The sequence below is a fragment of the Cryptomeria japonica genome, chromosome 2 (assembly GCF_030272615.1).
Source record: "Cryptomeria japonica chromosome 2, Sugi_1.0, whole genome shotgun sequence".
NCBI classification, from domain to species: Eukaryota; Viridiplantae; Streptophyta; class Pinopsida; order Cupressales; family Cupressaceae; genus Cryptomeria; species Cryptomeria japonica.
In genome coordinates, this window is record NC_081406.1 from 201,234,103 (window position 1) to 201,378,281 (window position 144,179).

The following is a 144,179-nucleotide window of genomic DNA, read 5'->3' on the forward strand; positions in this document are numbered from 1 at the left end:
GCGACCGTGCGGATGTCCCCACGATGTGTCAGTGTTCAAGGCCGAGGCTTAATCTATCTTATATCAGATTTCATGCTTTCTATATTTTACTTTTTTTGTAGTTTATAGATTTTTATGATGTTGTATATTTGAGTTATTTAGTATTTTCAATTTCATACTTTATCAAACATAGTTTAAAGTTCAATTCTTGGCATTTCCTTTCCAATTCCCTTGAGCATTTAATATTGAGGTAGTTGAGGGCTATTTTCTCCTTGAGACCTCGTCGTCTTAAGAGTAGTGAATCCCCTCCTCTACATGAACATGTTCCTAGTTATCCACGGAACTCCCTAAATTTGTTTATAGACACCGCAATCCTAACAAGCTTACCAACATTGTAGATAAGACAATCATGTTTTAGAGATTTACATTTAGGTAATACAATTTTGACAGCTCAAATCTATTGTCACCCTCAAAATTCAAGTACAAAATTTTCTACATTAATTCTAAGAGCAATTCTCCATTAGGCTACTTAGCTTATTTTGGCTAATAGCCAATGTTCAACTTTGTAAAGAATTATTTGTAGTATTGCTCCATGAATATTTAATTCAAATGTTAAAAAAGAGGAAAAGAAATTTGTGGAGCCACATGACATTTTTGGCAAATGCATTTCCGACCCCTCCTCTTTCTAGAGCTTATTTTCAATTCCTAAACAATACCTTGAAAATTCCAAATTATCATTTTCTCCTATAAAAAAAATTGTATAAAAACACTTAATAGATTAAATTTAAGAAAAAATACACTTAAAGAAAATAACTACAAGCCTTCGTGATATCTAAAAGTATTAATTTATTGTAAATAGCAAATCATTTATATATATTATCATCATTCTTCTTATATCAATTTTATATCTAAATACTTTTAACTCTTATATTTAATTTCTATATATTTATAACAAAATATCTAATTTAATCAATTAATCATGCATTTATTTATATAGATATGTGTAATCCCTTAAATTCTCTTCACAAGAATTTCAGTTTTCCAATACAAAAAAAATCCAACTAAGAATTTGTCAATCTATCGGTTTCTGTGTTATTGCTTTATGACACGACGTGCGGGAAGGGGTATATTGTCTTGAAACAGGTGTTTTTAATTGATTATTTGATATTCCTGAAAATGCAGTCCCCATTAAAATATTATCATTCTTTTTAGAAGGGAGAAGTCGGTACTACCAGATCCTGTCGCATTGCTTAAGGGGACTGTAATTGACATGGAGATGCACAAAGTGGCTTTCACTCGTCTCTCTCATTCACCATTTCACTTCAAATCCACATCTGCAACCAGAATTGCATGTACTGCTTCTCCGCTTCCACCACAAAAACAAGTAAGATAGAATTGAGCATGAAAATTTTTCTTGCTATTTGAAATTTTGAGCCAACTGCTGCTTTTATTGTGTACTACTCTTCCGGCCCTTGTATTGGCAATTAAGTCATATTAATTGAATAAACCCGTGAAAGCCACAACTGCCCGCAGGACTTCTTCACTTCCCTCTCGCAATCCAGAATGAAGTTGCAAGTGCTGTTGAAAATAGTTGAATTGGGTGCCAGCCACTGAATTGGGCATTAAAATTTATGCTACCGCACGAAATTTTTAACGAAATGCTGATATAGGGCTATCCATTTTTATGTACTAGTCATTTTTATCGGTACACTAGTATAGGGCTTTAATTGAACTTTGTTTAGAGATTTTAATAGTTCTCGTGGTAATCTTCAGGAGACAGCAATTGTGCGTCGGCTATAAATTAGCTGCATTTGCCTGAAACTAGTTATGTGAAATTGAAGTTTATTGATAATGGTATTTGGGCTTGTTTTTCCTTCATCTGGTACCAGAGCAGATGAAAAAAAACAGAGAGAGCAAAGATAGAATGACAGACACAAAGTATTACTTCCTTGTATTGATAAAATGAGGCTTCTTACAGAAAATTAAACCAAAGAGAGCTTGAGCTCTTAAAGCCACAAAGTATTACTCCCTTGATTGATAAAACGAGGCTTCTTACAAAAAAATAAACCAAAGAGAGGTTAAGCACTTAAAAGTTTATGCACACAAAAATTAACAGAGGTTCAGTAAACTTCTCCCACTTAAGTATTTTCTGAGTCTCCAAATCTCTCTTTTTTAACAGACAGTGCACAAAACCAAAAACAACAGCCAACCGCCGAATAGAAAAATGGAGCTTTTACTAATGTAGAGGGACAAATTAAATCGTAGCTACTACTGTCATGTTCATATTTCAGCATGGCGCCACTCTATCTATCGGAGATGACTTTTGCCGGGGACAGATCTGCCCTCGCCTGCCTCTGCCCTGCTATCCACCATACTTCATTTCATCATTAATATCTTGCCGAGCACGCTTCTTTCTGTATTAGTCATGTGTAAATAACATTGTAATAAGTATGCATTTGCAACAAAATGCTCTGATGTGTATAAAAGCAGGGGTCAAGATCTGATCGTGCAGGCACCTTGGCATACGGAATTTCTCATTTGTTTTTAAGTTGAACAATCCTTATATTAATATAATTTTTTTACATATTAATTCTGATTTGCATACTGCAGACATAATATGGTGACAGAGGGGTCACGGTGTAATGGTAATGGGAGGCATTCATAATAGTGTGGCTCAGAATCAAATATATCCAGTGCAATAAAGCGACCCATAACTGCAGAAGACGTGTCAAGGTTGTTGTGTTGTAATGATTATGGGCAACTTTTGAGTATGAACCATGTTTACAAGTTTTAAGAATGTGATCAAAGCATATCACACATAGTGGCCTATAAGCTTAGGATTTTCCGAGCAAGATAGCAGACCAAGAAAAAACCAACCTGTGTAAGAGATTTTCATCTATCTGACTGTCCCTAGTTCCTAAATAACCTAAAAAAATATTTTACTTGACTTTAAATGTGAAGATAAACTACTAAATTCTAGATAAATAACCTTAATTTTTATCTGAAAAAGCTTGCATTTGTTTTTACTTTTTTAAATCCTAAACATGAATGTTTTAGGTAATTGCTAATGGATGAGTTGTTTCAAACTTTTTAACTAGACAGTAAATGGCCCTGGCATCCTCTGTGATCCCTGTGGAGGGGCAGGATGGGTAGTCTGTGACTTCTGTGAAGGTCAGAAGACTAATGTGAAAGCACGGAACAACCGCTTGTATCGGCGCTGCCCCTCTTGCAGAGCTGTGAGTGTATTTCTTATGACTATGTCTCTCTATGTATGTATGTAGGCCTGCTTATATGTGTGGTTTACTGAACTTTAATTTAAAGCTTTTCGTACGTTGGGAGTTTCTTTGCTTTTGGTTTCAGCAGTACTGAAGTTTACTTTCTAGAGGGGTTAATTTCTTTTCTGCATATCTGCATCCCATTTCGTCTTTTTGCACATAGTAGGTAGGAAATGTCACAAGGAAAGACAAATAACCCCTTCATAAATGAAATTGATATGAGATGTATGAATACAGTGTTGCCTTAAGTGTCTTTCTGTCTAAAAGTGATAGTGCTTGGAAAACAATTACTAACTATTTTCTTATCAATGAATTTGCATACCAAGCAAAGATGAACTGTATATATAAAAATTGGAGTAAATTCATGGGCCTTTGTGAAGCACTATGGTTAACAGAAAGATTGGAATTTGAGGGGTCTGCAAAGGATGATCCGTACAGATCTTGCTACTTCATCCTCTACTTATCAACTGGAGGCTCACTTGTACGAATTTTTCCATAGGAAGGCCAATCTGTTCAAGGGAAGGAAAAAAAATAAGTGTGGTTGTTGGCGATTATTCTTTTTCATCCTTTGACCTTAGAATATAAGTTTGGACTTTGGACACGGTTTCCAAAAAAAGAGCATATTACACTTTTCTCAGTTTAATATGATCCACATTCAGGTTATTGTTCTTTTGGTTGGTAAAAACAATAACACAATATATTTAGGCCAAATCTCAAATATTAATAAATGTCTACATAGGGTTGACTATATGTTTTCTATCATGAAGATGTTTACATTCAACATGAAATCAAATCCTAAATATCTATTCTTATTACATTTCTCCATATTTTCAGCCATAGACAGGTCTTAATACAGGCTAGCTTTACCTAAGAAATGTCTCTTATTCAAAATTTGCAGTTACCATTAGCTACATAGTTGGAAATGATTCGGCTGGCCCAAAAATTTTAAAAACTCAAGACTCACCAAAAAACATAGGAAAAATCAGCAATAACTCGGCAAATTATTGAATATTTTAAAATACATAAATTTTTTAAAATAGTCTTCAAAACACATTTCTAAATTTATTGAGCATATTAATAATCTCCATCATATATAAATCAAAATTAGAGTTTAATGCAACCAAAAAACAAGTTCAACCCTAAATGAGTTACAATGCCACTTCCACTAGCCATGTCATATGTAGAAGATTCCCCATCTAAAGATATTTTTGGCAAGTTGTGTAATAATAAGGTTTGATGGGGGTTTGGGTGCAACACCAAAACGAAGTTGAGGATAGCACCCTGTGGGGGTCTGAGGATGAGAGAGAGAGGTAGAGAAATAGGTCTAGATCTTGGGGGAGAGAGGAGAGTGAGATAGAGAGAGCTAGAGAGAGGGTATAAAGGATGAGTGTTAGGGGGAGAGATAGGTCTAGAGTTCAAGGAGATAAAGAGAGTGAGATAAGAGAGAGCGAGAGAATGCTAATAGGAGCCTGCTGATTACTGAAATTTGATTGTCTGAAAACTTATAAGATCTTCTAAAACCTAGAATTTGCATTATAACGTTTAAAGATCTGAAATCACTCTCAAACATCCTGCCAATATATACATGAAATATAACTTGTCACATTTCAATATTTGTTTTTCCTTTCTTATACATAAATGTTATATTTCATGTATATATTCTTGATGGGAGACTGAGTCTGACTTGAAGACAAAGATGGGGAGTTAGAAACATTTCTACTTCACCACCAATGAAAATCGTGTTTTTTAAACTACAAGCACGAAAAACTAAAATATATGAATTTGGACGAGTTTTTCAAGGAGAAATCGTAATTTTTTGCATTTACTCGCCGCGAGTTTTGCAGCCTTGATTAGCTAATCAACAACAGATCATAATCTTATTAACTTACTCAAAACCTTTTGGTTCTCTTCCCTCCTTTTTCCTTTTTGACTTGTCTCCTGCAGTACCCAATTTTTAATCTTTGTTGCACAGAATCCTTCTTGACTATTTGGTTTTCCTGACATCTCCTTAAAGGCTAAATCTGATGCTTCATGTTCATAATTTCAACTCTCACAGATGCCTTACACAGCACCATTCTGTCCTGCTAGAGTAAGCTAGAATAAGCTAGAATAAGGCCCCTATATTCTATGATGGAGGAGATAGAGTTGGCCCAGCCTGGCGAACCAAACCAAACATGTCTCACTGTGTAGGGGCGACCTATATAGCCGTGGGCCCGGTTGATAATGCCAAAGAATCCTTGGTCAGACCTGACACTTTCAACTTCAAGAACACCTTTTTGTTGTAAAAATCATATCTATCTACTTTGTTTAGCACTAAGGGATTGACCAAAAAAAATTGTTACTCTACCCTTCTCTTTCAGCCTCACTATCGGGCATACAAATTTCTTATCATTATTTATCATTCACTTTGGTTGATTAGTAAACACCAACAAGTTTTGCCCCTTTCCTTTCTGTAGATTCACCACATATTGCTTCCCATTGTCAATAAACTATATTTCTGCCTTCAGTGATAGAATAAGGCATCTCAGTCTGAAAACTACAAATTCTCCATTACTACATTTTATATATTCAAGGGTCATTAGAAAACTGCCATAGCGACATCTTGTAAACATTGGTTGCGATCCTTCATGAAAAATGCTGCACACCTTTCAATTCAGATTACTTGATATTTTCCCCTAATGTAGCTATTTGCACCTGTACTTAAATCTTATGGCTTGGAGTTTAACCGCTCCTGGTTTACCTTCTCTTTTTCTTTCTTTGCTTTAGCTCTTGGTGTGTGTTAGTTTTCATAACTTAAGGCCATTCACCCTATTAATTCTCTATCATAACTGAATGTACTTCAGAGTCCCATTGACCTTTGGTCATTTGTGGACAAATATATAATTTATTTATCTCTTTCTCCCTAACTTAATTTTTTTACTGTGTTCCTAATCATCTTCGTAACATTCCTTTTGATTCAGTTTGTCTAGAGTAGCACATCATTTTCTATCAGTGCATACAATCTCAGTGCAATGATCAGAGAGAATTTTGAAGACAGGTTTGATCACAAAAATAACACGATCCATCATGCTAGTGTTGCCCAGATGCATTAGAAGTTAGAACAGCATATTACCCAACCTCATCCTCTTTATCACGGGGAGTGTGAGCTAGTGGAGAAACTTTTCCAGGCTTTTCAATCGATTGATTGGAAGGGCACTATTCTTGTTATTTATCAGTAGGTAATCCTTCGTTGATGTTAATCATCACATTTTAATTTGAAAACTCACCTTCTCTATTTCATGTTAAAGAATTGCCTCCCATTTTTTTTCCAATAGTATTGTTGTCACTTCTCCAGCATGGAAATGTAGATTCAGCACACTAATCTGCAAGTGAAGAGTATGCAGAGAAATATTTACTTGCTGAATCGCACTCACCAGGTTTTGTACCTATCATCCAGTTGGATCTGTTTCACAGTTCTTGCTTGCAGACTGTTGGTTATAGTTTCCATGTTTTCAGCATTGTACTATGATATCAGCTTGTTGAGCCCGTCACTTCAAATAATTGAATGATACCAAATTCTAAAGTATGTATTAGACATCATAATATTGGGTTATGTGAATGCTTCTGAACTTCAGTCGTGCAGAACATGATTAAATTCCTCAGGGAAAAAGAGAAAATTGCTAACATGTGTAAATTCAATGCGAGGGTTCTCTTAGGCTAAATTGCTAACATGTGTAAATTCAATGCGAGGGTTCTCTTAGGCTAAATTGCATTGGCAAACTTGTAGAATATGACATACACAGGAACTATGTGCATAAATTGTTTGTGGCACTTAATCGTTGTATCTTATCAGCATTTCCCAACATTTCATAAACAATTCTGATTGCAACTAAATGCTTCTCTTATAAGAAGCAGAGTATCCTGGAATACATTAAAAAATGCAACCGATAAGGAACAAACTTCATCTATACTATAAGTAGCGCAAAACCAAGAAGGATTGAGATGGAAAGTACAATAGCAGTCCTTCAAAACATGCAGAGAGGACACACAGCATGGTGCTTTATTAATTTACCAAAGTAGTGAGTAAACGCATCCCAAAGTACATGCAAGTCATATTCCACTGGGTTACCTAACAGAACCAGTAGCATATTAAGGCAGATATTTTGTCATTTGTGGCAACGTTGATTGTGTGCAATTCTGCACTTATTTCTAGAATTCATTCTTTTTAGCAGTCAATATATACATGATCTGATTTCCCTTGGATCTATTTTTGGCCTTTATTATTAGATTTGAACTCTATCATAATCTATAAGTTTTTGAAACTATTCCTGTTGTGAGTTGTGAATTGGCAGTTGATGGAGCAGTGCTTTCTTGCTGTATAGATCATTCCCTTCACTGCTGTTACTAAGACCAACTGTAGAGCCCAAAAGCTGTGCATGTTCTTGTCCTGGATGTCTTCATTATGTTTCTTGGCCATGGTTTGTAAGGTTTCATTCCTTGACACTTTTTGTGCCATTTAATTATTTGATAAATCTGGTTTGTATCTTTCACCATTGACATTCCAAGATGAAAATGAGTTTTATTTTCCTTTCATTGCAATGCCTCAATCAGTTAAGAATATGGCTAAAAGCCTAAAACCCTCTATAGCAAAATTTGGCATGGCGAAATTTCTATGTGAGTGTAGCATTAACTGGTTGTTGCCATGGGAATTCCTTCCATCTACTGTGCTCTACCTAAAATTCTAATGATCTATTTTGTGAAAACTAGAAGTTCTATGAGCAATGCAAAAGTTTACCTATATTATGAATAAACATAATAAATCTTGCCAATCCCAAAGCCTAGCTGCTCACCACAAGCTATTTCATTGCATTGTAACTTGTAAGTTCTCTAATTCTCATCTGTGGGAAACCCTTAAGATTTCTGGGTCCCAGTTTGTAAAGTTTCATTTCCTGATACTTTTATGCTATTTGCAAATTAATAAATTATGCACTAGTTAGATCAGAAAAATATGAGATCGACTTATCTTTTACTTTCACTGGTTCAATTATTTGAGAGCATCCTTGGAATCCTTTAGAATTTGCATAGTGAATTACACAGGCGCTGGGAGAGCATCTATTTAAAAACAATATGTTTGACATTATCAAAGCATCTATTTTATTTAAAATGGAGGACCTATGACAAGTAAAAGAGTTAGCCATGCTAAGGACCATTACACATTACATAAGTTTCCAGGATATGGGGATGTGGGTACACATCCTTGGGATGTTTGAAAAATATAAGGGTAGAGGATTCTCTTAATTGACTAAATAGTAAATGGTAAATACAAGTGAACAATGAATTTACATTAAAAAAACTATTTCATCATATAGTTTCATAAAATTAAAAATGGTAATCTCATTGAGCTCTGCGCCTTAGTTTTCAATCTCATTGTTTGACTATGATTGTTGCTAGAATATATTAACAAGAGTTTAAATAGGGTGAGCACTGCAAGCAATTCTAACTGCAACAGAGAGAGCTGATTAAAAGAAATAGAATGGTAGTTAGCTCATTACAGTGGTGGCCTTTGGTCAATGGTTCAGCCAGTCTCCTGACTTACAGTAGGTCGCTTCATTCTCTTAATATATTTACTTACTTTGGTCAATTGGTGACTTCGCTTTGTTTGATCTGAAAGTAAAATATTGCTGCAGACGTTATAGACTTATCTAAACTCAATTTATTTATTCCAGATTATAGCTCTCATGTTTATGCTCTGCAGAACTGTATGAAGCAGCACAGAGGTTCTTTGGCATATCAGTCATATTATGTATTTGATTTTTGTGTTAGACACCATAATTTTGATTTTTTCTATGCATGATATTAATCACTTTGGTACGGCTTGTGAGTTTGGTAGTTGGGAGCCATCTAACAATTTAATTGATTGTATTGATGCAGACTGGGTTTTTGATATGCCAGAAGTGCAGAGTCTTCAAATGTGTGACGTTCCCTAGTGACAGAGACAGCGTATCTGAATTCTAGAAAGGATATGCATCATTTCGTTTCTCCTGGGCTTGTATTGGCTTAATTCTTTGCAAGTGTTTAAAATTTATGAGATGGGCTTCTCCTGGGCTTGTATTGGCTTAATTCTTTGCAAGTGTTTAAAATTTATGAGATGGGTCTCCTTCCTTTCTAGCGAGGAACACAATTGCAAATATTTTATTTTGGAATGTAATCGAGTATTCGAATGTCGGAGTAAGGAATGCAACTGATTTCGATTTAAGTCATTTGCTACTGCCTATCTGGTATGGGTTTGCAGGAAAATTCACAAGAAAAGCTTATCTTGCACCACCCATATGGAATTATGTTTGACAAAGGAAATGTTTTTTAAATGGCTTCAATTTGCACCTTATAGATGGAATTACGTTTGACGAAGATTAAATAGAAACGGCTCAATAAATATTTGTATCAATTCTAATGAGGAATTTGGGCCCTTTCTAAAATCCACTTTTACCTAATAATTAAGGCATCTAACAAGAGAACTATCAACTAGAAATCCACTTTTACCTAATAATTAAGGCATCTAACAAGAGAACTATCAACTTCAATTATAGCATTTCAAGTCTAAAACCCAGAAAAATTTAGTCAAATGTGTCTTAATTGGACCAAATTTGTATGCACCGTGTTTTAACCAATGCAATTAGATTGAATTTTATTGAAATGTGTCCTACAATAATTAGCTGTTAAGTTTAGTCAAATATTGTCAAATTGTTCCAATATGATCAAATGTAGCTTGATATGTTTATGTTTAGGCAATTATGGAGAGATATGGTCAAGACTAGTCAATTTTGGTCAAATATATAAAAATTGGACTGAATTTGAATCTAATGTCCATAGAGTAGATCAATTGGATCAAATCAGGCCAAAATGTGCCATAATTCACTAGTTGGTCAAATATACATATTTATAGTCAATTTAGTCAAATTGTACCCCAATTGAATTAAATATATGTTACTTAGTCAGTTTATTCAAATTTGTTCAAAATTGAACCATTTTAGATAGATATGGTCAAATTTAATCAAATGTGTTTCAATCATATCAAATTTATTGTCCAGGGGCCTCCTTGCAACCAATAGAAGCAATCCCCAGAGCAATCAGGGCCCCTGCATCAATACCATCACCAAAAACAGTAGCAAAATTGTGGCCTGTTGGAGTAGTAGTCTCGTTGCTAGAAACAATAGTAGAATCAACGCAATCAAGGGAAGCGGTCCATGTAGTAGGAAAACAAGCATCATAACCAACCCTAAATTTACCATCGACGCTAAAGAGCCCACCGTGAGAATCCATAGTTTTGCTGTCACCAAGAACAAAAGTCAAGGACAACGTGCAATCTGCCATGTAAAGGTTGTGCAAACCATGGATCTATAATGAGGAAGGCACAACAAGAAAACGGTTTCCTATTGAGGGCAGGAAGGTCATTCCGAAAAAAATAATTACATATTTCTTTTTTTAATTAGACTAAGAAAAGAATAATCTACAAGAAGGAAGACAGAAAAGAGTTACACGTCAACGGAAAAAACCCATTACAAAGCAACTACAAAATAGTTAAAAAACTTATAACAAACGAGAGCTAAATGATACCCCTATCCAAGATTACAAGAGTTTTACAGAGCAACAAAATGACCAGTACCATGGTTAGCATAGAGTATCCCAACAAAATCAAAGAATTCGCCAATCATCCCGAAGCAACCGTTGCCAAATATGTAGAAAAACTCAGACAAAATTGTACTCCTTTTCGACCATCCTCACATCACCAATGTAGAGTAGGGAAGACATCATCAAGTCCAATCCAACGAAGGTGGCTGCAAAGGAAGAAACCACATCAGGCAAAATGAATCTCTAGAGCTGTGATGGGAACCATGAAACTTCTTGGAAATTCAAAACGAAGCCCTCCAAAGAGTGACAGTCAAAAAACACCACAATGGTCTCTTGGTTGGTCAAAACCGTTGTCAAGATTGTAGTCATTAATATGAATTCTAGCTTCAAATGAACAGAGTTGAGCTTGTAGATTGACCAAGGTTTTTTTTGAGATTACGATGATTCTGGAGAGCAGAATGCAAAATAAAGATACGGGGAAAGAAGTTTACAGAGCATCAGATCTTGAATTTTAAGGGAATCAAAAGTGTGAGAGAAGGCAACTAGGCATCAAGATCTCTAGATGTGTAGGTTTGGGTAATGACATTATTGTGTGGGGAAAGCCCAAGTAGTGTCACTCTTCAGGACCAAGCCTAAGAAAAAAGAGCAAAGAGGGTGGAGGAAGAGAAAGCTCCAAAGGTGTCGGGCATGGGGGCAGCACTGGAAGGCATGTTTGATAAACTCGTTTTTAGCACAAAAGGGATCGGAAAGGGGGCTGGGGAAATCAAGGAAATTCAATTATCAATAGGCACTTTAATGTGTACAACTTTTCAAGCTAACAATTGAGCTTAAGCATCGCTCAGAACTTCCAAGTTAGAGATCTTAACTTGTTTCATCTAGATGGACTCAACTTTCAATGCCATTTGATATTAATACCAGGAATAGATTGAAGGAAGGAGTTGCCTACAAATAGTTTCGAGAGGGGAGAATTAGATGGTTCAATTTTTGAGCTTGTAGACACCAAAAATTGTTCTTTAATTAAATAAATATTTTTATTCACTAAGCCTCTTCCTTTTAATTTAAATTAATATTTATTATTTATTTAATCACATCTTTTTTTTTTCAAATTGAATAAATATTTTTTGTTCATTTAATTTGTGTGATCTTGCTTCTATTATTTATTTAATTCATTTGTCCTTTTCTTCTTATCCACATGACAACACATCTCTCCAAATTACCCACTCTTTAATTTTAGCCTTTCATTTCAATTTTACTTCTTAATCTTATTCACCCTTATCTTTTATCTTTTCACCTTTTAATCTTCTCCCTTCATCTTTACCTAACCTTCAATCCTATTCATTCTCTTTCATCTATGTGGTAATGGTCATTCATCTTTTAACCTATTAATCTAAATCCTTGATTCTCTTGGAGATTTTTATAAAAGAGGTTTTATCCTTCCATTTTGTCATCCACAATAAAGCAACCATACATACACTTTGTCAAAATAATTCCAGCATACATCATCACAATCACAACCACATCCATTCTTCCTTGAGTTCTTGTGCAAGTGCAACACAAATTTTAGAGCAATCATCATCAAATGCAAGATCTTGGAAGATAGGAGAACAATGGAAATAAACCTATTGGATATTTGAAAGGTATACTTTGTTTGATTTAATTAGTATTTGCATTTTTGATAGATTCTCTATTGAAGTTGTGTTGAATTTGTTTGTAGATCTAGGGTTTAGTGGTTGGCTTTGTAGGGTTTACAAATAGGATTCAAAATTCAACACAAAGAGGGCTATTTCCAATCTTTGAGGAAGTTATTAAGAATAACAAGTTGTTGGATTTTCTAGAAAAACAACTTGTCTAAAGGGGAAAGATTGAATTGGGATTTGAGTTATTGCCAGTATTTTTAGTTATATAGGATGAGATCCCACGGGTCTCAAAAAACTTGTATGCATCTTTTAAAGAGATGTTTACCTTTAAGGTTTTTTATATCAGCAAAAAGATTAATATCTTTTTAAACCAAACAATTCTACTAAATAGAGAAGGCAAAGCTTAGGCCATGACTCAAAGTTTGATCATGCCAAGATTAAAAAAAATTAAATAATTTGCCAAGCATTCCAAATGGAATTGAAAGGATTATATCCATGTGTTTTGAAAAAAAGGCATAAGAAAAAGCTCATCCTTCTAATTGACTAAGCCCTAAGAGTGGTCATTAGTAGTTGTTTGAATACAATGATAAACCAAATATTTTCAAAAAACATCTCCATTTAGGGCCCTTACAATCCATTTAGTTGTGAGACAAATGCCTTGAGTATAAGGATTTATGATTTCCAATCTCCTATTTTTTGGCTAAATGCAGTGAATCCACGAAGTAGTAGGTAGGCCTTTTTATTTCCCCAATCAACACAAGGAAGTTCTTGATCAACTGAGTTGGCTACATATAACAAGTTTTAGAGGGAAGCCAACATGAAGAGATGTAAACATGGTTGTCAAGAAGCATATTAATCATTTGTACAGACTATGGAAAAAGAATAAGTGTGATCTACAATGTTGATTCCAAAAAAATTACATTGTTATATTTTGAAGCATACTAACTCATCTATATAGACTATTGAAAAAACAAAAAAGTGTGATCTAAAATGTTTCAATGTTTTTTATTAGATTAAGCGAGAAATGAAGGTCCCAACCCTTTACAAAGGCTACCAAAAGGTAAGGCAAAAAAGGCCTAACTTGGCCAAAAACAACATAACCAAAAGAGAGAGGTACAATTGTAGTCAAGCCATAAAAACAAGAACAAACCAATGAAAGATTTGGGACCCCTAGCCTAGAATGAATTATCCTCTCACCTAATAAGAAAGCATGAATTTAGGAAAGTGATGTTGGAAGACATTTCTCCCATCTTACAACAATCCAAGAGATATTATCATCCAAATTCTTAGAAATACCAAAAAACTTACATAATTATTTCTTGAAGCATAGTAACTCATCTATATAGATTATGAAAAAATAATATTTACTATTTCCACTGAAACACAAGGACACACTGCCCCCCATTTTCCTTTCGTTTTGAGGACAAGGATGTCTCTTGGACATGGCGATAGAGCTGGGATGCCCCCCGCCAAACCACCACTGCAATCAAGACGTCTCCAAGACGTGGGGGACGACAAGACATCATGAAAACTCCTAGGACTTCCTTGATTATTCTAGGGATGCCTAGGAGTCTCACATAGCCCCCACTTAGCAACTCGAACCTTAAGCGAAAAATGGTGAAAATTTTGTGAAAATGACATTCCTAATGAATGTTTGTGAGGTTTTGGAGGGCTTATTCGTGCTTGTTGGAAAGAGATTTGCCCCTCAACCTTTCCCTCTATTGCAACAAGGAGCGTGCTAGGGGAATTGCACATAGACTATGTTGGGGGCTTTGCCCCAAACCCTACAAGGGGCTCTGCCCCTTAAACCCAATGGAGGCTTTTCCCCCAGACCCTAGTAAAGGGTGTTGCCCCTTGACCCCACTAGGGCCTCTACTATCAAACCCCCTACAAGAGGCACTACCCCTTGATCCCAAATCTCCACCCACCATTCTTATTGTTTGTGTAATTATTTCCATGTTTTTTATGTTTATTAGTTTAAAACTTTTAACTTCACTTAGTATGTGAAAGTTTAATTTGCAATTTTTATACCTATTCTTGGTTTGCACTTTGCTCCCAAGTTTCCAAAACTTTGCTTACCGTTGTTAATGTTCAAATTTCAATGGAATCATTTTCATGTTTTAAATGCTTATTAGTGTAGACTTTACAAAAGTGTGGCAAAGTTTCATTTACACTTCTTATACTTATTCCTTACATATCTTTTTATAACTATTTTTTTGAGTACTATATGTATTTGCGCCACCCCCACCCCCCACTATCATCTCCCTATTGTTGCCAAACTTAGGCCTTTGGTCCCTCGTGCTAGAAACTCGTCTCCTTGTCAAGAAATGAAAGGAAATTAGGCATCCTAAAAAAGCTATCTAAGATCTGAATGTGCATCTAGTATCTAATACAAACACACACTACCATGCATAAAAGCATAATCAAGCATAATTTATTTTCCATGATCAAAACCTTAGAGGAAAGTGATTACAATTTTAGATGTTGTTGGATCAAGCAGTTTCAACAACATGCATACATTTAAATTCAACATTATTGAATTATAAACCAGAAAGAATAAGACAAAAGAACAAGAACATAGATTTACGTGGGAAAAGCCCTTTCGAGTAAAAAACCCCACACTTCAAAAACCAGAGAACCATTATATTATTTAGCAACAAAAAATGGTTACAATACAATTAACAAGCTCTAGGCCTTTACATAGAGATTTACATCTTGCTCCATCCTAGAGACAATCCGCTAGCATAACCCCACAAAAATGAATTCTTCCTCATACAACTTCTCTAGCAATCCTTGTATTTATAGAGCTTGCAATGCAAAAAGTAACGACTTCTCAAATGCGTCCACATTCAATGTATATTCAACATGAAAATAGAAACTCAATTTTGCATTAATCTTGCATAAATATTCATTTCCAAACTTAAATCTCCAAGTGAGCACCAACTTAGGATATTATTAAATATGTACCATATTAAACAAACCATACCCAAAAAATAAATACTAGGACTCAAAGACTAAGATACCTTATCCCAACATTCTCCCACTTGTCGAAAATCTATCAAGAGTCACTGGAAACACCAAGATTTAAATTGCTAAGGGCCAACCAATGAAACCACATAGATCCCAAACATGCTCTCATGATCCGATCAAGACATATGCAACAACATCCAAGATGTCCATCTCAGGCAACAATCCTTGTCATCCTCCAACATGCCACCTATGGAAGAAAAGGAACAAGCCAAGGTGAATATGTACCAATCGAAAGAACACAAGCATAAGATCTTAGTGATATCAAAAGGCTACAGGATATCGCCACTCTACTATGCTTGCAAGCTATACAAAAGCATCAACTTCAAAGCCTGTAACCATAACACAACTATGAAGTAATCCTCCATAAAACAAGATTAAACACTAGCCAGAACAACAATCAAATTGACTACTCCCATCCAACTAAAAACCCCACACAACTGAAAAATAGCACCCACAACAAGTGTTAATCCATCCAATCACCCATACCTCAAAGGTATACAACATCAATAAACTCATGCCACCAACATAACAACCCATAAACTGCAACCTCAAGCTCCATGTGAAAACCAATTGATGAAGACCAAACACATCTAGGAACTCCCACTGCATGGGTAATGTTGAATTTGAGAAGATCAAAGGCATGCTGAGTCTACCAATCATAACACAAAGAAAATATTACCATGTAGTACCAAGGACCATCCACCAAGAAATGCAAATCCTACAACATTGTTGCAAGCAACATCTTTGTCAAGAAGTTTCCATAGCTCTCCTAAGTTCTCCACATTCAATAGAAGAAAGAGATATTGGAACATCCATGTTATCACCAAAGTGATAACACATGATCACAAACTAGTGATAACCATGACTCCACACAAAACCTCACATCTAATGTCAAGCGAGTCTGAAACTCCAAGAAGATCACTAAGACCAAAAAGAGAAACCACAAATTATAAACATGTAGCATGTCCTTCTACTTAACATATCTAAATGCCAATTGTGCCAAGTAAGATCTCCTTCACTACCCCAAGAGAAAATCCATAACAACATCCAAACCCGTTCAACCTCAAGAGATCAAGCATAACATATATATCGTGTATGTACATGGATGTAAGCCTATCAAAGAAAATCAAACTACTCCATTTCCCATTTTAGGAAATCAACCGGCTACCATCCATTATGATCATCATAAATGAGCATACAATCCTAAGGAGATAACCATGCTTTCCATCCCTCACAATGAATCCTCCAAAACCATCTAATTGTAGCTCAAGATCCATGAACATGAAAGCAAAGCATAAAGCACTTGAAAGAAATGGGCAATACCTCTCAAGTGATAATCTACAAAGTAGATAAAGAGTAGGGAATAAGAATGCTCATGCCCAAGATATCCAAATCAACATGACTCATCCAAGAACAATCTCCTCATAGGTCTTTGTTGAGCTCACATCCAACCAAGGTGTAGGCTCCTCGGTCATCCTACTAAAATCTCATTAAAAGTGACCATCTCAACAACATGCCTCCCATTTCAAGAGAACTACAACTTTCACCTATGTCTCCATGTATCAATGAGTGCCATCAAATGATCAATCCATGCTAAACTCTAAATGCATCTGTGCACTCTCATTAAGTTGTCAAACATATGACCAATGCACTCAATACAAAGATAACTCACTAGACCATTGTTATAGCTCCAATCATCTAAATCATTAATCCATCATGACATCATGATCAAACCATTTCCTCCTAGGAGATCACATGCTCCAAGTGAACATACCATGGTCTCAAGAGCAATGCATCCTACCAAAACTCAAATAGTATCAAGAGTACACCATGACATAATGCCAACATACTCTAAACGAACATCACTTGTCAAGTACCACCAATACCTCAACCAAAGACTCCAAGAGTCCTCCTTGGCCCCGAGATGTTACACATCCTCAAATAGTGTACTTGCAAAGGTGAAAGAGCTCTTGTGCAACAGCATGATCTAAGAATCCCTTCAAACCATCTGCAACACTAAAGAAGATCATCCAGCACTAAGTGATGAATACACAATCACTACTAAAGCTCCCACTAAAATATGATACTGAGTTCTCAAAGCACATAACGCACCATCTCTCAAATCTAAAAATCATTCAAGTCCACACACATGCAAGTGTACTACTAATCACACAAAGTGGAACCAAGATCTCCAAACCAAGAAAATACACCATGCTATAGGACCCCATAAATAACTATCCAAGTACTCATCCATCATCCATCCTCTCATCCCACAACAACCATACCAATGCACAAGTGACCACAGATAAGGCCAACTAACAAGTCTACATCAACATTCAATCGAACCTCATGGATATAGATAGTCCACATCTAGGTTATCCAGCCGCAATTGAATAGATGACAACCCCAACTGCATAACTCTTAGATCTAATCATTGTAACATGCAAACCCACTATCACAACAGTGACATGGAAAATGAGATCTCAAAGAGAACAGTCATATAGATAACATTACTCAAACACTGGGTCACACTCTACATTGAGCATCATAGTCTAGAAATAAAAATTAAGAAAACATCACCAAATAAATGTTGAGTGACTAATCACACACCAACATCCCCATGCAAAGAAAGCATCACACCTCCTCTCACATGCATGTAGCATGCATGTAGAACTACAACTATCTCATACAGTAACACCCCAAAGGAACAAGGGTCTAGAAAATAGCTTTAGCAAATCCATAAAACCACAAGTTTTTTCTTGACTGTGTAAAATGTGCAAAACTATTGTGTTCAAGAACACCCACACACATCCATACCCACTTCACAACTAGAAGACTCAAGAGTCAGAAAAAACACCATAATGGTCAAACCACAACAATGGATTATCATAGATGAAAATGATAATAGATTTTTATAGATATCCTATAAACTTCTCAGATCCAAGAAACATGAATCCAAGCCATGCAAGGACTAGCATCCATAAGGAAAAGGTAGTTCAAGAACTCTAGGTCTATTTGTAGGTCAACTTTGCAACCACCACCAATACATGCATTTCAGGGAGATAGGTTATTCCATAAGATTTCAAATAATCAAATGATCAACTCAATAGCCTTCATGCATTAGAGGTAACAAAAGCAACTCCTCCTAATACTTCAAAAAAACAAGCACCTAGCATTAGCACATCACTCTATAGTTGAGACAGCCCAAGCTTCTCCATATCACCAGGGAGCCTCTCTTAGACACCCAATATGAAAACTTTGTAACATGCAACCACAAAACGTCAGAAGCACACCCCATGCATCAAGAATTATTCTATTATCAAACAAGAGCTTTAGATCAACATTATTTCAACATAATCAACTTCATTTTCTTTGTCTTCACCATCCTCCAAACAATGTGTTGTCTCTTGAAACTAAAACGACTACAAAACTTCCACTCACCAAAGGATCAATCTCCAACTGATTCCTTCAAATTCCCTCAAGCCTCCCAAGCTAAGAAATCTTTATAGAAGGAATACCTAGAACCCAAAACACCAAGGATCTTCATATGTACTGACATGCAAATGCATGCAAGTATATGCAACTCAAAAAAGCAAGTACATGAAACCAACATAATGCACATGCAAACATGCAAATCCCAAACAAAGCTCTAATACCAAATGAAGAGAAATCGGGGATCCCGGAAAAGCTATTTGAGATCAGTACATGCATCCAATATCAGATACAAACACACACTACCATGCCATAAAGCGGAATAAGGCACAACTTATTTCCCACAATCAAAATCTTAGAGAGTGATTGCAATTTTAGATGTTGCCAAATCAAGCAATTTCAGTGACATGCATACATTTAAATTCAACATTACAAAATTATAAAACAAAAAGAATAAGATAGAATAACAAGAACACAGATTTATATGGGGAAAACCCTTTCGGGTAAAAAAACCCACTCCAAAAACCAGAGAGTCATTGTATTATTCAACAACAGAAAACAGTTACAATACAATTAACAGACTCTAGGCCTTTACATGGAGATTTACATCTTGCTTCATCCTAGAGAAAATCTGGCAACATAACCCCTACAAAAATAAATTCTTCCTCATACAACTCCTCTAGCAATCTTTGTGTTTATAGAGCTTACAATGCAAAAAGTAGCAGCTTCTCAAATGCATCCACATTCAATGTATCTTCAACATGAGAATAGAAATTCCTTTTTACATAACTTGTGCATAAACATTAATTTCCAAACTTAAATCTCCAAGTGAGCACCAACTTAGAATATTATTTAATATGCACTATATTAAGCAGATAATACCCAAATAAGAAATGCTCAAAGATTGAGACACCTTAATCCCAACAAAAAACTCAGTGGAACATTAACTATTCCTTAACTCTAAAATTTGAATAATATATCTAAGATTAATGACATCAAGTTTCCATAATTCATTAATGTTGTTCTTTCTTGCTTATGGATTCAATTGTGTTATTGCTTTTTACATCAATGTTTTGGATCACACTCTGTGATCCATCATCAAGATGAAGACTGCTAGAGGATCACAAAGTATGATGGCAACATTGATGTAGAAAGTAATAACACGATCAAATCCAAAAGCAAGAAAGAACAATATTATAGATTATAAATACCTTATCATCTAAATAGCCTAATGAATCTAGATACAATATTTGATAACGCGAGTGAATCCAAAAGCAAGAAAGAACAATATTAAAGATTATAAATACCTTATCATCTAAATAGCCTAATAAATCTAGATACGATATTTGATAACCATAAGTGAAGCCATAGAACACTGTCACCATCATATAACAAAAACCAACAAATATTAAGTTAATAGGAATACATTCTTTGGAAAGAATAACCTTACCAAGAATTTTACTCCAAATAAGTTTGTGGTTACTATATCTCCATGATAACTTTTTTAGAACACCAAGAGCTCATTATACAACGTAAGTAACAAAAATCAGGGATTTGCAACACATTAATTACTATGTTCATGTAATCTTTATTTAGGATATCAAGAACTTGCAGTACAACATAAGAAGTGAGCATCATGAATTTCCTAGACTACTACTATTTTCATTGTTCAATCAATCCCTCATCACATGGAGGACTCCCTAAGTACTTCAAATTGACATTTGTACAAATTCCAATACATTTTGAACTTTTTGTAACTCCCAATCTGAGTGATCACTACTGGCAGGAAAACATTGTTGATACAACCTTAAGGGCACCGATACAGTTTAGTTGAAAATTGAAACCTTACAGTATTTGTTATTATTATTAACGTCACAGCAATGTTAACACAGCCTTAAAAGACATCAGTGCAGTTTAGTTGAGAAATAAAATCTCTCAACCTTCTACATTCGCAAGTTAGTCATCTGCATTCACAAGTTAGTCATCATCTGCAATGAAAGATCAAGAAGAATAATCTAAATGATTATTCAATAATAATTCTTCTTGATTCCAACCATATTCTCTTCATTATAAGGAATCCTCCTTTACTAGCCAACAAAGTGATTCTTTACATTTCCTTAAATTCTAATTTGTTTCCAAATAAAAGTTTTGATCCTTAAGCTGGTTCTTTTCTCCACATATTTTCTCCAGAGAATGGACGTTTTAAAAGGGGTTTATATTGGAAGATAGAACAAATGAATCACAAATAATATTGTAAATGTGTGGGTGTGTTCACTGAAATGTCAACTCCTACTTATGTGGCTACAGAAAGATGACATCCCCTTAACATGTAGTTGTCATGGATATAATTACTTTGCATACTCAAGTAAACAAGTCAATAAATAATTTTAGTGAACACTGATATAAAACAGGTCTGGTCTATATAATTTGATTGCATGGCATCTCCAAGTCCCCATGAAAAATGATAATGAGCAGTACCAAAATAATTTCCTTCTTAAGAAATAATGAAGTGTTTTATTAACAATCAAGTCCTAGAAGATGAAAATAAAGAATGATACTTCCCAGAAATCAAAATCATTCATAAAAAGTAATAATAAATGTTTGATTACAATCAAGCCCCCTGAATTACCAACCATACAAGGACAGAAAAACCTCAAGTAAAAAGCTAAAGTAGAAATCCATGCTGGCGAATAGCTATTTCAAAGGCTTCCATTTTTTCCCCGCGAGCATGTCCGTTGCAATCAATAGACACTTGGGTGATATCTTGCTCCACACAAGCTTTAACTATTTCTTCTCCAACATGCTTTGCGGCTTCCTGAAATTTATGGGGGATTTATCATATTAATAAGCTTCAATGTGTAGAGGAAAAACACATGTTTAATGCCTGAAAGTAAAATGGAAGTTTTCATTTATCAAATTATGTTCAAAACTTTAAACAAGGTCATTACAGAAAAGTTGTTACATTCAATCAGAAGATGACCCAAAAATACTCATAAGAATGGCATTTCCAATTCTAAAAGAATCAACGCTGCAGAATGGTATATTAAAGTTAAGGGCATTTTCTAACATAAAGTAATGCTGTTATTATATTAAGCCCAAGTTGCCAAAATGGAATTGGGTACTGATAAGTGGGTATGCTAGAATATATAAAAATCTATAAATATTCATAAATAAATTATTAAATATTTATTAAGTAAATTACAAAATTTCTTTAAAGTAATCAATGTAAATAAAGTAAGTAATTCTTAAATAATTTCATGACATCTTCATTTTTTAAGATTATTATACTGAGAGACATTTAATAGTGGCAACAAGACATGAAATATCATGTGGTAATCATGTACATAAAAATCAGTTAAAACTATAAAATAACTCTTAAGTAAATAAAAGTAGTTGTGTCCTCACTATTCTCGTGTGCTTTGTAGGCTTTGTGCTCTTGCTAGGCTATTGAACTCACCACTTTGAGTTATTCATGTTAACGCAATGCGTTCATGTTGTGGATGAGGTCTTTCATTTATGATCTTGTCTACTCGAACCAAGCTCAATATTCTCAGGTACCAATGTGGTCAATTAGACCTCAATCTAATGTGCCACCCTAAGTTTCACTTAAGTGAGGGTGTTGGTGTTATTATTTATTTAATTACACTTTATTATATTTTCTTAAGCTCACTTAGGGCATTTTTACTGTTTTTCTATCCTTGCACATTAAGCAAGGTCTTTTTCTTTTTTTTATCATTATGTAATCATGTTTACTTGAGGAAACAGCAAATCTCTTTGCAACTCTCATTCATGGAAGGTTTTCTTGGCTTTGCTGTCTGATCTTGCTTCTATGCTTGTTTCATATCTTCAACAGTATTGGGATGGATGGCATAACAAGAAGTCTTGATGCTTCACCGCTCTAAGCATCGCCTAGATGAAATGAATGTCAAGGGGATCATTCAAGGTCATGAAAAATGGTTTCTTGTGAACCAAAAATCATGAAAGATAGATCTTGAAGATTGACTCAATATTATACATAGTTGATTTAAGAAAAATGATGTTTTATAATGATTTACCACAGAAAACACCAAATACATAAAATGACAATGAATCAAACTTTTAGAACAAGCCCTAGTGACGTTTGTTTTTTAATGTGTTCCACGACCCTTGACGATGAGTGGATGCGGGGACAGGTTTTGGGTATGGGAGGGCAAAGGGCCTAGGTTTGGGGATGGCGACAAGGGGGTGGCGAGTTGGTGGTGTTGATATACATATAGTACTTGAAAAACTAGTTGTGAAAAGATGTATAACAATATAAGAATTACATTTCAAATGAAACTATAGAAAATTAGTACAATTATAAAATAGCAAAATTTGAAATACTAAATACGAAGATTTCTTGAATGCTAAATAAAATTTGACAAATGAAATTGTCAAATTGGAGATTTCTATCATATCGAAAATATGAATATCTGATATCATAAAGATGATTACATGATACATCATTACAATGAGAAGCAATAGCATTACAATTACTAGCATGATATCAAAATAACACTTAAGTACAAATATCAAAAGACAAAATGTCAAAACTCAAAATGTAGTGAAGGGAGGCCTCTAATCATCTGCAAACTCGTTATTGGAACTGCTAGACTCCTCACGCTCAAGATCCCTCAAACTAACACCAACCAGCCCTACATTTGAAGTGGTAGCATCCTCATCAACCTGTAATGGCTCCTTTGGCTCTACATCCAATCATGACGCTAGACTCTATTTGTACACAAGTGTCTTGCGGTCAATGAGATGCAAAGTACTATGTACAACCACAAACTTTGTTGCTCTCTTAGAGGTAAGTTCGTTCCTCATAAGAGAGTGGATGAAGCTATATGTAGACCAATTCCTCTTAGCAGCTGAAGAACTAGAAACCTAAGATAGCATATGGATTGCTAGAGTGGTAGTCAAAGATTTCTAACCATGACAATTCCACCACAAAAGTGGGTCCTCTTGTGCCATAATTTCTATACCCATCTTTTTCACATCTAGATAACCCCTAAGAGAGGCAAATTTTGTCCACTCAATGTGAATAATGTCGGCATCTCTAGAATCATACATCTTCTCTATGCACCTAAAGAACCCTTCCTTCACCTCATCATCTTGAATCGATGTAACTCTACTAGGCCTAGCCTTGTACCACTTAGGATTCAAGGCATAGGAAGCTATATGCAAAGAAGTGTTGAGCTTGTCCCATCTGTGCTGAATGATTGGCCGAATGTGCTCATTGTAGAATGCTAAAGTAGGGTCCTTCGCTCGCCCAGTAGCCCTCATCTGGTCAAGCATAGAATCAATGCACTCATACACCTCTCCAAGGTTAGGTGTATCCCCATCCCCATATCTAATGACCTGGAAAATTGGAGCAATGATGGAGGCTATGTGTTTTGTATCAATCCAAAACACATCTCTCTTCACTATCTCCTTCACTCTTCTCCTCTGCTCTGTCTTGGTCTCAACCCACCTATTCCACACTGCTGTCATAACCATGAGTTGTAGTGCCTCTTGCAACTCAATCATTCTCTCCAAGAGAATGAAATAGGATGCACATCTGGTCTCAACTAGTTTCAAGAACTCCTTCAAGAAGATCCTGAAGAGTGCATGTGAAGTGTGGTGGTTGTAGGTAAACATCTACACATCCCTCACATCACTAACCACTCCTCTAATCTAATCAATCTTCCCCATGTCCTTGAGTGCATTGTGCATGGCATGCACACAACATGGAGTCCACCATATATATCTATAGGCTGCCTCAATAAGTTTCCCTGTTGTTCTACACACATGGGTTGCATCTGTCACTACTTGGACCACATTTTGTGGCCCAACCTCCTCAATAGCCTCTCTAAGGACCTCAAACTAAAAATCAGCATCTTTGTGATTCCCTGTACAATCAACTGCTCTAAGAAAGTATGGGCCCTCTGCTCATGTAACCATGATGTTGATGAGTGGACGATGGCTAATGTTCGTCCACCCATCCATAACTATGCTACATTCTGAGGCCACCCAACATGGCTTCATATTCACCATCAAAAACATTGATCTTGGAATAATTCTTATCCAAGATCATGATCCTCAATTTGTTCTCACTTGGTGGCACATATTATGGTCCTCCCTTCCCCACCATCGACACCATCTCGTTATAATAAGGAGACCAAGCTACATGAAATGGGATGCCATTGGCAGAGAACCTGCCAATGGCATCATCTATATCATCCTTCAACTACACATTGAACAAATCAGCTATGGGATTACTTTGCATCTTGCGTTTCCCTGTTCCCTTAACCTCTCGTGATTGGGCCATGGCACTGGAAGTGGAAGTGGATGAAGGTCTAGACATCACTCCTCTTGTTTGCAATGTATGAGAAGTATACTGCACATGTTGGCTCTATTGAAGCGCTGCCCTACCAAACAAAGTAGTAGGGATTGCAACTGCACTGTCATTAGGAATGCCCCAAAGCTTGTTGATCTCAATTTTGTATTGTATGTTTTTAGGTTCTTCCAAAAAGAAACACAGATCCACACCTTTTCCTCTCCAAGAAAGGAAGTGTGCATTGACTCTAGTGATGCTACCAAACCATGCAAGACCACAAATGTTGCATTGCCACTTCCTTGTGCCCCCACATGTCCCTAATGTGCCTTCTATTTTTGAAGCAAACCATTTGAGAGGAGATTTAAGATCATAAGGACCCCTAGCAAACTATGCCAATAACTCAGAAGGGCAACCTGTACTAGCTGGTGCACTTGCCATGGAACTAGATTGGGCTCTAGGATCAACCCCATGGTCACCCCCCTCAGCCTCAAGTTCATAATCTGAATCATTTCCACTGTGAGAATGGATTTCCATCTCATCCTCACTCATGTCATGAGAGCTCATTGTGATGGTGACACTGCAGTTTACAAAATAATAAATAAATAAATTCAATAAACATGTAGTTTCAGCCTAGTTTAACAAATTTCAATTTTGAAAAAACAAAATTTAAAATTTAAAATTTCATGTTGAATCTTGAGGGCACCCTTAAGATTCAACATCAAATCTGATTTTGAAATGAATCAACGAAAAAAAAAGTCTAAACAACAAAAAAATTTAAAAAATTGAAACTCGGAAAATGAAACAAACAAAAAACAAGAAATAACCTACCTTTTGCTTAAAAAATCTCTCCAAACTGTTGTAGAATCCTCTTCCTCCTCTTACACTTGCACTCACTCTTTTCACTCCTTCAATCACTCTTTTCTGAGTTTTTTCTCGTCTTCACCCTGTTGGTAAAAAAAGTCAGAAGTAGAAATGTGAGTGAAATCAATAATTTTAGGGGTTTTGTAATGCATAGGGGGCATGAGTGGGACCCACGTAAAATTAGGTTAACCCCCAAACCCAAAAAATTCAGTCAAAATTATAAAATTTATAAAATTTGGTCTCTTTTTTCTTTGCCCAGATGGGAGACTTCTGCACATCTCCCCGGCCCTCAAGAGATGCCTGGATGTCTCCAAGGCATCTCAACATCTCCAAGACTCCTTGGAGACGTCAAGATGTCTCCACGTCTCCGGCGGCACACCGGCGGTGGTGGCGGGAAGGCGGGGGATGCCACATCCCCGTCTTCCAGTCCCGGAGACGTCCCTATCTTGAAGACGTGGGCCCAGAGGGGGGGAGACGCATTTCCGTGGATCGCTGGTTTTTTTATGGTTTTGCATGTCTAAAGGTAATCACAATTTTTTTGTTCATCACTATAGCTTAATTATATTTTCAAATGGTATGTTTTTAGGGAAGAAAGAAGAAAGAAATTATATTAATGTCCACATATCACAAAAAGTTGGTCAATGGGACTCAAGAGTATACCAGTTTACTATAGAAAGTTATAGAGAGTGACAGCATAGCCCAGATTTTTATCTGGACACAAAATAAACTGTTAAAAGCATAAAGTCTACCATTTGATAATATTTTAACACCTCTTCTTTTTATCATGCACCACTCTATTATGCTGCAAGCTTATTGTATGCATGCACCTATGGCATTCTGATACACATCTCCTGCCTTTATTGTTGTAAACAATTTGAACTGAAACCATATGTCAAACCTTGGACAATTCATGAATTTGGGATGAAGAGTCTATATCAACACAGTTAAAATGACTTGGAATCTAGAACACTCTATAATCATTGGATTTCTTTAAGCAGTACCGTGCCAACCATACAGAAAAATATTTATGATTAATTGTTGTTTTGTCCTGGCAAACACTAGTGGAATATATCTATCCTGACATCTCTTCAAGAAAGTTCGTGCTATTTTTGTGTGCAGCGTCTCACAAAGGCAAAGATCTTTGTGAGCCCCTTCATTGACCTGAAACTGACAGCCTATACACCAACACAGTCAACCCAGAAAGTTTTCCATATCCCAAGGGATGCATCTCCACTGCACTCCCCATTTCCCACCTTAGCCTCCTGACATACCAAAAGGGGACTAAGATGGAACATTATTCAGAATTCAATGAGTATATTTTCTTGATATACAACTAACGTCACTAAATTTCTTCATTAAAATTGAACCTTATTTAATTTAATGCATTTCTGAACAGACATCCATCCACTGAAAGCTCTAGAAAAATGTTACAATAAAGGAAAACAGTTTACATAATGGAATCTACCTCAGGGGCAAGAACACTTACTATTGTATTGCACGGTGGATATCCACGTATAGATTCCTGAAGGGTTGATACAGAAGCAAGTATTTTCCTTTTGCTATCATCAACCAATTCAGCATACAAATGCTTTCCAGAACAAAAAATAGAAAGCCTTGGCTTCTCTGATGTTCCATTGTACTACAACCAACAAGAAAATTTTCATGATTGGAAAGAAAGTAAAAATTATACTGATTTGCCTCCAAAAAGAATAGCTAACATGTACTTGAACGCAACCAACCTTCAAAAGATACTATCTAATCTTTACATGCTTGAAGACCAATCAACAAGAAATAAATATCTGCATTAAGTTCAAAATTAAAAGAATTGAAAGCAATGTGAATTCCAAGGGTAATGGCAACGTGTTCAAAACAATTTTTATAATGATGAAAAGCCATCATGAGGAGGCTTCATTCAATTACAGATTCTGCAGGTGTTTAGTGGCAATTCAGTTGGTACTCTTTATACTACATTTCCTTATTAACCCTATCAATAATACCTTAATACCTTGCACTTTTTGGCTAATACGGCTTGTATTATCAGTTTCCCTGTTGTACATATTAGATCACTTACAGAACATTTTTCAACTAAAAAAATCTTTCCAACAAAAGGAAAGTATGCATACAAAACATGGTAAGAGTCTTATAAATAGAGTGGAACTATTAAAGTAACTGTAACTTTTCATTTTTCCATATCAATCACCTTTAGTTCTCATCCAATCTCATCTGTAAATCATCCAAAACCATGATATATAATTTATATTATAATGCATGGGAAAATTCATAGTTCAGAAATTGGATAACTTAACTACTTGCAAGGCATATGCATCAGACAAGGGACACAAAATAACTCACTGCTGAGGTATGGGAAAGCTCTTGCCTGTTCACTCACCCCATACTAGTCAACATGTGAGTTCTCAGAAGAAACCCAGCCACCCATGCACAGTTCTGTTCTGCAGTCAAAAACACTCAAATTTCTCTTTTTCTCACTTTTCTGGCATTTACTCTTTGTGATTGTGTGTTCTTGACGTCATTGCTTCAAATTTTTAGTTGATTTAGACTTATTTGGAGCGATCATCAACCAATTCAATGAATTTATGACCAGATTAGAAAGGAAAATAATCCTTTTTTTGTTTATCTATTTACGCTTTTGCTATTTATTTTCATTTTTCTTTTGTCCAAGCACCTCTGAGGTTTCAATGTTACATTTTTCGTTTCTTCTTTTTCCCTTTTTTTTTAAGAGCTAGGGTTTACAATTTTTGTAGTTTTCTTTAGTTAGGGTTTCCAGCTTTGTAGAAAAAGATAGCATCCACAAGTAACCATACTAGTGGCTACATTGAGAACTCTGTAATGTCCCCTACTAGGGGGCTGCCAATTCCTGTAACTTAATAATAGTTCTGATCTGATCTGATTGATGTTCATCTCACTGGATGCTTTTGACTTCTTTCCTTTATATCTCTCAATGTGAAGGAGAGGTCACACCTCTTCATTATGGATGCCCTTTGGCAAGAGGCGCACCCTTTCACCATTAGCACCATTTGAAAGTGTGCAACTCTTCATTACTTCTGCCCTTTGAAAGGGACGCAACCTTTTACAATCAGATCTGCACTTCTTATTTAAATCAGATTTGCACTTCTGATTCCCAAATTATCCCCTCAAAATAAGGTTCTCTTCTCCCTTATATATCCCATGATTTAGGGAGTCACGACTTTTCCTTCCATGTCTTTTGACCATTCATTAACTCAATTAAATTTTAATTATATTATTTATAGTTTAATTTAAATTTTATTTTTATTCTTTTCTATTTTAATATTATTATTATTATTTATATTATTAAATTCTATTCCAAAGTAGGGACATTACAAACTCTGCTTGAAGGTATGGTACCAGGTTCAAAGGCAGAGATGATGATGTGAAATTATTTTTTGAAGATTAGAGGAATCAATTGCCTCGAATATCACCTTGCACAAATCCCTAGACAAGATGTGTTGCTATGTAATTCAATGGAACTGGAGATTATACAAAATCTGAAGATTGTCCTTTCTTTATAGTAGAAAAGATTAGAAAAGAAGGGAACTGCTGAGGCAATTGCAGTTGCAACATATTCTCACCCTAACTCAAAGACTAATGTAATGAGCTCTTGTCTTGGCACACAATTATGGAGGTCATTCAATAGAAATAGTTTTAGATGGGTGCAGTCACAATCATAGTGTTTTGATTGTCCTTTCTTTATAGTAGAAAAGATTAGAAAAGAAGGGAACTGCTGAGGCAATTGCAGTTGCAACATATTCTCACCCTAACTCAAAGACTAATGTAATGAGCTCTTGTCTTGGCACACAATTATGGAGGTCATTCAATAGAAATAGTTTTAGATGGGTGCAGTCACAATCATAGTGTTTTTTTGTTCCTAATTAAATTCCTAGCACGCAACCTTCACTCAAAGGCACTGCATGGAACCAGGAGAAGCATAATGAGGTCAAGGTGGAAAGCATTATTTTTTCGTATTATAACATACAATTCCATGTTTTGAGGAGCCCATATTGCATGTCACTAGTCAATTCATTAACCATTTCTGGAAAAGGTTCAAAAGCCTAGTCCATATGATTCGAATGAGCCCTTGTTAGAGGAAGCCATTAAGAAAATTGAAGTAATAGTTCAAGATCAAAAGAGGTTTTGGTGCAAGAAGGGCTTCACTATTTTGTTTGATGAGCAGATATATATCAGGTGCCAGGAGACATGCCTTGATCAACTTCCTAGTATCTTCAAGTAAAGAATTGGATAGTTGTGATTGATGCCTTCTACAAAGAATAAAATGTTGAGACTATATGCGATATGTTGGACAAGGTGATCATGGAAGTGGACATGGTGAATGCCATTCAGTTTGTAACCAACAATGCATCAACATATGCAACAATGGGGAAACTTCTTGATGAGAATTACCATACCAATATTTGGTGTCTTTACGGTTCCCATTGCATGATCTTATACGTGAGAATATAAGTGATTTTGGATAGGTGAAGATTGTGTCAACATGGCGAGAAACATAACCAAATACATCTACAACCACCCTTGGGTGTTTAGACTAATGAAAGAGCACACAAAGGGAAATGATCTTGTGCAATAAAGAGCCATGCAATTCACCACCAATTTCATCACTTTGCAAAGCATTTTAACTTCATTGATATCCCTTGAATTAATGCTTGTAAGTAAGAGGTGGTGGAGTTCTCATACAACAAGAAGGCCAAAGGAAAAAGTTGTGAAGATTGTTTTTGATGACATGGTTGCCTAGAGCAAAGGTAAGACCTTTAAGGCAACTTCAAACTTAATATTTATGAACTTACAAGATAGAGATCTCAAGTTGAGTGGTAGAGATATTGATGCCAAGCAATAACACTATCATGTTGTACTAAAGAATTTATTCGTATAGAATCATTTTTTGGGTCACAAACTTGTAATTCCTTGAGTTTGTTTCAAAGCTCAGATGTGAAAGTGTCAAAATGGACTATAGTGTGAAAATGGGACATCCAATGTTTCGGAGCTCACCATGCAAATTGTTGAATCAACATATGAAGTTCACCATATCTTCAATGAAATTTACATGCTTCTTGCAACAATGTCTTGACAACAATCTTTGCCTTCTACTTTATTCTAACTGCTTGCTATCTAACATCTATCAACTATTAACTATTAACCTTTACAAACGAAGAAGTAGAGCCTTATATAGTGTTTTCATTACAATGAGTGCCTCAGATTGATTCACAATCAATGGCCAAGATTACAAGATAGAAACCTTGATTACGGTTTGTTAAACCCATTACAAAGCATTTAATGCTTGACCAATGATAAAAATACAAAAATAGGCATGTCCTTCTTTGAATTTTCGATCAATAGATGATGAGGGTAGATATCTCGATCTTTGTGCCCCCATATGGTAGTTATTTCTTTGTTGGATGAGTCAGGTGCGTTGAACTTGGACACCTTGTCTTGGAATGACGTGATTGGATAAGTGATGACTAGATGCCACCTCAGCTAGTTGATCCTTGTAACTCATCACAAATGTAGGTGATTGAGGCATATCTCTTGATACTCAACAATTCCAAGCTCAATCATGAATGAGACAAAGGTAGGAGATATTCCCAAATTACATCATTCTTGGGGATCAATCTTTCTAACTTTGATTAACTCTTCGGGAACTACCACCTTGATTCTAAATCCCCTCATTGTATCTCTAACTTGAGTACTTCATGGTCTAGCAATGATTCTTGGATTTCCAAAGGAAATTCAAAATTGTGCAAAATTCCTTCCTTGAGTGCTTGATCTTCCTTGTATAATATTATACTCTTCATGTGGTGGAAATCCTTCATTCCAAGCCTAGAGTTTTCTTATTCTCTCCTTGATGTCGATGATCTCTATTCTTGCCTTAAAATCTATGATGATGATCCTATCCTTGTGTTGCCCTTGTCACTTGCTCAACATCTATTCCTTGATTCGCCCTCTTGCATGTAAGTGTGATCTTCCTTCCACGCCCTAAAGTCTTGACTTCCTTTGTATGTTCATCCCACTTGCATCAAACCTGGAAACAAACATAATTTGAATCAAAACATTGTAGAAGGTATTACTGTCAATTCACAAATCAAGCTTCCCATTACCCTTCCTAAATCTGGAAATTTTTCTGATCTTGGAAACATTTGATTTTAAGTCTGATTTCCCTTCTTTTGACTTAGTTCTCATCAATTTGAGTCTGATTTTGTAACGTTTCGAGTCTGAGACTTACCTGATTTTACTTTAATTCAGGGATGAGGCATGTCTTTAGTTATCTCTCTAAGCAGTGGATTGGAAATGCTTCTCAAGAAGTTCGGACTTTTTGAAGGTCACTGACAATCAGCACAAGTAGGTCGGACTTTTGAGGGACCACTTGTTGGAAGTGATCGGACTTCTTGATGAGCACTGACTGAGCAAGAAAGACGATCGTGGTTTTAAGGAGCCATTGACAATGCCTTGATCTTGGTTATAGCCTTTAGGTGGAAGCAAAAACTTCCAATTCTTGTCCTCTACATGCTTTAATTGTCACCCTTTGATCTTTCACTTGATCAGCTTTGAAAATTGCTCCCTCTTCACCTATTTGACCAGATTTTCAAGGCAAAACTAAGACTTCACCCAGCATGATCGGACTTTTGACACCTCATAGAAAGTTCGGACTTTTCAATGGGCATTGACTGAGAAGGTTTGGGGTTTTAGGGGGGAACTGATTGAGGTGTCAAGCAGGTTAGAGATCCAAGGGGTCACTGACTGGAAGTGCAAGTTGATCGGACTTTTGCATGGTCATTGACAATGCCTCAACTAAGTGGGTTTCTCATGGGGCATTGACTAGAAGTGGTTCAGCCCTTGGTGAAGCTTCTAACCTCCATTATGTTTATGCCTTCAAATTTATTTAGTGATCCATCTTTTCATTGAATTCATCTCACTTAACACATTAAACTCATCTTTCCTTCATCTTTGACATAATCATTGCCTTAGACACTTTCATCTAACCTTGGGCAGAGTTTTTAGCATGCATTGACAGTCACCTTTGGGAGGTCATGGATTTGATAGAGTACTGATTGATAAAGGTCGGGCTTTTGATAGGGCACTAACTGTCAACTAAGGCATGGCGGGGGTTTTAAGGGTCACTGACTATCAACTAAGGCATGACAGAGGTTTCAGGGGGTCACTAACTATCAACTAAGGCACAGTGGGGGTTTCAGAGGGTCACTGATTGTCAGCTAAGGCACAATGGGAGTTTCAGGGTGTCACTGACTGTCAACTAAGGCACAACAAGGGTTTCAAGGGGTCACTGACTGTTAGCTAAGGCACGGCGAGGGTTTCAAGGGGTCACTGATTGTGACCTCACTTATGCAATTTCACTGATAGAGACACTTACTTCATCAATCTTTGGGCCCTTCGTCATCAACACACCCTCATCTTGTGCTTTGACCATCCGCATCCCGACCATCCTTAAACTTCCTTTGACAGTCCTCCATGTTTAGACTTGATTTTATCTCTGATTTTGGAGGCATATAATATTGATGATCAAATGAAATGATCATCCCAAACCGCTCACCTCTCAAGCACTGAGAGCTAACTGGCCTCACTTCAACCTAAAGAGATAGTCATGACCTGATCATTTCCTAGCAACCTAAGATACTGCACCTCCTCAAGCAAAAGGCTAATAGCTAATGACACTACAACTAACCTAGAAAGCAGAAAAAAAGTATGGATCCCCATTTGCAATGGGGTGATGTGTGAAAACGTCACAACACCACCAAAGGGGCAATGTTTTTGAGAGTAGTTGATTGTGAGGGGCAGCTCAAAGATGCAAAGTTCATTTCCAGAATCCTTTTTGATTCCATAGATATGGTGAGACATGAAAATGTTGTCCAAGTCATTACAGACAATGCAAAGGTTTGTACGGTTGCAGGTGCTTTGGTTGAGCAAAGATATTCGCACATTTTTTAGAGACCATGCACCATACACTCCCTCAACTTGGTGATGCAAGCAATTGGCATTCAAATAGAGTGGGTGAAGGATATCTAGTTCTACCAAGAGGGTGAGGAGATCCAAATGTTTGTGACAAACCACCATATGTCACAAGCCATTTTCAGGAGTTTCTCAAGGTTAAAATTTCTGAAACTTTAATTTATCTATTTAATTTTTTTTATGCCATGTTTAATTTTATTTTATATTTTTTTAAACGTGTTATTGACATATTTTCTACATGAACCTAGGTTGTTGAGACCCGATTTGCACCACATACAATAGTGATGAGACGCTTTTGAAGGCCAAACAAGCATTGAGTGCCATGCTTATTAGTAACCAATGGGGTGTTTGGAAACAATCAAATTCAGAAAGTGCCCAAAAGGTTAAGTCATTGATCCTAGATGACTCTTTGTGGGATTGTGTGGAATATGTATTGAATTTCACCAAGCCTATCATGAATATGATCAGGTATACTGATACAGATGCAGCATGTTTGGGGAAGTCTACGATGGCATGGACACCATGATTGAAAAAATCAAAGTCATGATAGCAAAAAAAAGAATGAACCCAAAGAAGTATTTTTCAAAAGGGTGGAAAAAATCATTTTTCATTGATGGATGAAGATGACCACATCATTGCACATGCTTTATCTCCCATGTACTATAGCAATGAAGTACTTTCTTTTCCAAGGAGAACTAAACCATATAGAGATTTTGAAGTTGCTATTGGGTACAAGCAGGCATTTGCTAGACTCTTCATAGATCTTGAAGTGGTGGAAAGTGTTAGGAAAGAGTTTGGTTTGTTTATCTCGGGAAGAAATCATAGTCCTTGTGTCATTAATGACCAATCCAAAATGGATGGTACTACATGGTGGTACCTCCTGTTGATGGGAATAATCATTATGTTATGTTGTTATATTATGTTTATGTTGTCGTCGATAATAATGAGTTACGGCGGTTAGTTAGTTAGCCGACGGGTGGGTAGTTGGAGTCGCAACGGTTGTGTCGCACCCCTTCGGGTATTATATATTGTGTACCTTTTCTTCGAAGTATCATCAAGTGAGTCGTGTAAAATGTAATGTTATAAGCACATAATGTACATGGACTGTTGAATTAATATAGAGACTGGTTATTTAATGTATTTCCATTATGTTCTGTGCATTTACTTTCTGCATTTAACCGTTTACCCGAGAGGGCAAACATTTGGCGCCGCTGCCTAGACGAACTCGGGAACGGAAGACACGGATGGCGCACAGACACAATGGGCCTACCCATTGGTGAAGTAAACCCGGAGACCGACGACGCGTGGACAAAACTTTATACAGGAGAAGACACGGCAACGCGAGAATTTTCAATTTTGCTCCAGGTAGCCATTCAGGCATACGTTCGACAAGAAGCGGCGGAGGTAGAAATCCCACCAAGTGCCGTGTGGACAGCGCTGGAGGTTAGCCCAGCAGTAAACCGGTTAATGAACCACCTCCCCCGGCTGCTTGCACAGGCATCGCTGGCACAGCAGGCCCGCCTGGAGGAGATTGCCCAGGAAGAGCGACGACAACAAATCCTGCAACGCTACGAAGAGAACAGCCGACGGGAAACAGAACGAGATGGCGCCAGGCCAGGAGGAAATTGAACCTTATTAAATAAGGACAAAAATAAAAAGATACAAAGTGACGAATGGGAAGTGGCACAAACCGCGTTGAATCTCAGACAGCAGATAGAACGAAGGCGTAGGCTAAGGTAGCTTGCCGAGGGACGACCGGCCGAGGGGTTGCCCGAAGGGAACCAAGGAGGTGTCACGGAGGTTGCAAAGGCAGAGATAGACGGAGAGAACTACACTATCTACACTGTTGTAGGGCTGCCAGAAGGAGTCACGGAGGGTGCCGAAGGAGAACTCTACAGTTCGCCAGAATACCACCGTAGGGTAAGAAGCCGCGAAGAGTTGGTGGAACAAACAAGGCGAAGTCTAAACCTGATCGACGCTACCAGAGACTTGCTAAAGAATTTGTCCATTTCAGAGGACAACCGGAGGGAGACACCGGAAGGTGACGGTACGACCGAAGGTGCCGAGGGAGCACAAGGGTACCGTACGGGAGGCAATTTGGTTGGTTCGGTGTCAGCAACTTTTTCCGGAGGACCCACGAGTGGAGGTTCAGTTGCAGAAGGCGGAGGATCACCAAGTACAAGCACACAAGGAATTAGAGGAGCGAGACCTAGCGGTGGGATGGCGAGTAAACAAAAATTGCCAAAGTTCACAGGGGAGGGCAAGGAAGACCCCTTACGGCACTGCCGTACATGTGAAACCATTTGGTCCGCCAACGGAGTAACAGACCAGGATGACTGGGTACAGCAGTTCCCAGCCACGTTACGAGGAGTTGCCATAGATTGGTACTCCGATGTGGACAAGCAAAAAGTGGCCACGTGGGCCAATCTACAGAAGGAATTCACGGGGGAGTTTCGGTTGCTCCGTGATGACAATGAAATTGTAACGGAGATATACAGTACCAAACAAGGTACCAGGGAGACAGTACGGGCATACAGTCGGAGGCTGAAAGAACTCTTGGGTAAAATGGAAAGCCAACCCGCAGAGGGATTGAAGAAACGATGGTTCGTTGAAGGGTTGAAATCCTCCCTACGGAGTGTTGTGACCATTTCACACATCGCCCCATTAAAATGGGGACCCCCTCTTTTTGCTCAGTTTTGCCTGTTTCTCTCTCTGCTTTTAGGGTTTTGGGTTAGTGAGTCAGTCGTCTGGACTGGGGTTAAGCCTTAGGGTTTCCGTTTTGATGTTTTCAAGCCAGTGTCTAGTCCAAATTTTGAAGATTGTTGAGCTTCCTCTCGTAGGATGCAATTTTGAAATAAGGTGAATCTATCAGGGGGTCAAATGAGTTTGTCTAGGTTCAGTCAGATTTTTGAATGCAAGTCCAAATTTTGCCTAAGTGTTAATGATGGAATTGTGAATTTTGTCCGGGTGATTTTTGACCAAATTTTGGAAAGTTTGATAAGTAACCCCTGGCCTTGGAGATAGCCTAGTTATGCCTTGTGAAGTGACTGAAGTCTTAAAACCTTGATATTTTGGCCTATAGAGGCAAAATCGCTCCTGTCCTTCAGTCAAGGACCAGGGCGAAATTAGTATTTTATGCATCTTGGTCATTGACTTGTTTCATTTGTCTTGTGCAGGGTCGCCAGGAGGTGCAATCGAGCATGAATTGAAGTTTTTGAAGATTTTGAGACTAAAAAAATGACAAATTTTTAAAGTTTAAAGTCAAATCGCTCCTGTCCCTCAGTCAGGGACCAGGGCGAAATGACTTACTTAGACCATTTTTGACCTCATTTTGATCAAATTGAAGCGTCAAGGACGCAATGGAAGGTGAAATCAACATGATGGAACACCAAGATTTAGCCGTTTGCAATGAAAAGTTGAGATTTTGACCTCAAGGACAAAAATCGCTCCTGTCCCTCACTGAAGGACCGGAGCTTGTTTCTTAAAATTCAACTGTCCTTGCAGGACTAAGGCGATTTTTGGATTGGAAGAGGTAAAGGAGGACATCTTTTGTCCATTGAATATAATTTGAAGAAATTTGCAAACAAGGAAACATGCTATGAAGACAAATCGCTCCTGTCCCTCACTGAAGGACCGGAGCTTGAAATCCAAAATTGCCTTGTCCTTGAAAGATTTGAACGATTTCGCGATTTGAGAAGAACAAGGGAGGTACATTTTACTCGTTGAATATAATTTGATTGTACCTCGAAGGAGAAAATTGGCCCTAGAAGCAAAATCGCTCCTGTCCCTCTGCCAGGGACCAGGGCGAATTTTAATGATAGCTCCCGTCCCTCTCTCAGGGACCAGAGCGATTCCTCCACAAGACAAGTTTTTGGCGAAGTGAAATGAGTTTTTAAGTTTGAGGCAAGTAAAAGGAGGCATAACGAATCTATTGGAGATCATTTGAAGATTGCAAAATACCAAATGAAGCCCATATTTGCCTAGGCGCTCCTGTCCCTCTCCAAGGGACCAGAGCGATTTCTTCTTAAGACAAATTTCCCACCAAGTTGGAGCAAGTCTCATGTTAAAGATAAGTGAAGGGGAACATAATGAGTCCGTTGAAGACAAATTTGAAAGTTGGCAAAGCACGAATGAGCTTATAAGTGAAAGTTCGCTCCTAACCCTCAGCCAGGGACCAGGGCGAAATCAAGGCTATCTAATATTCCCCTCCAAGTTTAAACCACTCCAGGCCAAGGTATAAGGGGGCAATGATGTTTGGAACGCCTCGAAGAGAAACAAAGTTGCAAGGACCGCGAAAAGTGATGGAAATGGTCAAGTTCGCTCCTGTCCCTCTCCCAGGGACCAGAGCGAAATGTCTAAGTATGCTTAATTTTGAGGTGCCACTTCCATTTCAAATGTTCAAAAAGGAGTAAGGAACACCATTTTATACTTTGAAGGCAATTGCAAGTTGATACGAACAAGGATTAGCCCAATGAACAAAAGTTCGCTCCTGTCCTTCAGTCAAGGACCAGGGCGATATTCATAAAATCAATCCTTTTCTTCCTAGACCACGCCAAGGCAAAGTTACACAAGGTCGAATATGTCCTTGGAAGGATGATGGACAAGGAACCAAACGTCAAAAAGTGATTAACTTGAGCAAGGATGCAAAATCGCTCTTGTCCTTCAGTCAAGGACCAGGGCGATATTCATAAAATTAGTCATTTCCTTCAAAAGCTTTGTCAAGCCTAGGCCACACAAGGTTGAAAATGTCATTAGAAAGGTGATGAATGAGGAGTTAATGTTAAAAGTTGACAATTTTAATCTAAAATACAAAGTTCGCTCCTGTCCCTCACCAAGGGACCAGAGCGAAAATGGTCTAGGAGGCATTCGTTTCAAAACATTGAATCAATCAAGCTCAAGGTTCCTATTTAAAATGCCAGTTTCAACGTAGAGGAAGTGGTTTTGAACGTGAAAATCAAGATTAAAAAGCTAAGGCGCTCTTGTCCCTCTCCCAGGGACCAGAGCGATATGGTTTGTATCCCTTACATCTCTCATGTGTTTGGCGCCAATAAATTTTGAAATACATTAAATGCTTAATTTCGATAAACCTTGAAATATTTAATTAAAATTGGCATTTAATGGGTGCGCACAAGGTATTTGATTAATTAATTTTGCCTTTTAAAATCGAAATAATTAATTATAAAAGCATTTTAATTAATCAATTAATTAAATAAATAAAATTGGAGCGCTTGGGTTTTATTTTCTATATTTTACAAAGTCGGCCTCTATTTTTATTTGAAATTTATCTATTATTTGCCTATTTTCAAAAGTCAGCCTATGGGGGATTGAAAAGGTAAGCGCTTATATAAAGGGGGTATGATATCTCATTTCAAATCATCATTTAATCGTTCATTTGCATGCGATTTGGAGAAGACAAGGAGAAAGTGCGAAATCTCATCAAGGAAGGGTGCGAATTTGGTTAGAGGTGGAGCGAATACTCTATCATCACGTTGGAGACCCCAAAGGTGGTGAAATTAACTAAGAAAGGCGCCTTTGCTAGAGGAGGACCACATTGAAGACTTCAAACTTCGTTTTTGCCTAGGCGAATTTCCTTATTTTGCATCTTTTTAGAGTTAGCTCTCAAGTGAGGTATGGCGAAGTCTTCTTTTGTCCAAATTTTGAATTTTGATCATCATAGTCTTAATCTAAATTTTGAATTTTGAAATTTTGAATTTCCAGTAGCTCAATCGTATTTAGGAAATGATAACTCAAGGACTTATCATGAAGTTTCCTAAATTCAATCTTTAATCCAATCTATATTTATGCATTGCAAAATCTGTTACTCATTATGAAATGTTGTGTAGGTGTTACGATGGCGACCCCGAAGGCAGGAGCATCCACCAGTCGTCCAGCTCTCATGAAGGAAGATCAGAAGAACGAAGAGTTGGAGACCAAGATCGTGTCAAAGTGGAGCAACATTGGAGATACCAACTTGGGAAACTTCAGTACGAAGAAGTTTCGAGAGGTCCCTTACATTGGCAAGCCATCACCTGTCGCAAGGAGAATAATTGAAAGTGGCGTTATCAAGGCGGCCGGCTTCCCTCCAGCAATCCAGTGCCATGAGTTGATGATCGAGTGTGCTCGCCATTATGATCCACAATCCAGATCGATAGTGTCCAAGGAGGGAGACACTTTTGCTTATCTTTCAGAGGAAGCTATCAGTGAAGCTCTTCACTTGCCAGAACATAAAGATATGATTTATAAAAGCTTAGAAGGAGCCAGGTCCATGTATGAAGATGATCCAGACACTTGCTTGAGCATCATCAACAAGAATTGGTTACTCAAGAGTCGTCCTCGCCTGAGCAAGATTCCGAACACACCACATAGGATCGACTTCCAGGAGGAGTACAGAGATTTGATAACATTACTCAACCGAGTTACAGGGGCTCCTCAAGCCTTCTATTTTGAGAAGTGGATGTTCTACTTCATCCAAGTGATAGTTCAAGGAAAAGGAACAATTCATTGGGCTAGAATGATTAGCCATTGCTTGGACGTGCAGTTAAGAAGACTGAAGGCTACCAAGTCTTTCCACATGAGTTCATACATCGTATATGCCTTGATAAGGAGTTTTGAATATGCAGGACTGCCTCACAGAGGAGTGATCGGAAGAGGGCCCGGGGAAGTCAGAGTTTGTGATTCCTATGTTCACTTGCATCATCCGCCAGGAAGTAACTACAAGTTAGTCAATGATACCTTCACAATGAACATCACCAGGACATTGCAAGGCGGGATTCACAACCGGCTATCTCAAGATGCACAAGAGCTTGTAAAGAGGTACGGTGCTTGGTTCATCCAATTTCAGAAGTTTACATATATTAGAGTTCATGGATGTCCTTCACCTCCCTACATGTTGCCAAGATATCCGACAGACAGAATAGTGTTACTTGAGGTAACAAGACAGTTGGCAGCTTATGTGAAAGCATTCAGACACAGACATGGAAATGGAGTTCCTGTGCCTATCATATTAGGGAATTCAGTTGAGATATGTCCTAATGCTCTAGCCATGGATGATGCAGAGAAAGAGTTAGCTTTATATTCACTTTCATTCTTTGCCTTGAGAGAGCTTTGATCCATATGGGTATATAGAGGAGACAGTCGGAAGAAAATATAAGCATGAGTTTCAGATAGAAGACTTCGTGATGAATCTCTCAGATGACCTTGAAGTGAAAAGAAAGATGCATTCTAGATTGCCTTTAGACTTCATCAGGAAATGCAAGATTTACAGAGTGGCCGACCAAGCTCAGGATAGTGGTAGACATCTCCAATCATCTTATGATCGAGAAAGCAAATCAGTGAGGCTAGATTGGAATGAACCCGAGATTTTGGATCTAGATGCCTTGATGGCTCCAGTTTTGTCTTGTACTCGTAGATGGGTTGATGTGCAACATCAAAAGTTGAGAGAGCAAGGCATATCTATGACTTTTACTTTGGAAGAAAGGCCATCCGAAGGAGGACCAAGTGTAAGTGAGGGTAATCCTAATCCCAGAAACACAAGTGAAGGCAACCTTCGAAGCATAAATGAAGGCAATCCCCATCCAAGAGGCTCGAAGAGGAAAGAGAGACCTGAGAAAAGAGAATCCTCCAAGAAGAAGCCAGAGGCCAACCAAGATCGTTCATCCGGCACATCCTCTCGACAAGAGAAGAGGACACTTGAGATAGAGGAGTCTATGGAATCAATGGTACAGAACGATAAAGAAGGACAGGCACCTCGAAGGTCACCAAGTGGGTCTCTCCAAGCTAATGAGCTACATGAAGATAAGGAAGATAATGAAGTAACATCTCCTCTCAGAGAAGAAGAAACATTGCCTAAGGAGATACAGGTTAAAGAAACAAGATCGGCCATCCCAGATTGGTTAAAGGAAAGACTTACAAGGGTGATTGTGATCGAAGACGAGGACAGTGTGATTGATTTAGAGAGCCTTGTTGGAAATTCTCAAGAAATGACAGAGAAGAGGAAGGCTACTAAGATGTCCAAGATGATCAGAGATGAGACAGGATCCAGGAAATTGCAGATAGCTACACCGGCAGTAGACAAGTATGAAGGTGAGATCCTCACAGAAGAATATGATGTAGAGACATTTGAGCTTGGTCCACTCACAGCCGAGCAGACACTAGATGAGGCCACCGATTCATTTGAAGCATTGAAAGACAAGCTTAGGGAAGAAATGGAGAAAAATAGAAAGCTTGAGAGAGAGAGAGGTGCATGGCGAAGCTACTTCAGTCATCTCAATCAGCCTTTGGGACGTCAAGATCCAGCAGTATCTCCTGCACAGGCACTTCCCCTTGAATCAGTTGGCGAGGCAGAGAGAGTCAGGAGTTTGGTCCAGCTTATGAGCTCTTGGATTGACAAATCTCATACAGTTGCTATGGAATTTGCAACGAGGATGATGCAGACCATTCACCGAGCTATCCAGGTTCTTGAGATCATCCACAACTTGATGATAACGGTAGCTGCCTTTGCTCATACTAAAGATGTTATCATTCCTGTCCTGCAAGTAATCAGACAAACATCAAGGAAGGTCTTAGCACAAGAAAAGATAATAGATGGAGGACCTCATAGTTTACTCCAGTGGTCGACTTTACTCCAGATGAAGGAAGTTCTCTTCGAGGACATCAGTACTAGATACAATCATGTTGAGGAGGTTATCCACCCGATCCAGGACAGAGTGTTTGAGGTACTACGTACTATTCTTGGCAGGAGGATCGAAGTTGAGACAGATGTGGATTTGCAGGAATTGGAGGAAAGGGTCAAGGTCATCTTTTGCAAAGATGCGTATGTCATCACAGATGAGCAACGAGACCAGATGTTTGCTACCATGCTCCTGATTGAGAAGACCAAAGAACTTGAACCTGAATGGGATGCTGCTCTTCTCAAGGCATTTGATCAGGTCATCCACTTAGAAGAACGAATGAGGAATCTTCCCGAGATTCCAATTGCTGAGATCGAAGGAATCCTCTCCAGATTCAGTGCATATGCTAAAAAGGAGCATTGGAAAGGGAATAAGATTCTAGATGAGAGGTTGTTATAGATGATGTGGCACCTTAATTGTCATTGGTCTATGTCTTCTAGATTTTCGTGCCAAATTTAATATTTGGCTATGCATTTAATATTGTTCAGTAAAAAGGGGGCTATTTGTAATAAACCCTAATTAGGGTTTAGGTGTCATAATCTTGGCCATTGATCTTCTTTTTGATCTGGACCGTTCATTGTAATTGAGGATGCTATATATACCCTCATTTCTTTTCATTTTGTAACTAGAAAACTAGAGATTAAGGAGAAATTAGAGAATTAGAGAGATATTAAAGATTAGCAATTTGATTTGTAGCAAGATTGAGCTTTGAGGAAGGAATTTCAAACAATTGTTGTTCATGATGGCTTTGAGATCAATAGAATATTGAAGTTATGGTGTTTTATTGCAATTCTTATGGTTATCTTCATGGTTGTTCACTTTCTTGAATCATTCTCAATCAAAGTAGTATTTTAGTTTGAAGGATAAAGTGTTGGACTTGATCGTCGGTGAGATTCACTCTCCAAACCACTAGCTTCTTGCTGATTGTAGGAATGCCTTGCGTGGTCAACTGGATAAACTTGAATCACTTAAACCTTCAATCATTGTTGTATCTTGGATATGTGCCTTTGTGGTAGTGTCTATGATCCTTGATGAATTGAAAAATCATTTGTTACCTTAGAAGATCGCATCAATTTCAATTGAGTTGTTATTTTATGGCAATATTGAAGTTGGTAGAATCTTGCCAAGTCTCCTCCACATTGAGTCATTCTTAGGGTTAGATTAGACTAGATCTCTTGCAAGCCCTACTCTTTTGATCTTTTTTGAGAATTCGTTTAGTTTAGGAAATTCTACTTCGGAAACGTAAGGCCCCTTGATGACACAGCAATCACAACGACCACTGGTGCTTATCCACATGTAGAGACCCTACTTAAAAGAACATTGAAGTCACCCTAACTGATCCTTCTTGCGATATCTTCAGCAATTAGAGATTTTATTCAAGAGAGGATAAGGTACCCTTGGGTATTTTATTCTGTGTATGATTGTGTACAAAATACACGTCAACACGGAGGAAGATGAAAATTGTACCCCCGACGTCATATGACGACGCTTATAATAGGGCGATGGACCTGGAGAGCGAACACAAAACATCAAAGAAGAAGAAAAGTAATAAATCCTCATCCGAGGACAATGACTCTTCACAGGAAAGCAGCAGCGACGATGAGGCTGGCAAACGGGTGCAAGCGCTCCAAAAAGACATGGAGCGAATGAGAAAGGAATTCAAAATAATGAGAAGCACTGGTCGGAGCGAAGGGGACATATGGTGCACTGAGTGCAAAGAGGAAGGGCACACAAAGGGTACTTGCCAAAAGAAGGCATTCTGCGAGATTTGCCAAGTGATGGGACACTCCACCAAGGAGTGCCCATACAACATGAAAACCTGAGGTACGCAAATGAACCAGGTGTTGTTCACGGAGCAGGCCACAACATCTGCACCAGCGGGTATCGGCCAACATACTAACACAACGGCATCATCTGGAGGATACCGGGACAACCGACGCGGCGGCAGAAGGAATAGCAACAATAACAATAACGGAAGCCGTATCCAGTATGATGCCAAGGGCCGACCAATTATCCAATGTAGGGCCTATAATCAGTGGGGGCACTTCGCCCGTGATTGCACAAAGGAAGCCACCCCTCAGCACCTCTGCCGTTGGTGTGGGCCAGGCAACCATGAGGACGCAAATTGCCCGCAGGCAGGGGTTAATCTCCTCAACATTGAGAAGGCTGAGAAGACTGCTGAGAAAGAAGTACTGGCAATCACCCGCGCCCAGACGAAAAAAGCCACTTATCCTGACCCCCGTACGGAGAAGGAGAGATTACGGGAGGCAAAGGCCAATATTGAACGTGAGATGACGACCGAACGACGGGACAACGAGGTGGCGAGTACATCATCCCGTATGGAAGCGGAAAATAACATCATTGGGCAAATCTTGCAGATGGAGGTGCCGATAAAGGTAAAAGACCTTCTAGACTCTATGCCACAATTGAGGACTGCCATCCTCACCAATGTGCAAAGCACCGCAGCGTCGAGTGCACCACAAGTACGGGTTCCTGCCACCGCATCATCGAGTGCACCACAGGTACGGGTTCCCGCCACGGCATCATCGAGTGCACCACAGGTACGGGTTCCCGCCACCGCTTCGAAGAGTACACCACAGGTGGAGGTTTCCGTCAGCCCTTCGACTGACTCGATGTTACTAGCCTTGGGCAGTGGTAGACACCCAGCTGTGGTAGAAATGGGTATCCGTGGGACCATTCTGAAGGACACCATTGTGGACAGAGGATCTGGGGTGAATGTACTACCAGAAGAAACATGGAAGCGGCTGGGGAAGCCCACCCTGTGGCCACCCACATTCAACCTGGTGGGAGCGGACCAACACGACATTAAGCCACTCGGCCTGTTGATGGCCCAGCAAGTGACAATTGGTATGCAACCATTCTTGTTAGATTTCATGGTTATTCCCTCGAAGAAGAAAGGCTATGACGCCATCCTGGGGAGAGCGTGGTTGATCAACGCGAGGGTAAACCACAACTGGAAGAAAAATACCCTTTCCATGGAGAAGGGAGGGCGGAAATATACCATTGACCTACACACCCAAGATGTCGGCAAAGAGCTCGCCTCTTCAGACTCGGACTCAAAGGACTCTAATAAAGGGGAAGGGGGTCCTGATGAAAGCAAGGGCAAGAACGCGATGGAGCCGAACAGTGAAGGGGTGCTCGAATTGGAGGGATGTTCTGAAGATGAGGTATGCTCACTTAACGGGCTCTTCCACTGGCAAATGGCGGATTACAAAATGTTCCAAAGCTATAGGCTCGAAGTAGAGGAACCAGAGCAACCAACAGAGGTGTACCTGCCAGAATACAGAGAATATTGGAAGGGAGACGCCCCAAACCCTGGCGACGTAAATAATCCGAAGAGTGTCGGCAATGATTGGAACCCTGTGTGGAAGGCCGTAGCCTTCAAAATCTTTATTATCCTTCTTCTTCTTATGTATGGGAAGGAGGTCGTGGTCCCTGTAGAATTTGTGGTTCCAGGTCTTCGGATGGCCATGGAAAATAAACTTGCCACCAATAGGTTCAAATTGAAACCCTACCACGCGAAGTGCGCAGGGGACCCGAGAGGCCGGACAGACACCCGAGAGCCCGGAGGGGGACCCGAGAGGTTGGAGGGGGACTCGAGAGGCCAGGCAAGTGACTTGAGAGGCACGGGACAAAAGGAGACTTTTGGGTGAGGAAAACTGAGAAGGATGAAGGGCGATCCCAGAGACAGGGGACCCGAGCCGAAGACTCCCTAGACAATTTCAAAAAAAAAATAAAAATCGCACGGTCGTACGATAGCGACCGTACGGTCAAAAAAAGAAAAAAAAAAGAAAAAAGAAAAAAGAAAAAGGGAAAATGGCCACCGTACGGTGGGACCAAGGTGACACCACCGTGCAGTGGACGAGGACACCACCGTGCGGTGGAACCACCAACGGTGACACCACCGTGCGGTGGAACCACTGAAGGTTGTTGCCGAGACATGAACCCACCACCGCACACCGCACAGCCCGACCACCGCACAACACCGAACACCGCCGCACAGCAAGGGATAGAGGAGGAGGAAGACACACCGCACGGCCCGACCATGCACCGCACGGCCCGATCAACACGCACAGCAAGGGTTATGCACACCAACGCGCAGCAGCCGCAAAAGGAAAAAGAAAAAAAAGAGACCAAGTCCGCACAATCCACACAGCCACGTAAGGGCAAAACGACCGCCACAGGTAGACCAAGCAGCCGCACGATTGGAGGTGTCAGTGTTGTTGTTGACCGGAGGTGTGTTCGTACGATAAGAAGGGTGTCAACCGCACGGGAAGGTGGCCGCACGATTGGAGGTGCCAGTGCTGTTGTTGACCGTACAGGGAGGTTGTGTGGCTGGGGTGTCGTCGGGGACATTATAGTGCCTAAAAAAAAAAAAAAAACGACGACAACGGATTGAAAAATGATTCGATAACATTTGGAGCCTAGACACTGAAAATATTGGAGTGTAGAAGAAGGGTTTTGACATCATAAAATATCACAAAAATGATGCGCACCATGGACTTTCATGGGGTTTTGAAGGTTGTAAATTGGTGTTGGCGGCGGGGGCGCTGCCCCTCGACCCCACCCTGTACTGCGACAGGGAGCGCACCTGGGGCACTGCCCCAAGACCCCGCGAGGGGCGCTGCCCCTTGACCCCGCTGGGGCGCTGCCCCAGACCCCGCTAGGGGCGCTGCCCCTCGACCCCACTGGGGGCGTTGCCCCCAGACCCCCAGTTTATTTTGGAGCTACAGAATACCATGGGAAGTGTTGTGGTTGTCCGTATTGTGAGAAAGAAGCCCACAGCTAAGCATTGGCAGGGAAGCCATAAGCCGTAGAGGGAGACGGATTTGGAGGTTGGGAACAAACAGAGTTCGAGGGAAGGCATTGCAGGTCCGCGTAGTTGTATGACACTAGGGAGTTATTCAGTTCAGTTTTTAGCCTTTGGGGAGTGTGATGGAGGATTTGAGATGTCTCCTAGCATTTGTGACAGCGGATTGTGGCCACCTCCAGGCATGACTGGTACGCTTTGAGGAACTCGGAGTATGTCTCGGCTGGACGTGAGGTTGCCTTGGTGGATGCACAGAGGGCTCGGGAGGAGCTGACCACCAGGTTGGAGGCAATAGTCGCATAAGACTTAGTTCAGCATACCCAGGAGTTGGATGCCGAGAGAGCAGCACGGGTGGCTATCGAGGACAAATTGGCTAGGGAGACAGTATCATTTGAGTAGCAGTTGGTGGAAGCTGAGACTGAAAAACGTGTTTTGCAGACAAGTTTGGGTTAGGCACAGGAGGACTGTGATGGCAAAGGAAGCAATATTGGTGAAATCCGCACTTGAGCATCGGATGGTAGCAGAAAACGGTTTTCAGGCGAGGACGCAGCAAGTGTATAAGATCTGGGCCCGACTGGCACCAATAGTTTCTGTCGTTCATCTCTATTTTGTATTAAGTCGTCGGAGTCGACTTCTTTTCTTGGGGGGGATGATGTTGACGGGAATAATCATTATGTTATGTTGTTATATTATGTTTATGTTGTCGTCGATAATAATGAGCTACGGTGGTCAGTTAGTTAGCCGACGGGTGGGTAGTTGGAGTCGCGACGGTTGTGTCGCACCCCTTCGGGTATTATATATTGTGTACCTTTTCTTCGAAGTATCATCAAGTGAGTCATGTCAAATGTAATGTTATAAGCACATAATGTACATGGACTGTTGAATTAATATAGAGACTGGTTATTTAATGTATTTCCATTATGTTCTGTGCATTTACTTTCTGCATTTAACCGTTTACTCGAGAGGGCAAACACCTCCATGGTCAAGATTATATGTTCCTCCAACCTCTTGCAATCAAGATACTATCACAAGTTTTTTTACTTTTAATTTTAACATTTGTATTGTAGACTTAAGCTGTTAAGCATCTAACATTCTTTAATTTATCTTGCATTTTTTAATTTTAAGTTTTGTTGGTTTTCTCTCCAATTTCAACAGGTTGCAAGTTCTTCTACTGCTAAACGAAATTGGAGTACATTGTCCTTTATCCCCTCAATGAAGTGCAACCCGTTGGCTTCAAAAAGAGCAGAAGACTTGGTTTATACTCACTCCAATTTGCTTCTTCTAACACATAAGGAACAACAATACAAGGAAGGGTCAATGAAGTTGGGATGTAACCTATGAGTGTACCAACTTGGATGCCACTATTGATGATCTAGCTAGAGTCACTATGGATGATGATGATGAGATACCTACAACTGATGACCTAGTGGGAGTGGCATTGCTTTGGGTTCAAATGATTTTGAATTTGAACTTGGAGCAAATGATGATGATCTTGATCTAGATTCTTTTGATGTTTGATGAAGATAGAAGACAATTATTATTTTTGATTGTCAATTTTGTAATTGTAATGATTTTCATTTGAATTGTGAACTTGGACATATACGAATTTATGATACATTGATATATATTATATGGCATATGACATAATATGATATTATTGAAATTTTGAACTATCAATTGGCATTTGGCATTGATCAATGATGTAGTAGCATACTCTTAAATGTATTTAGAATAATAATTTTGTATATTTCTTTAAATTTCTGCATATATATATATATATAGACGAACCTGAACCCGAACCGGTAACTTGGGTAAAAAGATCAAATGCTAAAGGCACTTTGGCATTCCAAATGCTCATTATTTTAATTGACATTCAGCAGATGCAAAAAGTTTCAGTTTGCTAATGCACTATGAGAGGAGGTTTGTCAAGCAATTTTACTGTGGCAATTTCAGCAGTCTTTCATTTTCAATTATCTACAGCCATTGCATACATTTTTTGGCAGTTTTTCCAACATGAACAAAGGGTGATTTTAAAGCTTGTAAATGGACAAGTGATTAGGAAGAGTATACCCAAATCAAGGTAAGCCCGAAAGTTTGAAATGTCAAGAAACTGGCCACAATGGCATAGTGTCCACCATAAGGATGATTGCACAAGTTCTCAAAATATCAAAACAAGAAAGTGTCCATAATACCCTTGGTGTGCACCTTAAGGCAAAGTGGACAAAACACCAAAATAAAAAGGGGATAAACAGGTTTATGGCACATGCCTATGACTGTTTTGTGCAGTTTCAATGACAAAAGAGTGGCTTTTAATCTAAGTTACCGTGTTCACTTGTTTTGGTCCATGCACTCAAACCGGGTTCGCTTGGGTTCAGATTCACTCGGGAGTTCGTCTGGGTTTGCCCTAGGTACGTACCCAGGGGTTTGGGTTCACCAGGTACAAACCCGGGCGTATCCAAAGGCACTAAGCACCAAAACATAACAAAAACAGACATTTTTTACTGTTTTTTGCATCCAAAAACTCTAAAATTTCCCTAAAAGCACCCCTTCTATTGTTGGGTTTTCCTCACGCATTGATCAATGATAAAGTAGCATACTATTAAATGTTTTTCTTCTGCCATTTCGCATTGTTCCATCTTCCAATTCAATTCTGAACTATCAATTGCCATTTGGCATTGATCAATAATGAAGTATCATACTATCAAATGTATTTAATTTTATAATTTTATATATTTCTTAAAATTTTTGTATATATATATATATATATATATAGACAAACATGACCCACGGACCCAGAGGGCAAAAAACAATTTGCCTGAACCCACAAACTGGGTTCGTGTGCCCGAACCCAAACCGGTGACATAGCTTTTAATGCTCTGTTGGCTATAAACCAAGTTATTAAAGTCATTATGTGTGTGAATGTTTATTCCAAATCATGCTTTTTAGTCTATTCATTTAGCTAGAAAGTGTGAACATTTGTAAGATGATATAAGTTTTTTGCTTTCAAGAGAAAAGACAGAAAATTCTCATATTTCATAGAAGTGCTGATCAACCTTGTACCCATACTTGACAAAAAAAAGATGGGGTTTGTTTGTATAGGATACTAGAAACAAAAAAAGTATAGAATTTTAGGATTTAATTTTGTTACAAAGGAGATTCCCTTCCAATTCGAAGAAAGGAATATCCTTACACATTGTTCCATTTGATTGGATTCTCCAAAGATGCAATTGAGTATGTTGCCTGGATGATAACTTGAGCTAAGAAGGTCCAACCGTATAGTCCTAAAATGCAAGGATATTTTGCCGCTAGGTCTCTTAACATATAAAATGGATAGTTATTCCAATGTAGAAAGTAAACTTGTATTATGTATCTACTCCTATGGTCTAAGCATGAGCAATGCAACATAGACTACCTATATGTCATGAACTAGGATAAGTGGTTTGAGTGCTCCACAATCTAATCATAGATGTATTAGTATCTGCTATCTCAGCTACTAACTCTTAACAATGTTAGCACCTTCTATCTAAATTAACTAAAAAATTAAGTGATGAACTTGGAAGCCTATTCAACAGGGTGCCCAACATCTGCCAGTACTACCTTCCCAAAGGTAAATGTCAAAAGATCTTTGATTTAGAAAATAGAAAAATACAAAGTGAGGCACTCTTTAAGCTTCGTATAGACACTATGATTTCAGACTCTATAATTTCCCTTGGATCTCATAATAAAAAGGACACCTATGGATAAAACGTTCTTTTGTCGCCACTTCCTAAAGAGAGCCAAGACAGTGAGTCTTATCATCTCATAGAATATGATGATTAATCTCAACTCATAACTAGTAAGAAGCTATCTTCAACAAGCCAATGGGAGACCTTAGACCATGTGAACAAAGTGGAATTTGTTGCCTCTTGCTTCACTTTTCTTCCCTTTCATTAAATTTTTGTATTCTTACTGTAGTTTTCCTCCTTTTCATCTATTATTGCTCACTTCCATGCATCTTACAATTTTTTGTGTTGTTTGCTAGTTGATGACCTAGGAACTTGATGAGTGGCATACTTCATCTCTTCATTTCTTGTTCTTTGTTTTAACATTTTTCTTTTTAGTTTCATTTTTTACCGGGGCAAGGAGCTGTTTTGGATCTGAAATGGTGGAAATAGGAGTCTTAGCCTAGAAATGTAAACTAAGAATTTATATAGTCACTATTTCCACTTTTCATTGGGAGAATAATCAATAAGATCCAACTTCAGTCCTAAAGGATAGCTGGATGGTGTATATGATTATTTCATTTTTTTATTGTTGTTTGATTTGATGTGAATGTGTAATGACTAGGTAAACTGCTAGGAATTGACAAGATTCAGTACAAACAGACAATTACGGAACAAAAGCTAGCACAGAAGGGCGGATCTGGAAATGAGATACAAGAAGGAAACTGTTACTGAAATTTGGAGCTGAAAGTGTTGGCCAAGTGTGCTAGGCACCCTAGACTTGAAGGTGCTTCTATTAGCTAAAAAATCAGATTCCAGATCAGGATTCTCTGTAGATCATTCCCTCCAAAATTCAACCAAAAAGTGTTGGTCAAGTGTACAAATTGACCTAGTCCCAGGGTTTCCGCTTGTTCGAAGTTTGAAATTGTAGGTCTCAGTATGCTCTACGCAATACTGGCACCTTCAACTATCAGATTTGTAACCTGCACAAAAAGTGTAGGTCAAGTGTACAAATTGACCTAGTCCTAGGGTTTCCGCTTGTTAGCAGTTTAAAACTATAGGTCTCAGTATTCTCTACGCAATACTGGCACCTTCAACTGTCAGATTTGTAACCTGCATAAAGAGAAAGGAAACGTTGTGCTGTATAAGGGCTTGCCTAAGTCAAACCTCATGTTGGTGTTTCCACCTTCACTACAGCTATGATGATGAGAAATAGAGCTTACCCTTGGTAGGGTAGCGGCTAAAAATCTGAAATGAAATGTTGAATTGAAATGATATTACCTTGGGCTTGATAATGGTGGTGATGCAATGCTCTTTGGATAAGTTCTTCAAGGGTTGATGCAATAACATGGCATGACAAGATCAATCATGGAAACACACTTGCATGTAGGTTGTTATAGCTTGCTGCTTCATAATGCTCAAATTGAAGATACTTGCTCAATAATGCTTGCTTGTGAACTCTTTATGATTGCTTAGAATAGTGCTTATGTTCAAATTTAGAAATGATACCTTTATATAGAGTTCACAGGCTATTTCCTACTTTAGGCCAACTTCAAACGGTCATATCAAAATATTGAGATTTGATCATAAATGGTGGGAACCAACACTCACATGTATTTGATTTTGGGCCCTTTTTGGAGGGACTATGGCGCTAGGCACCCTAGTCCAACCAAAAGAGTAGAGAAGGATGGTTGTAGAGTAGAAGGTCGCAGGACACAGGATTTGGTCACCAAATGAGCATATGACAACAGTTTGGATGTGATAGGGCTAGGAATAGGCTTAAATTGAGCTATGAGAGAACACACTAAAGCAAGAGCCCAAAAAGGAGTTTGAAATTGTAAAGGGTTACTTTATGACACTATAGGATCTAACACTAGACAATTCTCGTCAAGGCCTTGCTCCATAAATATTATCTCCTCCTTCGCTCTCTCCTTGTCAATTGTATATATGTCTATTGTAGATCAACTTCAAATATGTTGTTTCTTTCATCATGCTGACCTAGAACCACACTTGCCTTCTCTTTTAGCTTTCTTGATGAGATTAGTAATTTGGAATCCTCTTCTTCCAACCTCTCTTCACTCAAATACCAGAGTGCTCAACAGGCAACACATCTGCTGCATATTCTCAATCTGCAATCAATTTGGAAACCTGTTGTGACCATTTCACACATCACCCCATCGCAAATGGGGACCCCCTCTTTTTGCTCGTTTTTCCCTTGTCTTTCGCTTTCGTTTTTAGGATTTTGTTAGTCAGTTAGTTGTCTGGATTTAGGGTCAAGCCTTAGGGTTTTTTATTTTTGTCTTTTCGGGCCAAAATCCAGTCGTTTTTGAGAACTTTTGAGCTTCCTTTTCTAGGATGCAAATTTTGAATGCAATGAATTCGCCAGAATGGTTTAATGTTCAATTGGAATGTTGATGCAGAGCTTAAATTTGTCTAAGTGTTGAGAGAGAAGTGTGAATTTTTGTCCGATTGAATATTTTGACTAAATTTTGACTTTTTTGATCTTTGATCCTGGGCATTGGAAATGATTTGTTTTTGCCTTGTGAAGTGTAAAAATGTGAAAAATCATGTTATTTTGGCCTGTAGGAGCAAAATCGCTCCTGTCCCTCAGTGAAGGACGGGAGCTCTTTTCCAAATATCTCACTATTCCTGCAGAGTTAAGACGAATTTCAAATTGGAAGTGATGGAGAACGGCGAGATCTTTCCATTGAATATAAATTGAAGATTTTCATGAGCACCGAAACGCCTCCAAGAGGAAAATCGCTCCTGTCCCTCAGTGAAGGACCGGAGCTACAAATCAAATTTTGCCTTGTCCTTGCGAGATTTCGTTGACTTGATGATTTGAAGAGGTCCAAAGGAAGATGCTTTACCAAATGAATATAATTTGAAGTGCTAACACAAAGGAGAATGGTCCAGAATGCAAAGTTCGCTCCTGTCCCTCTCCAAAGGACCAGGGCGAAGTACCTTATAGCCCCCGTCCCTCTCCCAGGGACCAGAGCGATGTCCTTCATTGGGCAAAATCCAGGCAAAAATCAAGACAAGTTTACGTCCAAAGGCAAGGAAGAGCGTGAGATGAACTCATTGAATACAAATTGAAGATTTTTAAACGTCCACAAGGGTCCCAAAAGGCCTAGTTCGCTCCTGTCCCTCTCCAAGGGACCAGAGCGATTTTTGTTATAATTGATTTTCTTGCCAAGTTGCAGACGATATCAAGGCATGGATGAATGGGGTAGAGCATGACGAGTCCGTTGAATATAAATTTGGGACCTGATAAAGTGGAATGAAGGCCACAAGGGATGGATCGCTCCTGTCCCTCTCCAAGGGACCAGGGCGATACAGTGGTTCAAGGCCGTTCCTCCAAGTTCAAGACCTTCTAAGACAAGGAACGAGGGTGGCAAGGACATTTCAAGACATCTTCATCGAGCACAAGCACTTAAAGGTCATCACAATGAAGAGATTTACACTCTAAGACCCAGATCGCTCCTGTCCCTTAGGAAGGGACCAGAGCGATATCTCTATAATGGCGTAAATTTCAAAAGGCAAACAAGTTTCGAGCAACCAAGAGGGTCGAAAGGACATCATTTCACGTAATGAAGATGATTGCAAGTTGGTAAAAACAAGAACAAGCACATAATGATGAACTTCGCTCCTGTCCCTCAGGAAGGGACTAGAGCGATGTTGGATATATTGGCCACTTCATGCAAGATTAACGTAAGGTCAAAGTTTTGCGAGATTGTAGAAGGTCCATGGCATGATTAGAGGGTGATACAAAAGGATTTTGAACGTAAAATGATCATCAAATTAAACATAGAGACCATATCGCTCCTGTCCCTCTCCAAGGGACCAGGGCGATTTGCTTTGGATTCTTCGTTTTGTTTCGAGTTCATGCCAAGTCAAATACTCCACAAGATCATACAAGGTTCGAGACATCGTTTGAAGATCACATGCAAGAGTCTTGAACGTCCAAACATCGTCAAACATGCTAAAAAGCTCACATCGCTCCTGTCCTTTGGACAAGGACCAAGGCGATCCCATCAAAAGCACTCATAATCCTTCACAGTCAAGGCAAGGCGAGGATGAACAAGGTAAAGGACGGCGTTTGGAAGACATCGCAACGAAGATTGAAGTTTAAAGTTGCTAAGATTATGGAGAAAGACATGGATCGCTCCTGTCCCTCTCCAAGGGACAAGGGCGATGATCCCTCTAAATGTCCAAACACCACATGCAAACAAATGGAACGAGCATAGAAGGAACGAATAAAGATGTTATTCTACAATGAAGGATCGAAGATCAAAAATGCGAGGTCTACGTGAAAACATGGAGATCGCTCCTGTCCTTTGGACAAGGACCAGGGCGATGATACATCTAAAGACACTCATGCGCACATGCAAGGCAATCTAACTCAGAGAACCCAACAAGATGATCGATTTGGAACGTGGAAATGAAGGAGTTGAACGTTGAAAACGCAAGAATCATGACAAAATGGTGATCGCTCCTGTCCCTCTCCAAGGGACCAGGGCGATGAGGTACGTCCACTTCATTTTCAAAATTTTGGCGCGAAATTAACCTCTTTGAATTCATTTTAAATGCTAAGATCGATAAAATTGAAAATCCTATTTAATTAGCATTTAATTCTTGCGCTTAGCATTTATTAATTATTTTGCCTTGATCTAAAAATCGAAATTTATTAATTAAAATAAAAGGCATTTAATTAATTAATGAATTAATTAATTAAAAATCAATTGGAGCGCTCATATATGGAGGTCGGCCTTGCTATTTAATTAAAAAATCATTTTAAAAAATTGTTTTATCTCCAAGTCGGCCTAAGGGATGAATTGAGGTGCAAGCGCTATATATAGGGGGATGAAAACTATTATTTTCACATCATTATTTTATCCTTCTACATGCGAATTGAGGAAAACGAAGATAGTGCGAAGTGTGCTTGAAGGGGTGCGAATTCCATTCAAACCAAGGGTGGCGCTAATACATCAAAGGTGGTGCGATACTTCATTTGAGTGAATTTGCCAAGAGTTGAAGACCACATCAAAGGCGAACTTGAAGATCACATTGAAGACAAAGGGTGGTGAAGTTGATAATTTGAAAGAGATCTCATACCTCAATTTGGCCTAGGTGAATTTTGTCTTTTTGCATTCTAGAGTTAGCTCTCTATTGAGGTATGGCGATTTGATTTTTATTGTTTTATTTGTTGATCGTCATATTTTAAATTTTGAAGTTTTGAATTTTGAATCTCTTAGCTCAATCATCGTTGTTTTTTTTAGGAAATGATAACTCTAGAGACTTATCATGATGTTTCCTAAAAAATTCTCTCTCTAATCTATGTTATTTATTGCAAAATCTAGTTCTCATAATGAAATGTTGTGTAGGTATGGCGACCCCGAAGGCGGGAGCATCCACCAATCGCTCAGCTCTCATGAAAGAAGATCAGAGGACCGAAGAAGTGGAGACCAAGATCGTGTCGAAGTGGAGCAACATTGGAGATACAAACTTGGGGAACTTTAGCACGAAGAAGTTTCGAGAGGTCCCTTACATTGGCAAGCCATCACCTGTCGCCCGGAGAATAATAGAGAGTGGCATCATCAAGGCGGCCGGTTTTTCTCCAGCTATTCAATGCCACGAGTTGATGATCGAGTGTGCCCGTCACTACAATCCACAGTCCAGGACAATTGTGTCCAATGAGGGAAACACTTTGGCGTACCTTTCAGAGGAAGCTATAAGTGAAGCTTTCCATCTTCCAGAGCACAGGGACATGATATATAAGAGCATTGAAGGAGCCAGATCAGTGTACGATGATGATCCAGATGCTTGCCTAAGCATAATCAACAAGAACTGGCTACTCAAGAGTCGTCCCCGTCTAAGCAAGGTACTGAACACACCGCACCGGATTGATTTCCAGGAGGAATACAGAGATTTGATTACTATGCTCAACCGAGTTACAGGAGCACCTCATGCCTTTTATTTTGAGAAGTGGATGTTTTACTTCATCCAGGTGATTGTTCAAGGAAAGGGTACGATACATTGGGCTAGGATAATTAGCCATTGCTTAGACGTACAGTTGAGGAGACTCAGGGCTACTAAGTCCTTCCACATGAGTTCATACGTCATCTATGCTTTGATCAGGAGTGTTGAGTACGCAGGACTACCTCACAGAGGAGTGATTGGAAGAGGACCCGGCGAGGTCAGAGCTTGTGAATCCTATACCTACTTGCATCATCCGCCAGGGAAAAACTACAAGTTAGTTAATGATACTTTCACGATGAACATCACAAGGACGTTGCAAGGTGGGATTCACAATAGATTATCTCAGGATGCCCAAGAATTCATCAAGAGGTACGGTGCTTGGTTCATTCAGTTTCCCAAATTCACTTACATTAGAGTGCATGGATGTCCTTTACCTCCATACATGTTGCCGAGGTATCCGACAGACAGAATTGTGTTACTTGAGGTAACAAGGCAGTTGGCAGCATATGTGAAGGCATTCAGACACAGACATCAGAATGGAGTTCAGGTACCTATTATTTTGGGTAATTCAGTTGAGGTATGTCCTAATGTCTTAGCCATGGATGACGCAGAGAAGGAGTTAGCCTTGTATTCTTTTTCATCTTTTGCTTGGAGAAATAGCTTTGATCCACATGGACATTTAGAGGAGACGGTCGGTAGAAGATTTAGACATGAGCATCAAATTGAGGATTTTATGATGAACCTCCTAGATGATCTTGAAGTGAAACGAAAGATACATTCTAGATTGCCTTTGGATTTCATCAGGAAATGCAGGATTTACAGAGTGGCCGACCAAGCTCAGGACAATGGCAGGCATATCCAGTCTTCCTATGATAGAGAAAGCAAAACAATAAGGTTGGATTGGAATGAGCTCGAGGTCGTGGATTTAGATGCTTTGATGGCACCAGTCTTGTCTTGTACTCGCAGATGGGTAGACGTTCAGCATCAGAAGTTGAGAGAACAAGGCATAGCTATGTCTTTCACTTTGGAAGAAAAATCAGCCGAAGGTGGAGCCAGTGTGAGTGAAGGCAATCCCAATCCTAGGAATTCAGGTGAAGGTAACCTTCGATGTGCCAGTGAGGGCAATCTCCATCCGAGAGGTTCGAAGAGAAAGGAAAGATCAGAAAAGAAAGAGTCTTCCAAGAAAAAGCAGGGTGCCAACAAAGATCAAACACCAGGTACTTCTTCTAGATCAGAGAATAGAACAATTCAAGTAGAAGAGTCCATGGAGTCTATGGTACAGAATGACAGACAGGAGGAAGGACAGGCACAGCATGTTTCGTCAGATGGATCTCTCCAAGACTATGAGTTGGATGAAGACAAAGAAGACAATGAAATGACATCTCCTCCCAGACAAGAAGAAATAGTGCATAAAGAGATTCAAGTTCAAGAGACAAGATCGAATATCCCAGACTGGTTGAAGGAAAGATTGACTAAGGTGATCGTAGTAGAGGACGAGGACAATGCAATTGATTTAGAGAGCCTTGTTGGACGCTCACATGAAGTAACAGAAAAGAAGAAGGCTACCAAGATGTCCAAGATGATTCGAGATGAGACTGGATCCAAAAAACTGCAGATAGCTACACCGGCAGCAGACAAATATGAGGGTGAGATCCTAGCAGAGGAATATGATATACAGACTTTTGAGTTAGGACCATCCACAGCAGAGCAGACTTTAGATGATGCCACCGACACATTTGAGGCATTGAAGGACAAGCTTAGAGAAGAAGTGGAAAAGAATAGAAAGCTTGAGAGAGAGAGAGGTGCATGGAGGACATATTTCAGTCACATCAATGAACCTTTGGGACGTCAGGATCCAGTTAGATCACCAGTGCAGGCATTGCCCCTTCAATCGATCAATGAAGCAGAAAGATTCAGGAACCTGGTCCAGCGTACATGTAGTTGGATGGATAGATCTCATACAGTGGCCATAGAGTTTGTTTCAAGGATGACGAAGATTATTCATCAGGCTATCCAAGTTCTTGAGATAATCCACAGATTGATGGTAACAGTAGCTGCATTTGCCCATACCAAGGACGTTATCATCCCTGTCTTGAAGGTAATAAGACATACATCCAGAAGAATTTTAGCGCAGGAGAGGATCTTGGAAGGTGATTCTCACAGTTTATTTCAGTGGTCAACCTTACTCCATATAAAGAGTGTTCTCTTCGAGGACATCAGTGTTAGATGTGGTCAAGTTGAGGAGGTGATCAATCCGATCCAGGACAGAGTATTTGAGGTACTTCGTACCATTCTTGGCAGAAGGATCGAGGTCGAGACAGATGTGGATATGCAAGAATTTGAGGATAGAATCAAGATCATCTTTCGCAAGGACGCAGATGTTACAGATGAACAGTATGATCAGATGTATGCCACCATGCTCCTGATTGATAGAACGAAGGAACTTGAACCTACTTGGGACGCAACTCTTCTAGATGCATTCGATCAGGTCATCCACTTAGAAGAGAGTATCAAGAATCTTCCCGAGATTCCAATCACAGAAATCGAAGGAATCGTGACAAAATTCATTGCATATGCTAAGAAAGAGAATTGGAAAGGGAATAAGATTCTAGATGAAAGGTTGTTACAGATGACATGACATCTTATTTCTCATTGGTTGATACCTCCTAGGTTTTTGTGCCAAATTTAATATTTGGCTATGTATTTAATATTGTTCAGTAAAAAGGAGGTCATTTGTAACAAACCCTAATTAGGGTTTAGGTGTCATGATCTTGTCCGTTGATTTACTTTCAATCTGGACCTTTTATTGTAACTGGGGATGCTATTTATACCCCCATTTTTCATTTCAATAGATAATAGTGTGATAGAGAGTCAATAGAGTAAGAGTCAATAGTTGATGTAAGAGAGATTAGAGTTAGAAGCAATTTTATTTTGTAGCAAGATTGAGTCTTGAAGAGAGAAATTCAAGCAATTGTTGTACATGATGACTTGGAAATCAATAAAATATTGAAGTTATGGTGTTTTGTTGCAAATTTCTTGAGTTATCTTCATGGTTGTTTGATACACTTGAATCGTGCTCAATCGAAGTAGTTTGTTAATTTGAAAGACTAAGTGTGAGATTTGATATTTGGTAGGATTCGTAATCCAAACCACTAGCTTCTTGCTGATTGTAGGAACGCCTTGTGTGGTCGACTGGAGAACACTTTGAGTCCTTAATCTTCAATTATCATTGTGTCTTGGATATGTACCTTCGTAGTAGTGTCCTTGATCTTTGATGCATTGAATACCATTATATTACCTTAGAAGATCGCACTAATTTCAATTGAGTTGTTATCTTATGGCAAAATTGAAGTTGGTTGAGTCTTGCCAAATCTCGTCCATACTAAGTCATTCATAGGGTTAGGCTAGATTAGACCTCTTTAAACCCTATCTTTTTGCTTTTTTTTTTTGAAAGTTCCTTTTAGTTTAGTAAAATCTTCGAGCTTTAGAATGCGTAAGACCCCTTGGAGGAAACAGCAAATCACATCATACCACTAAAAAAGCTTGTCCACACGTAGAGACCCTACTAAAAGAACCTTGGAGTCTACCTAACTGATCCTTTTTTTGCAGATCTTCAGCAGTTAGAGACTATTTTCTCAAGAGAGGATAAGATGCCTATTGGTATTTTATTCTGTGTATGATTGTGTATAAAATACACGTCAACAAAACCCCATCCCTCCATCTCTCCTCATTGAAATACTGCAAAGTTCCAACACTTCCAAGTTGTTAGCACATGACAATCTCAAACCACTAGTAAAGGACCTATGCATGCTTAGCCATTCACTCAATGCAAATCAGGAGGAAATTTCTTCTTGCATTTCCATGTCATGCTTGCTTGACCATGTTCACACCTTTCTAGCTCAATAAGCAAATAATTATGCAAGAAATCACCTTAAGGAGTTTGAAACATGTTGAGCACATGCTTAGCCACTACCAAGAGCTCCCCATCAATCCCAGCAATAGACCTTGAGCCTAATCTATTAACACAACATCCAATAGCTGCCTCAGGAATATCTTCAATAGAAAGAATGCACAGAACAGCAATGTAGCAACAAGTCTTTGGTATCAAAAACAAGAATAATAAGACCAAAACATTGGAAAAGAATGCATCTGAAGCTCAAAACCCAGAGAACTTCGTTTGCCTAGGTAAAAGGTCACAGTAACGACCAAAAAATGGCATCTAGATTTTTCAAGGCACCTAAGGTCTAGAGTACTTCCAAATAGAAAAGATCTCAACCAGATATATACCTAATTTCATTATTTACTTGTTTGCTTCCAAGTTCCAAGTGAACCAATTATTTGAATCATATTCTGTAATTTTCAGCACACATGGCCTAAAATGTTTGAATCGTATTCTGTAATTTTCAGCATGCATAGCCTAAAATTTTTGCTTAGTTGTTTTTTGGATCATATTTTGGGTCATGGTGGCTCTGTTCACAAAACATTCAAAACATGAGTGATTCAAAAAAGTATGGAAGATGTTGGACTGAAATTTTCGCAAAAGCAAGAAAAAATCATGTGAAATTAATCTAATCAAATATCTGAAAGTATATAGATCTTTCATCATAACTTCAGTATAGGGTCAGTTAAGGTTAGAGAGAGAGTGGTCTCCCCTAAAATGAGCATCTCAGTATGTACAACCAAAAGAAAAGGAGAAAATTTGGTTTACTTTTCACTTTGAAGGCTTTTCAATAGTATGGGTTGGGCAAAGCCAATTTCACAGCCATAGACTACTTATTTTCATAACAAGTTCATATAAACATTAAATTATGTTGAATTACAAAAGCAAGATGAGTTGTTAAGGAGTTTGTGATTTCATTGCATTCTCAGTATTTAACATAACAACTTGGACTAATGCCTCCATATCTTCACTTGGAAAAAACAGTGCACAAGCATCATTAAGAAAGAAAAATTATTAAGTCAATCCTATACCTTCTTCTGCAGCCTTCTGTTGCGAACTTTAGCACTTTCTGTTTTCGTTGGTTCTCTTGCTTCAATCCTCAGTGGGAACCATAAAGATTCTGTTAAGAAAAAAGTTGAAAATTTCAGATCTGCAAGTTAAAATTCATGACCTAAGTTTAAAAGTATACATATGAGCAGCAAACCTTTGGCCTGCAGACTACAACTAATTTGAGTAGAACAAAGTTCTCAATACCTATAACAATTGTCATGTGATGAACTATGGAGTGCCTCAAAATGAAGACTACAGGAATTTAAAATATGATTTCCGCTTAGCAAAGCAAAATTTACTTTACTTTAGAACTACAAAAGCTCATAAATTAAAGCACTAGGACCCAAGTCTAAAGGTTTGTATTCATATTCAGATTTATTGGGAAAAAATTTTGAACAACTTTGTACACTACAAAAGATTAGAAAAAAACAATCATGATTAAGTTTGAAAAATATAAATCTGCAATTTTTTTGTTATTTTTAATCTACAAAACAAAGCTCAAGATTGTCAAAATAGATAAATATTACTATAATTTGATCTAAAACCTAATTAAATGTCTAAAATCAGAAGAATAAAATATGGGATACAAAATAAAAATAAAATCTAATTAATATAAGATCAAAGTTGATAAATCCCCAATAATAGGGTGATTGGTAATCAGACACAAAGAGTTGTCAAAACCAAACAAGACCTCTGGAGGGATTCTTATAACTCAATTTTGTTGGTACCTCTTGAGGGAAGCTAGGAGAAGCATGCACTGGATGTCTGCAAGGAGATTCTTCAGGGCAGTTTGTGAAGGGCGGTTCTTTCTTTTCTGGGCTCTAAATCGTAAAAGAAAGAAATGGAGGCAATTCTAGAAGGTTTGAATTTAGCAATTTTTGTGGGCTGCCAGAGACTAATTGTTGAAGGATACTTGATGTTAGTGATTAATGAGCTTGCAAAAAGGGAGCTCCAAAGCTGGTAGCTCACAAGTTGTGAGAAGGTTTTGAAGAAACCTTTCTTATCCATTGTTTCAAAGAATGTAACAAGCTTGCAACATTCTAGTTAATTTAGGAGAAGCTTGAAGCTCCCCTTCTCAGCCAAGTTGAGTGATAGGATGGAAGCTTGAGTAGGCTTGGCCCCACTCATTGGAAGTGAATAGGCCCCTTAGGCAGTTCGCTTGGGATTAAGCTCTTTTATTTTTATATTTCCCCAGGTCTCATGGGAGATACTTTATTTTCATTTTTGTGCTAGGTGGCAAACTCTTGTGATATCCCCTTTTTCGGTATCTCTACAAGAAGGAAAACTAGAGGGATCTTATTACTAAAATTGAAATGGTACATTTGGTAGGAGATTTTGGCAATGGATATGAGTGTTTTTAACTCACATTGGGTTCTCCTAAAGCATCATGTGTGGAGCTTGCTTCTTATGTTAAAGTCACCCAAAGAAATCATAGGAGCAAGAACACTCTGCAACACCACAAAACTTTGCACACAAGAGAGATGCAATAAATAATGCTATATGTTAATAAGATTAATAACGTTCAAGAGAACCATTGTCTATATAGGCAATAGTTAGACATAATAATATAGGATCAAATGATTTGAGACAAAATAAATGCCCTAAATAAACTTAACTAACTAGGTGTGAAAGGGACCTAAAAGAGAACCAATTAGATAATGTCCCACATTCACACCAACATCTTAGAGGCTGCATTGCAAAGGGACTATTTCATTCTCTCTCTTTGGCTAATTTCATATTGCAGGTTGCAGGATGGTTAAGAAAATTGCAGCCCAACGGGTTTAAGAAACCACTTCTAAAAGAGTGAAGTGTCAAACAGCAGGCTCAAAAATATTTTCTTCTACCCAAAAGTGAAATTGAAATTTGTAAATAGTGCCCTTGGCCTGGACGGGATTGGTTAATAGTGCTTTACATTAGTTTGTAATCTGATAAGAATATTACTCGATCAACTTTCCAACCACAAATTATAAATACCTGCTCTAAAGCCACACTTTCAATTCCCGATTAGCAAGCTTAGAATAATCAAAAATCAGTATTGTTCAACTAACATTGCAAGCAAGTATAAAAGAATTACTGAAAGGGATTATACATAGTATAAGCAAACATGAGTATAAGCAAACATGGGCAATGATTGAACACAACACATACACCTAGAGAAACCTGTAAATGGGAAATAAACTCTACTAGAGTGAGCTAAAACTCTTTGTGCCACTACATTCTCAGTCTACTAATGTCCCAAGGACTGATTGAAACCCACAGCATCCACTACACCAAGCTCCAACACTTGTAAATGTCTACAACCCCATGGCCTCCCCTATTCTCTACTTACAGCAACCAGCAATGAACATATAGGAAGGTAAAACAAGAGCTAAACACTTCAAAAATCTGTACATGTGTTAAAATAACATCTCCAATGCTTCCTTGGACAATAGCCTTCACTCACAACATCTATTAAAATAAAAAAACACCATATGCAACCGAAGGCCTTCCGATATGGACACGATAGACAAAAACGTTGCTTCATGAAGATAGATGGTTGTGTTACCATCAAGGTAAATATATGACCACCAAGGTAGTTGTGACATTGTCACTTCATGCAAACAAGTTGTTATGAAACCACTAAGATGAATACATAACCGTTAGGGAGGTTGCACAAAATCAATTATGAAAACTTTGTTGACTTGGTGGTCAACACCTCCTTGGGGACTCATGACATAGCTTAATCGCCTCTCATGGGTCGGGTTAAATCTGACGTTTGTATCAGGTGTTGATAGTTCGAGCTTTTGCCGCAACGGCAAACAATTCCACCAATTGGTATTAGAGCCTTGGGTCACGGGTTCGAGTCTCCCTTCAGTGGGTGCTGAAGGCTCACTTGGTGATGAGGAGGAGATTGTTGACTTGGTGGTTAGCACCTCCTTGGGGACTCGTGACATGGCTTAACCGCCTCCTTGTTGATGTGTTTTTCATGCACATGCAAACACAGAATAAAATACCAAGGTATCTTATCCTCTCTTGAACAAAGTTACCCGAATGCTGAAGATTTGCCTAAGGATCAATCGAAATAACTCCAAGGTTCTAATATGTAGGGTCTCTATGTGTGGATATGCTCTTGTGGTATGATGTGATTATGCTGGATTAACAAGGGGACTTACATTTGAATGCCTGAGCGTTTAATCTGTTGGAACTTGAGTCCTATCTACCCACCAGGATAATACATAAATGGCAAAAGATACAGGGTTTGGAGAATCTGATCTAAGACCTAGAATGCAAGAAGATGGATGAATGACTATTTGAGGTCCTACTGGGTTGGGTCTCACCATCAGGCCGAACAATTCAACACCAACTCAGTGTGATCTTCTAAGGGATGCTTCGAATATGTTCAAGTCGTACACCATCAGACACTGATCACCATTCAAGATAATGCATGAACAATAGACGTGTAACGACTCAAGATTAAGCTCATTTTATGCCAGTTGACCACACAGGGCGCACTTACAGTCAGCAAGAGGTTAGTGATTTGGACTTGGCGGATTCCACGCGAGTGCATTCAGTAACTTCCTTCATTCAATCTAATTATTTACCATGTAAAATGAAGATTCAACAAGAAACCATGCATATTGCAAGAAAGAACACATTTCACCTTAACTTCAATGAAAATGGAGTTCATTTACAATTTAGGCAACAATTTTGTGCCTTCTCCTAATCTACTCTAATTGCTATTCTATTTGCTATTAATCATTAGCTATTCTAACCTCTATGAACTAACTATTAACATTTACAAATGAAGATCCAGAGCCTTATATAGAGAGCTCCTTACATTTCAATGGCTCTGATTGATTTACAATCAATGGCTAGGATTACAAGATAGAAACCCTAATTAGGGTTTGTTATAACAAACTCCTTTAGCCAATGATAAAATTACATTTCATGAGAATGGACCAATAGATGCCAGGGGTAGGTGCCTCGAAGTTTGTGTTATCACTGGTGAGTCAAGTATATTGAATCTGGACATGCTGAGGTGGAGCTATCTGACTGGAGGAACAATGACTAGGACACCACCTTGTCTAGTACCTGCTCATATCTCTTTTGATACTCAATTTGGTGATGTTGAGAAGCTAACTTTGATTAACTCTCCTGAAACTATCTGCTTCTTCAACGTACCCTTGCACTGACTTTGGTTGATCTTCTTCTGTCCTTGATGTACTTGATGGATGACGTACCTCTCCTTGACCCTCCTGTGTTTGATGAGGCCTCTTCACGGTCAAGTCACTCCTTCTCTAGTAGCCCATCTTGCCTTGAAATGTTTACAAGATCCTTCTTCTCTGTCATCCTGTGATCTCTTTGAGGATAGTTCTAACACATTGCTTGCAATTGTTGATCATTTGAAGTCCTTCAATTTAGTAGCACCTTGAGTACCTTCTCATGCATCCAAGGCATCCTTAGTGACAATGAAACTTGAATAGGTCCTCCTTGTCTGTTCTTCCTTCCAGCCTAGTCTTGTTGATCTGCAAAACAAACAAAAGATGATTAAGAATACATGACATATTCATTCTAACATAGCATTTCTTACCTTAAATCATCAACAAGAAAGCATTAAGATCAACTCGTTTTGGACCCTCTCCAAGGATAGAACCTATAAGAAAATGCGCTCTGGATCCTCTCCAAGGATAGGACCTATAATGAGATTCGCTTTGGACCCTTTGGAAGGGTCAGGAGCAAAAATTGACAAAGTTGCTCAATTAGATCTCATTTTCAACATTACCTTACCAAGATCAAGTCACTTGCCTTCAAAATTGCTTAGGAATAGGTTTTGCTCAAGGACCTAGGCAAAACATTAGACCTCCTAGGAATTTCGCTCTGGATCCTCTAGAAGGGTCAGGAGCGAAATTTGCATTTTAGCCCAAATTTCATCATCTCTTCACCCCTCAATTGCTTCCAAGGCATGATGACATCCTAGCTAAGGCTTCAAGGCACAAAATTAGTTCAAATTTGAAGCAAAGGGAGGATTCTATAAAATTTCGCTCTGGACCCTTTGGAAGGGTTAGGAGCGAATTTTGTCTTTTAAGTTTTTAACCTCAAATCCATCATTGCCTTTACTTCCATTCACTTCTTTAGGCAAGTATATATCCATCTTCTCTCAACCATGCCTTAGGAACTAAGATTTTGACCTCAAACAAGGAGAAAATAGGTGTTCAAGAAATTTCGCTCTGGACCCTTTGGAAGGGTCAGGAGCGAAATTTGTCTTTAGGCTCAATTCACACTTCTTTTCCTCTGAACTCACCTCAAACTTGACTTATCAAATCTCCTCTTACCATAATCAAGTCAATTCGCCATCTATTTAGCTTAAAACAAGGTCCTTTTAGTGCATTAGGCAAAATAGAGAGTTGCTAGGAATTTCGCTCTGGACCCTTTGGAAGGGTCAGGAGCGAAATTGCGAAATTGACATTTTGCTTGATCTTCCTTCACAAAACTCCATTTCTCATCCTTTAATCATCAAAAACAAGTCTTTTGCCTTGAAAATTGCTTGGGAATGAGTTAGTTTGTAGGTTTGAGCAAGATATAATTTTTTATGAAGAAATTCGCTCTGGACCCTTTGGAAGGGTCAGGAGCGAATTTGCTCAATTGGGCTCAATTCTCATCCTTTTTCACTCATCTTTGCTTTAGACTTGATCCTTGAATCCTTTCCTTGCCATGGATGACCACCATTCAATGTCCCTAGAGAAGAAATAAGTTATTAGGAGGATTTCACTATGGACCCTTTGGAAGGGTCAGGAGCTTAGAAAATTTTCGCTCTGGACCCTTTGGAAGGGTCAAGAGCGAAATTTGCAATTATGCTCAAATCCTTCACTTTTCATCACTTCACTTTGTTTCACACCTCAATACTCTCTAAACCATGCCATAGGGATAAGGTTTATGAGGCAAATTAGGACCAAGAAGGGAGATATAAGGAAATTCGCTCTAGACCCTTTGGAAGGGTCAAGAGCGAATTTTGACATGTTAGTCTCTCCGTCAGGATTCATATATGGAATATAATTATACTTTAAGTTATATTCCATATATATTGTCAGGATGTTTGAGAGTGGTTTTGGACCTCCAGGAGTTATAATGCAAAATCTAGTTTTTGGAGGATTCTTCAATTTTCCAGACTTAGTCAAATTTCAGGATCAGGATGACATTCCAAACAGCGCCAAATTTCAGGACATTTGAGGATCAAGATGACATTCCAGACTTCTTAAGGCAAATTCGCTCAGTCCTTGATGTAAGGGATGGGACCTAGGAGGACATTATGCATTCAACCAAGGTTTGATTTAGCAACTTGAAGTGCGATCGGATAGTACACAAAAAACACCCTAGGAATGATCTAAATAACCCCTAATCACTCAATTGACCTAACCCCTTGAGGAGATCCACCTAACTCAATCCCTTCAATGCAAAGGCTAAGACACTAAAATGACTAACAACAAAACCAAAAGGGCTAACCCCAGAAAACAAAAAGTGGGGGTCCCCATTTGCAATGGGGCGATGTGTGAATACATCACAACACTCCTGTGGGTCGGGTTAAATCTGACATTTGTATTGGGCGTTGATAGTTCAAGCTTTTGGCACAACAACAAACAATTCCAACAAACTCTTGTAGCCAATTTTTCCCTTCAAGCCAAAAATGGCCCTACACTAAGTCCTAGGTCCAATATAAAGGTTTTAAAGAGCTCTTAAGATTTGAAGGGGAAGAAAAGTTATATAAAAACCCTCTGTTTTGGGTTCAAAGTTTGAGAGACATGCATCTCCAACTTTTCTTTAATCTTTTCCAAAAGATGCCACGCATAATGGAGGGAATTTGAGGCTTAGACAATCAGTCTTAACTCTTAACCATGATTCGATATAAAATCAAGTTGGAGCTTAATAGTGAGTTAGTTCATCCACGTGAACTGGTTTCACGCAAAAGACAACCCTAAGTTCTCTATCTTTGTTATGTGAGTCCAGTTTTGAAGCTATGATGGTGGCTATTAGCAGAAGGAGATGGCAATGAACAGCACGTTGCATCCATGAAGAAGAAATGCATGGCATATTTCTAGAAGATTAAAACCAGTAATAACCATGTGTTTATGAGCATGAAAGGATATGTGATGTGCAGCTCCAGGCATATTAAGGGTTTGATATCTTCTCTCATGTTTTTCCTGAGGAGTTCATTTATGAAACTGTTTGATTTCCATAAAAAGGAACTCTATGAAATAGTGATAATCATTTGAGGGTTTGTGTTCTCTTATTCCTCTTCTTGGATCTTGCTTTCGATCACCCTTAGGGTTTTGTATGAGAGATGTTTGAATGTGCTATTATTTGCAGCACTTGTCAAGACCCTATTTAAATCATTAGAAAATTGTATTTATACTTTGGATTGACGGAGCTCATTGACAGCCATATGCCCCTTAGAATATATCGATTAGTCTTTTGATGAATAATACAAAGATATTGCCATATCTTTACAAGAAAAGACAGTAATATCAAAGGCAAATATGTTAAAAGACAATCATATAGTATCAAGAATATAATGACAGTGCTGCAAGTATAAAACAGAGCAAGTAAAGGTCTGATACAAAGTTGCAGTCCTAAGGCTAAGTGTAAAGAGAGCAGTCAATAACAGTAAAGGATATCAATGACAAAAGGATAGTCTCTTATCAAACCTAGATACAATGACAGTCATGGCACAAGAGACTAATGAACAGCAATGGGCAGTGGGGAAAGGGTGTCTCAGACCTGCACTAGGACAGCCATAGACCATTAAGTATATGCAGTCAAGGAAGAATATGCAAATAAGTGAACAAAGCAGAGAAAGACAGTGGTCAAATGATGAGAGTCATACATGCACAGAGGGGTGCAAGCATGATCAAATGTTGCAATTGAAGTATGACAAGAAGGAGAAAACTACATAAAGAGATAACAGTCCATTTGAGAACAGTCATAATAGTGAGAAAGACTTGAACAAATTTTAAGGAATGACAAAGGCATAATTGATAGTGTTTTGGGAGCCACAAAAGTAAAATCTTACATTCATGGAAAGGGAATCACAGTCAAAGATCAGTGACTGTCAAAAAACAGAGGTCATTTGTCAAGCAATGAAGGTTTATTCACAGACATAGAGGAGTATAGGTTCCAAAGCCTAAGGACTTCCAAAGAAGCTAGCCCAATGAACAGTGAAAGCAACCTGTAGCAGTCACAGAGGTTGTAACAGTATGGATGAATTGTAAAAGACAAAGCAGGGTTGTAGACGCAATGTTGGCGGTAATATTGTACATACGGAAATAAAAAGTAATTAATTAGGAAGTACTTTGTTAGTAATGTAACCGAGGTTTGGTAGTTACAGGTGCGACAGTTGTCCCTCGCACCCCCTCAGTACCTTTATATACCATGTGATGTAACTTGTCAGTATCACGATTATGAATGAAATGGTATCTTTTCTGTTTGCTTAATATTGTTGTTTGGTATCTATGGCATTACTGTTTCTTGTTAAGTATTCTGTCTACATATACTAAACTATTCGCCCAGAGGGCAAACATCTGGCGCCATTGCCGAATTAAAACTGTAACGACGGGAGCATACTACATGGCACGACGATAATGGGACAACCAGTGAGCGAGGGGACAAGTAGTAATCCCGAGGAAGAGCCGAAGGAGTTGTTCGAAGGAGAGAGAGCACTGACAAGGGATTTCACCTGCATCCTACAGGCATCGATCGAAACTTACATACAGAGGGAGGCCACGGCCGAGGACGTCCCTGAGACCGCTGTGTGGAGTGCCCTTGGCGTAAGTCCTGCCATAAACCGGTTGATGAACAACTTGCCTAGCTTGTTGGCACAAGCATTTCTTGCTCTACAAACTTGCCGAGAGGAAACCTACCACGAGAACCGTCAACAACAAATCCTACAACAGTTCGAAGAGTGGAGTCGGTGGGAGGAGGAGGAACATGACGAAAGTCGTTGACGAACCTTCAACCCTACGGAACGAAGGAATTGATGCCCGTGATGCTGAACAAGGATAGAAACCGTGTGCCGAAGGGACAAGAAGAAGACGGGCACTAAGGTTGTGTTGACGTGTATTTTGTACACAATCAAACACAGAATAAAATACCTAAGGGTACCTTATCCTCTCTTGAATAAAGCCTCTGATTGCTGAAGATATCGCGAAAAAGGATCAATCAGGATGACTCCAAGGTTCTTGTATGTAGGGTCTCTACGTGTGGATAAGCTCTTTGTGGTATGATGTGATTTGCTGGAATCACAAGGGGACTTACATTTGATGCCTGAACTTCTGATTTGCTTTGAATATTGCTGGACACAGGATTTTACTAACTTTGACTTGAAAAAAGAAAAAAAAGATGAGGGCGAAGAGAGGATCTAATCCTAATACTAAGAATGTAGGAGCAATGATTGATCTTTGATGAAACTCTAACTAGGTCTTGTTTTGACATCGCAAGACCATCTCCACAAGGCTAGTGCGATCTTCGAAGGGAAGCTTTATGATGTTCAAATTATCACTGCAGGCATAGACACCATCAGGTTGATGCATATCAATGAAGAAGCGACAATTGAAGTTAGGCTTAAGCTGAATGATTCCAGTTGACTACGCAAGGCAAGTCTGCAATCAACAAACTGCTAGTAGTATGGATGTACGAATTCCACCATCAATCAAGCACATTTCTTCCACTCATCTAATAACATGAAATCAAATACGAGAAGTATAAAGACCATGCAAATTGTCGAATCGACCCATAAATTTCACCATTTCTTCAATGAAGTTACAAGTCTTTTACAACAACATCTTGGCAACAATCTTTGCCTTCTCTCTCTACTCTACTCTAATTACTATTCTATCAACTAGCTAACTACTCTCTATTTGTCTTCTAACCGCTTTCCAACTCCTTCCTAACTGCCTTTACCAAATGAAATGCCAGGGCTTATATAGTGCCCACAATACAATTCGATGGCTTAGATCAATTCGAGATCAATGGCCAAGATTCAACAATGAAAACCCTAATTAGGGTTTGTTACAACCATTACATAACATTTAATGCTCGACCAATGAAATAATTGTATTGCTTGGACACATGTCCTCTCTGGAAAAATCGACCAATGGATAGCCGAGGTAGGTACATCGGAGTTTGTGCCACCTTCCATGAGTTAGGTACATTGAATCTGGACATGCTGAGGTGGACCACACTGACTGGAGAAGTGATGACTAGGATGCCACCTCATCTGACACTTGTAACTTGGTAGATATTCAACTTGATGTTGTTGAGAAGCTATCTTTAATTAACTCTTCTGAAATTATTTGCTTCTTCAACGAACCCTTGTTCTGACTTCTTGTGTCCTTGATGTGCAGGATGATTGATGTACCTCGCCTTGGAATACTGGATTGGAAGAGGTCGCCCTTATCCTGATGATGTTGGATCGAAGAAGGCCGTCCTTGTCGATGCTAGGCTGGAGGAGGTCGCCCTTGTCCTTGCTTGATCGTCCTTGAGCTGGCTTGATTTTCCTTGAGGAGAGTCTTCCGATTTGTAGATCTTTCGAGCTTGGGAGTCGCCATCTTGACACCTACACAACATTTCACAATTAATAATATATCTTGAAGTGTAGAAAGGAAGATTCAAGATTCTAATTTTAGGAAACTTCATGATAAATCTTGAGTTGTCATTTCCTAATTTAGGATTTTCAAAGCAAAATTTAAATCTTCAAAAAAAATGGTGCCAAGGTGATTACGCCATACCTCCACTTGGGAATTAACTCTAAGAAAAGATGCAAAATTAAGCAAGTTTGCTAGGCAAAATGTGGATCAAAGTCTTCAAAATGTGCTTCTTCTATCAACTTCACCACCTCTAGCCTTCAACTTGCACTCCTTCTTGGACCAGATTTCGCACTCCTTTATTGCTCCTTCAAAATCGCACTTGGACAAATGATTGAAAGATGGATTAACATGCTCAACACACCCCTCTTATATAGGCGCTCATCTTGATAATTGCCCCTAGGCCAACTTGGAAAATAGGCCCAAAAAACAAATAAAATTTAATAAAAGAGGGGGCCAACCTTGCAAAATAATACCCCAAGCGCTCCCTTTTTTAAAATTTAATTTAATAATAATTAATTAAATGTCTTTGTAATTAAAAACCTCGATTTTTTAAAGGCTTTAAATTAATTATTGAATGTCCATGCGCTATTTTTAAGTACCAATTTAATTAAATCTTTCACATTTTTATCGAATTTGGCATTTTAATGTAATTCGAAAATATGGGCGCCTAAGCATGGGAGAAATAAGGGACACTAACCATATCGCTCTGGTCCCTGGGAGAGGGACAGGGGCGCCTAGGACAATATGGGCTTCACTTGGCGTTTTTGCAATCTTCAAATTATCTTCAATGGACTCGTTACGCCTCCTTTGCTTGCCTCAAACTTAACACTTACTTGATCTTCGCCCAAAACCTGTCTTATAGGGAAAATCGCTCTGGTCCCTGAGAGAGGGACGGGAGCTATCACTTAAATTCGCCCTGGTCCCTGGCAGAGGGACAGGAGCGATTTTGCTTCTAGGGTCAATTTTCCTCATGATTGCGCTTTCAAGTTATATTCAACTGATAAAATGTATCTCCTTTGATCTTCTCAATTCGCGAAATCATTCAAATCTTTCAAGGACAAGGCAATTTTGGATTTCAAGCTCCGGTCCTTCAGTGAGGGACAGGAGCGATTTTTGCTCTCTAGGCCAAATCGTTACAATTTTCATCAAAAAAAGTCTTGGCTAAGGAAGATATCATCTTACTTCATGCTATGAATAAAAGTTAATGTCCAAAAAAGGTCTAAAATTGTGCATATAAAGAAAATCGCTCTGGTCCTTCAGTGAGGGACAGGAGCGAATTTGACCTTCTAGGCAAAAACTTCATCATTTCATCGTTTTTGATCAAGTTTGGATGCTCTATCACGTTCATTTTGTCCTCCATCATGCCTTTGATGTCTCAATTTGTCCAAACAAGGTCAGGAATGACTCCACTAAGCTTTTTCGCTCTGGACCCTTGGTGAGGGACATGAGCGATTCGCCTTGGACCCTTGGAGAGGGACAGCAGCGCTTTTCGCTCTGGACCCTTGGAGAAGGACAGGAGCGAAATTTGACTTTTCGAACTCTCTATCAGGACAATTTTAATGGAATATAACATTTAAGTATAAGTGACATTTCCTTCTATGTTTCTTCTTTCTTATACTTTAAGTTATATTCCATATATACTTTCAGGATGTTTGAGAGTGGTTTCAGACCTCCAGGAGTTATATTGCAAAATCTAGTTTTTTTGAGGTTTTTCAGTTTCCAGACTTGGTCAAATTCAGGATCAGGACATTCCAGACTTAGCCAAATTTCAGGATCAAGACTTTACTCCAACAGGACCTGCTATCCTATTGATCTTCCCGACAGCACTCAAAATGCAAAGGCTAACTAACAAAACCCTAAAAGACCTAGAAAACAAACCCTAAAAAGCAAAAAAGCAAGGGTCCCCATTTGCAATGGGGCGATGTGTGAAAACGTCACAACAGGTTGGAACAACAAGCTGAACATCGGCGACGATTGAAGAAACTTGCTAAAGAAGCAGAAATGGCAATGATGGCTCGAGTGGCAAAGGCCAAGTTTCAGTGTTAATAGAAACCACCAGAAAGCGGTTGGGGGACCTTTCCCTCACGTTGGAAGAGATTGGCGACGGGAGTACGGTAGAGCCGTACACACCATTTAGAGGCACAGAGACCAGGAGAGAAGAGGAGACCGAGACAAAGAACAAAGAGGCGGAGGATACCAATGCGACCGAAGGTGTCGAGAGGACACAAGGGCACAATAGTAGAAGCAATATGTTCGGTTCAGGCTCATCACACCCTGGTAGTCAAAGTAACCTAGTGGGACCCAACGTACCAAATCTCGGCAGAGTACCTTCTAGAAGACGAGCGTCCAGAGGAGTTCCTGGAGGGTCGAGTTTGAGTTCCGAAGGGCAGACTAGGCCACCGCCAAGGAGCGTGATGGCGAATCAGCAAAAATTGCCTAAGTTCAATGGGGACGGGAAAGAAGACCCAGTACGGCATTGTCGTACGTGTGAAACAATCTGGTCGGCCAATGGCGTGACCAACAAGGTGGAATGGGTGGTGCAATTCCCCGCCACCCTACAAGGGGTAGCCATCAACTGGTACTTCAATGTTGATAAAACGAAGCTAACAACTTGGGACGAATTACATAAAGCCTTTGAAACTGAGTTTCGACTTCTCAGGGACGACAATGAAATCATGGCGGAAATCTTGAGTACCAAGCAAGGGAAAAACGAGACCGTCTGAGCGTATAGTCGGCGCCTGAAGGAATTATTGGGAAAAATGGACAACCAGCCAGGTGATGGATTAAAGAAAAGGTGGTTTGGAGGGTTTGAAATCGTCCCTCGAGAGGAAAATGAAAATTGTACCACCCACCTCCTACGAAGATGCCTATAACTGGGCAATGGACCTGGAAAGTGAAGGCAAGACATCCAGGAAGAAGAAAGACAAATCCTCGAGGGAGGAGGACTCCTCCGAGGGAAGCAGCAGCAACGAGGGGTCGAGCAAGAAGGTGCAAGCCCTCCAGAAGGACATGCATCGCATGATGAAGGAATTTAAAAGTATGAAGGGAAGCACCAGTAAGAATGAGGAAGTGTGGTGCATGGACTGTAAGGAGGAAGGTCATACAAAAGGTACCTGTCCTAAAAAGGCCTTCTGCGACATTTGCCAAGTGTTGGGACACTCCACCAAAGAATGTCCCTACAACATGAAAACACGGCGGAATCAAGTGCTCTTCACCTAGGAGCAGTCATCACCTCCGCTACAACTGGCACATCCCAACCTCAAGCCAACACCACAACATCATCTGGCAGTTACAGAGGTAACCGAAGGGGAGGGAAAGGCAACAATAATAATAACAATAACCGGAGCCGAATGCAATATGATGCTAAAGGACGACCAATGATTCAATGTCGAGTCTGCAACCAATGGGGACACTTTGCGCGGGATTGCCAGAAAGAGGAAACACCCCAAAACTTGTGTAGATGGTGCAGTCCTGGAGACCACGATGACACAAATTGCCCCAAGCCAGGGGTTAATCTTCTCAATATTGAGAAAACCGGCGATGATAGAGAATTGTTGGCAATCACCCATGCTCAGGTCAAGAAGGCCACTTATCCCAACCCCCGTACGGAGAAGGAGAGATTACAGGAGGCAAAGGCCGACATTGAGCGGGAGATGATAGCAGAACGATGAAAAAATGTAGAGGTGGTGAGTACCTCATCCCATACTTAAGCAGAAAAGAACATTATTGGGCAAGTCTTGTAGATGGAGGTGCTGATAAGGGTGAAGGACCTTCTGGACACAATGCCACAGCTAAGGACTGCCATTCTCAATACTGTACAAAGCACCACACACACACCTTCAGGTGTGACCCAGACGAAAGTCCCGGTCAGCCCTTCGGCTGATCCAATGTTGTTGGTCTTAAATAGTGGTCGGCATCCTGTGGTGTTGGAAATGGGAATCCTCGAGACTATCCTTAAGGACACCATCGTGGATGAAGGATCTGGGGTGAATGTGCTGCCGAAGGATACATGGAAGAAGCTCGGGAAGCCGACACTATGGCCACCCACATTCAATTTGGTGGGAGCAGACCAACACGATATCAAGCCACTCGGCACCCTAATGGCCCAGCCAGTGACCATTGGCACAACACCCTTCTTACTAGATTTTGTGGTAATCCCACTTAAAAAGAAGGGCTATGATGCCATCTTAGGGAGAGGGTGGCTGGTCATAGCGAAAGTGAATCACAATTGGAAGAAGAACACCCTCTCCATGGAGAAAGGGGGGCGGAAGTACATTATTGATCTGAGGACCCAAGCCATCAGCGAGGAGCTTGCATCATCCAACTCCGACTCAGAAGACTCAAACAGATGGGAGTGAGATTCCTACAAAGGCAAAGATGAGATGGAACCAAATAATGAAGGAGTGCTTGAACTTGATGGCTGCTCGGAAGACGACATCTACTCATTGAATGGACTCTTCCATTGGCAGATGGAGGATTATGAGCCGTTCCAATACAACATGCTCCAGAGAGAAGAGTCGGAGGAGAAAACTATGTTTCCACATGAGTATGGAGAATACAGAGAAGGGGAGGCCCGAGTGGATGAAGCTCCCACACATCAGTTTGAGAAAGACAAACCTATTAAGTACGAGGAGTCCAATTTAAAGATGACCAATCTGGGAACAGAGGAAGCCCCTAAAAACATATTGGTCGGGGACGATTGGGATCTTGTGTTGAAGGCAGCGGCTTTCAAAATCTTTTTGGAGTATAAGGATGTTTTCACCTAGACATATAAAGATCTGAAAGGAGTGCCCCCTAAGATGTGTGTACATCGCATTCAACTGGTACCTGGAGCCCAACCGATGCGGAAGAGGCCGTACCGGATGAACAGAAACTATGCCGCAAGAGTGAATGAGGAAATGGAAAAAATGTTAGATGTTGGCATCATTTTCCGGGTCCAGACCAATGAATGGGTGTCTCCGATTGTTATTTCCTTAAAGAAAGAGGCTACTCAAATGTGGATCTGCATCGACTTTCGGTGCCTAAATGCAGTCACCATCAAGGATCCTTTTCCTATTCCTTTCACGGATAGCATACTGGAAGAGGTAGCCGGCCACAAAATGTATTCCTTCATGGACGAGTTTTCAGGATACAATTAGATATCCATCGCCGAGGAGGATAAGCTCAAGACCACCTTCGTGGTGGAGGACAGCGTGTACGCATATAACCGGATGCCATTCGGTCTATGCAAAACGCCTACAACTTTTCAGAGGATCATCCTGCACATCTTTGATAAGATGTCTGTGGGAAACTTTAAGGCTTTCCTCGACGATTGGTCGATTTACAGCAGGCAGGACACACATCTGGTAGCCCTAAGGGAATGCATGGAGAGATGTTAGAGGGCAAGGTTGGCACTCAACCCTAAGAAGTGCAGATTTATGGTGCCGCAAAGGAAAATTGCTCGGGCACATTGTTTGTAAAGCAAGGCTAAAAATAGACCCTAATAAGATCTGGGCGATCGTGGAGATGGAGTCACCCATAGATGTCACAGGGGCAAAATCCTTCTTGGGTCACATTGGTTACTATACAAGGTTTATAAAGAATTTTGCTGATATATCCTACCCCTTTGATAAACTAACTCGGAAGGGTGAGCCGTACAAGTGGGGGACTTCGGAAGGCGAAGCTTTTGAAGAGTTGAAGACCAGGCTGGTGGCGGCCCCCATCCTCGCATATCCGAATTGGGACAGAGAGTTCCATGTCCACGTAGATGCCTCTAATTTCGCAATTGGTGCCACATTAGCTCAGGTGGGTGACCATGGACTGGAGCATCCAATCTATTTTGCGAGTAGATTATTGTCTAAGGCTGAAAAGAATTGCAACACAATGGAGCGAGAGGCCCTAGGAATGGTCTATGCTGTGCAGAAATTCAAACATTACCTTTTGGCGACGCCATTCACATTTACCATGGATCACGAGGCACTTATGTATCTGGTTAATAAACCAATTATTCAAGGAAGGATCAGCAGATGGTTGCTCCTGTTGCAAGAGTTTACATTCACTATCATTGTACGACCCAGAAAAAGCCATGTGATAGCTGACCAACTATCAAGGATAAGGTCGGGGGAGCCACCGGAGGGGGTTAATGATGAATTTCCGGATGCACACCTATTCAAGATCGCAGTACTGCCATCATGGTATACTGCTATCAGGGAATATTTGTCCACCTCCGTGTTTCCACAAGGTATGCCACCTAGAGAACAGAGGAAACTCATGTTAAGAAGCTGTACATTCCAGTTGATTAATGGATTACTGTACAAAATGGGGCCCGACCAGGTGTTGCATCAGTGTGTGATGGAGGAAGAGGTGCCTAGCGTTCTGAGGGAGGCACATGAGGGCCCCGCGGGAGGCCTATGGGACCGGACACTACCGCACGAAAGGTGCTACTTGCAGGTCTATGGTGGCCCACGCTGTATAATGACGGCAGAGAATGGGTAGTGGGTTGTGACACATGTCAGAGAGTCGGGAAGCCGTTGAAGAGGGATTTCATGCCACTCAACCCTTTGCATGCTCAAGAGTTATTTGAGCACTGGGGGATGGATTTTATTGGGCCACTCAAGGCCAGCCATGCCAGGAGGTGCCGCTACATTGTGGTAGCCACTGAGTATTTAACCAAATGGGTAGATACACAGGCCCTGCCTGACAACTCGGCCTTGAGTACTGTAAAGTTCATTTATGAACAGATAATTACACGGTATGGCATCCCCATACAGTGGACCAATGACCGGGGTGGACATTTTGTAAACCATGTCATCAAGCTACTCACTACTGAGTTCAAAATTTTTCATTCATTGTCCAGCCCTTACTACCCACGAGCGAATGGGAAAGCGGAGGCCACCAACAAAATTCTCGTTGTTGTGATTTACAAGTCATGCGGAGTTGAGGGGGAAGACTGGGAGGAAAAATTACCCTCGGTTTTGTGGGCCTATCGCACCACCTACAAGGTGACCACAGGCCAAACTCCATTCCAACTGATGTACGAGTAGTAAGTTGTTGTGCTAGCCGAGTTTATGGTGCCAAGCCTCCGTCTTGCAATCGAAAACAGACTGGGGGATATGGAAAGCCTAAGAGAGAGGTTGTATGTCTTGAACAAGTTGGATGAGAAAAGAATGATGGCCCAGTGGGCTACAGAGGCAGCCCAACAAAGGAGGAAGTTGTGGCACGACAAGCACTTAAAACGAATGAAGTTCGCCCCGAGCCAACTAGTACTGAAATATAATGGGCACAATGAGATTAAACCGGGCAAATTCAAAGTAAGATGGTTAGGGCCATATAAAGTTCAAGAGGTGACCAAGAACGGGTCAGTCAAGTTGTGGACACTGGATGGACGGGAGGTTTCGGACAGCGTTAACGGGTCAAAACTAAAACCATATCATGAGCGCAGACGGAGGACTGGCTCAGAATCTTCCCGAGGGGAGACTTAGGTAAAATTGTTTAGAATTTTTTTTTTTAGAGTTTGTCGTACGGCCAACACAGTACGACGAAAAGTATAAAGACTCACCATACAGCAAAATGTCGTACGACGGAGAAATAAAACCCTGCGATGCTCCCATATAACCGTACGGAAAGATTGAGAGACATGTACGGCGAAAAGTGAAAGAATTACCATACGTTGCATGATTTCGTACATTACCGTATGGCGATAAAAGCCTGAGAAACATTTTAAAAGCCAGTACGACGGAGAAGAAAAACAAAAACAATCATCTGTATGGTGTACGGGGGAAAAGATTTTCGTCATTGTGCAAAGAGATCGTACGATGTATGGTGGGGCAAGAACGATTTCCATACGGTAGAGAACCAACACACAAAAGGGAAGTGACCGTTCGGCTTGTACGGTAGGAGTACGGTGAAGAGAAGTAACACGTAGGGGAAAGGTGACTGTACGGCTTGCACGGTAGAGGTACGGCGAAGGCCAACAACACGCGGTGAGGTGACCGTACGGCAGTGTTCCAAAGGCTGTACGGAAACGTTCAATTGGCAGCACCCGTACAGAAGTGTTTAGCGGCATATAAGGGGGAGGTTGTGGTCGCTTGAGGGGGTAAGCACGTGCAAAAAATTATTCCCTAACCCTATTTTTTAATATATTTAAGGCCACAAGAGACAAAAGAAAAATCATTTAATGGACCCCAGCAGTGGAAAGAATTGGAAAAGATAGTTGCGGCAGTTACCTGCTACAGTGTCGTCAAACTCTACAAACAAGAAAGCTATTTGGATTCTGCCTTTCGATGTGAAATTCAGGGGCGGCATGGCTAACAACAACAAAAGCAAAGGTAAAAAGGTGCAACCCAAAGTGCAGCAGCAGATGGCAGTGAAGAATGATGTGACCACGAACACCATTACCTTCGAGGGTTTGAGTGGAGCAAATTGTAGAAAATGGTGGAACGAGACCCCGCATGATGATCCTGTGAAGGCACAACTGCGACATGCATAGGTACAATGGGTCATCCAGATGCCCATCTTTTGCATTAAGGATTTTAAGGTTGTGTTACAGACCATGATTGGTGCCTATGACCCACACAGGTGACAGTTGGTATTTGATTATGAGCACCACCAAGTTACGGTCTCTTTCGCTTCCACAGAGTTTACGAGGGTTTTTGGTATTCCAGGAGAGTAGGGAAAGAAAGTGGATAAGGGGCAGAAAATATCCCCAGATTTAAAGAATAAACTCCTGGAGTTGATGTGCCGCGACGACCTCACACAAGCTGAGCTCGATAGTCTCCAGCATGCCAACAAGGGAAGAGGCCTGAAGAATTCATTTTTGAGAGAGGGGGTATGGTGGTCCCTTCTGAATGTGTTGAACAACCGCTTGATGGGAGCCAATAGGGCTTCGGACAATGCCATGGCGCAGGTGGTATTGATGAATGGCATCCGCAATGGCGTGGTATAGGACTGGGCATCAGTACTAGCGGATAAGATGGAGGAATTTATGACCCTACAGCACAGAACTTTTTGCATGCCCTACCATGCCATTGGACTCTTCTTGGATGTCGTACACCTTCAGGGTTCACTAGACACACAGCACTTGGCACCACAAGGCCGTGTACACCCTGGGCAGCCACCTATATTCTATTGGGTTCATTTAGATATCATGGCACCTAGTGGAGATACACAATCAGGCAAGAAACGGAAGCGGCGGGTGGTGGTGTCTAAGTCCGAGAGAGGGTTGAAGTCCGAGCCTAGTGACCCGAGTGAGGAGGCTAGTGCACAAGAGGACTCCGTGGATACATCATAGGCCACCGAGAGTAGTTTCAGGATCGTGGGTAGAGGCGGACAGCAAGTGGAGGAGGAGACGAGGCGACATCTTCTGCAGTTGCACAGACAACCACACCTCCACCTCCCGTAGTTGTGCCAGCAACAACAGCCACACAGCCCCCAAGTGAGTTATCCCAGCAAACGGCCTCAGCAGGTGCCACTCGGACTCTGCCTGGAGCGATAGTATCGGTAGTGCCGGTTCCTGGTTTTGGGTAAGGCCGGACACCAGTGATTATGATTCCCACACACGTGGCCGCAACATTGGTAGCCCTACCAAAGCCTCAAACGGTCGGCTCAGGAGTCCCACGGCAACAGTAGAGGTAGGGACCAATGGCGGGACGGTTGGTAGGGAGGCTGCGGTACCATCAAAGCATCCTAGAGGGAGTGGTACCCCTTCTCAAACGGATATGAGTGCTTGGCTGAGTCGGTACAAGATGGCACCAGTAGCACCAGTTGGAGCAGCAGTCCTCTCCCCACGGCGTGAGCCGCGCCCTCATGAGATTGTGGACTTGGTTGGAGATAGCTCACCAAAGACTTCACGGATAGTACAGAGAGACCACTCACCCATTCGTGAGTTGGTGTTGAGTCCTAGGCAGGAGGAGGAGTTGATCCAGAGGCCCCCTCATGACAAGCCACTGCAGAGTCCTCACGAAGATGCCTAGGAGCACGGTGTCCTAGAATCTCTGAGAGTGGAGGGTGACAGGGAATTGGAGCAGTTTCTTGTGGACATGGCTGTCAGAGCCCGGAGGATTGTAGCCTCTGCCAGGTCTTAGGGAGATGCCAAGACAAATGGAGAGTTGGAGCAGTTGTTAAGGTTTATGAGGGGCAGGTGCACGGCACACTTTGCTCAGTGTTTTGAGTCTAGAGGGTGGCCTACTACGGAGACCTTGCAGATGTTGGAGGATTGGGGCCTCCAGGAGCAGGTTGGTGAGACCAGTAGACAGTCACTGTTGCGGAGGATAAAGCAAGTCTTCCATGAGACATACTATGAGTTGAGGAGGACACAGTATGTTGCTCAGGGTACCGAGACCCAGCACCAGAAGGCTATGTCGGCATGGGAAGAGTTGGCTGCTCGACTCCAGCAGATGGAGGTATAAAGGCAATGTATAGGCAGTGAAAAAATGAGGTATAAAGACAATGTATAGGAAGTGAAAAAATAGTTGAGAAGACAGCCATGATCAGTAACACAGTGAGAAGCAAAAAATGACTATCACAAGGGTCATAAAAGATCATTTCATACGGAGAGAAGTTCTAGGTATAAGACCATAGATGCAGTCCAAAATGCACAGAAGGCAGACTACATAAAGTTTTTGCAGTCAAAAAGAAAGAAGATGACAGCCTCTAGCATGAGCAAACCGTAAAGGCATGAAATGACATTTTAGTCAAGGACAGTTAGAAGAATAAGAGGTCTGCTACAGCTGCAAGTGAATGAAGAACAGATCACTGTCATGAGAAATGAGTCTAAAATGGTCATGAACCTATAATCCAAGCACCAAGCAGGTCTGAGACAACACAGTAGTATGCATTTGCAAAGACAGAGAGCAGCCATATAAATCGTTTTGAGATAGATAGGGCATGGACAGTCTCACAATACAAATCTCAAGAGCCTGATACACACACAGAGAAAAGACGGTCAATAAGATTCAATGACAATCCATGAAAGGAAAGTTTTGCTAGTGACAGAGGTTATCAAGAAGACTAACTCCCAAGTCACTGTCACAAGGAGCATTCATAAGGAGATTCATGTCAATAAATGTGAGATATTTGCAAGCATGTTGTAGAAAGCAGTGTAATGTCACAGAAAGAAGACAGTGAGGTTGAAGAAAGCTACAATAAAATACAGTCCTAATGCAATGTATTAAGGAGAGCTGTCATAACATTCCTTAGACAAAGAGAAAATTCTATGTGACAAAGAATAAGGTCTACCATGACAGTAGGCTTAAAGATAATGAAAGAATTGACAGAGAGAATATGACTGTGTATGAGAAGAGGGAAATGGATGAAAGGATCTCAGACATAATGCACAGATTATTGAGAGCAAGGATATAAATAGTCAATAATCAAGAGGGATTGTAGAAACAAGGAATGACAGCCAACAGAAATAAAATGCAGTCAAAGACTTGTAGCAGAATTAAAGGTTGATGACAGTGATCTAAAGGAGTAGATCATAACTGGTAGTTGATCCTCTTGATATCCTACACCTAAAAAGAAGAGCTAGTTGAACTTTGAATTCAAACTACCCTCTTCACCTAGGGCATTTCAATCAATTGAGAGATCATGATCTCCATTCAAGGATCAGTTTGAGAGTCAGGAGATGGGGTTCTAATTCATGCAGCAGTTGGAGGCCTGAAAAGGAGGAATTTAGAGGTTAATGCAGCAGTTCTACATCAGTTTGAGCTCCCACATGGGTTGCACATGAATTGGGACAGATTTTAGGCCCACAAACTTTTAGTTCAGGGCAGTTTCAAGACCATTTCCACATGCCTTTTCATCAAATTCGACCTAAAGCAGATTCATCATGCAAGATGGAGATGAAAACAAGTATGAGGACTACCAATTGAAGCCAAGTTCAAGAGTTAGAGCTGAAGTTCAAGATCAGTCTCTTCTTTCAGTTAGGAAAGGAGCATATTGTAATATTCCCTTCCTTGTGATGTTGCATTCAGTGGTCCATTGGCCTATTCCGGAGACCCATAGGCTATGTGGAAAGGTGAATTAAGTGTTTCCATGTTCTTTGAAGTTCCAACTAAGCTTGTCAGAGTTGGAATGTGAACTTACTATTTTTAGTAAGTTAGGGTTTGGCCATCAGGATGGTGCAGAGTTGCTAAGCTCGCCAAGCTCTTTCTCTGGTTGCGATGATCACGTTTTTCAGAGCATTATTTCATGACTTACTATTTTTAGTAAGTGGCAGTTTGGGGCATTCTATTTCTGGTAGTCTTGGACTTGGTCTTGACCCGGCACAGTTCAGTGATCCTCATTGCTCAGCCTCATCCGGATTTTGTTAATAATCAGTACTGGAGCTATAAGCGATTTAATTAAATATTATTCCTTATCCTAAGGTTATTATTTAATTATTTTTATTACTGATTGATGCTATGGAAAATTGTGCAAAATATGATATTTTTTCCTAAGTCATGCTTGGGCGATTTATTTGGAGATTAAAAGGAGACTTTATTCTTTATATTTTAAAAAAGTTTTATAATGCCAAAATCGTGGCCCCTCTCCTTGGCGTGATTTTGACTTAGGAAAGTGGGTGCCACTTTGGGTCCACCATGAAATGAAATGCAATTTGAATGAGGCGAATTTGGGAGGCAGTTTCATTTGAATTTCAAATTGGAAAATCTATATAAACAGGTGTTGAGTTCCTCATTTGAGGATCCAGAGAAATTATATCGTTATGCTGTCGGAATGACTCTAGACATTCTTCAAGGGTGCATACCTCCTAGATCCTTCCTTCTAGTTTCGAGTGTGAGACATCAGTCCTAGCTGTGGTGTGTAGTTGTGAGCTTCTTGGTGATTTTCGGGTGTGTGAGTGAAGAAGTTGTGTGCTGCTGGTTTTTTGGGTGTTGTTGGTGTGTTGGCTGGAAGTGCATTTTTATTCGTAGCTGCCGGTGTGTTGAGTGCATCATTCTGGGTGAGGGCTCATTGGAAGCGTACCGGAGAGACGATAGTTCCCCTATATTCGCGTAGCATTTGAAGAACTCTCCCATTTTCAGTTGCAAATCGAACTATTCAGCAAAAACGCCATGACTAGATTTGTCTCGGGTTGTGTGCAATGATGTCGATGCTCTCCAGTTGCAGTTTCAAGGTACTAATTTGTTTGCTTTTGTCATACGCTTCATTAGCTTCTGGTTTGGCTTGATTCCATTGGGTTTTGAGTGAGTTACAAGCAATTTAGTGGGTTTCGGGATGGCTGGTTCTGCCTTTTCCTTGTATTTGATTTCAGAACAGCAAGTAGTATTATTGGTTAGAATGTGTTAGTGAATTCATAAGATATGTACTTCACTCTATCTCCTTTCACATTTCTATCATTGTAAGAATTGCTTCAGTATTATCGACCAATTCATTCTATGTTGTATTTCCTGTTGAACAAGTGGAAGAGGATGGCTTAGCCGCCTGTACGTTTGTAATTCAGTTTTGTCCTCCCACTGAGCAAGTGGTTGAGTGATAGTTTCATTTAAAATTTCTCCCGCTGCATAAGCGGTAGAGTGATTTGGTTCTATTATGCTTGGTTGCCTTGGCTGGTTTACCGCCAAGTTTGTGTTCTTCATCCCGCTGAAAAGTGGAAGGGGCTGGCTTGCCGCCCAGTTTTTAAATTGCATTGTAATTTCCAACGGATTAGAAAGCTAACGAACCCCTTGTCACTATGTGCTCTCACTTTCCCACATTGGGCTCTTGGTGATCAGAAAGTGGAAGGGTTACTTTTCAGTGGCATTGGAATTATATTTCCTAACTTTAACGGGTGCATTGTAATGTTGTTGTGCTTGAAAACCAAAAAAAATAAGAGGGAATATTACACATATCTTCTATATAACTTCTTCTATCTTCTTTTCTAGGGGAGTTCTTTTCTCTTGGCTTGCATACACAGCAAATCAAGAAGCAATTGTAACTCAGAAATTTTCAATTCTAGAAGCATTTTTCAGTTTGTAACAGCAAAAAGCTTTTTTCAGATTCAATAAAAGCCGTTGGTTCCTTCTCTATATCTCTTGTTCTATTTTGTGGATGGATAATCTGAGATGTTTTCTATGATATATTCTTTCAAATCCTTTAAAATTGTGTCTTATCCAAACCTAATAATGCAAGAGAAACATGTTTAGTTCAGGTTGTAGGTTGTGTTAAGCTATTCTTAATCAGGTGAAGTTGTGAAAAACTTTTGTTTTCCGTTAAGCAAATGATTAGGACAAAACCTTCCTATGAAGCATTTATACATTTCATGTTTTGATCTGAGTTGTGAACAGATCTAGACTTTTGTTGAGGCTGATTGTGAGTCAAAATCAATAGTTTTAAACCCAAATTCTTGGTGTATCACCTCCTAGTAGCAGTAGTTTTTTAGTTCAAGCAAATCTCTATCCCTTTTCCTATCGAGTTTAGCTCAGTTTTAGAAGGTTTTCAGAGGAGAACCAGCCCCTGATGTAATGTCCCCACTTTAGCAGTTGACCAAGTGTGTGTGTGTTAGCCTTGTTCTACATGGTCCCGAGGGCTAACGAAGGGTTTAAGGGGGTCCTGGAGTGTTTTGGCCTAGTCATTTCCAGTTTGGGCCAAAACGAAGTTGATTTACTCAGTTTTAGGCATACTTACTATTTTTAGTAAGTCAGCAGGACATAGTGGAGGCCAGTTTTGGTGTTTGGATTTGATACTCCTCAGTGAGAGCTTTCCAACGAGCTATCACTCGCATTATTCGGAGTCCGATTGCTAATACATTTTAATGCCTGAAGTTTTATTAAAGTAACATTTAATTTAATTTGTAAAATATTAAAGTGTTACTCTAATATTTATTTTATGGGGATCTGTACCCAAGGGAGACATAAGTGAATATTTTAATATATGTTTTATATTGCTCATCTTTTAACGCACATTGCCCAGGAGAGTTGAGTCGACCCTTGAAAAAAAAATAAAAGAAAGTATTTGTGGCTTCATTAGATATGTGGAATATGAGAAGAATTGGTATGTGTGAGTTGCAGTTCCGTTCTTGGCATTAGAGGACGTCTATCCTCTCTCGTGACATTCTAGACGTCATTCCCCTGGGGTTTGGCCTTTGGAATCCATTGCTATCAGCTTCATTATCAGGCAGATCGGGTGCATTTCTAGCTACAGGCAGATTTAATGTTTGTTCACATCTTCTTCCCTACTTGTCCGATGCTTATGCCATTTTGAAGAGATGATTTTATGAAGATATTGGACCTATTGAAGACAAATTAATATTGCTGCAACACTATTCACGCGGGTACTATTCACATGGTTACTATTCACGTGGGTACTATTCACGCGGGTAGTATTCATGTCACTGTAGCAGCAAGATTGAAAATGATTGCTGGAGTATTATGTCAATAATGCTGGAATAATTAGTGAGTTGATAATTTGCCATGTATTTGATTTTATTAAAATCTGAAAATAACATCTTATCAGCAGTAGTTCAATTTTCAGTTTGCATATTATTGTAGTTTCATTCTTGTCCATATTCTGTGATTTCAATTCCATGTAAAACAAACCAAAATTTCATTTCCGGAGCCATAAGGGAATTTAAAACATTAAACGGAGAAATAAGGAGTTGGATGCAAACTGTTTGATAAAATTCCTAGCAGCAATTGGTATGGTTTTTGGACATTCCGGGGTGTCCATTACACCTGATCTATAGGTTCATTTCCATTATAAGCAACACACAAGCTTGGAAATGATCCCATGTAGCACAGGATTGCTGAGCTTCAAAGCTTAGCATTCAAGGCACAATCCTTTCTGATATCAACTCTCCTTGAACCAACCAGCTGTTTCCTTACTAACTACAAAATACTCTATTTTCTCCAAATTTCTTCTACTATATGACTTACTTAATATACTCCAATTCACCCCAAGACTGTCTTTATCAATGACGAAAACTCAGATGGCTACAAAGCTAGTGTACGAAAGGGATATTGAGTCTTCAACATCTTACTGACTTAGAGTGACAACATTTGTTGCCCTGAACGAGTATCTCAATCTGATTTATAGATCACACCTTCTAAGAAAGCATAATCTCAGGAACTCATCTTATGAGGAAATTGCTTTCCCACATTCTCTATCAAATGCCACCTAGCCTTACTTGGTAGCTTCCCCTTGAGGCCAATCAACCAAATCTCACACTCCCCTATGCATCCTTCTCTCTTTCTGATGTACAATATTTTCTCCCAACTTATCTTGGTTGTGTAAAGCAAGATCATCAATAAGAAGCAACAGCAAGGCTTCTTCTTCATCAAGCATTTAAGGTTCAAACAACTGTAGGTTCTCATGATTCACTATTGAGTACATTTTCATTAATGACGGCAAATCAAGATGAAATGCATTCTTGCCCATTTGCTCTGAAATATGAAAAGGATCATATCTCAAGGACTTGAGCTTTCTTGCTTGCCCTTGGAGTCTATACTCCCTAAATACAACCCTCAATCTCCAATCTGAAATTTATGGGTCATTTGATGTTGGACATGCCTTTTTTGTACAACTCTTTCAATTTCTCTTGATCACGGAGATAAACTAGCCGAATCTTATTATTAAACTTTTCAGCCTTATAGACCGATAAATCCACCTTCTCTTTATCTAAATGTCATTAAGTCTTAGCAATATCCAAAGGACTAGGTGATAGATACCCAAAACATGTGTTACATCCCACTTGTGCCCTAGTTGATTTTGTGCAGTATTTACGTCCTGATACATGTTAACCCTAGGGCATTTTGATATACTCGTATGATGTATAATGTGCCTAGTTTTATGCTTTAAATGATGGATTTGTTCAAATGATTATACATATGTGAATAATGATAATTATGTTTTCTATGCAAATTTGATGTACTTTGATTTAGTAAATTGAGGAATTTCAGTTAGCAATATGATATCATGTTTCACTTTTATCATGATTTATTAATTGTCAGAACTAGACAAAATTGGATCTAGCCGATTTCCGTGGGCCAAGTGTGTGCAGGAGACCGTCGTCCTCCACAAAAGGAGGGAAAGTATCATCAGGTCGGGAGGTGAAAGGATGGAAGAACTCAATACCGTTTGGAAACCCTAGCCTAAGCCAAGTAAACCTAGGTCGATCTTGTCGGACCTTGTTAGCCAATGCATTAGGTAACCTAGTAGGTCAGTGCATAGAATCTAAGGTTTGTCGCTTCTAGAAATAATTATTAATTATTTATATTAATACATTATTTTGTTAATTATTAATTAAGTTGACTGGACTAATGTTACTTTATTATATAAATTTATATATTTATGTATATGTATATATACGTAACTTATATATCCTATACGAGTACCTGGGTACGGTAGCACGTATACCTGATCGTATACGTACTACCATAATCAGGTATTCATAGGGAGTATAGGTCACATATATATAAATATAAATAAATATGTATTATTAAATTTAATTATAATTGCCTGGCAAGTTTTATTTTAATTAAATAAATTATTTTTATTTGCCAACTTTAATTGGCAACTCAATAATTAAGTAAATGTAATTATTTTCTTTCATAGTGTTGAAGGAAATAAGACTAAAGTAAAACTTTTTTTAAATCTTATTAATTTTAGCCCATTACATAATTTTTATTTAATGAGCAAGCCTTAATATTTTATCGGGCTAGTTGGAAGTTAATAAGAGCAAAAAAATAATGTAATGTAAAACCATGTATATCGCCATCCTTCATTCTTGAGTTATCGAGCATTGAAGGAAATGAAGCAAATAGGTTAAAGACATTACACATCATTATATATCGATATGGAAAGATATTTTTGCATTTTTATTTTGAGGGCTTATGATTAAAGCTAAATGCAGTCACAGGAAACACAAGCAGGCCTACGTGACTCAGTGGGCAGTATGGAAAATCCTACCTGGTATTAGGGCGTGGGATTGAGACTACTTTGGTATATAAAACCAAAAGGATAAGAGAGGAGAGAATATATTTTATGGCTGGCTTTTGGAAAACGGCAGAGGGTAAAGGTTGTTGTGCATTTTTCTGCCATTACCAGCATTGTTATTTCACACTTCTGAGGGTCTTCGGCTGGGTTACATCTTTTCTCAGGTCATTCTATCTCCCAGACTTGCGATTTCCTCTTCCTCTTACAGTTATTTGGTTTCTCAGATAGAAATTAGAAGGAAGAAATGCATATATGCGTTTGTGGTTGTAAAGTGCAGAAAGTCTGAAAATATTTCATGAAATTCTTACGGTTTAGAAACCCTTATGCATTATTATGAAACATAATGTTGTTATTTCAGTTCTCAGTAAATAATTTTCAGTTCGAAATTAGTCCATAGAATTTGTAAAGGGGTTTCAGGTAGCTGAAAATGAAATATGTAAGGAGGTATTTTTGCATACATATTTGTGTATATAAATGGGAATATATACACAAATATGTATGTAAGGAAGCCTGCAAGTCTGGAACTTAATATTATGCCCTTTAAAACATGTTTGAATAGAGAGGAAAAGAATTAAAAACTCATACCTCTATTGGGTGAGGGTTTAACTTGTATAAAAGAAATTTCAGGCCTATTCTCTGCTGAACCTTTATATTAAACAGATTTGTTCACTGTTTGGAATATTAAGGAAGGAAGGAATAATGTCATTACTGTTATATATGTTGTAAGTAGAAGCATGACCTTGAGAGAGCAATTTATTTTGAGAAGGCAAGATATTTCTATTACAATAATCATGTTGTTATCTTCCTAGAACAAGGAAATTAAATCTTCAGCAACCTCGATAGAACAATTGAAACTAAACAGCAAACTGTAAATAAATTTTATAGACTCACTTGTAAATCAAAGTTAAACTACAGTCTGGAATAAATCTTACCTGCAGAATCTCTGCTCTTCATGAAATTTTAAGTCAGTATAACACAAAGGATAAGGCCATTGTTAATTTATGACTAAAGTAAACTAGCCTTAAACCTTAGACACCTAGAATACTCTTTGTGTCTACAAAGGTGCGGATACAGGTACACGTATGTACCATACTTGGGCATATACTAGCAAGTATGTACCAGTGTGTTAATAACTGGTAATACTTGCCATATACGCAAAGGTAATTGTACTCACGTGCCCGTGTATATGTATCTTGGCATACACTGGTAAGTATTTACCGACATAACGGTGCAGATTTGTATCATTCCAAGGAAGAGAGTTCTTTTCCGAGTCAACCTAAAGAGGATTTGACCTCTAACCAAGATTCCAGAATTTCTTAAACTAAGAGAATAAGTCAGCGCTTAGATAATCTTATTTTATTAAAAGCAACCTCTCTAGTGTTAGGAAATTTATCCGTACCCAAGCCTAGGAAGGCAGTGGGTGGAAGAGCACGATTGTACATGATGCAGTAGCATCATCATCAGGAGGTTACTCCCAAGTGACCGGACAGCAGAGACATGTCTGGCAGGTTAAAATCCATACTTAGGATTTGAAAGTACAATTGGCGACTCCTATGCCCCTATTTCCTAAGCCAGGGGTTCAGTTGAAACCTGTTGAAAACATAGTAGTTGTGCGAGGAAGAAATGGTTGATAACACTTGAAATACTTATACTATAACTATTGAATGTTAATCCCAAGATGGTCCTTAAACTTACTTTCGAGTTCAGCTGAACTCCTTAACCCAGACTTTGCCGAGAAGGGTGAGATCATTGACAGCGTGAAAAGTCGTGCTTACAGTGTAAAACCTTGGCCAAGGTGGTGCTGCGTAATGCATGCACTAGTCTGATCTTTAGCACCAGATACACCCTTAGTCAGAGTGTCATACTAGTAGGGAGTTACCCTTAGTGTATGACCGACTAAGTGTGTAGGTCCTAACACCAAGTCTCAGATGGCATTCAGTTCTCGTATTCCTTTACCTCCCTGCGAAGGGTCGGGCCAGTCCATAAGGATATAGCACGGGGGACTAGATAGTCCATGGTTGGGCAGAAAAGCGCCCTAATGATACTTTCCCTCCCCACCAGTATCATGACAGAGTTTGAAGTTCAGAATTTAGCATCAGTTGAAAAGTACTCTCTAAACCCTATCTCTCTTTCATTTCATGCAAGGTAATTAGTTCTTAAATATTACATGTATGCTTAATTTTTAGTTCAATGTACTTAAGCTTCAGTTATCGTTATTCATGTTCCTGTTTTAAATTTTCTTTTTTTTAAATATATCCATCTTTCTTTTGCTTATGTTAACGGCTATTTTTGCAATGGTTAGATTATTTGAATGGTTATCTCTTTCAAAATTTATAGCATGTTACAACGTGCCTCAAAAAGGGGCACACTTGTAGAAGTATGGACCAATGTTACAAGACTCAAAATTGGCAAGCTGATTTTTGACATGGACTCAGACTCAGCCAACACTCGACAAATTAAAAGAACCATGAAATATAAACATTTTTACAAATTCGAAGCTTCTCTCATGCATATTTCAATAAATAACCTTCATAGACATACGAAACTAATCAGACGAAAGTTACTTTGATCGCATACACAAGTATACATCAATTACATAACTGTAAAAGTGAATTTCAGCTTAAGGAATCAACATTTCTAAACTACATTACCCAGGGACATGTCCCTGGGCCTAAATGTCATGCCCCTGCCATTACTTCTATAGAAACTAGGGCTGCAAAATTTAGAAGAGCTGACTTAGGACTTAAGAGAAAATAATAAAGATCATGGGCCAACTCCCCTTTGTATTATGAATGAAATAAAAAGTAAACCCTATACCAGCCGACCTCATGAAAATATAATTAAATTTATGGGCTGACCTTGATATGTGTGCCCTTCTTGGGAAGTAAATTAGAATATAACAAAATATATCTCATGCCTTTGGGATGACCTTGTGGAGTTGAGCGCATAGTTTTAGGGAAGGTATTTAATAAATAAAATTAAAAATAAGTTTTTATTGTGTTGGAGCTGACCTGAGTTATGGCGCCCATTTTGGGAGAAAAAAGATTAAATTAAATTCTCTTTCAAATCCTCCTTTGGCTGACCTAGTTGAGGGGATATGTCATTTGGTTGAAGAGGCACATTGGGTATACAAATAAAGATTAATTGGAGGTCATTTGAGCAACCATTCCTGGAATATCTTTCCAATCAAGAGCAGAGTATAAGAGCAGAAATTCAAATCTTTAACAGCAAATTTTAAGAGCAAAATTCAGATCTTTAAGACCAGATTATAAGAGCAGAAAATCTGATCTGAATCAGTAATAATTATTTATCACAGAAATAGTATTCTCATCCAACTGTGGTATGCAGAAAATAAGCATTACATCTGATTCAGGGGAAGTAGTTCGATCAGCATCCACATTCAGGAAAGCAGATAAATTCCTAATATATATACTAGCAATTAGGCAGCAGAGATCTGATCAGAAATTCTTATTTGTTGCAGGCTATAGCATTACGATTCTATTCTGGAACTCAACCAGGACCTGTCTTACTCAACAATTTAAATTGATAAACGATATCTCTAATTCTATTTCATTCCTTGCTTGGCTTGGAATTGTGATTTTTGGGCAAAAACTAAGGCAACCACAAAGGCGACATTACAAGTGGTATCAAAGCATCATTCCTGCCAGCCTAAGGGACGAACAGTAGTTGACGGAACTTACTCAAAGGCTTTTAAGGGCTCTAGCAAGGGAAAAAGGATACTCTAAACACACAACATCAAAAGACAAAACCTTCTATATTAAGGGCGGGCATAAGATGGCCTTTATTTCTAGAGATGACCATGATAACTTGAGAAAAAATTAAAGAATTTATGCTTTCAATACCAGGAAAAATGGGGGCTTGGGCATATTTGTGAGAAAGACAAGAGTAAAGAGAAAAAGGTGTGCTACAAATACAAAGATGAATAGAGGTGCAGACACATCTGTAATTTAAAGGACCTTAAGCAGGCAAACTTGTGTTTCAAATGTGAACAAAGATGGGAGCCAGGGCATAAATGTGGGATAAGAGACAAGTTAGATTACCCCAAGGGATGGAACTGGTCATAGTTGGACGTTCATGCTGCTTGTGGGATAAGAGGCAAGTTAGATTACCCCAAGGGATGGAACTAGTCATAGTTGGATGTTCTTGCCGCTTGTGGGATAAGAAGCAAGTTAGATTACCCCAAGGGATGGAACTGGTCATAGTTGGACATTCTTGCCACTTGAGGGATAAGAAGCAAGTTAGATTACCCTAAGGGATGGAGCTAGTCATAGTTGGGCGTCCCTGCTGCTTGTGGGATGCGAAGCAAGTTAGATTATTCCAAGGGATGGAATTAGTCATAGTTGGACGTTCCTACCACTTGTGAGATAAGAAGCAAGTTAGATTACCCCAAGGGATAGAATTGGTCATAGTTGGACATTCTCACCACTTGTGGGGTAAGAAGCAAGTCAGTTACCCCAAGGGATGGAACCAGTCATAGTTGGACGTTCCTGTAGCTTGTGGCATAAGAAGCAGGTCAGATTACCCCAAGGGATGGAATTGGTCATAGTTGGACATTCTTGCCTCTTGTGGGATGAGATGCGAATCGATTACCTCAAAGGATGGAACTGGTCATAGTTGGACATTCTTGCCACTTGTGGGATGTGAGGCAAATGGCCATGACTTGGATGTTGCGTTCTCTTGGGCTTAGTTGGATTGGGCAGTTTATCGGTGCCCTTTTGGGTCTCCCACTGAACTAAGCAATGATTGGTTTTAGGATAATTAGCTAGTCTCACTGTTTATCATAGTCAGCTCATTCACTAAATTCTCATTATTTCTTAAACCACAAATGATAATTTGAGTTTACTTTAGCATGTTATTATTGGAATTATTGTTTCCTTGCATAAACAGGTTGATTCCAAATCCTAATGTGTTGGAGTACTAGGGTAAATCTATGGATGCATTCTAGTCAAAAGAGAAGAAATCTAGCAATTTGTGCTTTTATGTGTATACTCCGTGTCTGCATATGTTCATTTGTAAACTTCATGTTTTTATGTGTATGCTCTGTGTTTGGCATGTCTACTACGTGAATATCTATCATTACTATAAACGTATTCCTATCATCATGAGAATTCTATTTTTGGTTGATCTAGAATATGAGAATAACTAAAGTGAACCAAAAGAGATACAAATTTGTTTAGAAAGTAACATAGCATTTACGGTCATAGATGTGTGTCAGGCTTCTAATCCTCATCCTAAAAAATAAGTTCTTGCTTTAATGATATCTATGATATTATGCAAACATTGGGACAACCTAATCGAAGCTAATTACATCATATGAAGGAATCTAAAGATTAAAAAATCTTCAAAGGTTAGTTAGGGATCCTCGTGTTGAAAAAGATTTGGTTAAAACTATCATTTCTTGAGGACAAGCAATTTTGAAAAGGGCAGACTATCATGCCCCCGCCATTACTTATATAGAAACTAGGGCTGCAAAATTTAGAAGAGCCGACCTAGGGCTTAAGAGATAATAATAAAGATCATGGGCCAACTCTCCTTTGTATTATCATTATGAATGAAATAAAAATAAAACCCTATGCCAGCCAACCTCATGAAAATAAAATAAAATGTATGGGCCGACCTTGATATGTGTGCCCTTCTTGGGAAGTAAATTAGAATAAAAATATATATATCTGTTGTGACCTTTTCACATATCGCCCCATTAAAATGGGGACCCCCTCTTTTTTGCTTTTGTTTTGCCTGTCCTCCTCTCTGTTTTTAGGGTTTTGAGTGAGTGAGTGAGTTGTCTGGGCTAGGGCTAAACCTTAAGGGTTTCTTCCGAATGTTTTTCAGGCTAAGTCCGGTCAAATTTTGAAAGTTATTAAGCGTATCCTCCTAAAGATTGAGATTTTTTGAAATAAGGTGAGTCTGTCAGGAAGGTCAGATATGTCTCAGGTTAGGTCTAGTTAGGGTTTTTTGAGGGAAAATTCAAATTTTGTTTAAGTGTTAGCATTTTGAAGATGAAATTGTATATTCTTGCCGAGGTAAATTTTGATCAAATTTCGGAGGCAAGATGATGCCTGAAACAGAGAAAGTGCTCCTGTCCTTCACTGGAGGCCTAGGGCGAATTTCATTCTAAGTGCAATTTCTTGTTTTGCGAGAGCCTGCTAACTGATTCCTGGCCTTGAAGATGACCTAACTCTGCCTTGTGAAATGATTGGAGACTTAAATTTTGAATATTTTAGCTAGAAAGGACAAAAGTGCTCCCGTCCCTCACCAAGGGACCAGAGCACAAATGTTATTTTATGCATATTTGTCACTGACTTTTCTATTTTGTTTCGTGCAGGGTCTTCCAGAATGATAATTGGACATGACTTGATACTTTTGAAGATTTTGAAGGCACAAATATGGTGAATTTTGAAGGTTGAAGGAAAAAGTGGTCCCGTCCCTCTCCAAGGGACCAAGGCAAAGTGCTCCCGTCCCTCACTGAAGGACAAAGGCGAAAAGACTTATTGGAGCCATTCCTGGCCTTGTCTGGTTAAATTGAGACATCAAAGGCATGGTGAAAGACGAAACGAACATGATAGAGCATCCAGACTTGATTGAAAACAATGAAATGATGAAGTTTTTGCCTAGAAGGTAAAAAGTGCTCCTGTCCCTCACTGAAGGACCAGAGCACTTTTCTTTATATGCACAATTTTAGACCTCTTTTGGACATTAACTTCTATTCATAGCATGAAGTAAGATGAAATCTTCCCTAGCAAAGGAATTTTGAGATGAAAAGTGAGACAATTTGGCTTAGAGAGCAAAAAGTGCTCCCGTCCCTCACTGAAGGACCGGAGCACTGAATTTCAAATTTGCACTATCTTTGCAAGGTTAAGGTGATTTTATGATTTGAAGAGGTTAAGGGAGGCATGTTTTGTCCATTGAATATAATTTAAGCGGTCCACAAAGGAGTAAATCAACCTAAATGACAAAAAGTGCTCCCGTCCCTCACTGAAGGACCATGCCACTTTTTCAAGTTTCTCTTCTTTGTTTGATATTTTATGGCAAAACTTGACTTGGATGGGAAGGACGAAGGATGTTTTATGCCTTCGATGCGATTGAACTTTTAAAAGAACAAAGAAATACACCAAGATGCAAAAGGGCTCCCATCCCTCTCCAAGGGACCAAGGCGAAGTGCTCCCGTCCCTCACTAAAGGACCAGAGCACTTAACATGTTATCTCGCCTTTCTCGCCAATTTTGGACAAATTGAGGCCAAGGCGCAAGTTTGAAAAAGTGTTTAAAATGCCTTGAAGTGGAATTGAGATGCGAGAGTTGCAAATTTTGACGACAACTTGCAAAAGTGCTCCCGTCCCTCACCAAGGGACCAGAGCGCTTTTTTCAAACATGACCATTTACCTTACATTTTGAAAGGATATTTTTATTACCAAGGCTCAAGATGGAGTGAAATATGATATTCTAAATTGAAGATTAATGTGATCAAGAATTCATGCAATGGACTCAAAAGTGCTCCCGTCCCTCGCTGAAGGACCAGAGCACTTTTTATGAAAACAACTAATTCCCTCCGAGATTATGCTAAGGCAAAGTTGTGTGAGATAGGAAAGAACTTCTAAAGCATGGTGAACGAAGGTTTGACTTCAAAAATTGAGAATCCTAGCCTAAAAATGAAAAAGTGCTCCTGTCCCTCTCCAAGGGACCAGAGCGCTTAACATGTGCATTCTTTATTTTTGCCATATCCCAACGTTGACATCCTCCAAATCGCATGAAATGCCAAAATCATTAACTTCGAAATATTTGAAAAATTTAAATTAAATTGGCATTTAATAAAGGCGCATGGCATTTAATAAATTAATTTTGAGCCTTAGAAAATCGAAATTTTAATTATAAAGGCATTTAAAATTAATTTTTATTAAATTAAAATTGAAAAAGGAGCGCTTGAAGTATTATTTTTATCCATTTTATTAGGTCGGCCTCTTGTTTTTTTTGCAAATTTATTTATTTTTTGGCCTATTTTGCCAAGTCGGCCTATGGGGAGATGAAATGGTGAGCGCCCTATATAATGGGGGGTATTTTGAACAATTTTAATCATCATTCATTCATTATTTCAAGTGCGATTTGAGGAGCAAGGAAGGAGGTGCGAAATCTGGTCTAGTTGGAGCAAATTATCCTAAGTGTTAAAGGCTTAAGGTGGTGGAGCTGATGCTTGAGAAGATTAAAGGAGGCGCATTTTGCTAAAGGAAGGACTTCAATCTACATTTTGCCTTTCGAATTCTCCTTATTTTTGCATCATTTTTTTTTAGAATTAATTCTCAAGTGGAGGTATGGCGAGATCATCCTAGTCCCAATGTTGAAATTTTGAATTTTGAACTTCAAGTTTTTGAAAATTGCGTAGTTAATTAGGAAATGATAACCCAAAGATTTATCATGAAGTTTCCTAATTAAAATCTTACATCTTCCTTTCTACTCTATATTTCTACGTTGCAAAATATATTACTCATTATGAAATGTTGTGTAGGTGTCAAGATGGCGACCCCAAAGGCAGGAGCATCCACTAGTCATCGAGCTCTCATGAAAGAAGATCAGAGGAATGAAGAATCGGAGACCAAGATCGTGTCAAAGTGGAGCAACATTGGAGATACCAACTTGGGAAACTTCAGTGTCAAGAAGTTTCGAGAGGTCCCTTACATTGGCAAGCCATCACCCGTCGCAAGGAGAATCATCAAGGCGGTCGGTTTCCCTCCAGCAGTCCAGTGCCATGAGCTAATGATCGAGTGTGCTCGCCATTATGACCCACAATCAAGATCGATCGTGTCCAAGGAAGGGAACACTTTGGCTTACCTTTCAGAGGAGGCTATAAGTGAGGCTCTCCATCTTCCAGAGCATAAAGATATGATTTACAAAAGCTTAGAAGGAGCCAGGTCCATGTATGAGGATGATCCAGACTCTTGCTTGAACATCATCAATAAGAGTTGGTTACTCAAAAGTCGTCCTCGCCTGAGCAAGATTCCCAACACACCACATAGGATCGACTTCCAGGAGGAGTACAGAGATTTGATAACTTTGCTCAATCGAGTTACAAGGGCACCTCAAGCCTTCTATTTTGAGAAGTGGATGTTCTACTTCATCCAAGTGATAGTTCAAGGAAAAGGAACGATTCATTGGGCTAGAATTATTAGCCATTGCTTGGACGTGCAGTTGAGAAGACTAAAGGCTACCAAGTCATTCCACATGAGCTCATACGTCATATATGCCTTGATCAGGAGTTTCGAATATGCAGGACTACCTCACAAAGGAGTGATCGGAAGAGGACCCGGGGAAGTCAGAGTTTGTGATTCTTATGTTCATTTGCATCATCCACCAGGAAGTGACTACAAGTTAGTCAATGATACCTTCACAATGAACATCACTAGGATATTGCAGGGCAGGATTCACAATCGACTATCTCAAGATGCACAAGAACTTATAAAGAGGTACGGTGCTTGGTTCATCCAGTTTCAAAGTTTACATATATCAGAGTCCATGGATGTCCTTCACCCCCATACATGTTGCCGAGGTATCCGACAGACAAGATAGTGCTACTTGAGGTGGCTAGGCAGTTGGCAGACTATGCGAAGACATTCAGACACAGGCATAGAAATGGAGCTCCCGTGCCCATCATATTGGGGAATTCAGTTGAGGTATGTCCTAATGCTCTAGCCTTGGATGATGCAGAGAGGGAGTTGGCCTCATATTCATTCGCATTCTTTGCCTTGAGGGAGAATTTTGATCCTTATGGGTATATAGAGGAGACATATGGTAGGAAGTACAAGCACGAATTTCAGGTAGAAGACTTTTGGATGAATCTCTCAAGTGATTTAGAAGTGAAAAGAAAGATGCATTCCAGATTGCATTTAGATTTCATCAGAAAATGTAAAGTTTACAGAGTGGCCGATCAAGCTCAGGACAGTGGCAGACATCTCCAGTCATCCTATGATAGAGAAGACAAAGCAGTGAAGATAGATTGGAACGAGCCTGAGATTACGGATTTGAGAACTTTGATGGCTCTAGTTTTGTCATGTACTCGCAGATGGGTGGATGTACAACATCAAAGGTTAAGAGAACAAAACATACCAATGACTTATACTTTGGAGGAAAGACCAGAAGAAGGAGGAGCAAGCGCAAGTGAAGACAATTCTCATCCTAGAGGCGCGAAGAGGAAAGAAAGACCCGAGAAAAGGGAACCCTCTAAGAAGAAGCAAGAGGCTAATCAAGATCGCTCATCAGGTACATCATCTCGACATGAGAAAAGGACAAGTCAAGTTGAAGGACAAGAGATGACGATGCCTGAGGTAGTTGAATCTATGGAGTCAATAGTACAGAATGATAGACCTGAAAGAGGGAAGGCACCTCAACATTCATCAAGTCGATCTCCCCAAGTCAATGAGCTACATGAAGACAAGAATGATGAGGAAGTGACATCTCCTCTCCGAGAAGAAGAACCATTGCCTAAAGAAATACAAGTCAGAGAGACAAGATCCGCCATTCCAGATTAGTTGAAGGAGAGATTGACAAGGGTGATTGTGATTGAGGATGAAGATAATGTGATTGACTTAGAGAGCCTTGTAGGGAATTCTCAGGAAGTAACGGAGAGGAAGAAGGCCACCCAGATGTCCAAGATGATCAGAGATGAGACAGGGTCTAGGAAGTTATAGATAGCTACACCAGCAGTGGACAAGTATGAAGGTGAAATCCTTGCAGAGGAGTATGATGTAGAAACATTTGAACTTGGTCCACTCACCGCTGAGCAGGCACTGAATGAGGCAACCGATTCATTTGAGGCACTTAAAGACAAGCTTAGGGAAGAAATGGAAAAGAATAGAAAGCTTGAAAGAGAGGTCAGTGCTTGGAGAGGCTACTTTAGCCATCTCAATCAGCCCTTGGGATGTCAGGATCCAGCAGTGTCTCCTGTGCAAGCACTTCCCCTTGAATTAGTTGGCGAGGCAAAGAGAGTCAAGAGCTTGGTTCAGCTTATGAGCTCTTGGATTGACAAATCCCACACAGTTGTCGTTGAATTTGCAACAAGATTGATGCAGACAATCCACCAAGCTATCCAGGTCCTTGAGATCGTCCACAACCTAATGATAACAGTAGCCGCTTTCGCTCACACTAGAGATGTTATCATTCCTATTCTACAAGTAATCAGGCAAACACCAAGGAAGATCCTAGCAAAAGAAAAGATAATGGATGGAGGAGCTCATAGTTTACTCCAGTGGTCAACTCTACTCCAGATGAAGGAGGTTCTTTTCGAAGACATCAGCACCAAATGCAATCAAGTTGAAGGAGTCATCCATCCAATTCAGGACAAGGTGTTTGAGGTGTTATGTACCATTCTTGGCAGGAGGATCGAAGTTGAGACGGATGTGGACCTTCAAGAGTTGGAAGAAAGGGTCAAGGTCATCTTTTGCAAGGATGAGAATGTCATCACAAATGGGCAACGGGATCAAATGTTCGCTATTATGCTCCTGATTGAGAAGATCAAAGAACTCAAACCTGGATGGGATGCGGCTCTTCTCAAGGCCTTTGATCAGGTTATCCACTTGGAGGAACGAATGAGGAATCTTCCCGAGATTCCTTTTGCTGAGATTGAAGGAATTGTGTCCAGATTCATTGCATATGCTAAGAAAGAGCATTGGAAAGGGAATAAGGTTCTAGAAGAGAGGTTGTTGTAGATGATGTGGCACCTTAATTATCATTGGTCTATGTTTCCTAGATTTTTGTGCCAATTAAATATTTGGCTATGCATTTAATATTGTTCAACTAAAAAGGGAACTTTTTGTAATAAACCCTAATTAGGGTTTAGGTGTCAGAATCTCAGCCGTTGATCTTCTTTTGATCTGGGCCGTTCATTGTAATTGAGGATGCTATATATACCCTCACTCATTTTCATTTTGTCATTAGAAATGAGATATTAAATATTAGATGAGAGATTAGAAATCAGCTTTTAGAGAGAAGAAAGTTATTTTGTAGCAAGATTGAGCATTGAAGAAAGAATTTCAAGCAATTGTTGTCTATTTTGGCTTTGAGATCAATAAAATATTGAAGTTATGGTGTTTTATTGCAATTCTTGTGGCTATCTTCATGGTTGTTTACTTTCTTGAATCATTCTCAATCGAAGTAGTATTTAAGTTTGAAGGACTAAGTGTTGGGCTTGATCTTTGGTGAGATTCACGTTCCAAACCACTAGCTTCTTACTGATTGTAAGAACGCCTTGTGTGGTCAACTAGAGATATTTGGATTGCTTAAACCTTCAATCATTATTGAACTATTGATATGTACCTTCATAGTAGTGTCTATGATTCTTGATGAATTGAAAAACCATTAGTCACCTTAGAAGATCGCATCAATTTCAGTAGAGTTGTTATTCCTTGGCAATACTAAAATTGGTAGAATCTTACCAAGTCTAGCCTACATTGAGTCATTCTTAAGATTAGATTAGAATTCATCTCTTGCAAACCCTATCTTTTGATCTTTTTTGATAACTTGTTAGTTTTAGGAAATTTTTGTTCCTGCAATTCGGATACGTAAGGCCCCTTGATGAAACAGCATTCACAACGACCACTGGTGGTTATCCACACGTAGAGACCCTACATCGAAGAACCTTGAAGTCATCCTGATTGATCCTTTTTCGCGACATCTTCAGCAATCAGAGGCTTTATTCAAGAGAGGATAAGGTACCCTTGGGTATTTTATTCTGTGTTTGATAGTGTACAAAATACACGTCAACAATATCTCATGCCTTTGAGACGACCTTGTGGAGTTAAGCGCCCAGTTTTGGGGAAGGTATTTAATAAATAAAAATAAGTTTTTGTTGTGCTGGGGCCAACCTGAGTTATGGCACCCATTTTGGGAAAAATAAGTTTGAATTAAATATCTTTCAAATGCTCCTTTGGCTGACCTAGTTGAGGGGATATGTCTTTTGGTTGAAAAGGCACATTGGGTACATAAATAAAGGTTGATTGGAGGCCATTTGGGCAACCACCCTGGAATATCTTTCCAATCAAGAGCAGAAAGTCAGATCTTTAACAGAAAGTTATAAGAGTAAAATTCAGATCTTTAAGATCAGATTATAAGAGCAGAAAATCAGATCTGAATCAGAAATAATTATTTATTACAGGAATAGTATTCTCATCCATCTATGGTAGGTAGAAAATAAGAATTACATCTGATTCAGAGGAAATAGTTTGATCAGCATCAGCATTCAGGAAAGCAGATAAATTCCTAATATATATACTAGCAATTAGGCAGACAGAAATCTGATCAGAAATTCTTATTTGTTGCAGGCTATAGCATTACGATTCAATTGTGGATCTCAACCAGGACCTGTCTTGTTCAACAATTTAAATTGATACGTGATATCTCTAATTCTATTGCATTCCTTTCTTGTCTTAGAATTGTGATTTTTAAGGCAAAAACTAGGGCAACCACAAAAGGGGGCATTACATAAAAACCCCAGCCCTATCCTGGGGACATCCCAAGGATGCCTCGAGGATGTCCCTGGACTGTCCCCATTTCACCAAAATTCATGAGAAACATCCCCGAAACCAAGGGATGTCAAGGACTGACTCCGGGGACGTCCAACCATCCCAAGCATGGAAGGGGATGGCTGGGACGTCCCTCAACTGTCCCAAGGACAGCAAAACATCCCCGACATTGGTTCTCACTTTTTTTTTAAAATAAGAAAGTTAAAAAAAAAGCATTTTTTTAATATTTATGTGGGCCCCCGCCTCCTAGCCTCCAGTAAGTGAGATTGCCACTTTGTCCCCAGCATTCAATCATCGAAGAACACCTCTTAGTACTTCTGAGCATTCTTTAGCTCTGCAATACCAGTCAGAGTCCCAGTTAAGTATCCTGTGTATTTTAAAATTTGTGTAGTACACTTTGTCTTAGTTTAATAGCTTTTTGGAAGGTTTAGATTCCGATTGAAGTCAGTGTTATTGCAGCCTCTGTATATGTTCTTCCGCAAAGGCTTTTGATTAATTTACATTTAACCTTTTTGCTGATAAAAGAAACAAGTATTCAAAAAAACAGGTCAAGTGGAAGTGTGCAAGAAAGAAAGTTTGAAGAAGAAACTAAGAAGCTTGTAAACTTCTTTTTTCTAATATTGGGAAAAGAGTGCAAATATGGCTCAAACAAGCAAACTGTAGTACAAATTTAACATTGGAGCTCCTAAGGTGAATAAGTATAGTATCAACAACAAATAATAACCTGCTCAAAAGGAGCAACCAAAACTAGTTAGCTTGATAAAATTATTAAAAGAAGTATCGACAGTAACAGGTCCACTGGAACTGTGGCAGAAAGACACTTTGTAAAAAGAAATTTGGGTAGCATACAACCATGAGATTAATAATCTTTTTAGTTGTCATTGTTAAGCATCATTTACCAAATTTTGCATCCAGCTGGGGCGTTGGGTTTCAGGAAACAAATGACGTTAGATTGCACTTAAAGTGATTCATTGTTTTACAACCTGTTTAATTTTTATAGCAGCAGCAATCTGCAGGTCTATTTCATTTTAAAGATCTTACAAATTATATATTATGCATGCTTTACCATATTTTCATATGAATATAATGTATATATGCATGCTTTATCCATGAATTCATATGAATATTTAATATTTCCCCTATATTTTATATAGCCATCCCCTTTATTGTCCCCTAGCCCTCCCCAAAATTGGCTTGAAAACTCGGGGTTACATGGTTTTTTAATATATGAATATTGTCAAGTGTTTTAGGTGTACAAAACTTGTGGATTAAGAAGTGCATCAAAAACAAAAGTCACAATATGGAGTCATAAACTATGGTAGAGAGGAGCTTGTATTGTTCAACCCAACGTTGCTAGCTCTATGTGGAGTCATGAGCTTGTCTCTCGAAAAACACTACAAATATCACTACAGCCATAGAAGCATAACTTAGGATAAGGATTGACTCTACAAACCAAAAATATAAATTATTTTTATTTTTTAATTTATACTGGAGCAAGTATTTGAGGGAGGCAACCACTACTGGGGTTAAGGGATAAGCCTCTCTCAAGGATCTAGGGGTAATCCCCCTCGTGAGGGTCTAGGGGCAGCACCCCTTGTGGGGGTTGAGGGGCAATGCCCCTAGTGGGGTCGAGGGACAACACGTTTGAAACAACAAAAATCTTCATGATGCATGCCATTTTCATAATTTTATCTTTTGACCAACCTCACATAATCCTCCAAACATGTCAAAATATCCCTAAGTTTCATGCTTTTATATTTGAGTGTTTCCATGTTTTTATTCTTTTTATCTGATTTTCACACTTGACTTGGCTGAGTCTTCCCAATAAGACTTGTCAAGTTCGACAAGACTAACCAAACTTGCCGAATACCCAAGCCCCGAGTCCATGGGCCTCATTTTCACTTGGTCACAAAACTTGCCAAGTCTCTAAGTCCTTGCAAATCTTGTATCTATGAAATGGACAACCCTCATTCATCCTGATGATGGATCATGGAGTGTGATCCGAAATGTTGATGTTCAAGAACTTGCACATAATCAAATCTAGAAATCTACATACTTCATTATTATGGATTGTGGAAATCTATCAGAATTGATGGATGACCTATTATTGAATGTTGTATTTATGGCAAATTCTCATCCCGTGACATAACATGCTTTTGATTATAACCCCACAAGAGCATACAAGAGTTTGGTTCACTACCTTTGTTTTCCCATAGGTTTAGGGATGAAAAGTGATCAAACACTTCAAATAGGTATCCATCCTTCCAAATAAAGAATGTTAAATTTCCCCAAGAAACTTGCAGAAACCCACAATGAACCCACACATGATTACTCAGCTGCAACTTTGCCCTAAAGCATTTTCTCGCAAGGAATGAGCACCCAAATTTTGCTAAAATAGCTCATTACCACAAAAAGATAGCCAAACCTTCTTTCGGTGATGAGCAGACCTCCAACAAAATCCATGGAGACACTCTTCAATGGCTGAGAAGGTACTAATAATTGCTGGTACAGATTCAACTTCCAATTGTTCGGTTTATGCTGCATAATTTGCATCCCAATGAGCTTTGAAATGTTTACTTGCATAAATGGCCAATACACATTACCATTGAAGGTTACCCAATGTCTTTCCAATACGGAAATGACCATCAACTCTTGAAGCATGAGCCTCATGTAAAAACAACAACCTTCTTTCTTTTGGAACACATAACATGCCCATTTTGTAAAGCAATCCATCTTGGAAAAAGTAATCCAGTTTTGGCTCAAAATCAGCAACCTTACCCCTCAAGACGACCTTGTAAATCAGTCCAAAATCATCTTTCCCATAATCCTCCTCGTACACCTCATTTGGTGAAGGTTTCCAACTCAGAAAGTGTGCTAAACACTGAAAGAAGAGGTGTCCTAGCCAGCATATTCACCATTTTATTGGCCACACCCTGTTTGTACTTGATAACCAACTTGAATTGTTGCATGAATCCTATTGACTTGTTACGCCGAAGGCATATTACACTCAATAATGGATGCAAAAACACTCGTAAACAAAAACCAGAAGCATTAAATTTGACATCTTTGTTGGATGTCATCCTCCCACTTCAACAGTTTTTTGCTTTTAGTTTTTTTTCATCCACCAATATAATAATATAATAATAATGTAATCTTAGTAGATTTTTTGCTTTTGTCAAAAGTTCAATAGAAATATAATAAAATAATAATAATAATTTTGTACTAAAAGTTTTTTTTTTCCTAAAGATTTTAATGAAATATAGAAATATAATAACAAGAATATATTAAAACTTAATAACATAATCATTTCTTTATAATAATTTAATATTAATTATAACAATGATTTAATACTAATTATAATATAATAATATGATGATTTTTTAAGTAGAATAATGAAAAAATATGATATCTTTGAGCATACTTTACCTATATTTCTCTAAAAAGAGCTGCAATTTTTTTATTGAGCCTGCAAATACACGAGAGACTGATGATCTATATGAACAACGGTTCCTTTGCCCATCAAGTAATGCTTCAACTTTTTCACTGCCTGTACTAAAGCATAGAACTCTTTGTCATATATGAAATATTTTAGGGCAAATTTGCAAGTGATTATTCTATGGGCGCTGCCCTGTTGCAATATTGTCATACATTTTTCACAGCTTATGTAACATAGCAAATTAAAACCACTTATTTTTGTTGGCTGCTGACTTGATGGGACACCTGGACCAGCAGAGACTCAAACCTTGGGTCTTCGATCAACACACTTTGGATTTTGTGTCACTAAGCAAGAGCCTCAGCCTGCATAATCATCCCAAGGAAGCATCAGTATAAGGGCTTTACCTCTCAGCATCCTCACATCTCCAGATATACCCTGATTTGAAATGCCATCTTAGTCGTCATATCCATACCCCGTATCTTCGGGTGACTGAGGCAACAGGCCCTTCACATGTTCTGGCTTTGCCAGAGTGTGAAATCGAACTCCTAAACAACTTACACCAAGATGTCCAATCACAGAGATACACACCACTCTTTCTGTATTCATTTCTTAGAACATGAAGCTTTGTCTTATGAAATTTTTCCGTCAATCAACAAAACAATTGACATACTTTGGCAATTACCTTAAATTTATGAAACATGTCAACTGAGAAATTATAGAGCCTAAAAAACGAAAAATAAAGAAATGGATATAGATAGAGCAAAACAAAATAATATGATTGACATGAAGAGGATGCTAGCAGGAAAAAAACAGAAAAGATAAGGGGAACAAATTGTCACGGTTTCAAACATCTGAGTCATATTCATTCCACACAGAACATACCACACCCAAACGCAAAATGTTGAAATAATGCCAGTAAATGGCACTAATGGATACGTATTTACTGTCAAATTACTTGAAACATAAAATTCAAGGTAAATTGAACATGCAAATCTAAGGCCAGTGTAAGAAACTCCCAATCCAAATGAAAATTAATTTGAACATAACTTACTTCTTTTTATTGTTGGTGTAGCCGAATACAAATGAAATGGAGGCGAAATTGAACTTAAGGATCCGAAGCGGAGAGTATGAGCAGGTAACACAGAAGTGAAGATGCAGTAGCCATGGCCAGACATTCTAAAGCTTCTTCTGTACAGTGTGACTGAGAATAGATGTATTCATTAAAAAAATTGTTTATTTACGCAGAAAATCCACTATCTAAAAATTTATGTTATGCTAATGACGAATTTTCAGTGTACAAGCAATTTGAAAAACGATTTGAAAGGTAATGCATTTTAAAGCAATTTATCTAAGAATTTATCATAATAAACACATAATAAACAGTAAGATATGCCACGCAGGGCTAAAGATAACCAAGTCAGAGATGAACCAGCAAAGATTATAACTATGATCATAATTAAAAAAACTAAGACCACAAAGGCCATCCAAAAAATTAAAAAATAACCATGTCGCAAGCATCCTTATTTCTTTTTGCTATGACTGAGCTTGGGCAGGAGCCTCCTAGCCCATTCTTTGGTGAGAAATTTAAAGAGGTCTTTGTAGTCCTCATCCTCCTTCCATTTTCCTTTATGGGTGGTCGCAGAGCTATGCATGACCTTCAGCGCGAACTTGGTGACCTCTTGGAGCCTTTTTTCAATGATCTCCGCTCTGCTGACAATTTCCTGCATTTTCTCATTCAGGGCATCCACTTTCTTTTCCATTTCCAAAAACTTGTCATCCGGCTTCCTCCTTGATACTGCTAGCTTCCTCCACAATAAACATTTTCTCGATCCTAAGGGTAGGGGACGGAGAATTGGCCCGAGAATTGGGGTCAACAGTCGAGTTCACAAAATTGTTAGGGCTTTCAGAGACATGGGTAGAGCTTTCATGTAGGGGGGGCGAGGTGGAGTAGGATGGGGCCGCTTTGCCAAGGGAGTTGGTATCATCTCCCACATTCGTAGAATCACCAGTGTCATGGGATGAGGAGGGGTCCTTCAAGGATTTATCTTTCTCACGGGTTTGGACATCAATCTCACAAAGCAACAGGGGGTGTTAGCTTCATTAGTGATCTCCACATCAGAGTCAATTTGTTGAATCTTCACCTTCTTGGGCTCAAAGGGTTTAGAGTCCTCCGAGTGGCAAGCACGATTTTTGCTTTTCTTGTTAAGAGTAGAGACCTGTAGAGGGTAGACATTGGATGGGCCAAGGTCAAGCATAAGGGTAGGGTTTTTTTCAGGATTAGCAGTGGTCATGGGTGGGGACTGACTTTTAGGCATATTTTGAATAGATATCATGCGGGGAGGGCAAAGAGCCAGATGAAAATTATACAAGCGAAGGATGAGACCTTGATGGAGAATAGTATAATCCTTGTTTTTTTTCTTCGCTTCGGCAACATCTTTGACATTAGTAGTCATAGAATGCAGTAAAAAGAATGGAATAGAAATATGATCCCTATTTTTAAGATGATTGAGAAATGGGAGATGGTAGTAGTAGAAAACCCCATACCGCCCTTCGAGGGTAAAATATTTCATGATGATGTAGCACACCTCGTCCCATGGCGACAGAAGCTCCTCACAATTGAACCCACCAGTCCGCTTCACAAGGTTCTCACCATCGTGGAAGAATTGATTCAGACTAGTGGTGTCCGAAATACGGTTCTGCTTTTTCCATTTTCGGTTCTCCATGGAAAGGCCCGTCACCTGTGCTATAACCTCCTCATTCACTTCAAATGAAATGCCACCCACAATGATCCTTCTATCAACCCAAGAAGTCACAAACTATTTAGACAATCTCTCATCATTGCCCTTCATATTCTCCATGAATTTGTCTATCCCTCCTTCCATGCACACAAACCAAACCATCAACTTGGCTTTGAAATCATTTGTCTTATCCAGTTCCAGCCTCAGTTTGTCACCCCCCATATCCACTTCCTCCAGCTTAACAGTAGTAGTGAGAAGCAGGGAATTAGAAATGCAAAGCCACTCAAGAGCAAATGAAGAGTCCAGAAACAGACCCACCAAATTTTGTAATAAGGCAAAGCAATAATCGTCATGATTATTGCAAGTTGTGTTTAAAAAAACCCACCAAGCCTGAGATCTATTCCACTCGTGTGAACCTTCAATCCGCCCAGTATTAATTAGGCAAGATAGGTTGTTGCCTTCATCAACACCAAAGTCATTCGTCTGGATGATTAAAAAAATACTACCTTTCCCAATATCGGTACTCCGCAAGGAAATAAAATCATTATCCAGCCACCTTGGGTTATTTTGGGAATAATGACTAGGCCATATGCCGCCAAGTGGGATGTCCATCCAGCACTTGTTGGGTTCCAACTTCAGGTTCAAAATTTAAAAATTATAATCATCATTGGATTACAAATGGATAAGAGGTAAAGCAAAGGGAGATTAAACATTATTAGCACTTAAACTTTCCCTCTCAAGGATCTCCTTGGTAACCACTGACAACAGATGAACATTCCTCCAACACCGTAAGCCATCTTGCAGCATTCCGAAAGCAGCCATGGAGTCAGCAACCGCATTCCCTTCTCTGTAAATATGGCAGATAGTGAAACTATCAAGGTTAGCTAAGAGCATTCTAACATCCCTCAATATCACTTCCACTTTCCATCCCGCCACACTTCTTCCACTGAAAGCCTCCACAATTATATTAGAATCACCTTCAATTTCAAGTTGTTTGATACATATAGCAATGGCGAACTTCATTTCCCATAAAACGGCCATCCCCTCAACTTGGTTGATAGTATGGTTCCTCAAACTTCCAGCGTAGGCGACGATAAGAAAACCCTGATGGTCTCTTATAACACCACCTCCAGCTTGCCAATTATTGTGGACCGCCCCATCAAAGTTTAATTTGTGCCATGAGGGACTTGAGGCTTCCCATTTTGTCATTTTTCTATTGATCTTTTTAGTGTTGTTGAACAATTTGAACTCTAGGGGGAGTTTCCAATGTTCAGCAATCCTCCAGTCAGTCGAGTTAGGGGGATTGGAGGGGGTTTTCTATATGGTCACTGAGATATTGTCCATGATCATCTTGAAGCAGCTATAAAAAACATTATCTGGGGAACTTTCAGCATCTCTAAAGATTCTATTATTTCTTTCTTTCCAGACACTTCAACATATGTGAGGAGGAATATGTTTCCATAGCTGAATAACCAGGGGATGGTGAGAAGGTGATGACCATCTATCCACAAAGTGGTGTATGTCACCATGGAAAACCCATTGGAGACCACATTTTTCAAGGATAATGGTCCACAAGTGTCTAACGAAGGGGCAGTGAATAAAAATATGGTTGATAGATTCCTCCTCATATTTACAAAGGATTCACCTATTAAGCAATTGGAAACCCCTCCTCCTTAAGTTTTCCTGAGTCGGCGCTTTTCCATGCATGAGAGTCCACCGGAAGAAATTAATCTTTGGTATAAGTTGTGGGTTCCAAAAACAATTCCAGCATTTCGTGTCCCCATTGAATCTCAAAAGTTGTATGTAAGCAGATCTGACCAAGAAATCCCCAGACTAAGTCCCCTTCCAGATGAATTTATCCTCATAGAGAGACAAATGTATCATCGTCATGTGCATGAGGGCCTGAAGGTCCAGAGCTTTAGGCAAGAGGACAGGCCAACCAATGAAGATCAAAGAGATTTTTCCACTTTCCTCTTCTCAGCACAATGTAATCAGTAACATAATCACCAAATTGGTCCTTTAGGATGTTCATTAATTGGCAGAAGTGAGTTTCCGCCAAAGGTTTATCTTCCAGCCACGTATCCTCCCAAAATTTGATATTTCTTCCATTTTCAAGCTGCCACTTCAGTCCCTCTCTAATAATAGGTCTAAGTTTAAGTATGTTGTTCCATAATTTAGACCCAGGAGGTAAGCCAATGGAATTCAAGTTAAAACAAAACTGTTCTCTTTCCAAGTACTTATCCGTAATAATGCTACACCAATCTGTCTCCCCTCTAGCCAAGTTCTAGCCCACTTTGGCAATTAAGGCCTTGTTCAAGGTATTTATCTTTATGATACCTAGACCACCCATAGTCTTAGACAAGAAAACAATATCCCAATTAACTAGTGAGAGGTGTTTCTTTTCTTCCATACTAGTCCAAAGGAAATTTCTTTGAATCTTCTCAAGCTTCTCCCCATAGAGACCAAGATTTTGAATAGGGAGAGGAAATAAACAAGGATACCCTGGAGAGAGGCAGTAAGAAGCTGGAGCTTCCCTGCACTACTAAGGAATTTACCCTTCCAACCCGCAAGTTTCTTTTGTATTCTTTCAAGGATAGTATTCCAGAAAGTCGAAGTCACCTCTTTGACAGTAAGAGGGAGACCCAGGTAAGTTCTAAGTAAATTAGCAGATTGGCAGTCAAGAATATTAAGAATTCTAGTCTACAAGTCAATATGGGTGTTGAAAAAGTAAAGATTACTTTAATTATAGTTAATGCATTGACTTGAAGTAGAGGCATATTCAGTAAGCAGATTCTTCCAATGTTTAGCTTCTATCACAGAAGATTTACCAAATAGGTGTCATCCACAAATTGTTGAATCACAGAGGGGGGGATAGTAGAAGCAACTTTGATTCCCTGTATTCTCCCATTGACTGCCAAATTCAAAAAATTTATGCCCAAAACCTCAACAATCATAATAAAAAGATAGGGGGAAAGGGGGTCCCCTTGCCTGATACCTTTTTCAGCTTTGAAGCAGCCCCTAGGAGCCCCATTAACCAAGACAGAAAACTGAACCATAGACACACACTCTCGGATCATATCAACAATTTTGGGATTAAAGCCAAGTTTTGCGAGAGTTTTAAACAAGAAACACCAATTGACTTTATCATAGACTTTTGAGATGTCCATTTTAAAAGCCATACCTGGGGTTTTGCTTTTGTTTCTGGAATGAATAATTTCATGAGTGGCAATGGTCGCATCCAAGATTTGACAACCTAGGACGAAACCTTTTTGGGAAGGGCTAATAAACTTGGGAAGTAATGGTTTGATTCTATTCACTATGACCTTAGAGATGATCTTATAAATAGTATTGCAAAGACTTATAGGCCATAAATCCATCATGCATTTAGGGTCCTGAGACTTGGGAACAAGAACAATGTAGGTGTTATTCAACTTTTTCAACAATTTACCAGTCCTAAAGAAGTCCTTCACAACTTTAGTGACATCAAAGCTGACAATATACCAGAATTCTTGGAAAATGGTAGGGGGGAAACCATCCGGACTTGGGGTCTTATAGGTGCCCATAGCAAAGACAACAACACAAACCTCTTCCATAGAAATAGGTGATAGGAGCTGGCTATTATCCTCTTCACTAATGGTTGTAGGTAGTTTACTCAAAAGCCTATCTTGGAGTGCGTCATTTCTTCTCCCATTCTCAGTATACATATAGATGAAGAAGTCGGTAGTAGTTTGACCAATTTGGGCTTCGGTCGTGATCTCCCGTCCATTGTTATCCCTTAGACTTTTGATCATGTTTCTCCTTTTGTGAATACTAGTTGAGTAGTGGAAGAAGGCAAAATTCATGTCTCCCTCCTTCAGCCATTGGATTCTAGATCTTTGCTTCCAATAGATCTCCTCCTTAGTTAGATTGTCCTTCCATTTCTTTATGCAATCCTCTTCTTCATGAAGGAGGGAGTGGGGAGGATCACCAATAGCCATAATGCTTTGAATATGCTCCAGTCTGGAGCACAGATCCTTCTTCTTCTTCTTGAATATGTCACCAAAAGTTTCTTTCTTCCAGCCTTTCACTTCCTGACAAATGAGGTTCAGCTTCTTAGATATTCTGAACATAGCCATCCCTTGAACTGGGGAGGCCACCACCTCCTGAACATTTCTCTAAAATCCAGGTGGGAGGCCCACATAATCTCATATCGAAAAGGAGGAGGTCCCAAGGGGGGTTTGTCAGTCCATTGGAGGAGGAGAGGGCTATGGTCTAAGGCAGTCCTTGGGAGGGTCATTAGAGACGAGTTGTGACCAATATCCCATTTAGTAGAGACTAAAAATATGTCCAGTCAGACCTGGATGAGGTGGTTCCCTTTCCTATTATTAGACCAGGTGAAAGGGATACCCTGAAGATCTAAATCAAAGAGACTAGTAACATTTATGAGATTGGCCAGATCCCCCATACTATCAAAATAATCCATAAGACCGCCACATTTCTCAGAAGGGTAGAGAGGAGTGTTGAAGTCGTCAGCCAACATGTAGTGAGTACTCTATTCCTCAAGGATGCAATCAACGATTTCCTCCCAAACCAGATGCCTTCCCATCCTAGAATTGGGGGCATATATATTGAACAAGTGCCAATAGAGCTCACCAAGTTTGAAGGTCACCGCTAGATAGTTATGTGAGAACACATGTATAGTACCTTGAAGCTTGCAGAGGTTCCAAAGGTTACCAATTCCACCAGACACCCCCAAAGTTTGTTAACAGTCATTGCAAAATTTTGGTAAGACATTTTGACTTCTTGTAGTAAACAGATATCAATCTTCATATCTAAGATATATTTCTTTATAGCAAATTGTTTTGGGGGGTTGTTGAGTCCCCTTATGTTCCAGGAGAGGAACTTTATTTCTTAGTTTTGTTATTTCCATCCAAGGTCATTTGTCGCCCCCTTGCAATATCCCTCGCCATAGCTTTCTACCTCAACACTCTCTGAGTTGGTCTTCCACCTTTGTTATTAGTGCCCACATCTGCCTTCTTTGTCCTGGTGTTTTTCTTATGTGCCAGCCATTCCTCATTATCCACAGAAGGAATACAGGGGGGGAGGTCTCCACATTAGAAGTTAACAAGATTGACCTAGACAATTCCTCCAAGGTCACAGAATTGTTAGGAGACTGAGGTGGAGATGTGAAAATTGTTTTTTTAGTCTCCCCATAGTAGATTTCTCATCACAGGTTTTTTTGGGGTTTTGGTAGTACTTGGGGTTGGCTTCACCATTGGGAAGGCGGGTATGGTGAGATTCATCCTTACCCATTGAAGGGGAGGTAGAATAATTGGGGGATAAACATAGGTTGATAACCGGGGGGATTTCCCCATCTTCAAGAGTCTCAACTGGTCTCATTTTCTTCACAGAATCAACAGGGGTTTTGATTATTTCAAGGATCTTGTCTATGTGGGGATAGTCTTCAGTAATCCCACAAGGGTTAGTTTGTCCCTTAGGGGGCCGAAGATGAGGGGGCACTTGGGCTTATAGGATCATCATTAACAATAATTTTTTCTTTAAGCTTATTAAAAAATAAAATAGATTAACTAATGTATTTTAATTATATTTTCTTGATTTTAGCATTTAACATAAATATCAATTGGTGGAATCTTGCTAATTTAAATGGTTAGTAAGGTTGTGTTAAGACTTTGGGCTTGTTTCATATAGACAAAGTTCAACTCTCCACAAAAAAAAAAACATGAATATCAAATATCATAGAATATTTTAGTACACTTTATATTTTAAATTAAAGAAGAGAAGTAGAGGATAGGGTTGAATGTTAAAAGAGAAAAAGGATAAGAGAATCTTGTTTGATTGGATGTTTGAAGAAGGTTCTAGTAGATTAAGGAGGTTGAGAAGAGGGATTAAAGATTTTGTTATGTTTTTTGTTTTATATATTTTGGTTTCATGTTAATTAGGATATATATGTTAGTAACAATGTCTTGTTAAATGTAGTATTGTTTGTATCATCGTGACATTTTCTTTCAATTGTAGAAGAGTTATAAATGATCATGTTCATATCTTCTACAAACATATAACCTATTACTTAACAATCAACTAGCTATCTAGATAGGGTGGTGTCCTAGGTACCTTTGGGGACTTATTGTGATAGGGTTTGGAAATGTACTTGTTGACCTTTTTGTGTCAACCCTCCCCTGAAGATAAGTGATATGAGAAATCTAATTTTTTTGCATAACCTGCTTGTTTTGCACACTTGTTTAACCCATGTGTTATGCATGTTGTGTCTAACATGTCGTGTTAGTCACTGCGGTGGAGGACAATGAGGGGGTCCTTTCATCTTTTTCAAGGTCAAAATTATATTTTTGAGTTGGCCAGTCAAGGCAGTCTTTTTCACTTAAGGTGACCGGCTGGAGGGTCCCTTATCATTGGCGAGCCGATCTCTATGCTTGTTCCAACCAGATAGCGGGTGGTGGTTGACATGTCAACTACTCAAGATTCGATGGGATGAGATTCCCTCTCCTACAGAGTTTCGTGATCTTTTTTGCATGTGCCCCAGTGGAGAGGTTGATGTCGACATGGCAATTACTCAGGGCTCGACGAGGTGAAGTTCTTGACCTTCCCGAGTGCCGAGCTCCTTGAGCTCTTTCTGTTTGGTGCTGACATGGATGCGGTGGGCCTCGGGTGACGTAGGGGTCTTCGGCCTTTAAGTTGGGGCTTGGCATGGGGAACTTTTGTGCTTGGCCGAGTGTCGAGCTCTTCTAGGTGGTTTGACGTGGTCCTCGCGGTGGATCTTCTTGGGACTCGGCCAAGAGCACTTTCTTGTATGTCTAAGTGTTGAGTGTATGTGTGTCTTTTGACTTGGCTGCTTCACCGACTCTTGCCTATGCTTGTGGGGTCCACTTTTTCATCTGATAGCTATCGTGGCCCCGTGGCCTCCCTTCCTCTAATAGTTTCCCCCCCCCCCCACGGAGGCACGCTCACCATTCAATCATCTTAAGGCTTGCATTGAGTTTGGTGGACTCGGCCTGCTGCGTGGTGTAATCTCGACCGCCCATTTTCACTTGAAATCTAATTGGATGGTTGTGTTTTAATCTTTTGTTGGGCCTCTTAGAACGCTACATGGAGAGATCTCATGCATCCATCTTCATGCAAATCTCTCCAATCAATGGTTGAAATTCAAAATTGCAGGAGATGTTAGCATTCAAATGCTCTGTGTATGGTGGTTGTCGACCCGATGGTCGAGACGATCTTTCAGCTCGGTCGGTGCCCCAAACTGTTGATGATTTATAGCTTCAGTTGGATAAAATTAAATATTAAATTGGCCTTAAGGCCTTCAACATTTAATAATATATGTTTAGTTAATTATTTATGTTTAGTTAGCACGTATTATGTTTTGTTTGCCTATCGGTGATTACACATCGCACCCCCTCATTTGGTATGCCACCCTGATTGAGGTCACAACCCCTCACCGAAATTGAACGAGTATTTATCTTCTATCGGGGGCAATTGCTAGGTGTGTGGTTGTGAGAGACCAATACTAATCAGACATATACGTCATAGGAGAGGCTGATGTAAATTTAGTGTATACGATATAGAGGGTTATGTTGTTCTCTTCTAACACATATATATTTGTTTGTGGTCTGCAGAAAATATACGTGTGAAGTCAGGATATTACAATTGTTGTGTAATTTATAAAGATCATTTGTTGTGCATCTTCACCCAGCAATTTATATATAAGCAAATTGATTATACTAGAAGGATTGAGTGACTTAAGGAGGGATTAATAACCTCAACATGGTATTAGAGCCAGGTTTCCTTCTATAAAGCCTAACCGCCTGAAGGAAGATCCGATTAAGATCAGATTGATATCTCCTTGAAAGTTTGTATTTTAAAATGACGAATGGAATCAGATTCGAAGACAGACTTGAAGGAGCCTCAAAATATGATTCATGGAAACTACGAATGATGTTGGTACTAAGGAAGAATGAGTTAAAAACAATAATAGAGAATCCTTCTAAACTTGATGGAAAAGATGAACAAAGTCTGTGGGAAAAGAACAATATTAAAGCAATGGAGTTATTAGTAGATGGAGTAAAGAGTCATCTACTACCTATCATTACAAGGTTAGATTCTACATATGACATGTTCAAAGCCTTGAAAGACACTTAAAAATCAACTTTCTAATATTAAAATGAGTAAGGAAGAGACTATCACTTCATATTTTATGAGATAACAGAATTAAGGAACCAACTCTCATCAATTGGTCACATTTATGATAATAAGGAGCTAACTATGATAACTCTAAATGGGCTCCCTATCTCATGGGAAAACTTTAGACAAGGAGTTAGTGCTCGATCCAAAGTTCCCAAATTTGATAGATTAAAAGTTGACTGCATTCAAGAAGAGTGTAACCTAATATCAAGAGGAATCATGAAACCTGTTGATGAAGACGTTCAAGTTCTAGTCTCTAGTTTGAAAAGGAAAAAGGACAAAAAGACATATGGTAATCGATCATTCAAGAAGCCTAGAAACTTCTCTAAAGTACAATGTTTCATATGTGACGAATATGGCCACATTGCAAGAACTTGTCCTCTCAAACTTAATCTACAAGCTTCCCTTGCTGAAGTAAAAAATTCAGACGTATGTTCAGAAAAATATGTTCTCTAGAAGAAACTCAAGATACCTTGTGATTGAGAGGGAGCTTACTAATAAGGATTGAGCACTTCTAAGGTAAAATTGTAAATATTGATTATTATTATTATTACTAATAATTATTTTATGGGCCCTATGTAAATCATAAGGAAGTGACGACTTCCAAATGATTTCCACTTGTATTTTTTGAAGTTATTGGAAGGTGACGATCTTACAATAACTCAAGATTGTGGATAGAATCGCCGACTGAGGCAATTCACACACAAGAGCTCATGGATAGAATCGCTGACTGAGGCAATCCATGTAAGAGCTTGTGGATAGAATCACCGACTGAGGCAATCCACACAAGAGCTCATGGATAGAATCACCGACTGAGGCAATCCACACAAGAGCTCATGGATAGAATCGCCGACTGAGGCAATCCACGTAAGAGCTTGTGGATAGAATCGCCGACTGAGGCAATCCACGTGAGAGCTCATGGATAGAATCGCCGACTGAGGCAATCCACACAAGATCTTGTGGATAGAATCGCCGACAGAGGCAATCCACACAAGAGCTTATGGATAGAATCGCCGACAGAGGCAATCCACTCAAGAGTTTGTGAATAGAATCGTTGACAGAGGCAATTCACATCTTGAAACTATGGTCCCAAGATAAGCATCATACGATTTATGAATATTGCTCCCAATATATTTTATCCTCCCTAGCTAAGAGGGAGTGTTGATGATTTATAGCTTTAGTCAGATAAAATTAAATGTTAAATTGGCATTGCTTTCATTAATTATTTATGTTTAGTTAGCACGTATTATGTCTTGTCTGCCTATCGGTGATTACACATCGCACCCCCTCATTTGGTATGCCACCCTGATTGAGGTCACAACCCCTCACCAAAATTGAATGAGTATTTATCTTCTATCGAGGGTAATTGCTAGGTGTGTGGTTGTGAGAGACCAATACTGATCGGACATATACGTCATAGGAGAGGCTGATGTAAATTTAGTGTATATGACATAGAGGGTTATGTTGTTCTCTTCTAACACATATATATCTGTTTGTGGTCTGCAGAAAATATACGTGTAATTTATAAAGATCATTTGCTGTGTAATTTATAAAGATCATTTGTTGTGCATCTTCACCTAGCAATTTACATATAAGCAAATTGATTATACTAGAAGGATCGAGTGACTAAAGGAGGAATTAATAACCTCAACACAAACCCAATCTGATCTTGACCCAGCTATCGAGATTTTTTACTTTACTTCTGATGCGACTCTGCAGGCCCGATTTTGATGTCACCCATGCTCATTCAGTATGGAATGAAGACTTTTTGTCCTGCAGACACCACAATGATTCCATATGCATGGGGCTTTCCCCTCATCTGTAGATTTTTCTTTCTCCCATACTGGAGAGGACCATTTTGCAGAGAATTTGTATGCTATCAAATTAGTCGATCTGATCTTCTTCTCCTGCTCAGATGTTTTTGTAAACTAACTCTAGGTGGGGTTAGGGTTTCCAACTGGTAGTTCAGTTTGAGTTATGCCTCAACTATAAAGGCAATTTTTGTATCTTTCCTCGGGATCTTCTTCCTTTTTTTCCTTTTCAATAGTCTATGACTTCTACAACTATAAATGATCTTGCCCTTGCATTAATGAAGTTTTCTTGTCTTACCTATTTTTAGTCTAAACATATGTGCGTATTTTTTACCTCTTTATTTAGATGCATTTTCTTCCTATTTTCCCAGCATCTGTGATAGTGTTGACTCCTCTTCAAGTGGCATCTAAGAACTTTTCTTGTTCCCCTTGCCATTGTTAAGAATTCCAACCTTGACTCGGTCTTAGAAAGCTAGAATTAGATAGAAGGTAGTGCATCCTTTGGGTAGTTCTATTGATGTTTTGTGTAGCTACAGGTGGGGAAAATATCACATTTTAGTCTAGGTGCAAGCCTTTTTCCCCCTCTTTCAAGAATCCCTTCTCTTTCTCCCTTTTCCCTATCAAATCATTAGATTAGGATTTATCTATGTTGGGTTGGTCCAACACCCACACTCAGATTGATAGGAAGTCAACCTTCTCTGAAGACTCAACCTCAGTTTTGCAAGTCACACTTGGGATGTTGTTTCCATGTTGCACAAGGTTGATGATCAAGTTGTTCGTCAAGCGGGTTCAACTTTTGTGACAACAGTATTAATTTTCTACTTGGGGTCATGGTCAAAGTCTCAAAAATAGATTTGATAAAAATAAAGACTAATCCTTAGAAGGGACACAAATGCCTAGGCGATTAGATATAGTTATTAGGTCTGTGGTTATAGCTAAGAAGGTCTAGTAAAGGAGTTTCTTAGATATGTGACTTCTATTTTGTAGTTATTTGTGTGCGTAATCTTTCTTCCCTTTTTTCTCTTTTGTGAGTCCATTTCCTAATTTCTTATTTTTTTAAGCATAATATAATTGTCTATCATTATTCTAGCATGGGTAAGAGGTTACTAAAAAGGGAAATATACTAAGCATCCACTTTGCATCTCTACATTTTTCCCCACTTTACCATGGATGTGAGCTACAAAAGATCAAATACACTAAACTAAAATTAAAACATATTTGTTATATCTAACCCAAAAAGGATAGAAAAGATCTTACTCGTAGTTTTTTCAATCTTGACTCATGCAATGTATTCAAATTTGAAGAAAACACACTGGAGTAGAAATTAGCATGAGTAGTGAAATGTTTTGATAAATAATCTACATAATTCTAAATCATTTAATCGCACTCATCAAATATAGAAGGGAGTCCATTAGACCAAGTTGGCCTCTATGAAACCTAGAAGTAGAGATTGAGTAGGTAGAACAGGATCAAATTGTATACAACATTAACTAAAGTTATTACCAAGTTAACCTATTAAATATATAATCCATAATTAGGGGTAATTGGTGTAGGATCTATGAAGGACCACTTTAACTAGAATATATTGTAGGATTCATGAAGGATCACTTTAACCGATTTTGTTTAGTATAGGACTCATTAAGAACCACTTTATCTATTACACAATATGAAGGAGAAGAGAATGCTATATTTTCCCCTTCAAATTTGATTGTATTAGAAATTAAGTAATCATTTTAAGGTAAGAATTGATAGGTTTGTGTAAAATAAAATATAAAGTAAAATAATTTACTGGCCTAAGATGTGTTTATACTAGTAAAAAGTTTGATCATTTAAGCTCGAGATAAAGGGAGCAAGAAAGTGTGCACCAAATGTGAGAATTGTTTGGACTGTGTTTTATAAATCTTGCACATTTAAAAGTTGGTGTAATTATTCAATTATTATATGTTATATTGTTGGGCCCTCATGGAATTAGGTTCCACATATGGAGGAAATTTCAAGATTAATCAGTTAGTATATTATGCCACTTATCATCTATCTTATGATAGTTGTGAGAGGTCATTGAAGAGGGATTTACTATTGACCAAATAAATAACGTCTTTAATAGGTGCATAAGTATGATTAGTTATCCTACATGGGGTGCTTGTGAGTTAAAATTTTCCCCCCTTGACCATAGGGCCCAAGGTCTTCATAAGGAAGTTACATTATATTCCAAAGGAGATGCTCTTTGATAGAGCGCATTGGTCCAACTCAAACAAGTTGGACCAAGAAGTAGATCATATTTTTGGGCCCATGGTTTTGGGAATCAATAGGCAGTTTTCTACATATCCTTAGTCCATAAATTGAGAGCTTGGGAAGGAGATTCACATGGTAGTTTGGTTATAGGTACATGTTGCTACATAGGCTAATGACATTGTGATACATAAAATAAATCCATCAATCTTTCAACAAAATAGAGTTGTAGAGAGGATGAATAGGATAATTATGGAGACTTTGCAAAGAGTATGCTCAAGGAACTAATTTGGATCATAAATTTTAGGCAAAATACAAAATTAATAAGAAAAACTTTTTATCTAATTAATAATTCTCCTGGATGAATACTTGTTGACAAAACCTCTAAGGTGGTTTGGATGGGGAAAATCCCTCACTTTGTAATTAGCTAGTCCACATTTTGTTTGGTGGGCAAACTTTATGGTGCCACTATAAGTTTGGTAGTGGAACCTTTTAGTTATGATTGGTCGGTGCTAGGGTTGTGTGGTTTTGAAGTTGGCATGTCATGTATTCCTTGGGAGAAGGTGTTAAATTGTTTCATAATACCTTCATCTGACCGGTTGTTGTGCATACAAATCTTGCACTGGGTTGATTCTTTAGCAACACAATATTAGGCGAGTCTTAGTTTTTATTGATTAACATACCATCTCTTGTAGTGGTGCATTAATTTTTGTTGTATATTTGCTTGACACCAATGATTTTATGAGGTCCACATACAATTTTATTAGTGCTTATTTATGGTTGTCAACCTACATCAACATGTAAGGGTGCTTTCAACCTTGGCTTAAGCATCCACATTTTTTTACAGTGATATGGATTTTATGGATTTCAGAATTTTTTTTTGGCTTTGGCTTTAATTTGTGGTTGTATGGGGGGCAGGGGTGGCATGCAGAGCCACCACCAGACCTTGCCGGACCATCTCCTTCATTACCCTAGCCACAAACTAGCTCTTGGGTGCTAATATAATATGACATTGAGTTAAGGTCCTATAGAGGACCACACCATAGCCCTCAAGTGCTAATGAGGGGTGGGCCTTTTTTTTTATCACCTTTGGGCCCTAATCGATGTTTTTCTTTGAATGGTGATAATTTGGGTGTCTGTTGTCCATTTTTGACAAATGAGGTTGTTGTCACAAAGGATTGCACCCGTGAAGCTAAGTATGAAACCCAGGAATCCTGTGAAACATGGGAATACTTTCAGGCTTGTGGGTTGCCTGTATTGAAAGTAGACCTCCAGATTATAGGCTATCTTCCTATATAATGAATCTCCTAAAACTGACTTTTTTGTTGAGAAAAAGGATAAAAAGATTGCTAAAAATTGAAATCCTAAACTACAGTAGGTGATTGCACCAAAATTGTTTAATTCTACTTACTGTTCTAAAACTATAATCAACTACAATAAAGATCTAAATATATCTCACAAATAAAATAATATCATGAAATTGATCAATATTTCATGTGAAGACTCGAAGTTTTCCAATATTGTATGAAGGAAAAGTAAATTTTCACAACATGCAACTGATTGAAAATAAGATGAACACAACCCACAACCTGAATTACTATAAAATCTTCCTATTTCTGCAAAGCATAAATGAGACAGAGTAAACGATTCAAAATTAAATCACAATATCTCTATCGAATCATTCATTTGACAATGGAAAAATAAGAATAATTGACAAGGAAAATCTGCACTCTACTGAAAAATTTGAAAATAAACTCTATTACAATGCATAAAAAATGCGTAAAATTTGTGAGCTACAATATTTTTTTTGCTATGTATAGGCAAAAAAGAAAGAACTAGGAAATAATAGAAGTGAGAGAAGAATATATAGAAGATATCTCTTGAGAGAAAATAGGGCTATAGATAGCTGAGTGCTATTGTCAGAAAATCCGCATGAAGTGTGCCTTGGTCGAATTTACCTCAAAAAGTATGTAAAGAGAATGCAAAAATTTGCCAAATTGACCAACTGTGAGCAAAAATACCTCATTGATTCATGGAAGTGGAACTCTAATTGGTGCATGAGTAGCTATATATATCCAAAAAGCATCCCCACTTTGAATTTTGCATGGGCGCTATATTGCCTTTTTACATAATTTTATTTTAACATTTATTTAAAACAATTAATAATATTGTTTTTAAATAAATGCTAAAATAAAAATATTTATTTCTTTTTAAATTTTTCCCTTTTATAACTTAATATAACTCGACTAATATTTTTAATAAAATAAATCTTAATAGAGTTATATTAATTATAAATAAAATGTGAAGCCAAAAGAAAAATAAAAACCTTTTTCTTTAAAAGCTTTTGGCCCTTTATTTTAGGGATCCATTACATAGCATGGAATAATCAAGACTTAACAAGTCTCGACCATAGCTTAAAGCTATTCTGGCACCATTTTAATGACTTAAAAGTCATTACACCCCTGTGGCTAATAATATGTAAAATGATTTATTTTGAAAATAAATCAAAGCCCATTTGAACAAGGGCATGCAAAGATATTTTTGAAACCCTAAAAAGCATTCTATCATTTCATTTTTGTTGGAGAAGCTCTGCTCTTTTGTGGCCACCACTATGCATGTTGTTAGAACTAGAAGCATGGCTTTTTTCCTGGCTTGAATTGGGTTTCTTAGCTGGCTACGTGGTATGTAGCCCTCTTCCTCCTATTTTGTTATATCTTTGAAAGAAAAAATGTAGAGACTTTTATTTTCCATATGCCTATATTTAGGGTTTGAATAAAAACCATTTATCAATACTTTCTATATGTTTCTTGACAGTAATGACTGTATTCTCTTGCTATGAAAAGATTGTTTTGGGTTGTGAAAGCCCCATCATTTTTTTAAAATCAAAATACTGTTTTATGCAAGATTGTGGTTGTTGTAGCTATAATGATTCTCTATGACAGTCTTACATTGTATCCATTTATATCACAATATATCACAAGAATTGTCTTCTGCTAGAACGAGCTTTGGTCTAGGTTTGCTCACTATTATTGTGTATTTTCAGTATTGGCAGGCAGTAAAAATCTTTTGTGATGATGTCAACCTTCTCAACGCCCTTGTGACCTTGAAGGCTCCCTATGATAGTTATACTGTGCTTTTAACCACGCTACTATATTTGGAGGGCTGGTTTGTCATGCTACAACTCTGTGTTTTTTTTTCACTACATGAATGATATGGTATTGAGCTTCCTTTTGATATTTTGACCTACAAATTCCACAAAGGATTGCTTTACTTTATCGACACATATGTACAAGGTTTGACTATGTCTTGTCATTGTTCTTTTGAATCAAATCTCACCTTGCTTGTTGTAGCTACTCCTTATAGCCCTTCTTTAACCTGGGAGGTTCATTGAGACGATGGTGTGTTGACTGTGCATTGTCTTTTGGCATATTTGATAGTGAATCTTTTTCTGCTCTATTTGATGTATTGTTCTAATTTTGGCAGTGATATCTTTCACATCTTCAAAGCACTGTCAATATATTGGGACATCTATCTTTTTATATTCACTGTCTATATACCTTTTGGGCTATATTTATTGCTTGGCATATGAATCTTTTATTTATTGTCATTGTTCTCAAACTTTGTGTTAGCTATTGAGTTTAGGACTGCTCTTGGCATTTGGTGTTGTCACAGTCACAAGTTTTTCTATAGACCATATTTGATCCTTATTCTTAGTTTTGGGGTATTGCTTTATCATTAAATATCATTAGTTTCTTTTTGACTTATTGCTTATACCCTGTCCACTTTTGGAACATTGTCTTTCCTTGTATATCATTGTATTTATGTCCAACATTGAGGGTTCTTGTAGCTACTTTTTGTAACTATAACCTTGAAGATGGACCTTGACCTCCTTCATTTCTCATCGCTTTGAAAACCTTTGTAGTGCCTCTCCTAGACTTGCATTTTGACTTATGCATTGATAGACTTATTTAGACATATGGGATTCTTAGATGGTTATTTATGACTTTATTCCATCTTAGATGGTATTGATGATGCTAGTTACTCGATGTGGATTTATGTTTATGACTTATCATGTTTGGAGATTTATATGACTTATGATGCTATGAAGGTTCTAACCCTGTATCATGATCATGATTTTATGCGATGTTTTTGATGTTATATTGTGTGACTATCTTTGTGAGTAGAGACAATGTCATATCACTCATAGTGAACATGTCGTCGTGATTCTCTATCACATGTCTGATTATTATGATGTATATGTGTAGACACCTAAAAATGTCTCATTGATCATGTACTAATTATTCCTCTAATTGATTAAATAATTCTTTAATTCTTTAATTAATTTAATTAACTATTTCTTCTAATTTCATATTTCCTCATCTTACTAATTATTCTATTTCGTATTCTATCATCATTTAATCATTTTAACCATTTTCTAAATATTAATTAAATATTAATTATTTAATTAATTCTTATTAATTCCCCAATTTAAATAATCTTTATTATTTAAATAAATTCTCAATTTCTATCTCTAATCAACTAATCATTCAACCATTTTCTAAATATTAATTAAATATTTATTATTTAATTAATTATGATTTTAATCCTTGAATTTAAATAATCTTTATTATTTAATTAAATTCCATTTCTAAATAATTAAATAATTTCTTTAAATTATTTAATTAGCTAATTAATTCCAATTCCAAATCCCCAAATTCTAATTTCATTTACTTTCATTAATTCTTCTATTTTCTAAAATAATTAAATAGTTTCTTTAAATTATTTAATTAACTAATTAATTCTTTCAATTACATGTGCATGATTTCAAAAATCAAATTGAAAATCAAAGTCAAGTTCTAAATATATTCAAATGTTAAATTGAATTTAATTCAATTATTTGAATTAAATCTCATGCAAAGATTAAATTGAAAATCTAAATTAAAGTGCAAGCACATGCTAAATTAATTAATTAATTAAATCATTTATCTCTCCAGTCTCTATTTTCATCTCCTAGTTCTCTTGGTCATCTTCTTTATTTCCTCCAATCATTCGTTTTCTTCTTTCAGTTAGCTTTTTCTCAATCAATTGACTCATTTAATCTATTCAATCTATTTTGTTTCACCTCCAAGCTAGCAGTTCAACTATCAATCAGCATGTGAGCTCACCCGAGTTCCACCTCTTGATTATTCTGTTCCACCTTTAAATCAATCTTCTCCAAAAATCTATAAATTGAGCATCCAATCTCCATTTTCAATAATCACGAACTTTGAATCTTTGTGTCACTTGCAGGTTACCAGTGCAATATTTGAGAGCCATCATACCACAGAGAAGAGAAGAGCAATGGAATCTATATGCGATCTTGGAATAGGGAGTTTCATTGAATGATTTTAATTCCTATTTGTTTGATATTGCATTATTTCATTGTATGTTTGTTGAATTCTGATTAGGATAGGGATGCGTGATTTTCCCTTTCATTCCTAATTTATTTTACATTTAGATGAATTTTACTTGCACACCATTTTGGCGAACCCGACGTGAACAACAACTGATTTACCTTCTCTGTTTTTGTGTAATTTTTTGCAGATTGTACGGATTTTTTCAATTTTTACAGGTTTTGCATGGATTTCGAGAACAATTTTCTCATCACACAATCGTGCATACATCACCACGCAATCTCATAGACAACATAATGAATTTGACCCTTCGGGGTCACACATTCGACCTGATAGGGTCACGCAGTCGCCCTTTCCAGATCACACATTTGCAAGGAGAATTGATCTTTCATTATTTCTATTCTCATATCCTTTTTGTTCTCTGATATGTTTAATTCTGTCTAAAATTGAGTAAATCTGGAAACAAATTATTTTGTATGATTTTATTATAACATTTTATGGCACGAAAGGTACAATTCAGGATCTTAGGTGCTAGAAGGACAAAGAAACAAAGAAGACAGGCCAAATGCTATCAAAGGGTTCTCCAAGCAGAAAAGCAGATACAAGATTGGGAAGATCAACCAACCTTTGATAGATATAACAACTTAGTTCTCTCATATCAAGTTAAATATGATCTAATCAATATTGAATGGATGATGAGAGATTTGGCTAGGGCTTCATAATTTGTTTTACAAGTTTCTGATCGGGTTTAGCTTAATTTTTTTTTTGTGTGTGTTATCTACCTATCTGTCACGTAATCGTCCTGATTAGATTACGCAATTGATCTATTATTGTCACACATTCGAGCTGTCATAATTATGCATTCGCTATGTTATGTTCACGCATTGGGTCTGTCAGTGTCACACAATCACATAGGTATTGTCATGCATTTGTTTCTGTCAGTTTTTTATTTTCTGTCTTCTGTTGATTTGATTTTACTACTAATCATCTGTTTGCAGCTTGTGGCAAATTTACAGAAAAGATCAGATTAGTATTAGATCAATTGCACTCATAATTGCACACTTCATCTTTTGGTGCTTAAAATCAACAACGGTTAATATGGACATGCATGCATAATCTCACACTTCATCTTTTGGTGCTTAAAATTAACATTGGTTAAAATTGACATGCATGTATAACACTTCGATTTGGGATTAAAATCAACAATGGTTAAAATTGACATGCATACCTTCATATTTCAATTTGGTGTTTAAAATGGACACGCACATGCACATGCACATGCGTATTCAACACCTAAATTTGGGCTATAAAATGGACGTGAATCGGGCTGCATTAGATTAAATCATATTTGGTTTTCTTAAGGTAAAGAATTTTTATTGTGTTTGGGGTGGACCTACTATTGCATTAACTAACTTTCCACCCGCCTTCAGGGTCTTGGGAGAAAGGAGGTGACAACGACATCCAATTTTATTTTATTCCACGTAGTTAGGGGTATCTTTGACTGGGGATTTCATCACCCCACAGAGGTACTTCAAATTGGGATGCGTTGGGGATATCATCTCTCCCATCATACTCTTGAGTGGGTTTTTTGAGCCGCTATATAAATTTACTGGTCAGGCGGCTAGAGTGTTGAGTGAATTAGATATATGTGGGGGCCTTCCCTACACCGATAATCTCAAGTAAAGTCTTAATTGGCTTTCTCTGAGAATCCATCATTGGATCGAGACCCCTCGAAACCTTATACTATGAACCAATTTAGTAGCCCAAAACCTTACATTCAGTGATTCTAGGAGTGCGGATCGTACCCCATAAATACCCTTCATGTACCTTACACTATGATACATGAATCCCTCGGCTATAAGATCTTCAGATCTTCAGGGTAAGAGAGACTGGCATGCCCGAGAAGTGTGTGCCGTGGAGTGGAGCTAGTGCTGCCAGACTCTCTATTTGTTCATTTTGTCTTGGTATTTCGTAAGGGCCTCATTGAATGGTGTATACTTTCCAACCTAAGATTGTATTATGTGCTTTTTTATGTATCATTGTGTCAGACCAGTATTGAGTCAATCCTTTGGGCTATTTGAGGCCCTATCCTACGTATCTCAAAATTTTCTGAGATTGTTTGAAAAACTAGTTTAGTCAGCTTTATTTACCTCCAAACAATTATTCTTAGACTTGAAGAAACCACAAAACTGGTCCTATACACAGAATTACTGAAAACAAAGTCCATTGTTGAAACGTCAAAACTCAAAGGTTTATACACTTGTGACCCTAGGAAGTCCTTGCATAGTCCTCATTTACGTCATTACTATCATCATTAGTCCTTGCATAGGTCTTCACTTATGTCCTTACTATCATCATAAATCCTTGCATAGTCCTCATTCACGTCCTTACTATCGTCATTAGTCCTTTCATAGTCCTCATTAACATCCCCATCATCATCTTTATATACGTCTTCATCTAGATTTCATATACGTCTATCTTAGTCCATCATCATTGACATAATCATCCTACAAAGTCATAGCATGTGTCTTAATGGGTCTCCCAGGTGATGGTTTGCTCCCCTTCTAGCAACCTAATCTAGTGCCAAACGGCGGTCAACGAGAAATCATTGAAGGTCTAGCTAACTTATCTTGGGACTCAAGGAGAAACGCACCTTAGTATATAGGAGTCGAGTATGAGATAAATATTGAGTATAAAATTGCCCATAGGATTGATAGAGAAATTCTTGAAGAACGTCTAAGAGAAGACATGGAAAAACTTGCATTACAAAAATCCAGAAATACTCAACAGGTCTCGCGTCAAAATCCCCAATAGAGAGTCTAGTCTAGTTTTGCATACCTCATACCTACGTCTATAGTCTAGCACTAGTCGTCGTCTTGCATAAAACCACCCTCATATAGTAGTCATAATGGCCCGTCACAAGGTCACAAAAGGCAAAAGGTATAATGGACCCAAACAACAACTAGTCTGTAAACCCAACTTGGAATATGGACATATCAACTAGTCAACAATCAAGTTCTCAAGCAACGTCTACCCGAAATGAATTACAACAACATTTAACAAAAGAAGAAATTGAGTCAGCTCAATAAGATCCACATGTCCTTATGATCTTAGATGCACTTATACATAGTGATAGGGACAAATATCTCTCGTTGTTATTACAAAATGGGGTGAAACTACCTAAAGATTTTGATGTCACAAAGATCTTACCACTAGGAAAAACTTTAAGTCAAGATAATAGTCAAACACCACCCATAACACAAATGCAAGCAACAGCCTCCAGTTTTCCTCAAAACGCACTTATCCAAACAAATGTCAATATAAATGCAAACTTTCAAACAAGTGCATCATCTTCGGCGATCAATGTTAGTATACCAACACAAAGCATACCGATAATATCATGTCTCAGCACCTATGCAAACACAAGCAACAAGTGCAACCCAACCTCCGGTTTCCTATTCTATAGGATCGACATATAGTCACCAAAATGCAAATCTAGGTCTTACCAATACAACAAGTACAACTCAACCAAACATGAGTTCGCATATCACTTATTTTACGGTACCTAGTGGAACGCACAACACACAAAATTATAATCATGGTACCTTCTAACAAGCTCCTAGTTATGCAACCATGAATCCTTTTATCGGACATACACAAACACAAGGTGTAACTTTGACCCAAACAGATATTCTGACACAACAATTACAGAATTTGCAACAACAAATGATGACCATGCAGAGCGGTAATCATAAAAAGAGCTACACAATACATGACTTACATCCTTATCCATTTGATCACACATTGTACATTTCGCCTTTCCCACAAAATTTTGAAACACCTAAATTCGACAGACATCAAGGGAAGGGTGATCCTAGAGACCACATTAGAGAGTTTTTTACGACATGTATAGAGGTTGTAATAGAAGATAGAGTGGTTTTCACATTTACCACCAACCATCACATCACAGGGAGAATTAGCTGAACAGTTTATTGCAAACTTCTCGCATAACATTGAAAGCCCAGTTACTTTGATGGACTTGTGTGCTGCTAAACAATATGAGAATGAAACATTTGCATCCTTCATACAATGATGGAGAGCTCTCTATAGGATGTGCAAAACAATTATCCCAGAAATAGAGCAAGTGGATATGTTCACAGAAAACTTGATTCCCAAGATTAAATATCCGATAAAAATGCAATGTTTAACCACATTCAAACAAATCACGGAAAAATCTCTAAAATGTGAGAAGGGACTAGTGGAACAAGGTCTTATTAAGTATGGCAACACTAACAACAATGACAAGTCCAAGTTTTGGTCGAAAAACAAAAATGTGACCAATGATGGTATCGTAGATGCCAGAACGATAAACATAACTCAATTGGTTTTATCTTTGGGAACAAGTTAGTCATCTAATCCACATATAAGGAATAACACGACCTCCACAAATGTAAATGCTACACAAAACATGAACACAAGGTAACCCAGGGTAAATGCTCCAAGAAGAAATTACACACCTCTAGGAGAACCTATTGAGTCGGCACTCAAAAAATTAATATAGACAAACATGATCACTTTATCAGAAATAAGAGTATATGAACCAGGTCCTTTCAAACCCACATGATGGAATGATAATGATTTCTGTGATTATCAACGGACTAAAGGTCACAAAACAACAAGTTGCTACAAATTGAAAAACTTGGTCCAAGATATGATAGACCAAGGGGACATCACAATCGATACCGATAAAACCTCAACAAACACATATCATACAATTTTTAAGTATCCATTTGTTAAGCATGACAAAGGGAAAGCTACCACATTTGGTACTCAAGACAATACAACTAACTACACAAAGGTCTCATACGACTACACGATTCATGTCATTAGCTCAGGAGATATAGTAAACAAGGATTCACAAGAAACACTTGATCAAGATGAGCAATATCAAGACACTCACACAGATGACAACCAAATTTGCATGATATCAGAGGCACCAAAATACGATGATGATAGAAATATTTGTCTCAGAGACTGGGGGAATGATCAACCATCTCATTCAGGTTGGTTTGAAGATGAACTCATAGAACACATCATGGATGTCAAACATACACATAAAGACTATGAAGAGGGATTTAACATAAATCTTGATAACACAACATATGATATTGACAAAACCTGTAATTCATATGATACAATGGCTACAATCACCATAACTCCCAAAGACAGAGATTGTGCAATAGTTACTCATAGATCAAAGGTAACTTTACAAGGAATACCACAAAATCATCCACCAGCAGTAGGGACCTATAATGTTGTTGAGTAACTTAAGAAAACTCCAGCACATATATCATTATTCAAACTTTTGTGTATTTCACCCACTCATAGAGCTATACTGAACAAAGCACTTCAAGATTCGGTAGTGGACATAGATATAGATGAAAATGCCTTCTAGTCTATGGTAGGAAATTTGACACAAGGCACTCGTATTGCATTCACAGAACAAGATATTCCTAGTGATAGACTACTTCATAACGACCCACTACATCTGGAAGCTTACATACATAAGAGAAGAATCAAAAGAGTACTCGTAGATGGAGGAGCCGGTCTCAACATTTGTACTTTAAAACTGGTTAAGGTACTAGGATATTTTGAACTTCACATTGATTCATCCAAGAGGATAAATATCAAGGCATACGATGATGAAGAACGCCAATCAAAAGGCATTGTAACATTACCTGTACAAGTGGGACCTATAACAATAGAGGTCACTTTTCAAGTCTTAGACAAAGAACTAGGATATAACATGTTATTGGGCCACCCATGGATCCACACCATGCAAACAATACCATCCATATTTCATTAGTGTGTCAAATTCCCATATAATGGTATTGAAATCACCATAAAGGGTAATCCAAATCCCTTCCAACATTGCAATTAATTGAAAGAAAGTGTGGATAATCAGGTACCTATTAATCAAGCAACACCTCTCACTACACAACTGGAGGCATTAACAATCACAGAAACAAAAAAAGGATATGCCTTCAACATCCTCCTTACAAATACAAGATATGGGTTGTGGAGAATATTCTATTGCAAATACTTTACGTGGGAAACATTTGTCTCTATCTCCTAAGTTTTTTGGGAAACCTCACAATACAGTACAAAAACAAGACAAAGGAAAAGAAATTGTCAGATACACAGAGTCATGCTCTTTCATTAGATGGGGTGACTTACAAGAAGAATCCCTGAACGAAGATGTTAACCATTGGATATATAGATAAGAAGATCATATGACAATACCCAGAATACCCACAGATCAATATGGAAATGGATTCAAAATGCTCCAGAGACATGGATATGATGGTACCACAGGCCTGGGGTTACATAAACAAGGAATACTAGAGCCTATTGTTCCTAATGATAATCCAGGGAATCAAGGATTGGGGTATAAGCATGTACCACATATCATAGAGGCAAGACAACGTACCCTTGATATACTAAATCGACCAATGAAATCGTCAGACTACATAACACAAAGGGATTTGTCCACACAAGTGCTTCCATCTTGATCTCAAACAAGTAATCAAGTACCCACATTGCCTAGTGTGGAATCAAATGGAGAAGACATGAGACAACTCCTGCAAGAACCTAGCGCTGAGTCACAAAATGATGCAGTTGTTGACACAAAAATATAGGCTAATGTTGCAACAGATGCAAGTTCACCACCACCAAATGAATCCCATCCATGGTTATTGTCACTACTTCTACCATGAGAAATGACTCACACTCAACCTAATGAATCAAATGAAGAAAGATTGCAAAGGCTTATACCAGGCTTAAGAAGGATAACTACTATCCAAAGAAGACCTGTCAATCTACAACAAAATCGGCGGCAAGAACAAGAAGAAATAAGTGATGATAGCTCACATGATGAAACATACATAGAAAGTGAGATAGAATCTCATGATGAGTTCTTATCACTCCATGATTCCAGCCCACCAACAAGTGTCATATTAAGGTATCAAATAAAGCCTATACAAGATGAAAACACACAAAGTCATTCAAATAATCAAGTCTTCATGTTATCAGAGTCTACTATAGAAGGGAGTAATGATTTACCCCTTGTACATTCACACTTGATTGATTGGGGGCAAGAAGGAAAACCAACGCTAGATTGGTTTGAAAATGATGAAGCAATTGCAGAATTTCTTGGAGTCAGAGAGGGATTTCCACAAGGTGATCACAAAGCAGGGTTTGTTGTAGACCTAGATAAGACATCATACTTTGGAGAAGAAAGTACCCCTACAACAAAAGATAAAGATCAAAACACCCATAATGGTAAGAGCGAGTTGGGTAACCTTCCTATTGAAAGAGAAAGTTCAGCATTGCTTATATAAGAAACAAAAGAAGTAAACATAGTAGAAGGAGAGATTGTACATAACATCCATCTGGCAAAATCACTAAGCAAAGAAGAAAAAGAAAAATTCATTCATTTTTTCAAGCAATGACCTATCAACTTTGCTTGGTCTGTAGATATGCCAGGCTTAGGCCCTGGATTAGTGTTGCATCACATACCTTTGATACTAGGAGTTAAGCCTTACAAGCAAAAATTGAGAAAAATGCATCAAAGTATTGCATTACTAGTTAAAATAGAACTACAAAAGTTGTTGGATGTAGGTTTCATTAGACCTATTGACTATGCGGAATGGATATCCAACCTGGTGCATATGACTAAGCCCATAGGAGGCATAAGAATTTGCATGGATTTTTGGTATCTAAAAAAAGCTTGTCCTAAGGATGACTTCCCGCTACCCAATATCGATATGATAGTTGACCTAATAGCTGGAAATGAAATGCTATCCTTAATAGATGGTTTTTCAGGATACAACCAAATTAAAATTCCACTAGAAGATCAACATAAAATGACCTTTACATGCCCATGGGGAACATACTGCTAGAATGTGATGCCATTTGGTCTCAAAAATGCCGGAGCAACATACCAAAGAGCCATGACAATGTTGTTTCATGACATGATCCACAACATAATGGAAGATTATGTGGATGACATATTGGCTAAATCATAGACAAGATAAGGTTACCTTACGGTCCTTGCACATATATTTGATCAATTGGAGCAGTATAATGTCAGACTAAACCCGAAGAAGTGTGTGTTCGGCATAACAACAGGTAAACTGTTAGGGTTTATAGTGTTAAACAGAGGAATTGAAGTAGACCCTGCCAAGGTCAAGGCAATCATTGATATGCAACCTACGTCAACACTTAAACAACTGAGAGGGTTACAAGGAAGACTGCAATCCATAAGGAGATTCATAGCGCAATTGGCAGATAAGTGTCACCCATTCCAGCATTTACTTAGGAAAGGAGTTACTTTTAAATGGACAAAACAATGCCAAGAAGCTTTCCAAGCTCTTAAAGATTATCTTCTAAACACACCAGTGTTAGTATCACCTACTCTAGGAAAACCTCTGTTGTTATACATATCAACAACAAACTCAGCTCTAGGAGCTTTGTTGGCACAACATGACAAAAAAGGAAAAGAAAGAGCCATTTATTATATAAGTAGGACTCTGATCGGCTATTCAAGCTTAATTATACCCCTATAGAGAGAGCATGCTTAGTAGTAATCTTTGCATCCCAAAATCTCAGACATTACATGCTAAGTCATAAGGTACAACTCATTGCATGCTTTGACCCACTCAAGTACCTATTGAGAAGAGCAACATTGACCGGGCAATTGGCTAAGTGAGTTATGATCCTGAGCGAATTTGATATAAAATACATAGATAAAAAAGGCATCAAAGGACAAGTTATAGCAGATCAATTAGCAGGGTCTCCTTTACATGACAGTCACCCGTTGTTGATAGACTTTCCAGATGAATATGTGTTTACATTGACTGCATCTATAATGTGGAAATTATATTTTGATGGGTCATATACAAGTCATGGATCTGGAGCAGGGATTCTTTCGTCACCCCTCAAGGGGATGCTATACCTAAGTCATTTAGGATCAATTTACAATGCACAAACAATATAGCTAAATATGAAGCTCTCCTCATAGGGCTTTGTACAACTGTACAATGGAGAATACAAGAATTATAGGTCTATGGTGATTCACAATTGATTGTAAACTAGGTCAATGATGATTACAACATGAAGGATGACAAACTCATGCCTTATAAGAAGCTGGGAGAAGATTACAAGGAGCACTTCAGCAAAAATACCTTCGAACAGATCCCAAGGATACAAAACAAGGCAATAGATGCAATGGCTACCATAGGATCTCTTCTAAATATGTCTACTAATGAAACCTAGTTTGAGTTCATCATAGAATAGTTGATGCTACCGGCATATGAGAATCCCCCAACAGAATATGTATGTGCAATTGTGGGTCCAGAATCACCTTGGTACGATGAAATATATACATATTTACATACTCAGTACATGTCACCAGATCAGTCTAGAAATCAAAAGAAGACCTTTATTCGTAAGGCATCTAGATAGACCATTATAGCTGATACTTTGTACAGAAAGGGATTCGATGGAACTCTTCTCCGATGTCTTGATGAGAATGAAGTGCAACTTTCTTTAAAGGAAGTCCATGATGGAATTTGCAGGGCTCACCAAAGTGGTCCACCATTGTCAAAGAAATTGTTGAGAATGGGTTATTACTGGCCAACTATGGAAAAGGACGCTTATAAATATGTACAAAAATGTAAGCAATGTCAAATGCATGGAGACCTCATTCATGCACCAACACAAGATCTTCAACCCATTATGTCACCATGGTTATTTTCACAATGGGGATAAAATCTAGTGGGTAAAATCAACCCTACTTCTTCCTGATGCCCTCCTAAATGGCACAAGATTAGTCTATGATCAAATAACACAAAAACACACAAAACATTAGTGTTAGTCAATCGAAAACTAATCTAAAAAGGCATACCAAAAGAGAGACTACAAGCATGCAAGCATATTTAACTATCAAAGCAAACATGATGAGGCATCTCCAAATACCTCCTAACATACTCTTAGTTCCTTCTCCCTTGTTCCTCTCCTCTCCAAGTTCCAAAATAGTGTAGCTCTCAGCAGCTTTTTGCACTATGGATGCTTATGGAGGATTGAGATTTAATATTAAGCTTCAAATATGAAATGAAAAGCTAAATACTATGCTATTGATGCTAAAATGATATATTTTAACCAAAAATGATAAGATGTTTAGTTATGCTATGCTAAATGCTCTCTAAAAATGTCTATAGCCTAAATGCATACAAGTTTTCAGGATCTAGATTATGAAGGAATGGGCTCTATTTATAGGAAAAATGGAGCAATGGATGGCCATGATTGAAAGGTTTAATCAAGGGTCAAGCTTGAAAGTTGGGGATCCATGTGCACAATTTGCACCAATGAAATGGTGACAAGTGTCAACATAAGATTGGGTTGAGAGAAGAGGTTGGAGGCATTAAATGCTTGAGGAGACCTCATGGTTATCTAGAAGGTAAGGGTCAAGCCTAAATTAGGATTACCCACTGGATTAGGAGTTAATGCAAAGATAAATCTTTGTGCAAATGATTAAGAGATAATCATGGTCAAAGCATTAAAGGCTTGATGATACCCTTGGGTTGGGTAGAGGTTGAGTCAAAACAAATGTTTTAACCATGTAGGAGGGTTTGGGTTAACCATTAATGGTTTTTGAAGACTTTGTGGATTAAGTGGTTGAAGGTTGGAAACTTTCAAAGGTTATCAAAGACTTTTAGGCTTTGAGAAGTGACTCCATTTTGCTTAGGAATGTGACAATAATTAGGGGATGGATTAGGTTGATTAGGAAGGGGTTAGAAGAATCTAGAAGGGGATTAGATTTTGCAAGTGGATTTGGTGGGTGAGGGAAAATAGGATTTTATTAAAATAAAAATTCATTTATTTCAATAAATGTGTGCAAGTTGTATTTGGATAAATATTCAAATAAATATTAATTTATTTAAATGAGAAAAAGGAAGATAAAGCATTAAAATGCTTGAAGACTTTGAGGGGAACCATTAAAGGCTTGAAGACTTTAAGGAAAACCATTAAAGTCTTAAGAAGACTATAGAAGGAAGCCATCAAGTTTGAAGACTTTAAAGCCATCAAGTTTGAATTCTTTAAGGGAAACCATTAAAGGTTTCAAGTGGGTGAGGATAAAGGTGATTTAAATAAATTATTTATTTAAAATAATTGTGCAACTTGCTTTTGTAGGAAAATACAAGTGGGTGGAGGATAAAGGTGATTTAAATAAATTATTTATTTAAAATAATTGTGCAACTTGCTTTTGTAGGAAAATACAAGTGGGTGGAGGATAAAGGTGATTTAAATAAATTATTTATTTAAAATAATTGTGCAACTTGCTTTTGTAGGAAAATACAAGTGGGTGGAGGATAAAGGTGATTTAAATAAATGATTTATTTATTTAAATGTGAGAGGTGGGATTTTGGGGGATTTAAATAAATATTAATTTATTTAAATGTGAGAGAAGATTTAATTAAACAAATATGATTTATTTATTTAATTAATGGTATGAATTTGGTTAAGTGAATTAAATCAAATAAATTGAATAATTTATTTAATTAATAGGAGAAGAGGGTTAAGATGAATTAATTAAATATTAATTTAATTAATTATTAGTTGATGGTTAAATAATCAAATAAATACTAAGTATTCATTTAATTAAGTGGACAGATTTATGTGACTACACTTTCAATGGGCACAAGTTCATCTTAATTGCCACTGAGTACTTTACCAAATGGGTTGAGAAAATTCCTCTTACATACACTACTGGAAAACAGATAGCAAAATTCATATTCAACTACATTATATGTAGATACGGGATTCCACTGTGCTTCGTGACAGATAATGGACGTCCATTTAAAAACCAAGAAGTGAAAGAGTTGTGTGACAAATTTCACATACAACAAAGATTTGCCATGCCATATTATCCACAAAGCAATGGGCAAGCAGAGGCAACAAATAAAACAATATTGAAATTTTTTAAGAAAGTTGTGACTGACACAGGATAGGACTGGCATCTCCAGTTAAATCCTGCTCTTTGGGCTTACAGAACAGGAGTACGCACACCTACAAGAGCAACACCATATTCTGTGGTCTATGGTACATAAGCAATACTCCCCATTGAAATAGAAATACCGTCTCTCAGAGTCTCCTTAAAAAACATCATATCAGAGGAAGACTACCAAGTAGCAAGGTTACAAGAAATAGAAACGCTTGATGAAAAAAGACAAACAACATTCAATCATCTACAAGGTTATCAAAATAGACTGAGATGGAGTTATAATAAACGAGTTTGCCCATGAACTTTTGAAGTGGGAGATCTAGTTCTTAAAGAGAATCAAAGGAACCTAGCGGAATGAGAAAAGCCAGGAAAATTCAAACCTAACTGGCTAGGTCCTTTCATTATAACAAGGGTTATAGGCAATGAAGCATATAATTTGGCTACCATGGAGGGAGATCCACTCTCTGACCCTATGAACAACATGCACCTTAAACGATATTATACCTAAGGGTTGGGTTAGTTTAGGTTTTACTTTCCGCATTGTATATCATATTATTCAAATCACTGCATCGCATATAGTCTCTTTCTAAAAACATCATATTGATTTTCATATAGCCGCATCAATAAAACAAGGCAACTATCCAAGTTTATCATCTGTTTGCATTTAAGAGAAACAAGGGTCATCTCCTTTCTTAGATATTCGGACATGAAGTCTTTGAGGTCCTAAGGTCATTCATTTTCAACATTACCTTGTGATGATGCTTTACTTATGGTTGGGTAGTGATTTCACTATTTGAGACTTGTTTACCCAAAATCTATCAATTGCTATATCTCAAACACAATAAATCTCTAATTCATTCGAGACACCTAGTTGATCATATGACTAGTGAAAAATCTAAAATTCTACTTCAGTGCCGCTGTAATTATCACACCCAAGTAGGTTTTATTACTTACAAGTCAAGGCAAGAAAATAAAAAGAAAAAGAGATATGCCAAATATTCATCTCAAGGCAAAAGAGCAATGATATATAACTAAAATATCATGCATATGAGTGCAATAAAAAGCTTGACTATGGGAACATGCAAGTAACTCCATCAGGGCTATGAACGCCTACTAGCAATGGAGAAATATTTGAGAAATTACAATCTATAACCTCGTCGGAGCTCTAAAAGCTTGCTGGCAGCGAGGCTCTATTCGGGATGCTTTTGAAGTTAGGATAGTCCATGTAGCTAGTCATATAGGATGTTAAGGATCTTTAGTGAACAGAAGAGAAGGAATTAACTCATCTGCAAACACATGGGCAAAAGAAGATCAAAGTTTCAAGAATCAATGGGGAAGTTTCTGCGTCTCTATTTGTAAATCCTAGTTACTAAGTGTGTTGAGTTGGATGTTCCAAAGGACCTTAGGGATCGATTGACTACTTATCTATGAAATGTTTTGCACCTTCATTTCAGTTGGTGTATTACAAGTGCTAAAACAAACATAGTCAACCTTGTTCGAATAGGAATGCATCTTCATCATGCATATTGCATTAACATAGGTCATACCAAAAATTCATTGTCTCTATATGCATTCTGTAGATTATCATGTCATATAAGTCTGCACACTAGGGGCATAACTGGAAAAATCCAAAAAATCATATAAAGTCCTGAAAAAATCCAAAAACACCGAAAAACTCAAAATCCAAAAACACCGAAAAACTCAAAATCTAAAAACATTGAAAAACTCAAAAATCCAAAAATAATGAAAAACTCAAAATCCAAAAACATTCATATAACGTCCTTTGAAAATCCAAAAACATCCATATATTGTCCAAAAAATTCAACCAAAAACATCTGCAAAATGTCCTGAAAAAATATAAAAAACATTCAAATATCGATCTACATAATCCAAAAACATTGAAAAAACTCTTGGAAAAGAACTAAAAATAAAAAATCAATAAATCAGAAAAACTTGCAATAAAATGTATTGTTAGAAACAAATACCCTAGCAGATATCCAGCAAACACTTCTCATGAAGTTAATAAAGGATACGACTATCCAATCAAACATCTGCAATCAACTAATGAAACTGTCTTATCAATCGTATCATATCCCTATCAAGTGATCATTATCTTGTCTTAAATAGAAGAGGATACACTCGAAATCAAACAAGTCAGTCTTAAACGAGGTCCGCAACTTTCTGAGATCAAACATTATCAACCATCACATCAAGCAACTGAGAATGAAGGCACAAGGTCAGTATAGCTGCTGAATTTTGTCCGAGTCAGTCTTTATCTTTTATCATTTGGCGACAGATTATGTTTCTATGCTACTCAGGGATGTTCACAAGTGACTGGAGGAGCTATGATGGGCATTATATTTTTCTTTGTTTGTTGTGTGTGGTGTGAACCGATGAAATTCTAGGGAAATTGCTCTAGTGGGTGTTTGTGATAGGAGCATTCAGCTATTAGATGCCACACATACCTCGACCCCTAGTGTAATTCCCAAAATGGAGGGTTCACTCCTTGTCTGCTATGTGTTTGTTTCTACAATGAGATATCTTTACATCTTGGTTCCTTATACCCTGATGTGCTAAGCTTTATTGTTCAATAATAAGTCTTAGTGATGAATATATATTACACAATAAAATATGTGACAGGGTTCGTGATTCTTTCAATTTCATTCTCATCTCATATGTTTATTGATAGTTTGTTGATTTCTCATCTTCTCTCTAAATCGCGTTCTTTCTAACGTTCTTTCTATCATCAATCTCTTCTCTCTATCATCTGACTAACATTTCTTCATGGTGTATCTAAGTTAAAAATTTGTTCTGGCATTATCATACAAAAACAAAAATAGAATCCATATTAATACCATTAAACATTCATAAAAGATTCCATTGCATTCATAAATATCAGTTAATATGCATTCATATATATACCATTAAATTCATTAGCATTATTGATACATACATGTACTACCATTGCATTCATGAATCATATAGAATCAAATAGACATACATCATAAAACTCACAACATCATATAAACATAAGTGGAAAACAAAACATAAATAGATCATTGCCAAAACCTACATATCATATATAACTCAAAAATGATAATGTGTATGAATACAATAAACAGGACTGAAGGCTTGGATAACATGATCAAAAATGTCTCAACCAACACTGCCTCTGTCAGCAGGTGGATCCTGTCCACTAGATCCTAGCCCAGGATGTTGAGGTGGTACCATAACACCACTACTGCTAGTCTGTAGAGAAGTAGATCTACTCGATCTTCTCCCCATAAAGGCACTAAAACTAGGCTCTCTTTGACCCTCAGGGATAGCTCTCTCATAAGTCTATCGATAGTATATAGCCTCTTGTGCAGCAGTGAAATATCTATCTGCTTGGTCGCGAGCATCTGTACCTGGTCTAAAAAGCTAATCAAATGCATCCATGGTAATCTGACCTCTCTGGACTGCCTCATCTCTCTCCCTATGGAGATGATCCCTCCCAGCCTCAAGCGTACCGTAATCTACACGATAGGCCTCCCGCTTGACATCTTGTCTAGCGACCTCTTCCTCCAAACTCTAGATCCACGCTCTAAGAATCTGTGGATCATCCTCATCGCCCACCTGTCCTCTCCCACCCTCTATAGCAAGCACGTGCTTTAGCTTCGACATATCATCATCATCATTTCCATCCTTGCTGCTCGATGACTCTGAAGAATCATCGCTATCCCCACTGCTGATAGACTCGGTGTCTCCACCAATGTCTACATCCTCATCTCCTATCTCATCCTCTCCCTTTGCTCCCTCATCTCCCTCACCTCCTCCCTCGCCTCCACCCTCCCCTCCTCCTCTAACTCTCTCCCCCACATCTATCCTCAAGTGTTGTCTAGGATGGCGAATCTGTTGTGCTATAATTGGAACAACAAGATCAATAAGTGGAATCGGCCTATGTCTGG

The 144,179-nt window shown here is 38.6% G+C and overlaps 3 protein-coding genes across 3 annotated transcripts; 1 reads left to right on the plus strand and 2 right to left on the minus strand.

The window, feature by feature from the left end:
- Nucleotides 1–1,027: 1,027 nt before the first annotated feature.
- On the plus strand, nucleotides 1,028–9,493 carry LOC131046331 (uncharacterized). The gene is made up of 3 exons (XM_057980050.2): nucleotides 1,028–1,363; nucleotides 3,078–3,215; nucleotides 9,165–9,493. The coding sequence occupies exons 1-3, from the start codon at nucleotides 1,250–1,252 to the stop codon at nucleotides 9,246–9,248; spliced, it is 336 nt and encodes a 111-aa protein (XP_057836033.2). The 5' UTR covers nucleotides 1,028–1,249; the 3' UTR covers nucleotides 9,249–9,493.
- Nucleotides 9,494–21,429: 11,936 nt separating this feature from the next.
- LOC131046333 (uncharacterized) lies at nucleotides 21,430–109,209 on the minus strand. The gene is made up of 4 exons (XM_057980055.2): nucleotides 108,856–109,209; nucleotides 62,324–62,412; nucleotides 27,646–27,798; nucleotides 21,430–21,776 (listed from the first exon to the last, which is right to left on the minus strand). Exons 1-4 carry the CDS (start codon nucleotides 108,977–108,979, stop codon nucleotides 21,627–21,629), a joined length of 516 nt encoding a protein of 171 aa, XP_057836038.1. The 5' UTR covers nucleotides 108,980–109,209; the 3' UTR covers nucleotides 21,430–21,626.
- A 2,038-nt stretch (nucleotides 109,210–111,247) lies between these two features.
- On the minus strand, nucleotides 111,248–111,751 carry LOC131046315 (uncharacterized). The gene has a single exon (XM_057980021.2). The coding sequence runs from the start codon at nucleotides 111,749–111,751 to the stop codon at nucleotides 111,248–111,250; it is 504 nt and encodes a 167-aa protein (XP_057836004.2).
- Between the last annotated feature and the right edge of the window lie 32,428 nt (nucleotides 111,752–144,179).

Bases quoted from the DNA above. Each gene is read 5' to 3' on its own strand.
- LOC131046331 (XM_057980050.2), top strand. From the start codon at position 1,250: ATGGAGATGCACAAAGTGGCTTTCACTCGTCTCTCTCATTCACCATTT. The intron at 1,364-3,077 runs GTAAGATAGAAT...CTTTTTAACTAG, and splicing joins CGCTTCCACCACAAAAACAA to ACAGTAAATGGCCCTGGCAT. The intron at 3,216-9,164 runs GTGAGTGTATTT...GTATTGATGCAG, and splicing joins GCTGCCCCTCTTGCAGAGCT to ACTGGGTTTTTGATATGCCA.
- LOC131046333 (XM_057980055.2), bottom strand. From the start codon at position 108,979: ATGTCTGGCCATGGCTACTGCATCTTCACTTCTGTGTTACCTGCTCAT. The intron at 62,413-108,855 runs GTAAGTTATGTT...TTTTCTTAACAG, and splicing joins TACACCAACAATAAAAAGAA to AATCTTTATGGTTCCCACTG. The intron at 21,777-27,645 runs GTAAGTGTTCTT...CATAAATTTCAG, and splicing joins ATCCACCGTGCAATACAATA to GAAGCCGCAAAGCATGTTGG.
- LOC131046315 (XM_057980021.2), bottom strand. From the start codon at position 111,751: ATGACAAAATGGGAAGCCTCAAGTCCCTCATGGCACAAATTAAACTTT.